This window comes from Castor canadensis, chromosome 8 (genome assembly GCF_047511655.1).
Source record: "Castor canadensis chromosome 8, mCasCan1.hap1v2, whole genome shotgun sequence".
In the NCBI taxonomy this organism is placed as follows: domain Eukaryota; kingdom Metazoa; phylum Chordata; class Mammalia; order Rodentia; family Castoridae; genus Castor; species Castor canadensis.
The window spans coordinates 135,598,110-135,742,288 of record NC_133393.1 but is presented as its reverse complement, the minus strand read 5'-3'; the positions used below and the strand labels follow the sequence as shown (position 1 = coordinate 135,742,288).

At 38.9% G+C, this 144,179-nt stretch overlaps 3 protein-coding genes, 4 non-coding genes and 2 pseudogenes across 13 annotated transcripts in view; 4 read left to right on the top strand and 5 right to left on the bottom strand.

Annotated features, from left to right (window-relative positions):
* Ikbip (IKBKB interacting protein) overlaps positions 1-29,520 on the top strand; it is a 36,810-nt gene extending 7,290 nt beyond the window's left edge. Inside the window, exons 2-3 of one of the 2 annotated variants that reach the window (XM_074084178.1) lie at positions 1,703-1,817; positions 28,589-29,520. In XM_074084178.1, coding sequence (XP_073940279.1) covers positions 1,703-1,817; positions 28,589-29,344 — 871 coding nt within the window. In that variant the 3' untranslated portion in view covers positions 29,345-29,520. Of the gene's footprint in view, positions 1-1,702; positions 1,818-7,840; positions 11,033-28,588 lie in introns of those variants that run through there. The other variant, XM_074084177.1, reaches the window with a different exon arrangement.
* Positions 4,278-4,381, top strand: LOC141426048 (U6 spliceosomal RNA). Its single transcript, XR_012451158.1, has one exon. It is a non-coding gene; the product is annotated as a U6 spliceosomal RNA (small nuclear RNA).
* A 1,419-nt stretch (positions 29,521-30,939) lies between the features above and the next one.
* Positions 30,940-35,337, top strand: LOC109695805 (UMP-CMP kinase-like; annotated as a pseudogene).
* A 9,502-nt stretch (positions 35,338-44,839) lies between these two features.
* On the bottom strand, positions 44,840-51,734 carry Slc25a3 (solute carrier family 25 member 3). Of its 2 annotated transcripts, none has more exons than XM_020178550.2 (8): positions 51,578-51,734; positions 51,201-51,352; positions 49,877-50,001; positions 47,961-48,140; positions 46,976-47,157; positions 46,200-46,372; positions 45,259-45,369; positions 44,840-45,174 (listed from the first exon to the last, which is right to left on the bottom strand). In XM_020178550.2, exons 2-8 carry the CDS (start codon positions 51,346-51,348, stop codon positions 45,014-45,016), a joined length of 1,080 nt encoding a protein of 359 aa, XP_020034139.1. In that variant the 5' UTR covers positions 51,349-51,352; positions 51,578-51,734; the 3' UTR covers positions 44,840-45,013. The 2 variants fall into 2 exon arrangements, with proteins under 2 accessions (XP_020034139.1, XP_020034141.1); XM_020178552.2 differs by lacking the exon at positions 49,877-50,001 and adding an exon at positions 49,585-49,706 and having other exon boundaries at positions 51,578-51,733.
* On the bottom strand, positions 46,444-46,689 carry LOC141410650 (small nucleolar RNA SNORA53). Its single transcript, XR_012435475.1, has one exon. It is a non-coding gene; the product is annotated as a small nucleolar RNA SNORA53 (small nucleolar RNA).
* A 16,389-nt stretch (positions 51,735-68,123) lies between the features above and the next one.
* On the bottom strand, positions 68,124-94,017 carry Tmpo (thymopoietin). Of its 5 annotated transcripts, XM_020178554.2 has the most exons (9): positions 93,448-93,858; positions 87,547-87,673; positions 86,186-86,344; positions 80,542-80,639; positions 73,777-73,896; positions 73,581-73,676; positions 73,088-73,198; positions 72,041-72,129; positions 68,124-70,328 (listed from the first exon to the last, which is right to left on the bottom strand). In XM_020178554.2, exons 1-9 carry the CDS (start codon positions 93,721-93,723, stop codon positions 70,040-70,042), a joined length of 1,365 nt encoding a protein of 454 aa, XP_020034143.2. In that variant the 5' UTR covers positions 93,724-93,858; the 3' UTR covers positions 68,124-70,039. The 5 variants fall into 5 exon arrangements, with proteins under 5 accessions (XP_020034143.2, XP_073940275.1, XP_073940276.1 ...); XM_074084174.1 differs by lacking the exon at positions 73,777-73,896; XM_074084175.1 differs by lacking the exons at positions 73,581-73,676; positions 73,777-73,896.
* A 6,088-nt stretch (positions 94,018-100,105) lies between these two features.
* On the top strand, positions 100,106-102,261 carry LOC141425821 (small ribosomal subunit protein uS8 pseudogene; annotated as a pseudogene).
* Positions 102,262-105,652: 3,391 nt separating this feature from the next.
* Positions 105,653-105,724, bottom strand: Trnaw-cca (transfer RNA tryptophan (anticodon CCA)). The gene has a single exon. It is a non-coding gene; the product is annotated as a tRNA-Trp (tRNA).
* A 684-nt stretch (positions 105,725-106,408) lies between these two features.
* Positions 106,409-106,480, bottom strand: Trnad-guc (transfer RNA aspartic acid (anticodon GUC)). Its single transcript has one exon. It is a non-coding gene; the product is annotated as a tRNA-Asp (tRNA).
* Between the last annotated feature and the right edge of the window lie 37,699 nt (positions 106,481-144,179).

The following is a 144,179-nucleotide window of genomic DNA, read 5'->3' as shown; positions in this document are numbered from 1 at the left end:
AAATGTCCACCCCTCCATCTTTGGGGGTGGGGGGTTGGGTACTGGGGTTTGAACTCAGGGATTCATGCTAAGAAGACAGGCACTCTTCCGCTTGAGCCAAGCCTCCAGCCCCATCCACCTTTGAAAATAATGCTTACTAGTAACCAGAAGTTTTGTTAAAAAGTTCATATTGGCACCCAAAAGTAAAGTCAAGCTGTGCTAACTATGTTACCTGGGATTGTAAGCATCTCACATAGACATAAACCTGCATTATGAAAATAAATTTATTTCATCTAACATTGTAAGCATTTGTTTAAAAAGCAAACTATTTTAACTTTAGACAGTTTTACAGCAACATTTAACCTACTAATGCCGCTTATGAGTTCTCAAAATAGCATCTTTGCAAGAGTACACAAAGCTCAGATAGCTACACTCAGAAAAGTCTTTTGCCTCTCCATTAAACTTCGAAATCTTTGTCTTTCACTGGAAATAAATTTACAAAATATGGCCAATTAGTTGTTCTCAGCTCGGCTATGCACTTAAATCACCTAGCAAGCTATAAAAATTTTCAATATTAATACCACATCCCAGACTAATTAAATCAAAATCTCTGTGGCTGGAACTCAGGGTAACAGGTAGTTCTAATGCAGGAAAATTTTCAAACCACTGGTCTCCTTACTGTAACTTAGACACTTCATGTGGTCTGTGTCTAAGTCACAGTACCTAGGCTAGTGGTTCTTCATTGCTTTTTTTTTTTTTTTAGTGGCACGAGTTTGACCTCTGAGTGCTTTGTACTTGCTAGGCAGGTGCTCTACCACTTGAACCACACTTCCAGCCCTTCTCCATTGCTTTTTGATGACTCAATGTACAAAGAGTTTCAACTACTTTTTCTGAGTCTTAACAATTAAATTAAAGTAGGTAGCAAAAATATATTGGTTGATTGTTTTAAAGACTGAAATATGGGGCTGGTGGAACGACTCAAGAAGTAAACTGCCTGCCTAGCAAATGTGAGACCTTGAGTTCAAACCCCAATCCTGCCAAAAAAAAAAAAAAAAAAAAAAGATTGAAATAATTTTTTATGCTTATTTACTAGATGAAGAAAACACTTCAGTTTTATTTATTTATTTATTTAAGATGCGGGGATCAAACCTAGGACCTCTCACATGCCAGGCAAGAACCCTACCACTGAGGTATACTCCCTGCCCTAATTATAGAATAACATTTATAAGTTATATTGCTGTATATAACCAGTTGTAGTTTATATACCCAGAATTGCATGACTCATATGACAATGAGTCTCTCCTGTTTTCATATCTTTTCATAACTTCCGTTATTTTGTTCCTTCTAATCACTATCACCTCTCTTCTACTGTACTGTTTTTTATTAGTCTATTCTTCTACATTTTAGCTTTAGAATACTTTTTTTTATTAATAAATCTGTGTCTCCTACATTTCTTGTTTCTCCTGTAAAAACACTTGTTTCCTAGTTATTTCTGAAATATGACCTTGAGATCAAAGGTCTCACTACTGTGCTGTCTCACTCACTGGGCTGTGAACCATGAACAAGGGCATACTATCACACAGTAGGCCATCTAATGTTGAAATCAACTGACAAGAATTGCTGTTACCATACCAGAATTTGTTTTTCTTACCACAAGTAGATTTGAAATTCAGATTTAAATGGGTATGAATTGGGTCTTTGTGACTTTTTTTTTCTTTTCCAGGTTTGTGTTTCAACAGTCAGAAAAGTTTGCAAAGGTAGAAAATCAATACCAGTTACTGAAAATAGAAAACGAGTTCCGAGGACTTCAAAGTAAAATCAGTTTAATTTCAGAAAAGGTAATTCATTAATTAACTTATTTGGGGAGACTTTCCCATTTTACTTCCCCCTCTACTGTTCCTGTGCTCCAACTCAGGATTTCTTTTCTTCCTGCCTTTTTTTACTATTTTGACTCTCACTGGTATTCCTACCTCTTTGACAGTCTCCCTCTTACCCAGTTTACACTCAGAATGCATTTTGAAAGAACAGGATTTTTTTGTGTAACAATTTCTTTTTAAATTTTTTATGTATAGCAATTTCTATTGTTGAAAAAGACTGAGATGTTTATATTGATATAATGTTAGTTTTCTACTTCAGTATCAGTTGAACATTGAAAGTATGGTTGAGTGCCTCACTACTGTAATCCTAGCTACTCCAGAGGTAGATATCAGGAGGATCTCGGTTCAAAGCCAGTCCTGGGCAAATAGTTCATGAAGACCCTATCTTAAAAAAAAATCCATCACAAAAAAGTGCTGGTGGAATGGCTCAAGTGAAAAGAGGCCTGTCTAGCAAGCATGAGGACTGAGTTCAAACTCCAGTGCCACCAAAAAAACAAAGTATGGTTGATCTCTAGGTGTAAAATTTGAATATGAATAGCACTTATTGGAAATGTGTCCAAGTTGTTTCTTGCTTTCCACCCGTGAAGCGTGTATGTATATGCATATGAATGACTAGTCTAAAAATAAGTACTCCTTCTGTAACCTAAAAATGAGAGTTGTAATGAAAATAAAAACAGAGGCTCTGAGTTCAAATCCCAATACTACAAAAAAAAATTAAAACACCATGTCTATGATACATTTCTTCAAGTTGCAAATGCTGGTTTCCACCAAATGCATTATTGCATGAGTCTTAGAAATGTGAAAGTAAAACACTTTTGAAACTCCTACATCTCTTTTTTTTTAAATATCTTTTTTTTTTTTTGTCATTAGTGGGGTTTGAACTTGTGGCCTCATGCTAGGCAGATGCTCTACCACTTGAGCCACTCTGCCAAGCCGCTCCAGCATCTCTTAAGAGAGGGTCAGCTGTGATCAACAAGGCAACATGTGGGCCATGGCTGACTACCAAGGACCAAGCTATCACTGAGAACCATTCCTTATTCATTTATTCATTACTAATTCTTCACTCATGTCATAAAGTAAACAAGAACTGTACTTGGTACCAAGGTGGATATGTCAATCAGTTTTTCATTGCTGTGACTAATACCTGAGAGAAACAATTTAAAAAGATGAAAGATTTGTTTTGGCTCATAGTTTCAGAGGTTTCAGTCCAAGGTCGGCTGGATCTGTTGCTTTGGGTCTGAGGCAAGGCAGAATATTATGGCAGTGGGAATGTGTGACAAAAGCTGCTCACCTCCTGGCAGCCAGGAAGCAGAGAGAGAGAAGAAAGGGCTGAGAACAAGGTCTGTCTTTCCAGACCATGCCCTCAGTGACCTACTTCCTCCAACTAGGCCATACCTCCCAGTAATGCCATCATATTATGAATCCATCAAGGGATTCATCCATTGATCAGATCAAAGCCCTGAGGATCCAGTCACTTCCCAAAACCTCTCAACTGACAACCAAGTCTTTAAAACATGAGCTTTTGATGGCACACTTCAGATCCAAACCATCACAGTGGTCAAAGATGTTACAGAAAGACAGACAAAATGGAGGGTGTAAGCCTCTGCAATCTCATTTACAGGAGGAGCATATAATCCCCCAAAAGAGAAAAGTCATGGATAAAAATTAAACATTCCTTACACATGCCAGAGGATTCCATGGAAGGTGAGATTAGGAACTTCTGGGAAGGAAATGCAAAGGCATTGGTATTTTGACGTAGGATTCAAGTTGGAATACATAGTGACTGGGGCATGCTAACATATTGATAGAAAAATTCTACGAGCTGAAAATTCGTTTATTTAATTCAAAGCTATTGAAAACAAAATTTGAATGCTTAGATTTCTTTTTGGTTTTTTGAGATATGGTCTTGCTTTGTAGCCTAGAACTTGCTATGTAGCTCAGGCTAGTCTCCAACTCCCAGTCTTCCTGCCTCTGCCTCCTGAGTGCTGGCATTATAGGCCTGATCTACCATACCCACCTCATTTGCCTTTTTTAAGTGAAAATATTTTAGTAATAATTAAAAGCTTTTGAAGCAGATTTTTGAAATATTATCATTGAAGCCAAGAAATATTCAGTCTTTTCATAGTTAATTATCTTCCAGAATGCCCTCAAAGTGGTGTAATAATAGGTACCTTTCACAAAACTGGCCCTAAAGGCCAGCATAATGCAGTAGGAGGGAAAGACAGCTCAAAATAGGCTCTCATCACGACTGTGTTCCCTTGGACAAATCACTTGAATTTCTCTTGGCCTCTATTTCATCATTTATTACATGAAAAATAACAAGACTTATATAAGGACCAGATAACGTATATACAAACCCTTTGACATTTTCAAGCACTAATAAATTTAAGGTATTAACTCCTTCAAAAAAAAAGAACTGGAGTGCTTGCTTCAGCAGCACATACACTAAAATTGGAATGTTACAGAGATTAGCTTGGCCCCTGCACAATGATGACATGCAAATTCATGAGGCATTCCATATTTTTAAATGTCACAAGGAAACTTCCTGTGTAAGTACTTAAACAAACAAAATGCCTTTTTTTTTTTTTATGAGAACTAAAAACAAGAGGGCACAACAGGTCCTCTCTAGGGGGTTGGTTCCAGTGGGAGGGGGGGAGGAAAGGTGTAGGAAGATGAATATGGTGCAAATATTGTGTACACAGATACATAAATAGAAAAATGAGATCTGTTGAAACTATTCCAGGAATGGAGAGAGAACGGATAAAGGAGAATGATGGAGGGGTGAATTTGACTATGATGTACTGTAAGAACTTGTGTAAATGTCACAATATACCCCCTTCAGGACAGTAAAAACAAATGGGAAAAAAACTGGACAAGTATATATTGGCAGCCCGATAAATGCTAGTTACTGTGTTGTGTATCAGTCACTAAATACTTACCAATTAAAGCTTGAGACTTTTATTATTTTGAAAACAGTGGATTTTGTATTTGGGGTATCCTACCTCCAGATGACAGTGATGCTCTGGTGAGCAGCCTAAACAAGAAATTAGCTTAGGTGAAGATACACTTGCCGCTTCAAAATACTGCTAATAGAGCATCCAAACCTAGCAGTATTGCCATGTGCAATGTTTCTCAGAACTGGTGTTTAAAGGAAAATATGCATATTTTGACTATGCTTATGTGTTAAAATGATTTCTTTCAGGTTTTTTATTAGCATATATTGTACAAAATAATGGGTTTCATTAAGACATTTTCATACATGTGTGTAATATACTTTGATCATATTTACCCTTCCATTACCTTCTCTTGTCCCCCCTGCCCTCTTCTGCTGATACATTTCCTCTTCCCAAGTAGTCCCCCTGTACTTTCATGTCTTTTTTAAAAAAATCTAGGTTCCACATATAAAAGAAAGCATGCAATATTTGTCCTTCTAAGTCTAACTTATCTTTATGATTGAATAAAACTCTATTGTTTATAGTTTTTTTTTATTAATCCATTTATCTGTTGATGAGCACTTGGCTATTGTGAATAGTGCTGCAATAAACATGGGGTGCATGTATCTCTCTTGTATACTGAGTTAGATTCCTTCACATTTATACCCAAGAATAGTATAACTGGATATCATTTGGAAGTTCTAATATTTTTTGGTGGTATTAAATTCTGAGTCTCACACTTACTAGGCAGGCACTCTACCACTTGACCCACACTTCCAGCACTTTTTTGCTTTATTTTTCAGGTAAGGGATTGCTCCTTGTTTTGCCTGGGGCTGGCCTCAGATTGTGATCTTCCTACCTACTCCTACCTACTACCACTACCTACAGCATCCTACACCTGGCTCATTGATTGAGATAAAAATCTCTCTTTTTGCCTGGGCTGGCCTCAAACTGTGATCCTCCTGATCCCCAACTCCCAAATAGCTAGAATTACAGGATCATTTCAGAGTGGTCTTAGTTATTAGTCAGTTATTAGTTGGTTATGATGAGCCCAGAGGTTTTTAATGGCCATTCTTCCTAAACATCAACAAACGTGTTCTTTGAACTCTTGAGATCTGGGGACTACCAAAAAGATATGACATAGTCACTTCCTGGAAGGAATTTAGAAGCTTTCAGGTCTTCACCTGTCTAATTCATCAGTCTTAATGAGTCAATTTTAGAGTCACTTTAAGTCTTCCCTCTTTATCTCTCCTCTAAGGTTCCATTGCTCCCTGTGTTAATTCTTCCATTACACTAATCATAGTCCATTGTGAATTTTTCTGTTAATATTTTGTCCCCTTATTTCTCTTTAGAGCAAACACTGTATGTTTTATCTTTGTTTCTCTAATACCTAGAAATGAAACTACCTTACAGACACACTCAATAGATCTTATCAGGACTACAGAATATATGATATAGAAGATCCAAAACACTATCTCCTCCATCAAATTGTGAAATTAGGGACTTTGCTATATTTATATTTTACAACCAATATCTAGTGCAAGGTCTGGAACAGAGTGAACACTCAAAATTTTTTAATTATGCATAGCAACTACATAATACAATACATGCCAGGAGATCAAATCAGACTGTCAGGGATAGGGCTATAGACTTTATTCTAGAAGTTTTAGGTATTTTAATGGTGTACTATAGCAGTTTTTAAAAGCTTGATCTGGTAGTAGTGTATGTTGATTTAGAAAGGAAGTCACTAGAAGTGGATGTTAAATACAGATTCCTCTAGAATACTTTCCTTGGATGTTGAATTCTGAGTTGGAACTTCGCCTAAGCACTTCCATAGCTCTACTTTTGTTATAGGACAGATAGATTTATTTTTCTGTTGGTTGGGGGCTTGGTTCAAGCGGTAGAGTGCTTGCCTAGCATGCGTGAGGTCCTGGTTTCAATCCCTAATACCACTGCATTTCCCTAATTAAGCTGCTTGAGGGCAGAACTGTGACTTGTCCAATGTTAGGTCTTCAACAAATGCTGAAAACATTTGGTAAATTGATGACTATTTCTAGGACTTCTCATAGTCTCTAACGCTATCATCTGTGTTTGAATGTAGACTAAAAGGTGTCCATGGCCTGGCCCACCCACATTCCATATGTGCACTGAGAGGTAGGGTTTGCTCACCATAATTTGCAGACTTAGAACACTTTACCATTGGATGTGACTTGTCTCATCTGGGTTTCTTTTTTATTTTAATCCGTATTTGCCTTTGTAAGATCTGATTCTCTTTAAGAGATTAGCTAAGCCAGCCTTAGTGGATCACATCTGTAATCCCATATACTCAGGAGGCAGTGATAGGAAGAAGTGCAGTTTGAAGCCAGCCTGGGCAAGTTAGCAAGATCCTATCTCAATAAATAACATTTAGCATGGTTGCTCACATCTGTGGTCCTAGCTATGTGAGAGGCTGTAGGGAGGAGGATTGAGGCCCAAGGCTGACCCTGGGCAAAATCATGAACCCCTATCCAAAAAATAACTAGATCAAAAAAAGGGATTGTGGGGGCATGGTTCAAGTGGTAGAGCATCTACCTAGCAAGTGCGAGGTCCAGAGTTCAAATCTTGATACCAACAAAAAAGAGGTTAGCCAAAAATCTCTTCAGTCAAAAACTCTTCCAGAATCATAGGAGTTAGGAGAGGTAACAAATTTTACTTGCAGTTTCTAAACAGGCAAATAGCCATAAAAATGACATCTAAGGTACTTGTAACCATTGGAGTAAAAAAGAGGAAAAAGTGATATGCTTTCGACTTCTTTAACATTATGTTTCTTTTGAATACACCTTCATGAAAAAGCACAAATGCATCAGGTATATATTTTTCTAACATAAGGCTAATCTTTTAAATTTGTTAAAATGGCTGCTTGACCAGTAAATGTTTTTGTTAGTATGATTCTGATTTACTTGGATATTTTAAATATCTTCAGAATTTGAACTTGGCATGTGTTATGCTCCTGATTATTTAATATAAAAATTATTAAGTAGCCTTGGAAATTGTTTTGTGTTATAAATGCAGCTTGAATCCACTGAAAGTATCCTGCAGGAAGCTACATCATCCGTGTCTTTGATGAACCAGTTTGAGCAAGATGTATTCAACCTACAAAAATTCATGCATGACATTCAAAATAATGAAGAAATGCTTACTCAAAAGATGCAAAACCTTAATGAAAAATTCCAGAATATTACAGATTTCTGGAAGAGAAGCCTAGCAGAAATGAATGATAATACAGGCATTTTCAAATCAGAAGCAAAACATATACATTCTCAAGTTACTGTCCAAATTAACTCAGCTGAGCAGGAAATAAAATTGCTTACTGAACGGCTAAAAGAGTTGGAAGATAGCACACTACGAAATATTAGGACAGTGAAAAGACAAGAGGAAGAAGATCTTGTGCGAGTTGAGGAGCAGCTTGGCTTTGATACAAAAGCAGTTGAGAAGTTAGAAGAGGAGCAGCATGTTCTCCTAGCCAGAGGGGAAGATCTGACTAGTAAACTCTCCAACTATGAGCCCAGAGTTGAAGAATGCAAGATGCATTTACCAACTATCGAAAGTGCTGTCCGCTCTGTTCTCAGAGTCTCTCAGGACCTCATAGGAACAGAAAAGAAAATGGAAGATCTCACCATGCAGATGTTTAATATGGAAGATGATATGCTGAAAGCAGTATCTGAAATAATGGAAATGCAAAAAACCCTTGAAGGAATTCAATATGATAATAGCCTGTTAAAGATGCAGAATGAACTGGGTGTTCTCAAAGGAAAAGTTCATGACTTTATAACGTATTCAAGTACAAGAGAAAAGGGAGCTGTAGAAAAATATAATTTAGAAAATGAAATTGGTGATGATTTTTAAATTCACTACATGTCTTCTGGTGAACCATACTACTATACCTAAATCAGTTAGTTCTGTGTTTTTTGGTTATTTTAATATGCCTCACTTTATTGGAAAATAAGTGAGATGTCCATATAAATGGATTATCTATGTAATCAGAATTTATCTTTTATATCTGAAACTTATTTTAACTACTTTAATTATAAAATATTTATTTCTCTCCTTTTAAGGAAATTACTTAAGTTTTTAAATGTTTGTCCAATAACTTAAATAGACATCATTATGAGTTTTACCTTTTATATTGGACCAAATATATAGTTATCTCTAGGAACCGTTGAAGAGTGTTTACTATTTCACTAAATGATCCTAGTTTGCTATTTTTCAAACCTGTGTCTGTTTCTTATACCTGTTCTATCACCTGATCTTGCTCTCAGGTCAGTTGGTACCATGTCTGTCTCAGCCAGTTCTTCACTTACGTTTGTTAATTCACTGCAGGCTAAGAAGTCAGGCAACCAAGTTCATATAAATTTTGTCTAAAATAAAAGACAGTGTGCCTGGGGGAGATACTGAGGGCTTTTCTGTAAATTAATACGCACTTTCTGAAAACTATGAGCCTTGGGAAATATTTTACTTTTTGTTAAGATTCTATACTCTGTTACAGATTCTTATAAGAGTTTTTAAGCATGAGCAAATATATTCTTATGTAAGTCCTTTCCCAGTAATTGATTTGCTTCAAAGCATGAAGTTATGGAATAAATCAACTAGTGATTGATTTATTGACTTTGTATACTTGGGCTTTTGTTTTTAAGGTTCTAACTGTGTTGGACTCTTGAGATCACTATGTACATAATCACCAGATAAATTAGACTACTTACAATAAAAACATACCAATAGGTCTATGACCTATTTTAAAGAGAAAAAAGTAACATAATGATAGTGATAATTATCATAATTAAAAGTATGTCATAAGCCAGGTGCTGGTAGCTCACACCTGAGCTCCTAGCTACCCAGGAGGCAGAGATCAGAAGTGTCTGGGTTCTAGAGCAGCCCAGCGGGGGGAAAAAAAAAGTGAGACCCTACCTCAAAACTACCCAATGTAAAAATGGGCTGGTGAAGTGGCTCAAGTAGAGTGCCTGCCTAGCAAGTGTGAAGCCTTTAGTTCAAACCCACAGTACCACCACCAAAAAAAGAAAAAAAGAAAGGTCATTATTTTAAAGATTTCCCAAACTTATGGAACGAAATTTACTTTATGTATTGATTTTATTTGACTCAAAATTATAATAGTTATTGGAGGAAATCATGTTAAGTGAAATTAGCCAGAATCAGAAACACAAAAGACATATTTTCCCTCATACAGGGAAGATAGATCCAGAGATAAATATATATACAAAAACAAGCATGATCATATACAAAGTCAAATGTAGAACATGTTCGTAACAGTGGAACCACTCTATGGAACTCAGGGAAAGAGGGAAAGGAAAAGAGAATGACGGAGCATCAGTAATATCCCATACTATAAGATGTCAAGGTAGAGGATATGAGGATATGTATTGATAACTTGAAAAATGGTGGGTGGGAAGTAAAGCACACCCACAGAGGGCATACATTGAGACACCCCTTTGAACATCAGCTTAAATATTAATAACGAAAACCAGGACTGTAAAACAGGTGCAGTGTGTGCAGAGGTGGGAAGGACTAGTGGAAGAGGGGAGGGTGAAGGAAGGAGATTAAGGTGACGGTATATGGTTGGTGGACTTCAAATACCTATATGAAACAGCACTAAATAACTTCTTGCAAATGCTTCAAGTGGGGCAGGGATGGGGGTGAGGGGAAGAGACGATGGGGTCAATGTAACTAATTGTCACTACGAATCCCTCTTGTATGAAGAATATTTCCTAATAAAAATTTATTTTAAAAAGTTATAGTAGTCAACCACACTATATACTTACATATAGAAGTTTTGTTTTTTGCCAGTAACCATCCCACTTTTGTAGTATAATTTCAATGGAAATAAACACAAAGAACTTGAAAGCAGCTAGTTACAAGAGATAGCTGTGGTCAAGTAGTTTTACTGCACAAATTTTAAAGTTTTTGGAGAAATCACAATAAAAATTCTATGTTAAAGTTAGGAAGGCCTGTGTTATATAGCAATGAGTTATAAAAATAAGCCTGGAAGAGTGCTTATTATTATTGTTACTATTATTATTATTATTACTGTTATTATTTATCACTATTAAGGGTCATAGAATTAATTTCTGGAATCACAACATTAAATTTCTTGATTTCTGGATGTCAAGTTTTTATCTGTGTGCACTGCCAAAACTGTATTTGTTTGTTTTTTATTAAATCCCAATAAAATGTATTATAAATTAATTGGAACTTTGTTGTTTCAGCCTTCATTCTGTCAAACAGATGTGATCTTTTTTTTTTGTTATGCGATTTTTTTTAATTTTATTATTCATATGTGCATACAAGGCTTGGGTCATTTCTCCCCCCTGCCCCCACCCCCTCCCTTACCACCCACTCTGCCCTCTCCCTCTCCCCCCAACCCCTCAATACCCAGCAGAAACTATTTTGCCCTTATTTCTAATTTTGTTGTAGAGAGAGTATAGGCAATAATAGGAAGGAACAAGAGTTTTTGCAGGTTGAGATAAGGATAGCTACACAGGGAGTTGACTCACATTAATTTCCTGTGCGTGGGTGTTACCTTCTAGGTTAATTCTTTTTGATCTAACCTTTTCTTTAGTTCCTGGTCCCCTTTTCCTATTGGCCACTGTTGCTTTTAAGGTATCTGCTTTAGTTTCTCTGCGTTAAGGGCAACAAATGCTAGCTAGTTTTTTAGGTGTCTTACCTATCCTCACCCCTCCCTTGTGTGCTCTCCCTTTATCTTGTGATCAAAGTCCAATCTCCTTGTTGTGTTTGCCCTTGATCTAATGTCCACATATGAGGGAGAACATACGATTTTTGGTCTTTTGGGCCAGGCTAACCTCACTCAGAATGATGTTCTCCAATTCCATCCATTTACCAGCAAATGATAGCATTTCATTCTTCTTCATGGCTGCATAAAATTCCACTGTATATAGATACCACATTTTTTTAATCCATTCATCAGTGGTGGGGCATCTTGGCTGTTTCCATAACTTGGCTATTGTGAATAGTGCCTCAATAAACATGGGTGTGCAGGTGCCTCTGGAGTAACCTGTGTCACAGTTTTTTGGGTATATCCCCAAGAATGGTATTGCTAGATCAAATGGTAGATCGATGTCTAGCTTTTTAAGTAGCCTCCAAATTTTTTTCCAGAGTGGTTGTGCTAGTTTACATTCCCACCAACAGTGTAAGAGGGTTCCTTTTTCCCCGCATCCTCGCCAACACCTGTTGTTGGTGGTGTTGCTGATGATGGCTATTCTAACAGGGGTGAGGTGGAATCTTAGTGTGGTTTTAATTTGCATTTCCTTTATTGCTAGAGTTTTTCATGTGTTTTTTGGTCATTTGAATTTCTTCTTTTGAGAAAGTTCTGTTTAGTTCACTTGCCCATTTCTTTATTGGTTCATTAGTTTTGGGAGAATTTATTTTTTTAAGTTCCCTATATATTCTGGTTATCAGTCCTTTGTCTGATGTGTAGCAGGGAAATATTTTCTCCCACTCTCTGGTGTTCTCTTCAGTTTAGAAACCATTTCTTTTGATGAACAGAACCTTTTTAGTTTTATGAGGTCCCATTTATCTATGCTATCTCTTAGTTGCTGTGCTGCTGGGGTTTCATTGAGAAAGTTCTTACCTATACCTACTAACTCCAGAGTATTTCCTACTCTTTCCTGCATCAACTTTAGAGTTTGGGGTCTGATATTAAGATCCTTGATCCATTTTGAGTTAATATTGGTATAGGGTGATATACATGGATCTAGTTTCAGTTTTTTGCAGACTGCTAACCAGTTTTCCCAGCAGTTTTTGTTGAAGAGGCTGCTATTTCTCCATCATATATTTTTAGCACCTCTGTCAAAGACAAGTTGGTTATAGTTGTGTGGCTTCATATCTGGGTCCTCTATTCTGTTCCACTGGTCTTCATGTCTGTTTTTGTGCCAGTACCATGCTGTTTTTATTGTTATTGCTTTGTAATATAGTTTGAAGTCAGGTATTGTGATACCTCCAGCATTGTTCTTTTGAATGAGTATTGCCTTGGCTATTCGTGGCCTCTTGGGTTTCCATATAAATTTAACGGTAGATTTTTCCATCTCTTTAATGAATGTCATTGGAATTTTGACGGGAATTGCATTAAACATGTAGATTACCTTTGGGAGTATCGACATTTTTACTATGTTGATTCTACCAATCCATGAGCATGGGAGATCTCTCCACTTTCTATAGTCTTCATCAGTCTCTTTCTTCAGAAGTGTATAGTTTTCCTTGTAGAGGTCATTCACATCTTTTGTTAGGTTTACACCTAGGGATTTGATTTTTTTTTTGAGGCTATTGTAAATGGAATTGTTTTCATACATTCTTTTTCAGTTTGCTCATTGTTAGTGTATAGAAATGCTAATGATTTTTCTATGTTGATTTTATATCCTGCTACCTTGCTGTAACTATTGATGGTGTCTAGGAGCTTCTGAGTAGAGTTTTTTGGGTCTTTAAGATATAGGATCATGTCGACTGCAAATAGGGATATTTTGACAGTTTCTTTACCTATTTGCATTCCTTTTATTCCTTCTTCTTGCCTAATTGCTCTGGCTAGGAATTCCAGTACTATGTTGAATAGGAGTGGAGATAGTGGGCATCCTTGTCTGGTTCCTGATTTTAGAGGGAATGGTTTCAGTTTTTCTCCGTTAAGTATAATTCTGGTTGTAGGTTTGTCATATATAGCTTTTATAGTGTTGAGGAACTTTCCTTCTATTCCTAGTTTTCTTAGAGCTTTTATCATGAAATGATGTTGGATCTTATCAAAGGCTTTTTCTGCATCTATTGAGATGATCAAGTGGTTTTTGTCTTTGCTTCTGTTAATGTGGTTTATTACGTTTATTGATTTTCGTATGTTGAACCACCACTGCATCCCTGGGATGAAGCCTACTTGGTCGTGGTGAATAATCTTTTTTGATGTGTTGTTGAATTCGGTTTGCCATTATTTTGTTGAGGATTCTTGCATCAATGTTCATTAAGGAGATTGGCCTATAGTTCTCCTCTTTGGAGGTGTCTTTGCCTGGTTTTGGGATAAGTGTAATAGTGGCTTCATAAAATGTGTTTGGCAGTTTTCCTTCCCTTTCTATTTCATGGAACAGTTTATTTATTTTTTTTTTACATTTTTCTTTTATTATTCATATGTGCATACAAGGCTTGGTTCATTTCTCCCCCCTGCCCCCACCCCCTCCCTTACCACCCACTCCGCCCCCTCCCTCTCCCCCCCTCTCAATACCCAGCAGAAACTATTTTGCCCTTATTTCTAATTTTGTTGTAGAGAGAGTATAAGCAATAATAGGAAGGAACAAGGGTTTTTGGGGGTTGAGATAAGGATAGCTATACAGGCATTGACTCACATTGATTATCTGTGCGTGGGTGTTACCTTCTAGGTTAATTCTTTTTGATCTAACCTTTTCTCTAGTTTCTGGTCCCCTTTTCCTATTGGCCTCAGTTGCTTTAAGGTATCTGCTTTAGTTTCTCTGCGTTAAGGGCAACAAATGCTAGCTAGTTTTTTAGGTGTCTTACCTATCCTCACCCCTCCCTTGTGTGCTCTCGCTTTTATCATGTGCTCAAAGTCCAATCCCCTTGTTGTGTTTGCCCTTGATCTAATGTCCACATATGAGGGAGAACATACGATTTTTGGTTTTTTGAGCCAGGCTAACCTCACTCAGAATGATGTTCTCCAATTCCATCCATTTACCAGCGAATGATAACATTTCATTCTTCTTCATGGCTGCATAAAATTCCATTGTGTATAGATACCACATTTTCTTAATCCATTCGTCAGTGGTGGGGCATCTTGGCTGTTTCCATAACTTGGCTATTGTGAATAGTGCCGCAATAAACATGGATGTGCAGGTGCCTCTGGAGTAACAGTCTTTTGGGTATATCCCCAAGAGTGGTATTGCTGGATCAAATGATAGATCGATGTCCAGCTTTTTAAGTAGCCTCCAAATTTTTTTCAAGAGTGGTTGTACTAGTCTACATTCCCACCAACAGTGTAAGAGGGTTCCTTTTTCCCCCGCATCCTCGCCAACACCTGTTGGTGGTGTTGCTAATGATGGCTATTCTGACAGGGGTGAGGTGGAATCTTAGCGTGGTTTTAATTTGCATTTCCTTTATTGCTAGAGATGATGAGCATTTTTTCATGTGTTTTCTGGCCATTTGAATTTCTTCTTTTGAGAAAGTTCTGTTTAGTTCACATGCCCATTTCTTTATTTGTTCATCGGTTTTGGGAGAATTTAGTTTTTTAAGTTCCCTGTATATTCTGGTTATCAGTCCTTTGTCTGATGTATAGTTGGCAAATATTTTCTCCCACTCTGTGGGTGTTCTCTTCAGTTTAGAGACCATTTCTTTTGATGAACAGAAGCTTTTTAGTTTTATGAGGTCCCATTTATCTATGCTGTCTCTTAGTTGCTGTGCTGCTGGGGTTTCATTGAGAAAGTTCTTACCTATACCTACTAACTCCAGAGTATTTCCTACTCTTTCCTGCATCAACTTTAGAGTTTGGGGTCTGATATTAAGATCCTTGATCCATTTTGAGTTAATATTGGTATAGGGTGATATACATGGATCTAGTTTCAGTTTTTTGCAGACTGCTAACCAGTTTTCCCAGCAGTTTTTGTTGAAGAGGCTGCTATTTCTCCATCATATATTTTTAGCACCTCTGTCAAAGACAAGTTGGTTATAGTTGTGTGGCTTCATATCTGGGTCCTCTATTCTGTTCCACTGGTCTTCATGTCTGTTTTTGTGCCAGTACCATGCTGTTTTTATTGTTATTGCTTTGTAATATAGTTTGAAGTCAGGTATTGTGATACCTCCAGCATTGTTCTTTTGAATGAGTATTGCCTTGGCTATTCGTGGCCTCTTGTGTTTCCATATAAATTTAACAGTAGATTTTTCAATCTCTTTAATGAATGTCATTGGAATTTTGACGGGAATTGCATTAAACATGTAGATTACTTTTGGGAGTATCGACATTTTTACTATGTTGATTCTACCAATCCATGAGCATGGGAGATCTCTCCACTTTCTATAGTCTTCATCAGTCTCTTTCTTCAGAAGTGTATAGTTTTCCTTGTAGAGGTCATTCACATCTTTTGTTAGGTTTACACCTAGGGATTTGATTTTTTTTTGAGGCTATTGTAAATGGAATTGTTTTCATACATTCTTTTTCAGTTTGCTCATTGTTAGTGTATAGAAATGCTAATGATTTTTCTATGTTGATTTTATATCCTGCTACCTTGCTGTAACTATTGATGGTGTCTAGGAGCTTCTGAGTAGAGTTTTTTGGGTCTTTAAGATATAGGATCATGTCGACTGCAAATAGGGATATTTTGACAGTTTCTTTACCTATTTGCATTCCTTTTATTCCTTCTTCTTGCCTAATTGCTCTGGCTAGGAATTCCAGTACTATGTTGAATAGGAGTGGAGATAGTGGGCATCCTTGTCTGGTTCCTGATTTTAGAGGGAATGGTTTCAGTTTTTCTCCGTTAAGTATAATGCTGGCTGTAGGTTTGTCATATATAGCTTTTATAATGTTGAGGAACTTTCCTTCTATTCCTAGTTTTCTTAGAGCTTTTATCATGAAATGATGTTGGATCTTATCAAAGGCTTTTTCTGCATCTATTGAGATGATCAAGTGGTTTTTGTCTTTGCTTCTGTTAATGTGGTTTATTGCGTTTATTGATTTTCGTATGTTGAACCACCCCTGCATCCCTGGGATGAAGCCTACTTGGTCATGGTGAATAATCTTTTTGATGTGTTGTTGAATTCAGTTTGCCATTATTTTGTTGAGGATTTTTGCATCAATGTTCATTAAGGAGATTGGCCTATAGTTCTCCTTTTTGGAGGTGTCTTTGCCTGGTTTTGGGATAAGTGTAATAGTGGCTTCATAAAATGTGTTTGGCAGTTTTCCTTCCCTTTCTATTTCGTGGAACAGTTTAAGGAGGTTTGGTATCAGTTCTTCTTTAAAGGTCTGATAGAATTCAGCAGAGAATCCATCAGGTCCTGGACTTTTCTTTTTGGGGAGACTCTTGATTGCTGCTTCAATATCATTTTGTGTTACAGGTCTATTCAGGTGATTAGTTTGAGATGTATCATTAGGTCATTGATTTGGGATCTTTCAGTCTCTTTAATATATGCACTCATGGCTATAAACTTTCCTCTCAGGACTGCCTTTTCTGTGTCCCATAGGTTCCAGTAGGTTGTGTTTTCATTTTTATTGACTTCCAGGAACTTTTTAATTTCCTCTTTTATTTCATCAATGATCCATTGTTCATTAAGTAATGAGTTATTTAGTTTCCAGCTGTTTGCATGTTTTTTGTCTTTACTTTTGTTGTTGAGTTCTACTTTTACTGCATTGTGATCAGATAGTATGCATGGTATAATTTCTATTTTCTTACTAAAGCAGACACCTTAAAGCAACTGAGGCCAATAGGAAAAGGGGACCAGGAACTAGAGAAAAGGTTAGATTAAAAAGAATTAACCTAGAAGGTAACACCCATGCACAGGAAATCAATGTGAGTCAATGCCCTGTATAGCTATCCTTATCTCAACCAGCAAAACCCCTTGTTCCTTCCTATTATTGCTTATACTCTCTCTACAACAAAATTAGAGATAAGGGCAAAATAGTTTCTGCTGGGTATTGAGGGGGGGAGCGGGAGGGGGTGGAGTGGGTGGTAACGGAGGGGGTGGGGGCAGGGGGGAGAAATAAACCAAGCCTTGTATGCACATATGAATAATAAAAGAAAAATGAAAAAAAAATAATAATTTCTATTTTCTTATATTTGCTGAGACTTGCTTTGTGCCCTAGGATATGATCTATTTTGGAGAAGTTTCCATGGGCTGCTGAGAAGAATGTATATTGTGTAGAAGTTGGATAAAATGTTCTGTAGACATCAACTAGGTTCATTTAATGTATTGTATATTTTAGATCTTGGATTTCTTTATTGATTTTTTGTTTGGATGACCTATCTATTGATGATAATGGGGTGTTAAAGTCTCCCACAACCACTGTGTTGGCGTTAATATATGCTTTTAGGTCTTTCAGGATATGTTTGATGAAATTGGGTGCATTGACATTGGGTGCATACAGGTTGATGATTATTATTTCCTTGTGGTCTGTTTCCCCTTTTATTAGTATGGAATGTCCTTCTTTTTCTCATTTATCAATGTAGGTTTGAAGTCTACTTTGCCAAAGATAAGTATTGCTACTCCTGCCTGTTTTGGGGGGCCATTGGCTTGGTAAATCTTCTTCCAGCCTTTCATCCTAAGCCTATGCTTATTTCTGTCAGTGAGATGGGTCTCCTGTAAGCAACAAATTGTTGGATCTTCCCTTTTAATCCATTTCATCAAGCAGTGCCTTTTGATGAGTGAATTAAGTCCATTAACATTAAGTGTTAGTACTGATAGGTATGTGGTGATTCCTGCCATTTAGTTGTCTTAGTTGTTTGAAGGTTTGATTATGTGTACCTAAGTTGAGGTTACTCTCTACTGTCTTGCTTTTTCTTTTCCTATGGTTTGGTGCTGCCTGTGTTTTCATGGTTAAGTTGGGTTTCACTTTCTGTGTGCAGAATCCCTTGCAGAATCTTTTGTAGTGGTGGCTTTGTGGTCACATATTGTTTCAGTGTCTGCTTATCATGGAAGACTTTTATTGCTCCATCTATTTTGAATGATAGTTTTGCTGGGTAGAGTATCCTGGGGTTGAAGTTATTTTCATTCAGTGCCCGGAAGATCTCACCCCACGTTCTTCTTGCTTTTAATGGTTCTGTTGAGAAGTCTGCTGTGATTTTGATGGGTTTACCTTTGTATGTTACTTGTTTTTTCTCTCTTGCAGCCTTCAATATTCTTTCCCTAGTTTCTGAACTTGTTGTTTTAATGATGATATGTCATGGGGTCGTTCTGTTTGGTGTCCTGGAGGCCTCTTGCATCTTTATGGGAATATCTTTCTCTAGATTTGGGAAATTTCCCGTTATTATTTTGTTAAATATATTACGCGTTCCCTTCGCTTGCACCTCTTCTTCTTTGATGCCCATGATTCTCAGGTTTGGTCTTTGATGGAGTTGGTGAGTTCTTGCATTTTCTTTTTACAGGTCTTGTGTTGTTTAATTAATAGTTCTTCGGTTTTTCCTTTAATTACCATTTCATCTTCAAGTTCTGAGATTCTGTCTTCTGTTTGTTCTATTCTGCTGGATTGGCCTTCCATTTTGTTTTGCAGTTCTGTTTCGTTCTTTTTTCTGAGGTTTTCCATATCCTGGGTGGTTTCCTCTTTAATGTTGTCTATTTTTGTCCTGAGTTCATTTATCTGTTATTCATCGTGTTCTCTCTTTCACTTTGGTGTTTATACAGTGCTTCTATGGTTTCCTTTATTTCTTCTTTTGCTTTTTCAAATTCTGTTTTTGTTGTCTTGGAATTTTTTGAGTGTCTCCTGTACATTTTGGTTGACCCTATCCAGTATCATCTCTATAAAATTCTCATTGAGTACCTGTAGTATGTCTTCTTTTAAATTATTCTTGTAGGCTTCATTGGGTCCTTTGGCATAGTTTATCTTCATTTTGTTGGAGTCTGGATCTGAGTATCTGTTTTCTTCATTCCCCTCTGGTTCCTGTACTAATTTTTTTGCTGTGGAGAAACTGGTTTCCCTGTTTTTTTCTGTCTTCCCATCATTGTCTTTGGTGTTGTTACTGTCCCTGTACTGTGTGCAATTAAGTATTTTCTAGCTTTTAATAATAACAATGGTAATATTTAGAATGAAAGGGTGAGCGGAGATGGAAAGCAAGAAGTTAAAGAAAAGGGAAAAACAAATAAACAGACAAGAAGGAGAAAACAGAACAAGGAATCAGACAAGAAAGTTTCAAAGGTATAAACGGAGCATTAGTGTGCTAATCGACAGTAAGCTGAACAGGCGTTAGAGAGACAGAGAGAGGATTGAAAATAAAAAAAAGAATAAAGATAAGAATAAAAATAAATAAGTAAATGAAAGAAATATCTATATATTAAAATAAAATAAAATGAAAAATAGAAAATTAAAAACCAAAAAACCTCCAAGTTCAAATGCAATGAAGTTTCAGACTTAATTTGGGGGTCCGTCTCAGTCTCCAATCCTGGAGATGGTGCCTCAGATGTTATTCTGTAGTTGTCTCATCAAAGGGGACGCATAAAGTAGAACAAAACTACACACACACACACACACACACACACACACACACACAAAAACCCCACCAAGTATCCCACGTTCAAATGCAATACAGTTTCAGTAAGTTTTTCAGCATGCAGGTGTAATTCAGTTGTTCTCTCATCAAAGGTAGGGAGAAAAAGAGAAAAAAAAAGAATCTGGAGACAGTTCTGAGAATGGTATCTGCGGCTGTGGCTTGCCTGCCCGCTGCTGTCAGCCTGCTGTTGCTGGATGCTTTAATTATGCAGATCTCTGGGGTGAGCTTAGCACTCACCTGGCCCCGCAGGCTTTGTTTACTCAGAGTTTTCCTGTGCGTGAGCCTCTGCTACAAGCTTTCCCCTTTCCAAGCACACTGGGAAAGGTGACACTGCACCCGCTTTCTCAGGCCTGCATGTTTATTTACAGTTCATGTGGGCAGTGGGTCTTCCCCCCTCTCCTGTGCAGTTTTCCTCCCACTGCCACTTTTACGAGCTTTCCTGCTCCTGATTACTGGGTGGTGCTGCTGCTCCTGCCAGCCACCATGTTTGTTTACAGTTCATGTTGGAAGTGGGTCTTCCCTCCTCTCCTGTGGAGTTTTCCTCCTCTGCCACTCTCACAAGCTTTCCCACTCCTGGTTGCTGGGTGCGTGCCCCCACTCCCACCAGAGCCTCTCCTGCCTGCCTGGCTCGTTTATTTACAGTTCCGGGAAGGATTCCCTTACCCCAATCTTCGGCGCTCAGTGTGCCCCACCCTCTTTCCCACATGTCTTTATTGTTCTTATTGCTTATGAGTCAGTTTCTCTTTTTTCCCCAGGTGGAGGTCAGTCTGTCCAGGGGGCTATGCTGCTCTGGCCCAGGGTTGTCTGTGGGAGTAACGCGGTACCACACAACTCACCTTGTCCGCGTCTTCCCAAGCTGTCTGGGCGCAGGCGACTGGCGGCCCCGGGGCCCTCCTTGTTTCTCCGTTTAACGTGAAGTGGAGATTCTCTGCCCCGGCTGGGGTGTGGAGGGGTCAAAGTTTTGCCTCTGCTCGGTGATTTTGCCTGCAAAGTGTGTCTCCAGCGTCTCTCCAAGATTTTACTATAGGAGGCTCACTTTCTGCTTCCTCCCTCTAGCCGCCATCTTGGAATCTCCCAGATGTGATCTTTTATACTCTTTTGCCTATGGCAAAATTTGATATAACTTTATTATGAGTTTTGATATAACTTTATTATGAGTTTGTTTGTATCAGCCTTAGTAATGGTTACTGAGAATAAATGAAATCAAAGTGGACATCATGTTCTATGCCAACGTAAGGGAAATAGAAACAGCACTTCTGCAAATATTACACGAGAAAACTATTGAAATAGTCCTGTATATTCCTTTACTAAGGTGCTTTCCTATTTAAAAAGTTGTCATTGGAGAGATTTAAGTATGTTTATATGTCTTTTATTTCTTTTTTGTTTGTTTTGAATTTTCTTGTTTTTCGGACAGGGTCTCACTATGTACTCCAAGCTGGCCTCAAACCCATGACCCTCCAGTTTTAACCTCCCAAGTGCTGGAATTTTCTTTTAGTTAACACAGATACATGTAGTTTTGAAAATTTCCCCATGTATTAATAATAAATTATGTTGTTTTTCTTTTTCTTTTTCTTTTGAGACAGGACTCTCTATGTAGCCTAGGCTGGCCTCAAACTTGCCATCCTCCTTCTCAGCCTCCTTTAAAGCTGGGATTACAGGTGTACCTCACAGCATGTGACTCTTTTTCTAGTGTTTAAGGAAAAAGCCAATATCCAAAGACACATTTTTGTATTGTAATTGATAATAAATTAAATAATAAACTAAAAAGCTTCTGTTCATCAAAAGAAATGGTCTCTAAACTGAAGAGAACACCCACAGAGTGGGAGAAAATATTTGCCAATTATACATCAGACAAAGGACTGATAACCAGAATATACAGGGAACTTAAAAAACTAAATTCTCCCAAAACTAATGAACCAATAAAGAAATGGGCATGTGAACTAAACAGAACTTTCTCAAAAGAAGAAATTCAAATGGCCAGAAAACACATGAAAAAATGCTCACCATCTCTAGCAATAAAGGAAATGCAAATTAAAACCACACTAAGATTCCACCTCACCCCTGTTAGAATAGCCATCATCAGCAACACCACCAACAACAGGTGTTGGCGAGGATGCGGGGAAAAAGGAACCCTCTTACACTGTTGGTGGGAATGTAGACTAGTACAACCACTCTGGAAAAAAATTTGGAGGCTACTTAAAAAGCTGGACATCGATCTACCATTTGATCCAGCAATACCACTCTTGGGGATATACCCAAAAGACTGTTACTCCAGAGGCACCTGCACATCCATGTTTATTGCGGCACTATTCACAATAGCCAAGTTATGGAAACAGCCAAGATGTCCCAGCACTGACGAATGGATTAAGAAAATGTGGTATCTATACACAATGGAATTTTATGCAGCCATGAAGAAGAACGAAATGTTATCATTCGCTGGTAAATGGATGGAATTGGAGAACATCATTCTGAGTGAGGTTAGCCTGGCTCAAAAAACCAAAAATCGTATGTTCTCCCTCATATGTGGACATTAGATCAAGGGCAAACACAACAAGGGTATTGGACTATGAGCACATGATAAAAGCGAGAGCACACAAGGGAGGGGTGAGGATAGGTAAGACACCTAAAAAACTAGCTAGCATTTGTTGCCCTTAATGCAGAGAAACTAAAGCAGACACCTTAAAGCAACTGAGGCCAATAGGAAAAGGGGACCAGGAACTAGAGAAAAGGTTAGATCAAAAAGAATTAACCTAGAAGGTAACACCCACGCACAGGAAATCAATGTGAGTCAATGCCCTGTATAGCTATCCTTATCTCAACCAGCAAAACCCCTTGTTCCTTCCTATTATTGCTTATACTCTCTCTACAACAAAATTAGAGATAAGGGCAAAATAGTTTCTGCTGGGTATTGAGGGGGGGGAGTGGGAGGGGGTGGAGTGGGTGGTAAGGGAGGGGGTGGGGGCAGGGGGGAGAAATGAACCAAGCCTTGTATGCACATATGAATAATAAAAGAAAAATGAAAAAAAAAAAAAAAAGGAAAAAGCCAATATCCAAAGACACATTTTTGTATCTTTGTAATTGATAATAAATTTTATACCAATTTATTATAGAGAGTACTGTTTTTTAAAGAGTTTTAGCACAAATAGAACAGCTTTACACAACAAGCACCTAATTAGTTTTGAACTTTTGGATGCAAAGTTTAAAAATATGTTTATAGTAATATTTCCTTAAATTTTGCCTGATGATTAGAAGCTGTTGATTAATATACTTTTCTATTTTATAATGAAAAATGTTGATTAGTCATTATGCCTCCATAGAAAACTAAACCTGAAGACACAAAGTTAATGGTATTATTTTTAATCTTTAACTGTAGCCCGTTTTATGAACCAATAACTCAAAGTTTGATGTGATGTCATTATACAATAATGATGTGTAAATTCACCACAGAAACCGTCACTGCTTTACAGACTTATTTCATATTTGCACAGTTGACAAAAGCTCTGCAAATTCATCCAGCATCTATTTGTTTCAATTCAACCATGAACTATTAATTTAATACAAATCATGATGCTCCATCCCAGCTTTCAGCAGAAAAGAACTAACATTTGTCACCTACTGTGTGCCAAACATTTCTATGAGATGCACATTAATGGTTGTCATCTTAATAGCTCCATATATTGAGTATCTACCATATGTCAGCCACACGCCAGGCACTTTACATGTGTTATCACTGTTCCTCACTCCAGCTTTTTAACTGTTAGGCCATTTTACAAATAAAGAAATTGAGGCTTAACAAAATTAGAAACCCTGCAAACACTGGTAGGTCTGTCCAACTCTGGAGACTGAGGACCTCCCACCATTTAATTCATTCTGCCACTGCTCAACCAGGGGAGGAAAAAAAAAATAACACTAGAAATCTGTCTGTAGATCTTTCCTGACAGTTGAGAAAGCAATAATTCAGTTAAATGTATTCTCTTATCATGTCACCATTAAGCAAGACTGAAATTCCTCAAAACCTGTTAACTGCTCTAAAATTGTTTGGGCTTTGGGCCTAAGAAGGAATCAACAAGTAGAGCCAAGAGCCTGACATGGTGGCCCAGGCCTGTGATCCTGGCACTGGGGCATCTTCTGCAGGAGGACTGCGAGTTTGAAGGCAGCCTGGACTACACCAGGAGCTCCAGGCCAGCCTGGGCTACATAGCAAGATCCTGTCTCAAAAACCAGAGGGGGGTCAAGGGATGTAGCTCAGTGGTAAAAGCACTTGCCCCACATATTATGCAAGGCCCTGAGCTCAATCCCCAGCACCGCAAAAAAAAAAAAAAAAAAGTGGGGGAATGGAGGATAGGGAGCTGAGGGCATAGCTCAATGGATAAGAGTGCTCGCCTAGCATTTCTGAGGCCCCAGATTCAATCTCCACCCCCTCATGCCTGTAAACCTAGCTACTCAGGAGGATCAGGAGGATCCTTTAGTAGTATTGAGAGATCCTTTAGCAAAGATTTTGGAAAGCTTATTGGACCTAGAGATCATTTCCCTGAACCATTACAGAACATTGAATTAGTACCTTGCATAGATAATTGGAATTTAGTAAATATTCAAATTACTGTTGCCATCTCTTGAGCTACTGGTAGATTCTCTAACTCATCCATCCACCCTAGAAAAATAAGCCCTAACTAATTTTTTTAAATAATTCAGTTGTATTTTAGGGCTGGGAATGTAGCTCAGCAGTAGAATACCTGTCTAACTTGTACAAGGCCCTAGATTCAATCCCCAACTCCAGAGGGGGGAAAAAGGAACTTAACAATTTCTAGACTATTACCACATTGTGTTGAGTTTCTACTTTAGAAGTTCATGATAAATTGCCTTTATAAGCTACAAGTAAAGCAAAGCAGCTTCTTAATGATCTGATCCTTTTATTAAGATAAGCCCTTTCTGAGGTGTCTTAATTGTGTGATGCGATTAAACTACATCTATTCTACCAAAATAAATACATTAATAAATGGCAATCTGGAATGAAATGGTTAAAAATAAGCCATCTATTCCTATTTTGCAAAAGATTCTCCTTAAAAATAAAACATGGTTTTGCAATTTCTACTTGATTTCCTTCCTGTTTGTGGCTACTCCTTAATATCATACTCAGAATATTTTCACAAGCTAACTGCTGTACCAAAAAACACATTTTAGGCCACCAACTATACCAGTAGTTAATGTAGTATGAAGCTATTAAGGAGAAAAATCCTAACATTTATTTTGAATGCATTTTATTTTGGGTGGGGCTGGGGTTTGAACTCGGGGTTTTGCACTTGCAAAGCAAGCACTCGACCACTTGAGCCACCCCTCCAGTCCCTAACATATATACTTTGAAACCAAACATACATGATAGGGCAAGGAAGGGGAATTGCTACCTTGAATTAATAGTTCTCCTGCCACATTTCAGCAGCCCATTATAACTCTTTTGCGACAATGTCACTGCTTTTTAGATTGGCCATCAAAATAGTATTCTGGGACTGGAGGTGTGACTCAAGCAGTAGAATGCCTGCTTTGCAAGCACAAAGCCCTGAGTTTAAGTAGGAATGATAATATTGAGCGTATTATAATTTTATTTTCACAAAATAAAATTAAGTTTATGTTAAAATAATCTCAAAAGGTTATCTGAGTAAGCCAAAGATAACCCATAAGAAACATATTGAAGAAATACACAATTATTTTGGAAAAAAATTGATGTCTTTAGATTAAACTGCTTATCTTATTTTGTGAAAATTATTCCAGCCTGCATAGTTGTTTTGTTTTGTTTTGGTTTTGGCAGTACTGGGATTTGAACTCAGGGCCTCACACTTGCTAGGCAGACACTACTCCTGAGACCCTCCACCAGTCCCTTTTTGTGTTGGGTATTTTTAAGATAAGGTCTCACTGAACTATTTGCCTGAGATTGGATTGAAACCACAATCCTCCTGATCTCTGCCTCCTGCGTAGCTAGGATTACAGGTGTGAGCCACCAGCGCCCAGATCATAGTTCCTTTTATATTCCTTTTTTTTCCAAATTTTAAATAATTCATTTGACATTCTACTTCCAAAACTAAGTTACAAGCTCCCTAAAAGCAATCTGTTCTTAGTTAAACTTGCACATACCATAGCACATTAAAGTTGTTAAATCAAACTGCCTTACTACTGGTAGTAAGTCTTCTTACTACCAGTAAGAACTACTACTGTAGTACTGTACTACTGGTACAGTCTTCTGCTTTAAAACATAATGCTTTCCTAGAAAACAAGCTGAAAGTTAAGTGTGCAAAAGTCAAATAATTGACTTAGACATTTACAAATGGGGTTCCCTTTTCAGAATAATCTAAGTATTTATCTGCCGTTGAGCATAGGCTTTGACAATGTATTTCTAGCATTTTGTATTGGTTCTTTACTTTTCTTCAAAGATAAGTACATGGTCCACAGTCTTAATCTTCTGATTGGAGCTAAACAGTCTCACCTGACCGTTCTCATTTCTGTTTCAACTTCAACTTTATATTGTTTATGAGACCTGCACAGCACTGTGATCAGCACTTTAATTTTCCCTTTTTTCATTTCATTAACCAATAATGCAATAAAATTTCAAATATTGAAAGAACAATAAAGCATTTAACTTCCCCAAAACTGCTATTAACAGAGAGAGAGAGAGAGAGAGAGAGAGAGATTGCATCAAACTAAAAACAATCTATGGAATGGGAGAAAATATTTGCAAATCATACATCTGATTAAGGGGCTAATACCCAAAATATATAAGAAACTGAAGCAGCTCAATAGCAAGAAAATGAACAACCCAATTAAAAAATGGGCAATGATAAAAAGAATGGGCAATGAACCTAAGTAGGTCTTTCTCAAAAGAAGATATATAATTGGTCAACAGGTATATGAAAAATATTCAACACTACTAATCACCAGGGAAATGAAAATTTAAAACTACAATGAGATAACACGTCATACCTATTAGAATGTCTGTTACAAAAAAGATAAAAGATAACAAATGTTAGCAAGGATGTGAGAAAAAACATCCCTGTACAAAACAACATTGTACAATGTTGGTGAGAATGTAAATTAGTACAGCCATTATGGGAAACAGTAGGGAGGTTTCTCAAAAAATTAAAAATAGAACCTTTGTGTAAGGAACAATTCCATTTTTTTTTTCTTTTTCTTTTCTACTTTTGGCTATGTAATCAAAGAAAATGAAGTCAATAGTAAAAAAGATATCTGCATTCCCATGTTCTTTCCAGCATTATTCTTCCTTTTTTTCCTTTCCTTTCCTTTTTTTTTGCAGCAGCATTCTCAATAAATTAAGTGTCCATCAATGGATGAACAGATAAGGAGAATGTGAATATATATATATATATATATATATATATATATATATATATATATATATATATATATATACATACATATATATATACACACATATATATGTATATATATTATGTATAATAAGGGAATACTGTTTGGACTTTATAAAGAAGGAATTTCTGTCATTTGGAACAACAAGAATGAACCAGGAAGGCATTATTATTAAGTAAAATAAGCTAGGCACAGAAAGACAAATACTGTGTTATCTAAAAATGTGGAATCTAAGAGCCAAACTCATAGAAACAGAGTACAATAGCGGTTACCAGAAATTAAACGGGCATGAGGCAGGGAACTAGGACAATGCTGGTCACAGAGTACCAAGTTTCAGTTAGGTAGGATGAATATCTGGAGATCTGCTGTATAACATGGTGACTATAGCTAATAATAATGCATTATATACTTGAAAATTGCCAGCAGAGCAATTCAAGACCACTGTGGGAACATAGCAAGACCTGTCTCCAAAACAAAACAAAAAAGTTGGGAAAAAAAAAAAAAGAGGGAGAGAGAGAAGTCATGTTGTCTTCTCTCAACATGACTACAACAAAGCTTATCTGGAGACTTCCTCTTCCCTTAGTACATTTTGCTTCTGTACAGAGGGCCAATGGTACAAAAATAATAACCAAAAAATGTAATTTCCAGAAACATTTTATGAAATTTCCTGAGTCTTTTCCTTCCTTATTCATTTGTAATATGCTTAAATTATTCTAAAAGCTCTTTTCTCTAATTTTTGTTTGTTTTGCAGTGCTGGATCAAACCCAGCACATGCTACCTCTGAACTACATCCCAGCCCAAGGCTCTGTTTTGTTTTGTTTTTTCTTTTGCCAGTACAAGATTTGAACTCAGGGCTTTGTGCTTGCTAGGCAGTCACTCTACCAATTCGGCCACACCTCCAGCCCTGGTTGTTACTTTTAAAGGCCATCTTTTGCCATATGTTTTCCAAAAGCAGTAAAGTTGTAGTTAAAAATAACATATAAAATTTAAATTGAGGGGTTTTTTTAACAGTACTGGGGTTTGAACTCAGGGCCTCAGACTTGCCAAGCAGGTATTCTACCACTTGAGCCACTCCACCAGCCATAAAGGAAAGGAGGGGCTTTTTTTCTGGGGGGTTACTGGAGCAACTTGAATTAATGTTAAGCTTTTGATGAACTTAATCGTTGTGGTATATTTTCTTGCAGTATCAGAAATGTGAAGCTCTCCTGGAACAACTGAAATCTTTTGAAATAATTGCTCATCTAAAGCATGTACAGGCGGAAATTTATGAGGTGAAAACTTGGTCCAACAGGATAACTGAAAAACAAAATATATTGAATGACAATTTGACAACTCTTTCTCAAGAAATTGCAAAAGTAGACCAAAGTACAACTTCCATGGCAAGAGATGTTGGTCTCAAGATTACAACTGTTAAAACAGATGTACGACGTATTTCAGGTTTAGTAACTGATGTAACATCCTTAACGGATTCTGTACAAGAGCTAGACAATAAAATAGAAGAAGTAGAAAAAAATACAGTAAAAAACATAGGTGATCTTCTCTCAAGTAGCATTGACCGAACGACAGCACTCCGAAAGACAGCATCTGAAAATTCACAAAGAATTAACTCTGTTAAGAAGACACTATCTGAGCTTGAAACCAATTTCAACAAGCATGCAGATAGATTTTTAAGGTTAGAAAGTGACAGAGCCAAAGTTCTGAAGACAGTGACTTTTGTAAATGACCTAAAGCCAAAGGTGTATAATCTGAAGAAGGACTTTTCCCGTTTGGAACCATTGATAAGTGATTTAACACTACGCATTGGAAGGCTGGGTACTGACTTACTACAAAGAGAGAAAGAAATTGCTTTCTTAAATGAAAAAATATCTAATTTAACAGTAGTTCAAGCTGAGATTAAGGATATTAAAGATGAAATGACACATATTTCAAATATGGATTAGTTGATTTTGTTTAAAGTAGGCTAAGGTAACTTCTTTTAATGAGACCTTAAAAAGGCTGATAATCAGAAATAATATTTTAGAATTAATCCATTTTGTGTTTGATTCTATTTTGTACAACAATAAAATTTTAAATAGAGTTAACATTTGGATTTCCAAAATAAATATGCTGAAACCTGTATTTGCAACTTTATACAGAAAGAACCTTCCAGCCCCCTGGCATGTGTTTCTCTTACAGAGAGAGAGAGAAGTGGGAATAACCAGAATCTGCCTGTTTAGTGCTGGTAAATTTAGATGGGGCAGGATCTGAATCTCCACTTGCTTCATATGTGTGATTGGGCTGTAACTGAAGAATTTCCACTCAGGAATTGAGACTGTAGTATTCATTAGCCAATTACAGGAAGAGAAACTGGGAAAGTCACAGCCAGGGAGTTGCAGAAAAGGAAATCAGCTAAATCTTTGATTCCTTCGTGGCCATAGTAAATAGGGAAAAGAACAGTAGTGTCTTATGTTGTTACAGCTGCGATACAATACCAAAAACAGGGTGGGATATAAACAACAGAAATTTATTCTCCATTGTTGGAGAAATGGGGAAGTCAAAATCAAGTCACTGGCAATGCAGTACCTGGTGACAGCTTTCTGGTTCATTGGTAGAGCCTTCTACCTGTGTCCACACACGGCAGCAATCGGGGGCCTCTTTTGGAAAAGCACTGATATTCATATGGACTCCTCCTTATTGAGCTAATCACCTCCCAAATGCCTTACCACCTAATATTATCGCATTGGTTATTAAGATTCAACATATGAATTTTAAGAGAGGTGCAAACATTCAGACACAGCTAGTAATAGGGAAGGTGGCGTCAAGCGTAGAGTTGGAGTGAGGGGAAGGTGAATCACAGACTTGCAGACAGAGGCTCTGCCTCGGGGTAGCACAACTTGTGTGCTGGTGATGAGAACAGAAGCAGCCAAACAACTGAAGAAGGAGGTTCTAACATTAACACAGCATTAGCAACTCCAATTATGTAGAATTCTAGAAAATGCAAACTAATCTATATAGACAGAAAGTAGATCACTCGTTGCCTGGTTTATTAGGATTTTCCAGAGAAATAGAACAAATAGGAGCCGGGTACTGGGGGCTCACACCTCTAATCCTTGATACATGGGAAGGATTGCAGTTTGAAGCCAGTCCAGGCAAATAGTTTGCAGGACCCCATCTCCAAAAGAACTGAAGCAGCCAGGTGCCAATGGCTCATGAATGTAATCTTAGCTACCCAGGAGGCAGAGATCAGGAAGATCATAGTTCGAAGCCAGCCTGGGCAAATAGTTAAAAAGACCCTATCTCAAAATTACCCAACACAAAAAAGGGCTGGGCAGGCACTCTACCACTTGAGCCATTCCTCCAGCCCAACGACTATTATTAAGTAGCAATTTTAATCTTTTTCGCCAGTTACAAAACTACTACGTGCTCTCTGTAGGAAATGTAGAAAACACAGAAACGCTTAAAGGGAAAAAAGCATAAATCCTAACCAATCAGCCCAGCCACACATGAAGTTAACTTTAAAAAACTAGACATTTGACATAAGGGTCTGAAGCCGGGCATGGTGGTGCTTATCAGTTACCATAATACCAGCTACTTCAGAGGTGGAAGCAGGAGGAGCGTGAGTTCACAGCCAGCCCAGGCAAAAGTTAGCAAGACCCAATCTCAAAAACAAAAGGGCTAAGGATGCAGCTAAAGTGGTAGTGCACGAGGCCCTGGGTTCAATCTACAATACTGCAAACAAACAAAAAACGTGCATACAAGAAAAAATTAAAGGAGTATCCTCCAGCCTGAAGCTGGATGTCTTCTTCACTGCCGTTCTTAACACTATTCAGTAAGCCTGCCTTATTCATATATTTATTATATGTAGTTTTGACCAAGCAAGGTAAAAAAAAGTAAATTAAAAATATCAAAAGGGGTCTGGCGGAGTGGGTCAAGCGGTAAGAGTGCCTACCTAACAAGCCCCTTCCCAAAAAATGTGGCCCTTCGGGGCCCATTTTTTCAAGGCTGCCTTCTCTGAGGAGGAGCTGGTGGTCTGAGTGGGCAAGAAGTGGCCACCCTGAATCCCAACACATGCTGGGAGATTTGCAACATCAGAGTAGGAGGTGAACTCTGGGAAGAAGAGAGCATGGGAGGAAGCTTGAGTTGTAAGTTTCCCCAGACCAGGGCTTCCAGGAGATGAGATAGAGGGCCCAGCTCTGAGCCGGGCTCAGTACATGTTGCTGATGGCTATGTACATGTCTTTAAGCAGGCAGCAGTGTCCTGTTAGGAGCTGTGTCTGCACATATACATCTGCTCCTCTCACATAGGGTCTACTGAGGGTCTGTGCACCCACCTGGTACAGCCTGAATCTGAAGCCAGACTAGGCCTCTCTTGAGCATGTGTCTGTGCCCAAACATGAAGCCCTGAGTTCAAACACCAGTGCTGCCAATCTCAAAAGAGATTTCAAAAACAAGTTTTTGATTCCTGTGCGTGCATTACATAGCTCAGTGGATATGGAGAAACTCTTAGCCCCATGTTGTCAGTTGTGTTTAAATAATTGTGTGATCTACTGAGTATTTCCCTGACCTTAATTTCCTACACTCCACTTAATTTTGTAAAAATATACCTCCCAAAAAAGCAGGGTAAAAATTCATGTGCTTAATTTAAGTGATCAAGTGAAAACTTTATTTTTTTACTAGCAGTGGGGTTTGAACTCAGGGCCTCACACTTACTAGGCAGGCACTCTACCACCTGAGCCATTCCACCAGCCCCAAAATTTTAGATTTGTTGAAAGATGGCATGTCTTTAGTGGAAGTTGTACAGCATTATAGGAAAAATGAATCAAGCGTCTACAGTATAATACTGAACTCTGTACATCATGAACATTCATGGTATTTCCTTAATAGTGATCTCCTTGGAACTAAATACTCATGGATACCATGGGTCTACTGTATCTATAAAATTAATATTAAATATACTAAAAATAGGGGCTGGGATGTAGCTTGGTGGTACAATGCTTGCCTAGCATGCGTGAGGCCCTGGGTTCAATCCCAGCACCAAAAAAGAAAAGACAAAAAAAAAAAAAAAAAAAAAAATATATATATATATATATATATATATACTAAAAATAAAAAGGAGGAAATAAAAATAATTACACTGGGTATGGTAGAGGCTCAGAAAGGGGGAAAATTCAAGGCCAGCCTCTGCTACATAGCAAGACCCTGTCAAAAACAAAAAAAACCTATTAAGTAGTCATTATGCTTCTCTCATATTGCACTTTGGAGACTGGTGCTCACATGCCATAGCAACATAAACTCTATGTAACAAAAAAGTTACCTAGTATAGAACTATATTTTATAGGATAAATAGCTCTTTACATCATAGGAAGAACATCACTGTGATATTTGATGTTCATAGTAACACCCAAATGAAGCAAACTATGGTCCTGGTAACACATTTAATAAGACAAATTAGAAGAAATTACATAAAAAGCCTCTAAAAAGAAATTTTCAACACTTTAAAATATAATTCAACTATCTAAAAATTCATAAATGAACCATTCACCTTCTTTAGTGCTAGTTCCACTAATCATTGAAATAATGGTTACAGTCTACACATCTATAACGTTATTTGGTACCAGACTAAGCGAGACATTTTTTGCCTGTGGTGGGGATAGAACATAGGGTCTCGTGCATGCTCAGCAAGCACACCACCACTGATCTACAACCACAGCCCAAGACTTTCTTATTCTAGAATGTCACTAGGCTAATGGGCATGATTTTGTCTTAAATTCAAATTTGGAGCAATGGTAAAATTCAGATCTTTTTCTAACGGTAGAAAATGTAAAATTAATCTCTTCAGTAATGCTGCATATATGATATTGAATGAGTCATCTTCACCTTCCTGTGGAATGCCCTTTCTTATAACATCAATTAAAGTCAAACCAACTGTGTAATCAAAAAAACAATACTAATTTATCCATGAGTAAAAGTAAAAGTTGGGTATAGTACATATTCAGATTTCAGGGGTGGCTTAAGATTTAGTCATTTAACTTTGGCTGATGTAGACCCCTGATATTGAGATTGCAGGACTTGAACTAATAATGATATTATTGCCTCTCCCATGAGTTATCCTCCACCTTCAAATCCCACAACGCACTGCATCCCACAGATGCACAAGAAACTGGCTTATTTTTGTGTGTATGGTACTAGGGTTTGAACTCAGGGCTTGCACCTTGATCCTTTCTGCCAGCCCTTTTTTTTGCAAAGGGTTTTTTGAGATAGGGTCTTGCGAACTGTTTTCCCAGGCTGGCTTTGAACCGCAGTCCTCCTGACCACTGCCTCCTGAGTAATTGGGATTACAGGCATGAGCCACCGGTGCCCAGCTAACAAACTGTCTTATGGCATCATATCATTCTTAGGGAAGGCACTTAAAATTAGTTTTTTTCTTAGCCATATAATATCTGAGGGTTTTGGGGTTTTTTTGGTTTTGTTTGTTTGTTTTTGCAGAACTAGGATTTGATCTTGAACCAGTCCACCAGCCCTTTTTTGTGATGGTGTTTTTCAAGATAGGGTCTTGCAAAGTTATTTGCCCAGGGCTGGCTTCAACCATGATCCTCCTGATCTCTACATCCTGAGCAGCTAGGATCATAGGCGTGAGCCACTAACACCTGGCTAGTATCTGAGATTTTTAACATAATTGAGATTTTTGCCTCATAAATATAAAAAATTATGTTGTTGTGGCAATATAGTCAGAGGAGAAACCAAGCGACACTCGGAGGAGTGGAGAACTCAGATTTTAATTTTAGGCCAGCAGGCCCAGACATATACCTGTGTCTGAGCCCTAAACAAAGGATTCACGGGGCGGGGGGGGGGGGTCTTCGGCATCCCGCCCCGCTGAGGGGCGCTGCTCGGGGCTTCTTTGTTTCTGCACCCCACTTTCCTTATATTTTGGGGACCGTATGCGTCTCAAGAGTGGGCTGGGAGAGGGTTCCAGAGGGCCAACCATTGGGCCCCGCGCGCAGAGAAATACGGCTACACACACCTTTCTGCAGGAGAGCTTCTTCGTGATGAAAGAAAGAACCCGGATTCACAATAAGGTGAACTCATTGAAAAGTGCATGAAAGATGGAGAGATTGTGCCAGTTGAGATAACCATCAGTTTATTAAAGAGGGAAATGGATCAGACAATGGCTGTCAATGCTCAGAAGAACAAATTTTTGATTGATGGGTTTCCGAGAAATCAAGACAACCTTCAAGGTTGGAACAAGACCATGGATGGGAAGGCAGATGTATCTTTTGTTCTGTTTTTTGACTGTAATAATGAGATCACTATTGAATGATGTCTTGAGAGGGGAAAGAGTAGTGGTAGGAGTGATGACAACAGAGAAAGCTTGGAAAAGAGAATTCAGACTTACCTTCAGTCAACCAAGCCAATTATTGACCTGTATGAAGAAATGGGGAAAGTTAAGAAAATAGATGCTTCTAAATCTGTTGATGAAGTTTTTGATGATGTTATGAAGATTTTTGACAAAGAACGTTAACCTTAAATCTGAAAGCATCCTTGAAATCACGCTTGAATATTGCTTTGATAGCTGCTATCACAACCCCCTTTTAAGGCAATTTGAATCTTTCAAAATTACATCTCAATGTTAGGAAATAGATAGTACGAAAATTTTTTATTTTTTTTTATTTTTATCACAAGAGTAGACAGTGAATTCAGGTTTAACTTCATCTTAGTTATTATGGTGCTCACAAAACAAAGAAGGGTATCAGCTAGTTCTTTGATTTATTAAAAAGACTGTCTCTTTTATAAAAAGCTTGTCCTTCTGTGAGCAAAATATGCATGTATGTCTCTTTAGTAATTGCAACATGTTAGGGTTAGGGACTCCCACTTCCTCTTTTTCTTGCAGCTTTTAAATTTATAACCCGTTAAATGAATTTGTGGACCAAATTTCAAAAAAAAAAACAAAAGGGCATCAGGTTACAAGGAATGTGCTCTCCCATAAAGTAGGGCTAGTAGTGGGTTAGAGACCTAAGGTTTAGATAAGAACAGCAGGGGAGTCCTGCTTTGGAAAGTTTATTTATAAGTGGAGACAAAGAAAGGCAGGAATGGGTGATTATCTCTGCATGGTGCCTTTCATCTCGGTCCCGAACTTTTGCATGGCTCTAATGAGCAATTCCTCACAGCTCTGTCCGAGGTTACAGCTTTTAATTGACAGTTTACCATGTTTTACAACCCTGTTTCAAGGTATCTTCCTCTTCAATGTGAACGTGATTTCATAATTTCTTATGCTAAAGAAGCAATGTATGACTCCTAAGTTAGCATCAAAACTGTCATGTGCCCAAGAGGGGGCAATAGGGCAGATTAGAAGCATCCATCGTTTTGACTCTGAATGACAAGAGTCAGGTAACATAAGAGAGACTTTATTATTAAGAGAGAAAGATAGGAAGAGCATCAGAAATCATGAAGTAAGTGCCAGACAGCAGAAAAGCATGAAGAAACTGAGGCAGCAGGTTAGAGATCCAGGCCCATCCCTGGCTCCCCAGGACAGGGTAGAGGAGGCTGAAGATGCCATCACAAGGTAAACCAGATGACTTTGCTGACAGACTGGCAATTCAAGCTCATACCTCCTGAAAACCTAAAACCCAGCATAGGGATTTTGTGAGACTGTGACTGATTGACTGTTCTTGTGTGGAAGGCTAGCTAGCCTCAGTGAAAAAAGACATTCTGTCCCTCCCCTTATCACAGAGGGCTATAGCAAGATGTCTTTTTGAGAAAGGACCTACTGTTTAAAACTGAGATACTCTGGGGGCTTGAAAACAAGGAATGATCATGACTCAGGTAGTCTTTGGACATCCTGCCACAATTTCTGGGTAGAAGATGGCCAACAAAGGTGGTTGTGGAGAGAGAACAAATCTGACAAAGTCCTTTAGAGAAGCTTGAGCAGCAGGAAATCAGGCAGAAAAGGGAGCAGCGGTTGGCAGCCCTGCCCTTCCTGGCAAGGAGCCAGTACAATTGCCTGAGGCTCACAGCAGAACCAAAGCACTGAGTCTGTGATTAGCATAGTATTCAGCCTCCTGCTCCTCACCACATGGAGGTGAACTCTGTCAGGCAGGGCTTGAAAGCACTGAGACTTGCCCCCTGAGAACTGTATTCCAGTATGTGCTCAGTACCAGGTGAAGCTGAGGCTTCAGAGCCCAAGCCTTCCAAATTATGTGATTTCCACAGCCTCTCCCACTCCAACAGGGAGGCAAACTGCTGATCAGAGTCTGAAAGCACTGAGGTCTGCCACTGGGAACTGCCATCCCAGCATAGGTTTGCTGCCAAGCAGGTTAAGGACCCCTAGCTGAATCACATTATTTCCTCAGTCTCCTCCCATTAGGAAAGTGGACTGCTGGGCAGGGTCTATAAGCATTGATATCAGCAGTCAGAGTGACTGGCAAATGGTGTTTCCAGAAGACCTTGGTCCTTGTGTTCTGGTGTGAGGATTCCAAGCAAAACACGTGAATGGGGTGAGATAGAATGGGGAGTCACCGTTCTGCCAGATGAGGAAAGAGGAAAAAAAAGGGGCTGGGTTCTTTTGGTAGGTCATTTTTATATCACCTTGAACGTAGAGGTGGAGAGAGAATATGTCATCATCTAGCTCCTCTGACCCATATGCCTGCCTAGCAAGCACAAAGCCCTGAGTTCAAACCCCAGCACCACATACACACTCACACACAAAAGATCAAAAGACTGCAGGAGATTAAAATTTCCAACCAACAACTTGGCCTTAGACATGCAATTCCAACACAGAAACACAGAAATAAAAAAAAAAAGGGAACATGATTCTTACAAAACTCAACAAGTCCACAGTAACAAACACTAATGGCAGTGAACTAAATGAAATCTCAGTTCAAAGAAATGACTATAAGAATGATCAATGAAATTAAAGAGGATATGAATAAATGCTTGACTAAATTTAAAAAAGAACTCCAAAAGCTAAATGAAATAAGACAATGCAGTACATGAAAGAGGAATTCAACAAAGATAGAAATTTTGAAAAAAAATTTAAGCCCGGGTGTTGGTAGCTCACATCTGTGCTACGCAGGAGGCAGAGATCAAGAGGATCACAGTTTGAAGCCAGCTGGATAAATAGTTCACAAGATCCTATGTTGAAAAGCCACCACAAAAAAGGGCTGGCAGAGTGGCTCAAATGATAACAGTACTTGCCTAGCAAGTGGAGGCCCTGAGTTCAAACCCTTGTGCTGCCAAAAAAAAAAAAAAAAAAAGTTAAAAAAGAATCAAGCACCACAAAACCAATAAAATGACAAGAATTACTGTTCCTTATAATAACTGCAAATATTAATAGTATTAATTTTTCTATCAAAAGACATATTTTGAATTAAAAAAAGCAAGACCAGAGGAGAAGACAAGATGGCAACTGAGTGACACCACCCAGCATTCTTCCTTTAGGGCATCCCTTACTGAATAGCAATTCTTTCACTTAATTCCCTGCAGAACTGCAAAGAATCAACACCCCAGGAACTGAAGGTAATTGTAGCAGTGAGGATCAATGGTCCACAGGCCCAGAAGCCCCAGTTTGGTGCCCAGGGCACGGATCCTGCCACAGGCCAGGCTGGCCCTGTGCAAGGACCCCACTGAGGCCCAAAAGCCCCACCCTCCAAGCCTGGTACAAAGACCCCACCTGGGACCCAGAAGTTCCCATGTGGTGCTCCCATGTGGAGCATCTGGTGCACAGAGTGTAACATGGCAGAGAAACTAGTAAGAAACAACAGGCAGCAGACCAATTCCCACTGAGACAAAAAATAGAGCCCTTATGACTGGCGGGGCAATGCTGCCAGCCCTAGCTCCACCTAAGAAATCACAGCAGAATGCATCTTTTGTCAGGAGCTGTGGTGCTGAGTTTCCTGTCCTACCACAAAGGCCTACCACTGGAGCAGACATCTGACAAAGGACTACACCGAGTTTACAGTAGACTATGAGTTGTTGGGGGGCTTGGGAGAGGATTAAGCTACAAGTTTAGGGGGACAATGTGAGGCCGGCAAGTTGAGGGCACAAACTCCACAAGCCTTCTCTGAAGGATATATTCAGATCTCCAAATCCTTCCCCTTCTCTCATCCTCCCAAGCACTGGAAAAGCACAATGTGAATAGAAACCATTTTCTAGTCAGATTTCCAACTAGACTGCCATCTAGTGGACTAAAAGACTCAGACACAGAGGGGGAAAAATACCCACTCAAGACAGCATTAGAAAATTCTGAATTTTTTAATGCTATTTTTGTTGCTGTTAAGTTTGGGATGTTTTGATTTTTTTACACGTTGGTATTTTTTTCTGTAAATTTGAGATGAGTAATTTTGTACTATTTTCTCTTTAGTTCTGCTCCCCCCTCTTTTTTTCTCTGCAATCATATGTGAACCTCAAAAGCTGCATTTCAGTATTCAATCTTAAGCCACATCTTCTCCTTTCCTTTCTTGTCATCCTCCCTTACTTATACTTCTCTCCCATCTACAATTAGAACTACTCTGTAGCTCAGATTTTCTTCTATCTCTGTCTACTCACCCATAATCCTTTGTTACCTATACTTTTAGCTGATAGATTGCCAGGTCATGGGAGGGGGATTGGTTTTATGTTTGCTCAATTTTCTCCATTTCTCTTCCTCCTCTCTTCCTCAACACAATATTAACTAGATCTCTTCTACCTATCTCACTCCACTTTCTCATTAACCCCTTCTATTAAGCATAGTCACTACCACTTTCTGCCATATAAAACCATACACCTTGTATTACTCATTAGAATTATGCCCCCTATTTCCTTCCCATTACCACTCTTGTTTCCTTGAGCCTGCCTAGATCATGAAGACTCATCTTCATTCCTATATCTCTGAAGATACTGGAGCAGTAGCAGTGATTGGTCTTTTTAGAGATTGCTGTAATCTCAAGGCCGCAGTTTACCAACGGTGACAGTTTACCAACTAACTTTCCTCTCACTGGTTGGAATAGGGAATGGCATCTAGCATCTTAAGAACTGAAGCTGAATGTTTTGACTACTGAGCCACACACCCCTGACTTTAGTGACAAGAAAATACACCATGATCCAGATACTACTCAGTCCTAAGAAATCTTTGAGAAATCCCCAACTAAAAGGATACTTGGGATTGGAACCTCCAGCCAAAAATGATCCCAGATGTGTAAATTCCAATACATAAACATAAAGCAACAAGGCCAACAGCTTTCCTTGCAAAGATAACAACTCCATAATAAAGGATGTAAACAATAATGAAGAGGAAGAAACTTTAAACAATGAATTCAAAAAAACAATGACAAGAATGATCAATGAAATCAGAGGAGATATATAAGCAGCTGTATGAATTCAAAGAGGACACAAACAAGTAACTGAAGTCAAAGAGATTTCAAGCAAACAGCTGAATAAAATAAGACAATGCAGGACATGAAAGATGAATTCAATAAAGATATAGAAATATTGGAAAAAATCAAATTGAAAACTTTACAATGAAAACCTCAATATTCCTAATAAAAACCTCAACTGAAAGTCTTGCTAACAGAGTGGGGTAGTTTGAAAACAAAGTATGAGGGATTAAAGATAAAGTAGAGGAATTAATCAATCAAAGACAATGAAAAAATACTAAGAGATCATGAAGGGAGCATGCAAGATTTCTGGGACACTATCAAAAGATAAAACCTACGAATCATATGTACAAAAGGAAAAGAGATACAAACTAAAGGCATTCAACTTATTCAATAACATAAGAAAACTTAACCAATCTTGAGAAAGGGAGGGACATGCAGTTATAAGAGATTTTCAGAACATCAAACAGACATTCAGATATATTGTAATTAAAACACTAAGTACACAAAATCTAGAAAATGTTGAAAGCTGCAAGAGAAGTAATAAGTCACATATAAAGGCAAACCCATCAGAACAATAGATTTCTCAAAACAAATTCTAAATGCAAGGAGGGCATGGGGAATGATATATTTCAAGCTCTGAAAGGAAACAACTGTCAACCTAAACTAGTCTGTCTAGCAAAACTATCCTTCAAAATTGAAGGAGAAATAAAAACCTTTCACAATAAATAAAAACTAAAGGAATTCACAACCACAAACTAGCATTGTAGAACATACTTAAAGGAATCCTACACACAGAGAAAGGAGATAGAAGCAGCCAGGAAAATACAAGAAAGAATAAACCCTCCCTGCCAAATAGATTAACAACAAATAGGGAAAAAGTAAACATCAAAAAAAAAAACAACAAAATGACTGAAAATACTACATACCTTCCAATATTAACACTGAATTAAGTGACCTCAATTTTCCAATCAAAAGACATAGAGTGGCAAGTTGGATTAAAAGGCAAGATGGGGGTGGGGAGGGAAAGCAAGACCTGACCATTCGTTGCTTATAAGAAACAGATCTTGCTGGGTACCAGTGGCTCATGCCTGTAATCCTAGCTACTCAGGAGGCAGAGATCAGGAGAATCACAGCGCAAAGTCAGCCTGGGAAAATAGTTCAGGAGACCTTATCTCAAAAAAAGAAAAAAACCACAAAAGAAAGAAAAGAAACAGATCTCACTGATAAAGATAAATATTGGCTTAGAGTAAAAGGGCAGAAAAAGATTTTCCAAACAAATGGACCCCAAAAGCAGACAGAAGTAGCTATACTCATATCTGATAAAACATATTTCAGACCAAAGTTACTGAGAAGAGACAATGAAAGTCACTTCATATTAATAAAGGGGAAAATCCACATCAGAGGGAATAACAATTCTTAAACATATATGTGCCAAATCTCAATGCATCCAACCACATTTACCAAAAAAATCCACAGTGACTTACTCCTGTAATCCTAGCTACTTGGGAGAGAGAGAATCATGGTTCAAGCCAGCTGGGGCAAATATTTCGCAAGACCCCCATGTCCAAAATAACCAGAGCAAAATAGGCTGAAAGTGTGGCTCAAGCAGTAGAGCACTTGCTTTTTAATTACAAGCACAAAGCCCTGAGCTCAAACCCTAGTCCCACACCCCCCCACACACAAAAAAACATAAAACAAAACCCACTACTGGACTTACAAGCACAGATAAAATTTCAAAACAATAATAGTGGGAGACTTCAATACTCCAGTCTAACCAGTACATCAGTCATCCAGATATTTGCAGGAAAATGGATGGAACTTGAAATCATTAAGTGAAATAAACCAGATTAAGACAAATATTGCATGTTGACTCTCATGGAGAATCTAGACCTAAATAAAAGTGAGTAACATGAATGTACAATGGGGGACCATTTATAAAGGTGGAACCAATGGGAGGGGGGAAGGCAAAGAGAGGATGAATATGATCCAAGTACTCCATATGCATATATGCAAATAGAATGAAACATGTTAAATTATTTAAAGGGGGATAAGAAAGAGGGGGTGAATTGGATAAAAGTACATTGTATCTACATATGGAAATATCACAATGAAACCCCTTCAATTACTATACACTAATACATGAGAAATTTTTTAAAAATATCATGCACCACACCACAGTACTATTGTAGAAATATTGTGAACACCTCTCTATCCCAAAAACAGTTATCAGAGAGGTGTTAATAACTCACTTTAAAACATGGTGAAACCATTTCATAAAGTTTTCACTCAGCATAGTTTGTTGACTTCTTTTTTGACTATTTTATTGCACTTGTCACATAGACATCAGCAAAATCAGGCTTTCTTGGGGTTTTAATTGCTCTGAAAGACAATTTGAATCATCTGCAATCCCTCTGGAAATTACTATGCAATACTATCTTTTCCTTGAATTACAGTATAATTCAATGAAACTACCAATCTCACAAACTCTTATTCTCCTGGGTTCTACTTTATGGAATTGACATTATTTTATTAACTGCTTAAACACACACAAACACCCCAATATGTTTGTTTTTTTTTCCCCCCTTGGCAGTACTGGGGTTTGAACTCGGGGCCTACACCCTGAGCCACTCCACCAACCCATTTTTGTGATGGGTTTTTTTCAAGATAGGGTCTCCTGAAGTATTTGCTTGGGCTGGCTTTGAACCAAGATCATCCCGATTTCTGCCTCCTGAGAAACTAGAATTGTGTGCATGACCACCAGGGCCAGCTCCCAATATGTATATTAAAATTCCCTTAGAATTTTTTAGTATTAGTAAATTTAAAAATCTGAAATCAATGGAAATTCCTTAAATTTTTTTTTTTGAGACACTCTGCATGTAGTCCAGGTTGCCCTTAGCCTCTCAAGTGCTGGGATCACAGTTACAGATGCAAACCACCATGCCTGACTGAATTCACCTAAATTTTGTTTTTTGGTGGTACTGGAGTTTGAACTCAGGGCCTCAGGCTTGCTAGGCAGGCTACTACTTGAGCCACTCCCCCAAATTTACCAAATTAAGTGGGCATTTTATTTGGATTTTGAGGATAATATGGCTTTGAAATATACCTCAACAGCACAAAGCAAATCTCCACAGTTTGAACACAGCATACTTTGTATCAACACCCACAAATAAAATGTTCTTTTTTTTTTTAAATGTTTCTTGAAAACAAGCTAGAATGCTGCAAGTTTGGCAGTGAAGTACATTCCCTGAATAGTTTTTAGATCCAGTCGACTTTTGGGTTGGACACACCAATGTAGTTCCAATCCCCTTTGCTCTTCTTATATTGTGACTGACATCCCTTCCAGCAAGAAATGGATGCTCTTCTTTACCCTGAATATGAGATTTGGTCTCTTGAGATTTGTTACTGTTGTAATTAAGAGTATGGTGGAAGTTTTGCTAGATGACTTTGACAAAGGTCAAATCCTAAAAGTCAGCTCTGCCTCCTTCCATTCAAGAACCCTGAAATCCATCCAAGTCCAGCTGCCCTAAGGCTGACATGATGCAGAATTTGTACAACGAGATGTTCAAAGGGCACTTTTCAAGGCCAGATAGTGAAAAGCTTGACTGTCACAAGAACCAGAGATAGAAGTTCAACATATGCTCCTGAGTCCCATAGAAATCTTGAGATTATATGCCATTAAACCTCAGGTGCTTGTTACACAGCAGTAACTAATATACACTGCCAATGTTGCCAAGTACCACAGCCACACTTGGTTGGACTCAAAAGACCCCCCCACTCCATGTTTAGTTCCATTTTGCACCTACAACCCTTCCTCTCTTTAGCACAGGTAAAATGTGACACAAAGATATTAACTTGCAACTAGATACACCTAGTTCACTGTTAGGATATGGATCTCCCTGGTTAGAATCCTTAAACATTTCTTACCTGATTGTCAACCCCACCTAGATACTATACCCAATGGTCTCAAGGCAATATGTAATCTGATTTGAAAAGCAGGTGATTATTGATTGGGCTTTTGTATTTACGAGTGAAACAAGGAAAACTGAAAAGAGTGGACTACTTTTTAAGATCTTTTAAAAAACATTTAGAGGTTGAATATGGTAGAAATATGTACTGATATATGAAAAATGGAAAATAAGAACTATTGAAAATATTCTAAGAAGGAAGAGGGGATAAAGGAGAATGATGGAGGGGATGAATTTTGTAAATATTGTAATGTTCCTCCAGTACAATATAAACTTAAAAATGTTTGGCATTAATGATTGTTCTTATCTTCCTTTGGTGGAGTAAGTAGGTGAGGATGGATCTGAGTGGTTTATGTAAAAAAAAAAAAAAAAAGTTTGGCCTAAAACCTACAACCAAATCTCAGGCATCTTAAGTATAATAGAACACTCCTTTCCCAACTGCATTCACCTAGTTCAGTTTTCAAGCACTACTTTCCTAAAATCCAAACTGAAAATAATTTACAGTGAATTTTCTGTCATTTACAAAGTCAGGTTTGTGTGAAGATAATTAGGTTACTTGAAATGGCTTTTAGCTATCAGTTGTTTTTATCATTATTCTAAGAATTAGCGTCATTTGAGTGACTTTTTACAATTAAGGACCAATAAGCACACTATAGCAATAATAGTACATGATGCAAAAACTTGATGTTGAAAATTTGTCAAACTAACTGAAAGTATTTATATATACGTATACATTTTTGTTTGTTTGTTTTGGCTGTATTGGGGTTATACTCAGGGCCTCACAATTACTTGGCAGGAGCTCTACCACTTGAGTCACTCCACCAGCCCTTTTTTGTTTTGGGTATTTTCTAGTTAGGGTCTTGAGAACTAATTGCCTGGGCTGACTTCGAATCACGATCCTCCTTATCTCTGCCTCCAGCATAGCTAGGATTACTGGTGTGAGCCACCAGCACCCAGCTAAGTATTTGTATGTAATGAATCAAATTTTTGAAAACTTAGGACATAGGACAATTTATGAGAAGGGGTTGAAATAGTCAACCACTATTGGTTAGTTTCCATTTTTTCCCTTGGGGTCTTAATTCATTACAGCTATGTTAGGGTTAAAACTGATTTTTTAAAGTAACTATAAACTCACAGACAAATCATGAACAGATTGGTTTATTTCAACAGTAAGTTTGAAACTCTTGCCTTAAGCAAGGGTACTACAGTGATTATTTCAGGAATAGACAATTTCTACACTGTCAAATATATAAAAGTTCCTTTTGCACTTTCTTCAACACTGATCAACAAGCAGATTCAGTCCATATTTGATCTATCTACTGAGTTAACCCAAGCTTCTTCTTCAGAGACTCTGGCATCTCAGGTGGAGGAGGGCGAGGGAGCCTGAAGTAAACCTTCACAGAGTCATAGATGAACCACTGTAGTGCAGTCAGAGTACCAATCATGATGATACGAGCAAAGAGTCCCTTCCACACACCTGTTTCAAATAGGAAATGTGAGTGAGAAAATGCAATACATTCAAGTGTTGTTCTTTCTTTAGATGGAAAAAAGCCCATCTCACCTTTAAAGCCAAGTCTCTGAAGGACCTGAGTGGCACTGCTACCTTTCTCTTTGTTCAGCACAGATACTACAGAATCAGCAGGATGAGAAACAATTGCACAGAACACTCCAGCTGAAAAAGTCAAGAGAAATCAATCAACACAGGGTTGGTTAAAAAAAAAATTCACATCATAGTTAATAACCCTTTTGTCAAAACTTTAATCTTTTCCTTTAGTTTCATTATTTTTAAAAATCTGATCAGCCAGGCCTAGTGGTGCATACCTGTGGTCAGAGCTACTGAGGAAGCTGAGGGAGTAGGAGTGCTTGAGCCCAAGAGAGCCCAGGAGTTTGAGGCCAACCTGGGCAACAGAGTAAGAATAGGTCTCAAAGAGGAAAAAATAGTCACTTTTCATTAAGACTGGTAGAGTAGAAAGCAATGTATCCTATGTAAAATTGGACAGCTTTAGTCAGTACTTCCTCTTCTATTAATTTTTTTGTGGTACGGGGGTTTGAACTCAGGGCCTATACCTTGAGACACTCCAACTAGCCCTTTTCTATGATGGATTGTTTTTGAGACAGGGTCATCTGAACTATTTGCCTCGGCTGGCTTCGAACAGCAATCCTAATTTCTGCCTCCTGAGTAGCTAGGATTACAGGCATGAGCCACCTGTGCCTGGCACTATTAAAATTTTGTTCTTGACAAACTAAAAAAAAAAGTGTAGCAATGAGATTCATACCCAAACTCAATAATGACATACCATAAACCAATCATACAAACTGTAAAACAATCCTTTTAGAAACTAATCAGAAAGTTATTTAAGAATCCAAAAGGACATATAAAATGTTATGGGAAGATAAAACAGCTTTATAACCTTTGCAATATCTTCCTCACAGAAAGAAGCTGAAAATGGAAATAATTATTTGTGTATAATTTGGAAGAAGCATGTTCTAAGTAATTCATACCTATGTAACCTGCCACAAATGTTACAACCAGCTGCTCTGCCTTTGAACATTCACTTCGGGGCTTTGGAACCACAAACTTGTACAATGCTTCAACAGTACGTTCAAAGCAGGCAAACTTCATCATGGTGTATGGTATCTGTCTCATCCACAGAGGAGCAACTCCTTTGTAGAATCTAGGAAAAACAGGAGACTTAATCACACAGTTGTATATATTTATCTAATGGAGATTTTCATCAATAACAGAAATGTCCGCACGCCAGTCAAGTCCTGATAGTAAGAAATAACAGCGTAACTGCATATCATTTCTATCAGAACCTTAGACTAACATGCAGGTGTATTTATCTCACATGCCAATGACTCAAGCACCTTTGACTATACAACCAAAAAAGTTGCTGGATGTTTCTTTGACTGGAACTACAAGAAACAAGAAGTTCACAAGTAGAACTCAGTTCAAGATTCATCCACAAAGGTGGATCTAAGGAAGCATGTTGTGGCCTGATTACATGCAAATTCCTAACTATGAATAGATTACTAAGAATTCTAACAAGCCCTCACCAAAAGTTAATAGTAAACGCTCAAGCCAATTATCAATTCACTTGCAGGCTGACAAAGAAAGGGATCTTATTTTAGGAAAATTCAGGGCTCAAACTACATGTTAACTTCTCTTTGCCCCTACAATTTTAGATTCCAGATACAGGTAAACAGACATGAACACATATGGTAAGAAATGGAACTCTCCCTCCTAAATGAATATTTTTTAGGAAATATTTACTTACGCTTTTAAGCCTTCTTCCTTATACATTTTGGGAGCTGCATCCCTCAAAGTGTTTGCATAACCAGGCTGGGTTTGAATTCGAACTTTAGCAGCTTCCATAGGAGCCAGGGCAATGTCAGCAAAGAATTCAGCACTAGCAGAAGCAGCCAAATATAGCGATGTGCGCCAGAGGTAGGCATTTTCCTAAAGAGCAAAATATAAGGAGGGCTGTGAACTGCTGCTGCATTAGCTGTTTCAATTTAACTTTGGTAGTTCCAGGAGACAACTAAACTTCAGCAAACTTCAGACATTCTCTCATAATCTCACAGACCAAGTACTTAACTGTAACACAATTATGAACATTTTTTGAATATCTAGGTGCCAAGTACAGCTAGCGCTGAAACTACACAAAGTGATTTGTGTTTAAAACTTCAAAATCCCACTGAGGGTATGGCGGGTATGGCTCAAGTGGTGGAGTGCTTGCCCCAAGTTCAAGCCTTAACATCACACACACACCCACACACCCACACCCACAAAAGCAACACAGTATAGTAAAAAGGACACTGAAATTCTATAAAATGCTGAGCACCAGTGGCTTGTGCTTGTAATACTAACTGCTTGGGAGGCTGAGAAAGGGAGCATCGAAGTTCAAAGCCAACTGAGTGAATAGTTCACAAGACCCCATCTCCCACTCCATCCCATTTCCCGCCCCCCACAAAAAGAAAAATAGACTGGAGATGTGGGCTCAAGTGGTACAAGTGCCTATTTTGCAAATGTGAAGCTCTGAGTTTCAAACCCCAATTCCACCAAAAAAATGAATAAATAAAAATAAAAATCTATATATACACTTTCTCATCCAATCTGCTAAAACAGCCTTTTGATTTGAGGCCTGCCTACTTTCTCTTTCTGGGACCATTTCTTCAGTTGTAAAACAGGTAAATCAAAAAGCTGAGATCCTTTTTGGTCTTAAACTTTAGTACTTTCAATTTCAAAGTTAAATCACATACCTCACCAAGCATGTTGCTATACAAGACTTTGAAGACTTCATAAAAGCCAAACTTGCAGAGTCCTTGCATAGAGTAGCCAATGAAAGTTGGAGCCCATCCTTTAGCCAAACCGCGAACACCATCCTCTTTAAGTGTAACTGAGAATCCATTAAATATGCCCTTATACTTTTGGGGGTCCACCTTTGTTTAAAAAAAAGAAAACAATAAACAAAATGCAAAGACCTAACACTATTAACAAATATTTCATTATTTTTTCCTTTTGTTTCTAAAATAATTTTTAGTAAGTAGACAAAAGTTTCTTGGCATATATCTACAATTACTTTTATAAATGGAAACATTTTGTACATTAAGGTTTAGCTTTGAGTCACACTTAAATCTAGGAGAGGTAAACAAGTAAAATTCCAAGAAAAAAATTCAACACAAAATTGATTCATAACTCCTACTACTTTTAAAAAACTAGTTTTAAACTACCATCTAAATCATGGATAGTCTATATTCCTGATATGAGTCCATTAAGTAGATTATACTATAAAGTTTTACAAACATTAGACAATCTAATTAAATATAATTTTTAAAAGCTACATCAATGCAATGAAAACCTGTCTTTTGACTTAAAACTAAATTTACTTCAAGAGACATGCAAAGCAAGTTTTAGCAAAGACATAGGTATATGTCATATCTAGTAACTAATGGGGAGAGCTTATCTCACTATTTCTGTCAGTACTAGAAGGGCTGGTATACATCACCTTCCTCTCTCCTAATATTTCACCTTCCTTTCTCTTTTAGGTAAGTAGACTTCTAATCCTGTTTGGGACAAATAAATTTTTGATGTTTGATTATTTTTGTTTCAATAACCCTAATTAAAAGATATTCAAATTAGAATAATTTCTTATGTAAATAAATATGCAAGAGGTTTTGCCCCCAAAATTTTCTTATGAAGGTACTGAAAGCATTAAGAAATGTACATGTATACTGTGCTTCGGTTTTATCAATATAGAGGGACGTGAAATTACTTCACATAACACACTAAGACTGATTACACACTCTGACATGTTAACTCTGGTTATGGAATGACTATTTGGGATATTAAGACCTAATAGGCATTGAAGAGAAACTATGGCCAGAACTGAACACCATTTACAGCGAGTCTGAAAGTAAATAATCTACTCACAGTTAAAAGAGGCATTTCTTAAATTTATAACAGTAATTAAAATAAAGACCACAAAGTTGAGTTTGGTTTCCTACTGAAGTTTCTAGAAGTTGTGGTAACTTCAAATTCTTCTCATTTGTGAAGCTCTTTAATAAGAGATCAGAATTAAATGCTCAGATGGGACCAGTGACTTTTATATGTAATCCTAGCTACTCAGGAGGCAGATATCAGGAGGACTTCAGTTTGAAGCCAGCCTGGGCAAAAAAGGAAGAATCTAGCTCAAAAAAATCCAACACAAGAAAACAGCTGGTGGAGTGCTTACTAGAGATAGAGCTCCTGCCTCGCAGTGTGAAGTGTGAAGCCTCGCAGTGTGAAGTGTGAAGCCTCGAGTTCAAACACCAACACCAACCCCCCACTCCAAAATAAAAGGAGGGAAAAGAAAAATGTACTTAATGTGGTCATCTGAATACAAACCTGCATACGGCATTTCACTAAATCCAGGGGAACGACAGCAGTATGTGTCAGCCCACAACTTAAGACCCCACCAAAGCCACACAGTGCATAAAACTTCATGGAGCCATATTCACAACTGTACTCTGTAATAAGATAAGACACACCATGCATTTTAGTATAAAACTCATGTTACTGGTCATCAACTTACCTGCTCGACAGTTAGGTTTCCACACAGCTTGTTAGTAGATGGCTACATCTTACACGTAACAGCCATGCTTCAACAATACGCTTTAGTCCAACATGCAAAACAAACCTGCATTCTGCATTTAACCAGATCTAGAGGAACCAATGCTGTATGTGTTGTGCCACAGCTAATAATCCCTCCAAGTCCACAAAGGATAAAGAATCTGCCAGATCCATAGTCACAGCTATACTGCTCTGTTTGATTGGGAAAAAAAAAAAAATCAAATAAGTATTTCCTCAGAGATGACAAAGGCCATGGGAATGAAAGAAAACTATGATTCCCTGAGGAACAGCTTCACCACCATTTACAATTAAGTGGAAAGATGACTTCCCATCTAGTGTGAGTTACAGGAAATTAATTCACTGTCAAAATAAGATCATTTTAAATTATTCTGTGAGACACTCTTACTTTGCCATATTTTTAAGAATTTTCTACAGCAATAGTTTTTTCAACTAAATTAAATTAAACAGCTGATAAGAGCATGCTTCAGAGTATAAATCAAATTTAGAAAGAGCACTCAACATGTAAAAAGCTTGCAAACCTTAAAGTTTATCCCAGCCACTAACCAAATACTATCCCCACCTAGGAGCTTCTATAAGGATATACATAATTCCTGCAGTGAAAAACATTCAAAGAAAATGACAGTAAGGACTTTCTAATCCACATTTAAAAATAACAGAAGCACAGAGGGGAAAAAAGCCTTTCCATTTTACAGGCACAATGTAGGCAACATTTTCACGACCCCTACAATTCGGTTTTCAGGTTTCTCTGAATATATGCTCCACTGGGATTTAAAACACAAACAATTAAGTTAGAGCTGGATCCAACCAACTTGAATCCCCCAAAATAAGCCCAAAGGGATGGATGCCCACTAATTATCTCCCTTCCATAGTCCATCTGGAACCACAAGTCACCTGCCCCACCAGCAGTATTAAAAACAAGAGACCCCCGTTATCTCATATACTTTTAAGTGGAAGGATGATAAATCTTACATCAGCTAATATAAAACTTAGGAGACATCAAAATGAGGGAGGAGTTAATTTTAAGAAAAAAATTAAATGCAAATCAAAGCACAGAAAATACAGTTAGAACTGGGGGTAGCCAGAGGTTGACTAACCACTTTACCCAGTGAAGTCGGCCACCCAGCAGGCCGATGGTGGGACAAGACAAGAAGTCAGTTATGGCCTCTCTGCCTCGATCCCTTGGGGACGTGGAGGTCACGGGGTGACACTGGGCCTCGGCCGTTCCACGCCCTTGAGTAAGGGCCAAGGATCCGACACCGGCCCAGGACGGCAAGGGCTGACATCCCGGGACAAGCAACCGGGCGCGCCCTTCCCTGTCCTCCAGGCCTGCCGGGCGGGGCGGCCGGCATCGGGGCTGGGTCTGCTCTCACCTTCCACCGCGGCGGCTGCCAGGTTGCGGGAGCGCCGGGGCGGGCCCGGAGGCCCAGCCGGGCCGCTGCGGGGCCCATCGTACACGAGCTGCAGCTGTGGCGCGTTGAAGGGGTTCGCCCGCGCCAGGTGCGCCACGGACGAGAACATCTTCCTAGGGGAAGAAGAGAAAACCGGGGTTAGCGCAATGGCAAAGAGCCGGTCAATGTCACCGGCGCCCCGGACCCAACAGGGGCATTCTTCCCGCCTCCGCGCCCTTGAGGAGGTCACAGCGCCTTCCCAAGGGAGGCCGTGCCCGACCCGGCCTACAGCCAAAGCAGCGGCCCCATAGGGACTCCGTTCCCCGCACCCAGCCGTGCCAAGGCCAGGCCACACTCACTGCCTAAGATGGCGAACACACAACCGCTCCCTCGGAAAGGCTGCGGCTCACAGAGGCCGAATGTCCTCCGGGCCCTCAGATCCGTGCCCTTCGCGCGTCGTCAGCGTGATGCCCTCAGAGCGTCACTGCAGCACGCGTCGCCCATTGGTAGAGAGGAGTGCGGAGGCCATAACGTCATCGCGTTCTCCTAGCAACCCTATCCCCGCCCCCGTCCGCCCCAACTCTTCCGGCCCCGCGAGGGCGCAGGAGGATTCCTATTGCGCAGACGCGCATTCCCGGCCGGGTTTTTGAGTGGTATCACATTTGGGCTTGCGACCTGCTCTCTTTGTTCTTTTCACCTTCAGGTGTCTCTCCTTGATGCTAGGGCCTCAGTTCTTTACATTTAAAGTGATTATCAATACGACGTAGCAATCACTTTAAAAAAATGCTTGATATATTATTTAGGTGTTAGGGTTAGGGACATCACTACAGTATTTTGTGTCACAACCTCTGTCATTATGGTTCCATTGACATTAAACATAGACATGTATGAATTTTCCACCAGACTACAGGAGAATATTTTAATAGAAAATATGCAGCAAGAACTCTTAAAATCTACAAGACAGCTTTTTGCTTCATCACAATAGTCTACATAACACATTAAAACATTTAATAAAATGCTTCTTAACACCTGTGGGCACAATATGTTCTAAAGTGAAAGTGACTGACAGCAGATTATATGTGCTTAATACACTTAGGAAATTTTCATTAGACTCAGTTCAACAGAATGGGGCCTAGTTTAGTTAGGAAAAGGTGGGTAGAGGGCCAAACCTATTAGAATGCTTGCTTTTACTGAGGCCAATAGGAAAAGGGGACCAGGAACTAGAGAAAAGGTTAGATCAAAAAGAATTAACCTAGAAGGTAACACCCACACACAGGAAATCAATGTGAGTCAATGCCCTGTATAGCTATCCTTATCTCAACCAGCAAAAACCCTTGTTCCTTCCTGTTATTGCTTATACTCTTTCTACAACAAAACTAGAAATAAGGGCAAAATAGTTTCTGCTGGGTATTGAGGGCTGGGGGAGAGGGAGGGGACGGAGTGGGTGGTAAGGGAGGGGATGGGGGCAGGGGGGAGAAATGAACCAAGCCTTGTATGCACATATGAATAATAAAAGAAAAAGGAAAAAATAAAAAATAAAAGTATAAAAAAAAAAAAAAGAATGCTTGCTTTTCACATTTTCCCAGTTCTTGATAATGTAACCTGGGGAAATTAGTGCATCTTTACTGAATCTGTTTCTTAAATGTAAGATGGGGGCAGAGCTGGCCTCATGGGCTCACTACCTGTACATTTATACTATAACACTAGGGCCGACACTAGGTTTGATGTTCTGCTGTGTCATTTTTTAAATTCTTAATAAATTTACCTGGCATTTTTCATTTTACACTAGTCCTAGCAGGTTCTGGATGGAAGTAATAACTACTTTGTAGAGTTTTTGAGAACTCAATGAGATAATGTCTAAAAATGTATAAAGTATGCACTATAAAAATTTAACAAGGGTACTGGCGAAATAGCTTAGTGGTATGGTAGGCCATGAGTTGGATCCCCAGCATTTGAGAGAAGATTAGCTATTATTCAGGCAAGATTTTAAAACTCTCCCATTTAACTTGCTTCCATTCTGGAAGCTACCAGCTAAAATACCGTAACTGAGAATACACGCAGGTAAAGGGTCCTTAAAATAAGGCTCAGTGGTATATACAAAGTTATAACAATGAGACAATATACTTAAAGGAGGCACATATCAAATTTTCATTTACTTATCAAGGCTCTCAAAGAACTCTTGAAAAGGTTCATTTCTTCAGTATGGCAGTCTGCTTTTCACCCATGGTCTACCACTAAATGGGTGTGTGACCTCAGTCCTTCCATATAAGTGGCAACAATCTGACCTGAGTTCTAACACACAGGTAGGATTTGGACATTTAGGAAATGTGTATGGAGGGGGCTGGCTTGAAAAAGGATGGTGTTAATTTACTGGCATGTGTTGCCCATTGGCAAAGAAAAGCTTTGAGATCATAGCATCAGAGCAGTATCCTGCAAATCCTGTCCCCGCCCTCTCCCTCCCCCATGGAACCCCATCCTTCCTGCTTGGCAAAAATCCCATAAAGAATTCAGGAATAGAGTGTAGGAAAACAATTGGTGGCAGATGAAGGTAAAAAGTGCACAATTCACCCAATAGTCCAGGGTCCAACAAACACACCAGGCTAAGGAATTTGATCTTATGTAGACAGAGGAAGTCACTGAAGTTTTATTTTTTAAGTGATTCCCGGTATATAGTAATTACTTTTATTCCTAGTCCCCTCCCCCAGCAGCAAATTTTTCTGCTGAAGCAATTTGTGCTCTTTACCTTGGTGAAACTAGTGCACCTGGCCCAGGACTCAACGAAGTTGAAGGAGGAGTGTGATTCAAATAAAATGGACATCATCCAAAGATGGATTTCTTCAGCTGAAGAAACTGCTCATGTAGTTCCTACCACATGTCAACAAGGTGACCTTCATAGTTCAAGGGCTGCCGTTTCACTTCTGCTTTCCCAATGCTACACACTAAAACCATATAGAGAAAGGAATTCTGGGAAATATAGTTCTTCTTAGCTACACTGGCAGTAAAAAAGCACCAGTCCATCCCTTGTCAACTTGGCATCAGTGCATGCCTCTTAAAATCATATTTAATTTCCAGATAAAGGCTCAGTAGTGAAACCGTCTACCTAACATGATGCAGCTATCCCTTATACAGTTGTAAACATGCTAACCTTTCCAAAAGAGGATATAAAACCCTTTTATCCATCTTTGGTTGATGTCCATTTTAGTTGAATCACACTCCTCCTTTTATAGCCTAAAACATAAAATGCAAGATGTAAGATAATAACTAATAACACATCTTATGTTCAATAGCAAGAGAATAAGAAGGGAAAAAAAGAAAAACACAACTATAAATAAATATGTATTCATGCCAAATAAGCATTGTGCCACTTTCTTGGGAGCAGGAGAAGCTAGATACAACTGGCTCCTTCAATTAGCAACTTTATCACTTGGCAGAGATGAATTGACATGCCCCAAACCACACAGAAAGGTGATCAAAGTCCTTGAGACTTTGGGGAGTTGATTAGCTCTGAGGCGAGATGGTGACGATGTATGGCTGGCATTGATAAGTGAAAGTATGCTGTTTCTGAAGGTCATTACTAACAGAAAGAAAAAGCATTCACTAGATCAATAGCTGTACACCTGGTGCCAGAGAATATACTGATTTTATTCAACAAAATGTCACATCTGGAACAGCAGCTGCAGTTGGAGTCACCACCCGGTTAAGTTTATGATAATCCACTGTTGTTCTTCAGTGTTATGCACAGGTCACACACACCAGTTGAATAAGGATGTGACCGGAATTACCATGCGTGCAAGCGTAAAGTGCTTGATGGTGGCAATAATCTCTGCAGTCTCTCCAGGCATGTGGCATTGCTTTGGTTTAATATTTTGATAGGTAAAGGCAGTTCTAGTAACTTCCTCTTGGCCTTTCATATCATAATAGCCAGCATTCTACAGACTAGGAGCCAGTGTGCAGACTCTGCCAGTTATTGACTTCATATATTCCAATTGTGCATTTCAGAACAGGGGAAAGACCACAAGGTGAGTTTGGGACCCAACTGGACCCACTATGGGACAGATTTGAGCCATACTTCATTGATTACTTGACCTCTATAAGTCTGTTTTTGATTGGTGGCCCAAAGTAGTGTTTTGGGTCTCCAGGAATTGATGTTGATTCAGACCCTTTTTGGTTTTTTTTTTTTTTTTTTGCAGTACTGGGGTTTGAACTCAGGGCTTACACCTTGAACCACTCCACCAGCCCTTTCTTGTGATGTTTTTTCAAGACAGTGTCTCACAAACTATTTGCCTGGGCTGGCTTCAAACTGCAATCCTCCTGATCTCTGCCTTCTGAGAAGCTAGGATTACAGGCATGGGCCACTGGTGCCCAGAGAGATTCAGACTCTTGAAGTCACCCATCTTTGTGCAGGAATCTGAAAGCAGAGAGTTATAATTGCACATTTAGGGACATTGCATTTTATAGGGAATAAAAGGTATATGAATCCTGTTGCCCAGTTTCTATCTACTTGATAACTTGAAATTTCCTTCTTTCTGCAATTAAAAGCATAAAACGTGGTTTGTCCCAGAACAAGAAGGCATACCTAGATAAGGACAGCTCTAAAAGTCTCCCTAAGGTACATGAATATGTGGCAACTTTAGTCACTCCCTACTTGACCATTTTTGCTTTTTTTTTTTTTTTGTGGTACTGGGGCTTGAACTCAGGGCATACACCTCAAGCCACTCCTCCAGCCCTATTTTTGTGATGGGTTTTTTTCGAGATAGGGTGTCATGAACTATTTGCCCTGGCTGGCTTCAAACCGCGATCCTCCTGATCTCTGCCTCCTGAGTAGCTAGGATTACAGGCATGAGCCACCGGTGCCCGGCAATAAATTCAACCTTTTTTTTTTTTTGTCAATGCTGGGGTTTGAACTCAGGACCTTACGCTTGCTAGCCAGGTACTTTACCACTTGAGCCATTCTGCCAGCCCTTTTGCTTCTTCTTTCTCCTCCTCCTCCTCCTCCTCCTCCTCCTCCTCCTCCTCCTCCTCCTCCTCCTCCTCCTCCTCCTTCTTCTTCTTCTACGCTTGCTAGCCAGGTACTTTACCACTTGAGCCATTCTGCCAGCCCTTTTGCTTCTTCTTTCTCCTCCTCCTCCTCCTCCTCCTCCTTCTTCTTCTTCTTCATTTTTTGGCAGTGCTGTTTGAACTCAGGGCCTACTCTTACCATTTGAGCCACTCCACCAGTCCTTGCTTTTATTTTTTGAGACATGGTCTTGCTATGTAGCCGTGATCCATCCCTTTATGCTTTAGTTATTTTTCAGATAAGGTCACATTTTTTTGCCTTGGCTAGCCTCAGACCACTATCCTTCTACCTTCACCTTCTTCATAGCTGGCATTACAGATGTGAGCCAGCATGCCTTGCTCATTCTTTGAGATAGGGTCTTGCCAACTTTTTTTTTTTTTGCTTGGGCTGGACTTGAAACTTTGTCCCCCCATCTCTATCTCCAGAGTACCTGAGATCACAGGTATGAGCCACCAAGCCCAGCACCTGACAGCTTTTATTTATTTATTTAGTACTGAGGTTTGAACTCAGGACCTTGCACTTGCTGGGAAGGCACTTTACCATGTGAGCCATGCCCCAGCACACCTGAGAGCTTTTTGTTTGGTTGTTTTTCTTTTTTGTGGTACCAAGGCTTGAACTCAAGGCCTACACCTTGAGCCACTCTGCCAGCCCTTTTTTGTGAAGGATTTTTCCAAGGTAGGGTCTTGCCTGGGGTGGCTTTGAACCAAAATACTCTTAATCTCTGCCTCCTGAGTAGCTAGGATTACAGGCGTGAGCCACCAGCTCCTGGTACCTGAGAGCTTTTAAATTAAGCCTGATCATTGCATGTACAGGTTCCCAAACCTGGTTTCTCATTCCAGCATTGGGGGCGAAGCACAGCTACTCTCAGGCCTCAAAAGATTTTACTTTCCTAAATCTTATAGGAAATTCTCAAATGTATCATTTTTTTCTGGTGGGATTGTAATTTGAACTCAGGTCTTCCTGCTTGCAAGACAGGCATGATATTGCTTGAGCCCCACCTCCAGTCCATTTTGCTCTGGTTAGTTTTGGAGATGGGGGGGTCTCACAAATTATTTTCCTGGGCTGGCCTCAAACCTCCCAACCTCAGCCTCCCAAGTAGCTAGGATTACAGGTGTGAGGCACCAGCACCCTGAGGAATGTATCATTTTAAAAAGAGTCTCAGGTACTACTTATGACTAATTGTGTTTGGGAATCAGTAACTTAAAGAATTCAAAGACAAGAGATAAAGCCTATGGACTGACCTTGATATGAACTTCCTATCTGTAAAATGAGGTAACACCCTGAATTACCTGATTGACCATAGAAAATGCTCAGCTATCAAAATCAAATCCCTACAGCTGGGAAGTAACTCAACAGGTAGAGTACTGTCTAATATGGCCAAAACCCTGGGTTTGATCCCCAGCACTGCAAGGAAAGAAGAAGGGCGGGGGAGGAATTCCTGTTTGGTCTGCTTCAGCTCACCTGTTCTCATTCTTCTTTTGTTTTTGGTGGGACTGGGGTTTGAATTTAGGGCTTCACACTTCCAAAGCAGGCACTGTACCTCTTGAGTCACACCTCCTCACCTTGTTCTTTCATCTATAACAAGGGCTATGGTGTCGACCACCAGAACACCATACAAGATGGGGCAACTTCTTGATTATGTAAGCAAGGCAGGGATTATAAACTGCTCAAAGATGGGTCATACAACCACAGGTTTGGTAACATACAGAAAATATTAGAGAGAAATATGCAGGCCTGAACAAAAGCAGCAAATGATAAATAATAAATATTAAATGAACATTAAAGTTCAGTAAGAGTAGAAGTAGTCCTTCTCATCTTTAGAGGCACAGGACTGAGTAACTCTAACATTTACATTGTTGTTTATGTGCTAGACCATCATGGGCTGAAATGTAGTTTTGCCATAACCCAGCCCCTCCCACTTGTGATACTCTTTTGCTGTAGAAACTAGTGGGTCTTCTCACAAATGGATATAATGTAGTTAAACTCAGCACTAAATTTGCAAATATAATGAAACTTCAAAAAACATCCCTTATGTCTTCTATTCTTCTATTATATCTGTAAACTTGAAAAGTAGTTAATTGGGAGGGAATAGCTCTAGAGAATCAAAATGTTCTTTAGAGCAGTAGCTTCAAATGTTGCTGGAATTAACTGAGTGACTTTATTCTTCTGGAGGAACTGAATATTGCTGACCGTTACATAATTATAATTAAGCTACAAACACTAGCAATTATTTAAAGTTTCTATAATTTGTGCTGCTTTGAAGCAGCATAGTACTTTTGTCTTTTGATTTCAAGAATTTCAAATTTAAAGAATATGTAAATCATTCCACATTTAAATTACAAAATGGGGCAATATGAAGATCCAAGTAGACTAAGTGATTGAACAGGGCAGCTTGTGAATCAATAATTTGATCTGGTTTCACAAGGATATCTGAATTAAGTGAACAAGATTACTGATTTCATTATTTAAGTAGTATGGACAAAAGTTAGGAACACATTTTCTTTCTTTCTTTCTTTCTTTCTTGGCAGTCCTGGGGCTTGAAACTTAGGGCCTCATGGTTAGCTAGGCAGGCACTCTGACTGCTTGAGCCACTCTGCCAGCCCTTTTTGTGATGGGTATTTTCAAGGTAGGGTCTTGAGAACTATTTGCCGAGATGACTTCAAACTGAGACCCTCCTGATCTCTGACTCCTGAGTAGCTAGGATTACAGGCATGAGCCACCCCAACCCCAAAATAAATCAAAAGAAATTTCAAAAACAAAGCATTTCAAATTCCGTGTGCATGATTGCAGCACGCTTGGAGAAACTCTCGGTCAGACCTGTGTTATTATCAGTTGTGTTTAACTGTGTGATCTGCTGAATGTTCCCCTGCTCTTCATTTTGTGAAAATATATCTCCCAGAAAGCAAATGGTGCCCAAAAAAGCAAGGCAAAAGTTAAGGTAATCTTCCCACAACCAAAAGGAAATGAAACGTGCGTAGTTGAAGTGATCAAGTGAACATTGTAGCTCTGTTGAAAGGAGGCATGTCTTTAGTGAAAGTTGGGAGAATTATGGGAAAAATGAATCAAACATCTGAAGTGCAGTGGTCAACTCAATGCATGGTCAACTGAGCATGTGTGGTGTTTCCTCAATGGTAGGCTCCTTGGACCCACATCCCTGGTGGATACCAAGGGTCTACTGTATGTGTGTATGCATACACAACACACACACACACACATAAATATATGTAACATATATATACCCATACATACGTGATTATATATACACATGCATATACAAATGTACATACGCACATATGGATATTTTGCCTGAACCATTTGAGTGATAAGTTTAAAAAAACAAAACAAAAACCTGAAAAGCCAGGCACCAGTGACTCACGCCTATAATCCTAGCTACTGGGAGGCTGAAACTGGGACTATTGTGGGTTGAAGCCAGGCCACACAAAAAACGTTTGTGAAACCCATCGCAACCAATAGCTGGGTGAGGTGGTACATGTCTGTCATCCCAGTAATGGCAGAAAGCTTAAAACCAGGACAGCCTAGGACAAAAGCAAGACCCTCTTTCCAAAATAACCAGAATAAAAAGGGCTGGAGGTGTGGCTCAAGTAGAGAGCTCCTGCCATGCAAGCACAAAGCTCTGTGTTCAAGTCCTAAAACAAAACAAGAAAAAACCTTAAACACTTCATTGTGTATTTCCTCAGAAAGCAAGCCCAGCCATCAAAATCAAGATAGCGACAATGACATAATACAACCATCTAATCTATAGCCCTATTCAAATCCCTCAAATAATATCCTTTGTAGCAAAAACAAATCAAATGAAAGTTATTTTTGCTTCCAGCCCAGAAACCAGTCCTGGAAAACTTGTTCATGACCCTATTGTCTTCTTAGTCTGAAGCAGTTTTTTCTTTGTCACCCATAACCTTGGCATTTTTGAAGAGTACAGGGTGGTTATTTTGGAGAATATTACTCAATTGGGTTTTCCTTGATGCTTTCTGATGATCAAATTTAGATTATGCATCAGAGAAGGAATGTCATAAAAGAGATGCTTTGTTCTTCTGGTGAATCTTATCAGGAAGCACTCTATATTCATTTGTCCCATTACTAGTGAGGTGAACTTAGATGGAGGTTATCTGCCAGGTTCCTTCATTGTAAAATTACTATTTTTCTTTGTAATGAATAAGTAATTTGTGGGGAAGATTCTCTGAGACCATGTAAGTATTCTGTTCAACAAACCTTCACCCACTAATTTTTCACACCCATCCATGTTCTTATCTAAATATTACTGTGACAATTGCTAATTGTGAACTCCATCAATCCTTCTAGATTTATTAGTTGGTATGCTACTATAAGGAAGCAGCTTCCTTCTTCCCCATTTAGTCCATCATTTGTTTTTGCCAGTATGATTAGTATATCTCTATTTTATTCAATGAGTTATTAATACTAATATCATTTATTTTCACATTCATGCCACCCCAGATTTGACCTGTGGGGATCCTTTTAATCTGATCCTTTATTCTTTGGACAAATTCTCAACAAGTTAAAGCCCTTCCTTATTTTCTGGCACAGCAAGAGATGCTCCAGGCTCACTTGACACATTTTTCTACTCCAATCTTTAGAGTCAGTCATTTCTCTAAGGAGCTGTGGTTCCTTTTAGAGAACAGCATCTAGAAACCAAAATCTAGGAGCAAAATATGCTTATTGCTCCTAGGATGTCGTTGCTGCTAGGCTGTTTCTGTGGAGTATAATGTGTGCATGTGTATATGTACATTCCTGATAGAGTGGGAGTCCCTGCCAGCTGGCTCCTGTGGCCTGTAACTTTTTGAGCATGTCATTATGACCTCATGCAACATATTCCTGGCTCACTTGTACTTTTTTGTCCTAGCTCTGGAATCAGTCACTTCTCTAAGAAACTCTGGTACCCTTTACAGGGAATGGTATTTAGAAAGTAAAACCTGGGCATGCTTTAATTCTTTCTAAAGGCATGGCATTACTGAGTCCACGCATGCATTCTGAACTGCAGAATTAGGTAGGGCTCATTTGCTCAGGCTGAGAAGGTGTTTATGTCCTTTACACTATAAGACTAAAATTCCACAGGATTGGTTTTGCACTTATAGTGCCAGCCATGTATAGAAAGTGTTCCATAAATACTTTCTGAATGATATACATGTTGCCAAGCCTATTTGTGAGAAATCTGTTTGAGATATGGTTTCAATTCCAAGTTCAAAGGTCACTACAGAGCAGTTACATTCTCTGCATTTATTTGTTAGTCACTGAATTACAGACTCATAGCTTAAAATAGACTTCTCTGCCTTACAGCTTATCTTGCCATTTTTATTGCATTAGAACCTGTAGAAGCTAACAGCTTAGTCTACAAAAATTATTTTTTTATTGCTCCCTTTTCAGGGTACTCAGTTTTCTAAATGGTTAGGAAATTTTAGTAAATTTACTTCACTGAGACTGACATTATTGACCTCTATAAGGTCTGAGTTGCTAATTAAAAATACATAGTTTAGTAGAACATTTTATGTCTATTTTCCTTGAAAAAACTGGGATTATAGTCATTCTATCAAGAAAAAAGAAACACCACTATTTATTTTAACAGAATGTTTTCTATGGGAGTTGTTTAAATAGGCATTGGAGAACAAAAAAGGCACAAAGGAAGATGGAGGTCGCAGAGACAGTAGTTACTACCCCTGGAGCCAAAGACACAGAGAAAAGAGCTTGACATTTTCAGAATTTAGGAGCAGGCAGGTAAAAATAGAAATAGACCTGTAGAAAGACTCTGGGAAGGCTCTGCCTGACTGGAGCTGGTGTCTCTGAGGAGGCTCAATGAGGCTGATGCTGGAACACTGGGAGAGCTGGAGACAGAAACCAACTGTTGACGCCAGAAAGGAAGATCTGCAGGATTCTATCAGAAACAGAGCCATGTCCCATCTCTCTCTCTCTCTTTCTCTCTCTGTTACTAGAGTTTGAACTCAGGATCTGCCATTCAAGTGCTGTACCAGTTGAACCACACACCCAGTCCTTTTGCTTTTAGTTTGCTTTTCAGGTAGGGTCTTAAGCTTTTGCCCTGGCTGGCCTTGAACTCTCCTACCTCCACTTCCTGCGTGGATGGGACCACAGGTATGCGCCACCATGCCCTGCCTGAGATTTGATTTGTAAACCATTGGAAAACTGGAAGATGAACATCAGTAGCAGGAGAGCTGTTATATATGCTACTTGAGAGATAAAAAGAGCCAAAAAAAAAAAAGAAAGATCGTAACAGGAAGAAACTTAAGCAAAATAAATACAGCTGACTTTGGTCCCACTTGGGATTAAATTTTCATGCTATAGATGCTTTTGTCTGTAACACAATGCAACCTAAAGAGGGAAAGGAGCAGAAAAAGAGAGGACGGAAATTTACCTTAGCTTTCAAGATGTATGCTGACAGTAACTACCCAAATGGCACATACAGTTTGGCCCAGTTATTTCATTTCTGGAATTTTATGCTCATAACATATGTGCAAAATGGTGTGTATACAAAACGATTTGCAGCATCACTTATAACTACAACAGCTTGAAAGAGTTACATTGCTAATGGAAAATAAATGATCTTGAACTTGTTTAATAAACCTTTCTAATCAGATTATAGCATACTTGAAATAATAAAGTAAAATTAAGGCTGCTTATCTCCTGTTTACTGATTTTCTGTTACTCTATCTTTATGCCCACTGCAGTATACTTACATGAATATAATAAAGTCTATCTATCTATATATATATGGGAGGGGAGAGGGTCTCACTCATGACCCTCCTGCTTCAGCCTCCCAAGTGCTGGGATTACAGGTGTACACCACCATGCCTAGCTTCTTCTTTTATTCCCCCTGGGCAAAACATCTGTCTCAGGATTTATTACAACACATTGTTTTCAAATACAAAAAGAACAGGAAAGTGCAGCCAGGTGGGGCAGGGGGCCAGCACCCTGGTCCTCAGGGACCAGGAGCCTACATGCCTGACTTCCAATACTAGTTTTGATACCGAATGCAGTAGGAACAAAAGTAACTGCAACTTGACACTTAATAACAAATGAGTATTGGTAAGGCTCTCCTACAGCAAGCAGAAATGTTACCAACTACAGAGTACATATACAGCGACACCTAGTGTATCCTTTTAATAAAATCCTTTAGACTTGATTTTTGTATCTTACTGGGTTTTGCATCCAAGGTGGCCTGGATCAGGTCCTGAGCCCTCCCTAGTCAGGCTCTGGTGAGCTTCACACTATGCTGTGATTTTTAAAGGACAGATATTGAGCATCTTTCCTGGTGCTTATTGGCTATTTGTGTGTTTTCTTTGTAGAACTGTTATCTTCAAGTCATTGTTTTTTTCTTTCCAAGATCAGTTCTTGCTGTATAGCCCAAGTTGGCCTTAAAGTCGCTATGTAGCTCAGGCTGGCCTTGAACTCACTATCCTCCCTGGCTCCATCTCCTGGGTGCTAGGATTACAGGTGCACTCTACCACATCTGGCAAATTCCTTTACTCTTTTTTCTTGGCAGTATAGGAGTTTGAGCTCAGGGCCTCGAACTTGCTAGATAAGTGCTGTAAGTAAGTTCTTTATACATTCTGGGTAAGATCTCCACGGCAGATTTTGCAAATATTTTGTCCTGGTCCATAGGTTGACTTTTACTCTATTGTGTCCTTTATTTAAAGCAGTGTTTTTTTTTTTTTTTTAGTACTAGTGTTTGAACTCTGGATTTCACATTTGCAAGAGACACCTCTAGCCCTGTAATTTTGTAAGTGATGTAATCCCATGTCTATTTTTGTTTTTGGTGTTATAGCAAACTAGTCGTTGCTCAATATGTCATGAAGCTTCTCCATTTTATTCTAGGAGTTTTATGTCTTCCATTTAGATCTTTAATCTATTTTGAGTTAATATTTTGAATGGTGTAACGGTTCAAATTCATTCTTTTGCATGTAAATATCCAGCTGTCTGATAGTGTCTGGAGAATATATTATCTTTCCTCATGAGTGATATTGGTATTGCCCTCGTTGAAAATCATTTGACTATGTATAAGGGTTATTTCTGGGCTCTCTAGTCTATTCCATTGGCTATTCTTAATTTAGTGGTTCTGGGAATTGCTAAGCAAGCACTCTACCACTTGAGCTATCCCTTTAGTCCTTCACTGGTCTTTATATCTGTCCTTATGCCAGACTCTCTCTGTTACACACACACACAATTGTGGTAGTAGGCACTAGGGTTTGAACTCAGCCATGCACTCCCTAGGCTAGCAATCTACCACTTGAGTCACTCCAGCTCGTCTCTTTATAGGTAACACATAAGCATCCTTAAACAATATCTTTATGTGCTTTTAGACTTTTATTCTTTGGAATGCTGGGGATCAAGTCCAGGGCCATGTATGGTAAGCAGGCACTCTGTTACCCAGTTACTACCCTGTCTCTTCAATTTTTTATTTGAATCATATAATGCATTATTTTTTAAACTTGCATCCTTTGCTCAAAATTACAAAATTCACCTAGGCCATATAGCTGTAGTTCACATAATATTCTATTGTATAAATACACAATTTGTAGACCCGTTTTACTACAGGATGGTTTTAAGTTTCCAGCTTTTGATAACTATTACAGTGCTGCCATAAACTTTCTATGCATTCTGGTACACAGGTCTAGCAGTTTCCCTAGGGCATATAGCTAGAGTGATGGGTACTCATTTGGTGGGCACACCTGTAGTCAATGTTTATGTGCTTTACCTGTGTTTTGTGTAGTGTATGATTATATAACTGGTATGTTATGAGTAACACTGCTATAGACACTTTCAAAGTCTTTTGGGGGGGCTTATGAACACATTTTCATTGGTGTATACCTATCAATGGAATTTTTTGCTTGTTTGTTTTAAAGAGATACTAGCCTCATGTGTGCTAGGCAGGGTTCTACCACTTGACCTATTCCCCCAGTGCCAAAACTGTTTTCTCTTTCTGGGCTGGGGATTGAACCTAGGGCCTTGAGCATGTAGGCAAGTGGTCTACCACTGAGATACATCCCTAGCCCTTCTTTATCCTTTCCTTTTAGCTATTCTGGTGGATGTGAGGCAATATGACATTCTGACTAATTTTTACCTCCCTGCTAACTAATGAAGATGAGCGGTTTCCACTTTTTAAGTAGACTTGGCCAGACCATTTGTGTTACCAAGACTTTTGCCTTTGTTTCAATTGGTTGTCTCTGCGGTGGTCAGGAAGCAGAGAAAGTGAATACAGGAAGGGTCCAGGGCAAGATATAGTCCCCAAGGACACCCCCAGTGACCTACTTTTTTCATCTAGGCCCCACCTCCTACTTTTCACCATCTCTCAGTAATGCTATATTATGAATTCATCAAGGGGTTAATTCATTTATTAAACCGGAGCCTTCATGATCTAATCCTCTCTGGGGGAGTCAAAGAGTCACTTCCACATTTAGGTTATATAAAAGCCGTGGCCTCAGTCTTGGAGCCACCTGGGTTACTCTGGGAGAATCCTACTCCTGTGGCATGAAGGCACTCAGGTACTATGATGCTTCCAGTAATAGCCAGCAAAGAACTAAGCCCTGCCAACTGCTCTGTAAGCTGGGAAGCAGATTCTGCCTCACCCTATCCTGCAGAAGATGGTACTGCAGCCCTGGCTGACAGTTTGAGTGTAATGTCTTCAGACTTTAAGCCAGAACCACCCACCTAATAACACTTCCTGATGTAGGAACCATAGAGGCTGCAGTCATTATTTTAGGCTGCTGGATTTTGAGGTAATTTGCTACACAGTAATACACAACTTTTTCTTTTCCCAACCATAAACTGTAGTAAATGATAACTTGTTATTAAAGTGAATAAAAAACACATACTTTATTTTTTTTCCATTTGAAATTACTCCCTGTTATAAGACAGATGTATTAAATTTTGGACAATAAAGTCAACAGTGGTCTAGTATGAAAGCATTTGGTCAGGACTGAATTTTCATAATCAACTTTGATTTATTTCAAATTAAGCTTTGACAAAATTTTGATTTTATCACAAAAAGAGCATTACTAGTATTTCTCAATATGATAAAGAATTAACAAGATCATTTAAATTGCTAATAAACCTTAATACCTATTAAGTTAATGGAATGTCCAAATGCTTTTGTAAAAAAATACTTCCCTAAGGTGGGCATGCTGGTACATGCCTGTAAGCCCAGCACTCAGAAAACTGAAGCAGGAGGATCACAAGCTCAAGGCCAGTCTGAGGTATGTGGAAAGACTATTTAAAAAAACAAAAAACATACAACACTCCCCAACTTCCCCAAAGAATGCCCCAAGTTCAAAGATTATTTCTAAAACTGTACTCATATACCACCAAACATACATTATAATTAGTACAGAGGAGACATGGAATATTTCCTGAAGGTGGCAAAATGTTGTAAGCAATAAATTTCCAAGAATTAAAAATATAGCATAAGCTGGGTACCGATGGCTCACTCCTGTAATCCTAGTTACTCAGAGGCAGAGATCAGGATTGCCGTTTAAAGCCAGCCCAGCAAGTAGATCAGAAGACTCTGTCTTGAAAAAATCCTTCACAAAAAAGGGCTGGTGGAGTTGGCTCAAAGTATAGGCCGAGTTCAAATCCCAGTACTGGGAGGTGGGGTGGGGGTAAGAAAAACCACATATATATATATCTATATATCTCCACCATCAGGAGAATATAACTGAATCACATGGAGTTCCCCTTGCACTCAAAATTCCATGTCTAGGGATGGTGATATAGTTCAGTGGTAGAGCACTTGCACAGCACATTTAAGGCCCTGGGTTTGATCCCTACCACCACAAAAATAAACAATAACAAGACAAAACAACTTCATGCCTACTCCTCTACCTCCTTCCCCAATCTCTAGTGGGAAGGATGGCCTGTGAACTCTGAAAAACTCTCAATGACTACTAATTCAATGTGGGACACTGACCACATGTGTTTGTGGCCTTTAAGACTGTATTACTAATAATTTAAAGAAAAATGTTTAGGACAATTACAAAGAGGAAGAGTGAGATAGCAAAAAAAAAAAAAAAATTTCAAAAAGCTGTTTGTAAAATGGAAAACACATAAAGAAATGAATATGAATTAGCAAAAGTAAGGAACTCTTAAATGGCTACAGAGAAAGATGAATACTAGAAGTGATAAGGAGGAAAATAAAATATTAAAAAACAAAAGAAAACAGAAGTGAGTTATTTAACCCTAAAAAACCCAGAAAGGGATTGGAATTTGAGGCACCATCAGAGTTATGGAAGGAGGAGGGCAGAACATAGGAGAACTGGTTTAAAGTACAAATATAGACTTGGTCTTTCCAGTCCCTTCTGTGGTATTATATGCAACCAGACCCATCACTTCTCAGTTGTGCACAAACTTTTGACCAAATTTCTTACCCCCTCTGAGCATCAACTTCCTTGCTTGTACTGATGGAGTAAGAAAGTATCTACCTCATAGGATTACTATAAAGATTGAGTGAATACCCATCAAGGGCATGGAACATTACCAAACACCTAGTACCTATGAAGATAGTTTATAAATGAGTACCACAGTGGTACTTTGGCTTAGTTTCAAAGCAACCTTGAATGTCACATATAAACACTAAAGACAGTAAAATGGGGTGGGGGCTGAGAAGGAAATGAAGACTGGAAAAAAAAAAGCAGTCAATGTATTGTAGACAGGAGATGTGTCATTTTACAAGAATAATGGCTACACATTGCTTATATAGGAACAATGATTAAAAGTAAAATATATAGGAATACCACATGAGAAGTGTTATTGTGTTATTTAGAAACCTTTAATTTGTGCTATCTGAAAATCATTTATTGCAACAACAAAACTAGAGGTTAATTACTTCTTTATTATTGAATTATATTGTAAAGTCTACATCTACGATTTAATCAGGAAGAAATGCTTTGCATTTACATCAAGGACACATTTACTCTAGTGAAATAAAACAGACAGACAAAAGACCAAGTACATGTTTTTTAAAAAAATGACTACATGTTTTACCTGGTCCTACTTTTGCTATTTTGGACCACACTCTTCCTGTAGAGAACTGACCTTCCATACATGTTAAGTCTGACTTATCTCTCCACATTTTTAAACATTAAATGGAGCTTCTCACAATTTCTAATTATAAACAAAAGATAGAAAATATGGGAAATAGTTGAAAACAAAGGAAGTAAGAGTAAATGGCTGTAACCTCATAGTAGAAAAGTTGAGTAGAACATGGCCCCTCCATGGCTCATTTCAAAGAGACACTTTTACTCAGAGAGGCAAGCACTTCAGATCAGGAGTTTCCCATGTGCGCTGCAGGACTAGACCTACAAGTGTTTCTGGTCTCAACTGAAAAAGTTAAGTGAAAATGTCTACAAGTTATTTAAAAGCTAAATAGCAGAACAGTGCTAATTCAAATCAAATTATGTACTGGATTAAATATATACCTTCAGCTTCCTCCTTTTTAAAAATTATCTTTTTATTCTGGATGATATTAAAAATTATTTACATTTTCAGTGTGCTTTATGGTCAATGACTGTAAAGTTGAAATTGAAATGATTAAGTTTAAAATCTGTATGTTTTACTTGATTCTACTGAAATTTCTATTACCTAAGACTTCACCTAACCAAGTCATACATGAGGTTAAGTTTCAGCTAAAAAAAAAAAATCAACTACAAAGATAAAGTTAGCCACTTTAAGAGTACACAGAATCATAATGCCCACTTCACATTTAAAGTTTACAATTTTAAGTATTAGCCTCTGCTTAAATGTAATTTAAAAGCAAATACTTTTTGCATTTTTAAATCAAATTACATCAAGAAACAGGGGAAAAAAAAGAACTTGGCAAAATTTGTTTTTGGTAGTGAAGACAATGCGACAATGAATCCAAATGAAACACAAGGCCAGTGCTTAAACTTTCTAATTTCTAAACAAACATGCTCATACACTTATTTATCTAAAAAAATATTTTGGTAGTAAATTGAATTGACAGAATAAATGTTTTGCTGTAAATAAGAAATACAAAATTCCAATTATAGCCATATAGCTAGCTAACAGCCTTTTAAAACACGTACAGCCAGCTGATGGTTCTCTAACACGTGTATATGTTGCCCTAAGGGATCCCTGCTAAAAGTCAATGGTATTTTAATGGGTCTTACTAAAGTAGGATTTCCATGATAATAGAACTTTAAGAAAGTGAGTATGATAGGGCTACAACAATACCATGACTATTAATAAAAGTTACAGAAGAGGTTATTGCTGTGCTTTACCTCATAAACACTACCATTTGTTGCAGTTTAAAAAGTTCAACCAAAGTCACCTTTTCTCTTAGTGAATTTGTTTCACAAGTCTGTAACATATTTGCTCAGCAGACAATTCTTTAAATCTGTAGGAATTCCAAGTATTTAAATGTATAGGTTCACATTATACTACCATGTTTTGCCTTTGTTTTCCAAATACACAAAAGCAATATATTTTTCCCAAAAATGAAATAAGAGGTCCACATTAAAAAAATAAAGCCTACAAAAAAGTTCCAGAGCTAAAAAAGATTATTCATATGGCACAATGTGATCTCCTACTAGTCCAAAACATTTAAATGAAGTCCATTTATATATCTTGTTTGCTTTTTAATGGAATATTAAATTTATTGAGGTGAAATCACATTATTTTTAGTTCTTCAGTCAGTAAGTATACACAAATGTTTCTCTACAGTTATTAAAAACAGGAGAACAAGTTCAATGTGCCAAAGTGATACCATTCAGATGGATGGTTTAGGGTCATCCTGAAGAAACTTAGAGAAGGGATTTCCTTGGTTGGTTTCCATAGCTTGATAGACCAAAAACAAAAAAACTGCCACAACTACCAACAGCAAAATTTTTATCCACATAGGAATTGAGCGTCGTCCCTTTTTTGTCTTTTCTAATTTGACATCTGCCAAGGGAACATACTTAGGAACATATTTAGACGAGAAAGATTCCTCCATCCTGAAATCACCAAGTTCCAATGGCCGGCCTGCAGCCCCTTTGATGGGCCTGCGGCAACTTGCACTGTTGAAAGTGAAAAAAGGAAAAGAAAAGTAATTTTAGTAAAAAAATAGATACAGATAAAATGGTAAAGTCAGTCAACCTAGTTAACATTTCAAAACATTTTTCATTTAAATAAAGTTAGGTCAAAGCCAGGTACTGATGGCTCACTCCTGTAATTATAGGAGCTGGGAGGCTGAGATTGGTAAGATTCCAGTTCCAGGCCAGCTAGGGCAAATAGTTCATGAGACTCATCTTTAAATTAACCAGAGCAAAATGAGCCACGGCAGGGCTCAGGCAATAGAGTGCCTGCTTTTTTCCAAGCGTGAAGCCCTGAGTTCAAGACCCAGTCCCATCAAAAAACAAAAGTTAGGTCTGCCTTTTATTAGAAAATACTCAGTGGCTCATGCCTATATTCCCCAGCTACTTGGGAGGCAGATATCAGCAGTTTAAAGCTAGCCCCAGCAAAAAGGTAATCTTTGTACTATCAATGTATTCTAATAAAAAAAAAAAAAAAAAGTAAAATATAAGGTAGCAAGACCCATCTCAATCAATAAGTCAGGAATGATGGCAGACGCCTATAGTCCCAGCTATGTGAGATGCCATAGGTAGTGGTCTGAGGTTGACTCTGGGCAAAAACGAGAAACCCTATCTTAAAAATAACTAAGCAAAAAAGGGCTGAGGGGTATGGCTCAAGGGGTAGAGGACCTGCCTAGCAAGCTCAATGCCCTGAGTTCAAACCCGTGTTGCCAAAAAAGAAAAACAAAACAAAACATTGGTAAGTACTCATTAAACCTGTCTTAAAGGCTTTTCAAAACTAATATATTCAGGAGGAAAGAAGAAAAACACAAGCTAGTTCTGGATGCGAACTGTTCAGTGAGGAAATAATTCACCGGACATCAAAATATATATAGTCTGGGCGTATACTTCAGCGGCAGGCACAAGCTTCACATGCAGGTGGCCAGGGCTCAATCCAGCACCATAAATAAATAAACCAATGAATAAATAAAGGACGGAAGGGAGAAATTAATAGTTTCACAAATAGTTTGTGAGATCCTATCTCAAAAATACTCAACACAAAACGGCTTATGCCGTGGCTCAAGTGGGTAGAGAGCCTGCCTAGCAAGTGTGAGGATCTGAGTTCTGGAAAAAGAAAAAAGGGAAATGATTTATTTATTTATTTATTTATTTATTTTTTGGGCGGTACTGGTGTTTGAACTCAGGGCCTACACCTTAAGCCACTCTACCAGCCTTTTTTTCGTGATGGGTATTTTTGAGATAGGGTCCCAAGAGCTATTTGCCTGGGCTGGCATTGAACCACGATCCTCCTCCTGATCTCTGCCTCCTGAGTAGCTAGGATTACAGGAGTGAGCCACCAGCACCTGGCTAAAAGATTTATTTAGAATCCTTCAGCTTGACAAGGTTAATTTTGAAAATTATTCAGCTTTCAAGGATATGAACTGGCGATTCAGGGGACTGTGATTTAAGGGAATTACTCTGCTCTCAAAAGAACTGTTTAATTCTGAAAACAGAAGTACAGTAACTTTGAGGTAAAGAATTAAAAATTCCCTAGCAGGGACTAGAGGTGTGGCTCAAGTGGTACAGTGTTTACTTTGTGAATGCCAGCTTTTCAAGCATGAAGCACCCTGAGTTCAAAACCCTGTCCCATCATGAAAAAAAATAAATAAAATCCCTAGCAGAATACTTTTGATTCAGTGTATCCAAATACCAAGTACCTAATTCCTGTAGGTGTAGATGCTTCATAAGGGAACATTTCCTTAAGGATATCCCTTTCTACTCTTCTTTCCTCTGTTTTTTCTCCCACCTAGTAAAAAACAAAAGAACACAAGTTAACGTTTAGTATAAATGTGCAATAATTAAAGCAATTTTAAATAGAAATCTAGAATAATCTAATCTATGTAGTTTTTAGGATGCTGTTTCTACATTTGTTATCATCTTTCCATGTGCTTTCAAGGCTCTTTTCAAGATTCTTCATTATAAAAATATCTTAATGTAGTTATTAAGGGGAAAATTGCCACATATTTAGAATCCAGTAGTCTAATAAAATATAGCAGTGTAAATTCTTTCACTGATTTTCCATGTTTTTCATTAATGAAACATTAAAATTGTTTCTTCCTGTTATAAATTATAATAAAATAAATGACTAAGTATGGAAGGTGCCTAATTAACATGTGTCCTTTACCAAATATTAGTATATGTTTTAAACTAACAAAAAGCTTGTTTAGCTGTGTATGCTTACATTATATCCAGATCAAAATATTTCATCTTCTTTGATAAAGACTCACTAAAATTATAAAGCACCATGCAGTTAGTAGTTTAAAGCTTAGCTATGTAGGAGTTAGCCAATTCAAGTACCATACAGTCACTTGTAAGTCCCATTATGTGATCTTTTGATAAAAGACAAGTGTAGCTTCCCTCAAAGCCCAAGAGCACTTTTAAAGTTGGATCCATGACAGATTTTATAAGCACCACACAAACGATCCTTTGAAAACTGGAACTTAAGGGAGGTACACAGCAGCCAAGAGGATAGTATTATTAGTATGTCATACTATATTAATTTCCATTTTCACTAATAAAAGTTTGTCTTTAATATATGCATATATGTATGTATACATATCTGTATCTATATCTAGATATTTATAGCTATATACACATACACACACCACCCAATAAAGGAAGCTCTGCTCCCTCCCACTCCAAAAAAAAAAAAAAATCTCTTTGAAAGATCAATGACAACATCGATCTAAATTTTGTTCATTTACTTCAGCTCTTGTCAATGGTTTCTTTGGTGTTCTTCTGGGTATGTCTGAGAATTCAGTGATTGGCAGAATAGGAGCTGCATGCTTGAAATTTCCAGTCACCCTATTGACAACCTGCCAAGATTCAAATTATTTAGACTCAGAATTATCCAAACATAACAAAGACACTTAAAAAGGAAAAAGAGATAATCTATTTCTGTAGTATGACTTTCCTTTAATAAAAATTTAGATAAGAGTCTAGAAGCAAACACATTCAGTGCGTCACATGTGAAACCTTATAATTCTTCAAATACTTAGTAAAAGCATCTTTATAATAGTTAGGATTCTTCTGTAATGAATTACATTTATTTGTATAAATTCTAAAATTTAGAACGATATGGGGGAAATCAGTTTAAAATGACAACTTGAGATTTGCCAGAATTCACCACCTCCCCATTTCCAACTAATGGGTTATTTACAAAGAATACAACTTGTATAGTTTATGAAACATATTTACTAAGGATTCGTTGCTTGAAGCCATTATAGTTTCAGCTATAGGAGTACTCTCTGAAATTACTGCACCATCTATACGAAAATGTTGTGAAGTTTCCACCTGTTAGTTTGAAAACAAAACAAAAACAATAAATGTAAAATAATCACTAAAACCCTACCAATCTGAAAACCCAAATTCTGAGCAATAAGCCTTGCATCACCCTTTTCCTTGGAGTTCGTCTCGACCCTCTTGTAGATTCCCTAGTTAATGCCTGTAGAGGTCCGCCTTTTGAAGATCCACTTGTCCATTCAGTCTCAGTTATTCCAGCTTGAGAATAGCTCTATTCAAGTATTGACACATTAAAAAAGTCATATTCTCACATCAAACATCTTAGTAATGGCTACATTAGCACACAGAAGCCAGAAAGTCTCCAAATGCCAGCATTTGCAAATAATGCTGTGTCCTCAAATTATTCCTACATGTATCAACTGGACTGACATGTAAGCATCAGAAAAGAAAGGATGGTAAAATACACTAAAAGGGTCCACCAGTAGTAGCTAACAAATTATAATAAAAGCAAGGAGAGGAGGCACACCAATTATCACTGGTTCCTTGTGACCCACTGCTTGCTATTACAGCTGCATTTCTTTGTCTAAACAAAGATTCAGACTGATCATGACTTATATAAGTCATCTATTATCACAGACAATTTCCTTTTAAATAAATAATACAAACTTTTGGTTGGGCATATAGCTCAGTGGCAGAGCACTTTCTTAGCAAGTGTGAGTTCTTGGGTTCAATCCCCAGCACCACAAAACAAAAGACAGAAACAAACTTTTATGAATGTTAGCATAAACAGTATCCTTTTTATGTGGAAGTAGCTAATTTAATTATCTGAACTCAAAAATTCCTAGATGTCAAACTCTTCTGGGAAACAGAATCAAGAGTTAGGTAGCAATAAAAATCTGATGGTCATACTTTCACGAATATGCAATGTCACTGCCAAATTGCAATGGTACCCTAGTCTCACTACAGAAAAGTAGGTACTAATGATAAATGGTTGTTGCCTTTCAGTCGCAGATTACTTTCTCCCTGAAAAAAAAAAAAAGCAACTGAATTTTCCTCATTTAAAAGCTATTTTAGGGTTGTATGCAGCTCTGTTGGAGAGTCTTGCCCAGGATGTACAAGAAGGCCCTGGGTTCCATCACCAACACAAGAACTAGTTAAAACCCATTAGACAAATGCTTCTTGAGAGCATAACATGCTTAGGTTGTACTTTTGCTTTCAAGCTAATATTTTATCTAGATAACTGATGGTTTTATATCTACCAAATTTAAAGACCTCTTTTTTACTCTCACTCTGTGACAAGAGCAATCATCTACCTAGCAATCATGTGCATTTGGTTGGAAGCACTATTACCAAAACCCACAAAGGCACAGACACAGTCTCTGAGGTTTTAAATTCTGGTGGCACAACATCACCTGGGAGTTTAAAAAAAAATACAAAATGTAGCTAGACATGGGGATACACTCCTATCTCAGGAAGCTGAGACAGTACAATCTCAAATTTAAACCTAGCCTGGGCTACATAGTGAGACCCTGTCCCAAACAAACAAACAAGACCAGGCACAGTGGATCACGCATGTAATCCAACTACTTGGGAAGCTGAGATGAAAAGAATTGAGGTTCAATTTTCTGCTCAGGCAAAAAAAAAGTTAGTGAGACCCCAATTCAATCAATAAGCTAAGATGATGGCGTTTGCCTATTAGCTCAGCTACACGCATGGGAGGATTTAGGTAGGAGGATTATAATCTGAGGCTGGCCCTGGACAAAATTGAAAGACCCTATCTGAAAAATAACCAAGGCTGGGGATGTGGCTCAAGTGATATACAGCACCCACTTAGCAAGTCTAGACCCTGACTTCAAATCCTAGAGTTAGCAGAAAAAAAAAAGCCCCCGAACACCTGGGCAGGTTTTAGGTTTAGCTCAGTGGGAGAGCAAGTGCTCAGCATCTGCAAAGTGCTGGGTTCAATCCCAGCACAAATAAATAAAAAAGGCCAGGCATAGCTAATTCTTATAGCTCCTTAGAGGATTCTAATGTGCAGCCTGGGTTGAGAATTGGTTCAAGATAATACAATACAATAGACTTATCCATCTCAAAGCCAAGTTGAAACATAAAACTACTTTGAATACTGTTTTTCTTTTTAATAAAAATCTATTGCACAATGCCAGTCAAAATGATGAGCAGTATCTAAAAAAATATTCCAGTTAGTTTATGTGATATTACCAGTGTGTACTCAGTACTTTAAAACTCTTTCAAGAGCCGGGCTCTTGAAACAGGTGGCTCACACCTGTTATCCTAGCTACTCAGGGGGCAGAAATCAGGAGGATCACAGTTTGAAGCCAGCCCGGGCAAATAGTTTGAGAGACCCTATCTGGTAAAAACCTTTCACCAAAAAGGGCTGGTAGAGTGGCTTAAGGTGTAGGCCCTGAGTTCAAATCCCAGTACTGCAAAGAGCAAGACAAAACAAAAAACTCTTCTAAGAATTAAAGAATTATATTAGTTGAAAGGGCTAATAAAGTTATCAGTTGTACAAAAGATAAAATATAAACACCAGATACTTTACCAGCATCCCAGATGAAGGGAAAGGGGGAGAGGAAGGGCAAAGATAGTCTTTTTCCAACTGTATCCTAGGATTCTCTATTTGCTATGTTTTAAATAAATAATTGAAATAATCCATCAGAATTTTAACCAAACCTCTACTGAAACAATTATGGTTAATAATGATAATTTTTTTTAAAAAGGTTTACATTTTAAAGATCCAGTTCAATTAAAGATTCCTTATTTTCTTCTGTGGAAGAAACCCCAAGAATCTCAGTGATTATCTGTGGGGACTAGCCGGGGACACTATAAATTATATATACATGGTTTCTGAGACAGGGTCTTGCTGTGCAGCCCAGGCTGGCCTTAAACTCACCACCCTCCTGCCTACCTTTTCTTCAGAACTAATAAATTCTTTAGTTGAGAACTGCCAACTAATTCTATTAGTTCTTATCATTATCTAATTTATAATGCTCTTCACAGAAATCGAATTGACAACTTGTTACACAATCACAACCCAGTGTGCGCTACTATATCAAGTGATTATAAGAAAATTAAAAATAATAAAATTATAATTCAAAGCTGTAATTATTTACAAGATGGAGCAAACAATTATCGAGAAGAAAAGATTAACTTGGATGTTCTATAGAACACACATTTGTAATTCTAGCCTTGGAAGGCTAAGGTAGAAGGATCTGGGAGTTTGAGGCCGGCCTGGAACATAGTGTATAGGGGACCCTGACCCCTTGAAAGCCCGAATTTATCATGGAGATAAGAAGAAACAACCCTTTTCACACTGCCTTCTGAGTAAACTATCAGGTTAAAAACTAACTCAGAAGACATTAAGGAGTTAAGGCCCATGACAATGTAGAAGCTAGGTTATTATAAATCCCAACCAATAAAAATATAAGCTCTAAACAAAAAATTTAAGCTAGGTTATAAAAAAGAAACAATCAAGCAGGAAATGGTGGTACATGCCTGCAATCCCAGCACTCAGGAGGTGAGGCAGGAGGATCAAGAATTTGAGGCCAGCCTGGGCTATGCAGCAAGAACCTGTCTCAAAATATCCAAAAAGAATAATCAAAATAATTAAAAGCTACATTACCCTAAAGAGCTCACTACCAGCCGAGGTAAAACATAACAAATATGATTCTTCATACTAACTTAAAAAAATCATATTCCTTCAATAGGGAACATAACTTATTATTACTGTTGTGCTGGGGGTACATTGTTACATTTACAAAAGTTCTTACAATTTGTCATAGTTGAATTCACTGCCTCCCATCATTCTCCTTTGTCGCTCTTCCCCCAGGAAACACACTTTTAAACAGTACTGCTGGCAATGCAAAATGCTTCAACTCATGGAGAGAAATGTGGTAATATCTAGAGAAAACTACCTAGCAACTTCACTTATACCCTTCCCCAAGATAAATGACAGAAATATGAAATGCTACCTACAAGCCTGTTCATCTTGGCATAATGTATAACAGCAGGCAAATGAAAACAATTAAGTAGTCAACAAAAGTAAAGTGGCTGAATGAATAATTTACCTGTAACTTTCTACACATAAAATGTAGCTGTATAAAATAATGAGGAAGATGACTACATTCTGATTTCGAATAATATCTAGGATATGTCAGGAAGGAATGTATAAAGTACATGTAGGCTGCCTTTTATGTAAGGGGAAGGAACAAATAGTTTTTTAAAAATGAAATGAAATCACTTGATGCTGGTGGCTCACACCTATAATTCTAGGCCAGCCTGGGTACATAGTACAGAGAGTCTATCTCAAAAATACCCAACACACACAAAAAAGGGCTGGCAGAGTAGCTCAAGGAGTAGAGTGCCTGCCTAACAAGCATGAGGCCCTGAGTTCAAAGCCCCCATACCACTTAAAAAAAAAAAAATCAATCCTATTTTAAAAATAAAACAACAAAAAAAACTTAATAGTAAATTAAGCTATGGTCTTAAGACACAAAGAAAAAAAATTGACATCAGGTACAGTATTTTGATTTTATGTCCTCTTTCAGGAGCAAGGAAAGACAAGGGCGAGAGAGGGAAGAAGAGGGAGGGAAACAATAGCTGGAGAGGGAAAGGGAATCTTTTTGGTTGGGGATGTAGCTCAGTGGTAGAGTACTTGTCTAGCATGCATGAGGTCCCGAGACTGCAACTGATCATAAATCTAATATATAAAAATCACAGTATTAAAAAACTTACTAATCACCTTTTGAAATGACTAGGGTGCTTTAACATGAAAATTGGCAAATCAAAGGCAAGAAGCATTTCTCTTGGCTCTCACATGAATTTATTTCAAGGTAACTGAGAAATTCACACGAGAAATTTCCATTTAAAAGAATTCCAGCTACAGATGTAAAGGAATGAGTGGATGAGAAAAATCATAATTTTATACATTCAAATAAAATAACAGATTTAGGCAACAATCAACAGCTGCACTAAATGGACGGGTGATGCAGAACTTTATTTAAGATGGACCAATCTTTCAGCACGCACGTGAATTTGCCCATCAATTTTAGCATAAAAGGAGTCATATGCCTTGTGAAATGATCAATAGGAAGACTACAACATCAATTAGCATTCCAGGTGAGACATTTTTGAGACTGGAAGAATATTAACGTAGATCATACTAGAAAAACAATTACTAGGTGGGACAGTGGCCTTGCCATTTAAATAGCTTTTATCTTTTAGAGATAAATGCCAAAATATTGAGATTGTTAACACATGAAATGACATGTCAGGCATCTGTCTTAATATACTCTAGCACAAGGGAAACCAACAAAATCAAAAGCACTTTAAAAAGCTGGAGGGTGTGGGTGTAGATGAAACTGAAGTGCTCAAACATTGACTACTAGTAAGCATCTGTGACTGAAGGACAATTAAATGCTTCCTTCCACTTTTCTTTAAACTTTCTGTAATAAAGCCATTGTCTAATTCTGCCTGTCACCTCCTAAATCTACACTCTCCTTTGACTATTTATCCTGCCTCTCAGTTTGGATTCCCCAACTTAAAGAATTACCCATTGAAACATCTTAAATACCATCCATCCTTCCTTTTAACCCATTGTTTGGTTAGTCACACACTCTTGCTAGCACTATACCATCTTGCCTTCATATTCTGAACCAAAGTTCTCTAGGCTTGTGTATTTCAATGTCCTTCAGGTTTTCCTGATTACTTTTGCTCTGTCATTTCCTTACTCTTCAGCATGCTCCTCTAGCTCTTTGCTAGCAATATTAAAGACCAATGAAGTATTTACTGTCTGGTATTTGATTTTATAGTAAACAAAACCTTCACTCAATGTCTCCTGCATTCTCCAGTCACCAAGTTCATTTCTAAAAAATAGTTCTACATCAAATGAAGAGGGACATGGCTTAAGAAATAAAAAAGTATCCTTGACGGGATTTTTAAATGACAGAGGACTGGAGATATAGCTCAGTAGTAGAGTACTTGGCTAACATGCACAAGGCCGGGTTTGATCCTTCTAACACACACACACACACACACACACACACACACGTAAGCATACACGCGAAAAAAGAAAAATGACAGAACAGAGAATAGATAAACCACCAACTAAGTAAAGTTGCTAGCTAATGAATAAGGATAAGGATCGGGAAAGACACTAGGGGCAGCTGTCTTACACTGTCAGTCGAAACAATGGTAATTTAGAGCCAATAATTTGTTCTCTGTAAACCAGTTCAGTTCAGTTCAGTTATACCCTAAGCTTATTTTCCAATTAGTTTCCTACATTTTTTTTTTTTTTGAAAAATTGAATCTTGTTTTACAATAAAAAAGGCAAATTTCCATCCAGAATAAAGAAAGAAAACAATGTAGTCTTAGGACCAGACCAGCTACAACTTGTAGGGAAAGACTACAAAGGACAAGGCAGGTAAAAAAAGTAAAAACAGAGTCTAAAATAAAATCTAGAGACAAAGATACAAAGTATAAAACTATTCCCCTGCTTTTCAAAGAAAAAAAGTGCTCAGACATTTCTGCCTTTCAAATATTTCTCTCAGAAGGCAGTATAGTGGCACAGCACTTGCCTTGCATTGAGGGACCCTGGGTTCAATCCCCTACAAGTGGGGAGAAGTAGGGTAAGAGGGTGGGGTGTGATGACTAGCATGGAACCATGCTCAGCACAGAGTCAAATACAAATGAGACATTCATCAAATACTTGATTTTGCAGTAGACACAGGCGATGCTACTGACAAATCCTATACAATTTAGATTCCTCATGCTACTTAACAATAAAACTATGTTTATTGAGTAAGCTGGAATCTGGATGTAAACTATTACCAAAGGTCAAAACACAAGACAGATGAGTGTTGGTCAGACTACTTGTTCGTGGTGATCATAAAACTAAAGATACCTGATTGTGCTCAATTCTTCTTTGCTTGAGTGTTACTGGAGTCTTTGCTCTGCCCTTTAGTGGTTCTCTCTTCTCAAGCTTGAGTTCTATTTTAGAGTCTGGAAATAACATTGGAGAAACCATTACTTTCTGAAACATATAAACTATCTTTTCCTAATATTACTTTGGAACCCTGGTTTTAGGTACATTAATACATAGAACGTATTTGTCTATTGGTAGTATCTCAATAGACCAAAATTGTTTATTATAATTCATTTCTTAAAACCTTACTTTTTTATTCTCCCACTCTTTAATCTGATTACCACTTTTTCCTATTCTTTCCTTTTTTCAAAAACTAATAAACATTAAAGTGAATTAGATCTGCTCCTATGGAGGCTTTTCACTAAAAAACAATTTCAATGTGGGAAGTTACCATTGTTTTGTCTATGTTATAACAGTGCTAGTATATAGCAAAGTTAGCTTATTAAATTAAAATTTGGTATGTGGAAGAGAAACTTACAGATTTTAAGAGTGAAAAAGCCTGTATGGTATCAAGCCTCTACAAACAATGAATGGTAACTGCCAATGATGTCACTATTAGGTGCATTATAAAAGTCCCTCCTCTACTAGGTGTGTAACCTAGTGGTAGAGTGAATATCTAGCATATGCAAGAACCTGAATTCAATTCCCAGCACCAAAAAATAAGTATGTAAATTCTTTTTTCTTTTTTTATTGTAGTTAACCAAAAGTGTGCATACAGTTGAGGTAAAGAGGAGTTTTGTTCACAGAAAAGCAAATTCATCACAGGACACTTCTTTTTCCCCTTCTTATAATAAAAAAAGAACATTTCTTTGTAAGATAAGCCAGTACTTATACTTGGCTGTCACCATGATAGTCATTAACCCAACAACATATAGACACATATTTTTTTTAAAGAGCTTTGAACATTTCAGTTCTTCCAGCCTTGATTTTATCACCATGTGAAGGCTGAGATATATAAAAACAGTGTCAACTTCCTGCTGGGTGTGGTGTCACACACCTGTAATCCCAGGACCTGGGAGGCTGATGCAGGAAGATCATGAGTTCAAGGCCAGCCTGGACTACACAGTGAGACCCTGTCTCAAAAAACAAAAAAGAAAATTAAATAATTTCCCCACCTTTGTGGCCATTTAACACAGTGTAGCAAAATTAGTATGTCAAGTGTTACTTCTAAAACTTTTACTACTAAAATTTAAGTTAGATTACTATCTTACCAAAGAAACAAAAATGGAGGGCTGGAGACAGGGCTCAAGTGGTACAGAGCTTGCTTAGCATGGTGTGAGGACCTGGGTACAATCCCCAGTACCGCAAAAAATAAAAACAAAAGTAGAATCAAGCTTAGCTTTACATGAACTCAATGTCGTGCTAAAGACTGGTTAAAGGTAGCTATGATATATATCTCTTGTCAACTTTCTAGTCTGACATTAGTTAGTTGAGAATCTACTTGCAAATTTCCCCTGAAAGTGACTTGTTACCAAATTAGTTCATGGTTCAAATTTTATTTAGGATTAAGCTACCAATTCCATCTCTCAACATGTCTATTAATGGATTTATCAACATGTCTGTTTAATATGACCCTTAGCATTATAAAATCTACCTTTATGCTTTGTTAACTCATAATCTAAGAATTATAAAGCACAAAGTAAAAAACCTATTAGCTGAGCAGAAAGGTATCTGGTTACAGATTAAATTCCTCTAACAAATTTTGATTCCAACAGCCAGTAGAAATGGTTCTCAAATGAAAGAAAAACATACAATAATAAGAATATTTTCACTTATACCACTGGAATGTCAAGTGAGTTTCAATGATGAAATGGGAAAGGAATATTTGTCCACAACTCCAAGAATAAAACACACATACAACATGTTTCTGGAGACCACACAAAGCTGTTCAAATTTAACAACTTTATTGAATTTGTAGAAGCATTCTACAGGAATACATTTTTAAAAATCACATAGCACTTAGTAGGTACATGTACACATGTACATTTCAGAAAACAAATAACAAAATTACTCCCAGAAAGCTGCAAAGATTGAATGTGCAGTCTAAGAACAGGGTAATGGCTAGGTGAGTACTCAAGGGACCATATTTTGTTATGGTTAAGGCTACCATTTTCCACAATGCCTCTATAGTCAGCTCTCCTACCTTACAATCATAGAAATAAAAACAGAGGATAATACATTGCTTTATACAGACACTGGGATAGGGTATGATTTCTTAAGGCTTTTTATAAAATAATAATTTAAATTGCTTTTATCATCTAGATTAAGCCTAATTATCCATGAAATTCAACATACCTTAAAATTCTACACAAAGCCCCATCTTTCTAGTGTCTCATACTTCTGACAAAATAAAGTAATGGTGAGTGAGCATGTATAGCAGTGTTCCTTAAAGTGTGTTCCAGACTGGTGTGATCCATGAATTGTCAGCTACCAGTCCATGAAGAGATGAGGCACCTGCATCAGAATGCACACTTGTATATTGTTTTTGCTGTCAATAGCTTCCTACAAAAATAAATTCTATTTAAATTCTTTCAGTAAAAAGAAAGTTGTTGGGAACTGAACCCAGGGCTTCACATACACTAAGCACATGCTCTTACCATTGAGTTACAGCCCCAGTTCCAAAGATTTAAATTCTTACGCATGTGTATCCTGTTGGTGGGATGAGTAACAGTTTGTGGACTGTTTTGAACTGCAGTGATCAGGAGTATTATGAACAATGTTGCAGACATAAATAAACAACAAAAGTAAGAAAAGAACAAAAGTGTGGACAAGTTGTAGAAAGTGAAAATACATAGAAGTTATAAAAAAAAAAAAAAAAAACCCCAAAATAATTGTTTTGAATGTATAATAGTGTTTAACTCTATCCTAGGTATAAAGGAACGTGTATAGTCCTAGTAGGAATAGTAAAGCCTCTGTATTTTAGTTACTACAAGAGTTGTGTGGTATAAATAAAACAGGAAAACTGAACTAGTTATCAGACATATCTTCTATAAAGGTTAAAATTGTTTTACCAAAATATCTGTGCAAATCTGGAAAAAAAGAAAGCAACTCTAAATAGGGAACTACTTGTATATTACAATTTGATGAGTAAAGCATAACATTTTGATACTAGCCCAATCTGGAAACCAAGATCTGAAAAGAAAACTCTGTCATAAAAGACCTAAAATGCCTAGAAAGATTCCTAAGTTCTCCAATCAAATATAAGACAGATGTCTTTGTTCTGATCTTTATTAGTGCTTATTTCCACGCTTTTTAATTACTTTGTGTACTTCTCCTCCAAATAATGTTCCACCTTTAAAGGGAGCAACAGTCAGCTTATTCTTAGAAGCTGAATTAATTTTACAATCCTTCAACCAGAGAAACCGGCGACCAATAGTGGAAGATCCCATGGTATGGGCAGCCATCTTCACTTCATCAAATGCAGCTTGGCAAACAAATGAGGCTGCATCATATGTTTTGTTTAGAATCTCCAGTGCCTGGTGTGTATGGCTAGGATCTGAGCTCAGAATTTGTGCAGCCTGACTAATGTCTGCCTGCATAGCCTTAACTACAAAGGCAGTGTGGGTTGCAATCTGCAATGCTGATGCTGCAGCTTCATAAGTTCTACAGAGTGCCAAGTCCAAGTGTTTATCACAAGACTCAGTGGAGGATGCCTGAATACCTGCTGGTGGGGTGGCTTCAGAAATAAACCCTAGGATTTCATCATCTACTTTGGGAACTGATAATATCTGTGTTGCCTCTCTGGAAGAAACTGGATACTTGCATGCCAATGAAGGCAGTTGCCTGTCAATTTGCTGCCACTGCTCTTCAATTACTTTTAAAATAGATTCATGGAAGGGAAAAGATAGCTCTGGGGAATCTATTTTATCATGCTGTGATTGTTTAGATATTTCTATGCCTAAGGTAGCAAGTGCGTGAGAGACAACAGATTTGGAAAAAGAAGACATCTGCTCAGATCCAGGTATATTCTGAAATACTACAAAAGAACCTGAATCCCTTTCCTGTACTGACTTCTGACTTAGTCTAGGGACTTTCCGCGGAGGAGACAGGGATTCATTTTCTTGAAAATCAGAATGGCCAATTCTCTTACATATGCTCTCTATATCCAGTGTAGGTGTAGAGTTAGAAGTCCCAGGCAAACTACCTATCCCACCCTGGACTAACAGAGAATTGACATAATCTCTGATTGCCTGAGCAAGTGGTGGAGAAATGACTTGTGATCTCTTTGACTCTTCTAGTATTTCTCTTTCACTGGAGACAATGGATTGATCTGAAATATTAGACCTCTCAGTACATAATGACTGAATTCTACTTTTCCCTCCATGGTAAATATTTTCTACTATGTCTTTAGAGTAAGTAGTAGTGGTTTCTTTAATCAGTGAAGGAGAAGCTGCAGCAGAGACCAACATGGCAGCAAGATCGTGCTGCATCTGTCCCTTGCCAGGCAAGGTTGTGGCAATAACAGGCTCCCTAGGTGGGTCTCCCTTGGAAGTATGTACTTTCTTAGCTGCCTGTAGTTCAGTCCTGCCCAAAGGAGGACGGGTGGAGATTTCAGGAAAAGAAATGCCCTGAAAAAATCCACCAGAGGGAGTAGTTGGAAGTTCAGAAAAAGGAACAAAATCCCTAGTGGACTTCACTTTCTTGTGTTCTTTCTTCTTTCCTGTAGAGGCAAAAGAGGCAGGAAGTATTACTTGTGTTTGAGCGGATTTTATTCTGTGCCTCCTTGCTAAAATAGTGCTGTTGAAGGAAAAGACTATATTTCATATTCTCAGCAACCAATCTGGTAAGACTGTGCCTTGGAAGGCAGTGCTTACAGAGATACAGCAATTTGGGTCAAATTAAATAATCACAAATAACAAGTCATGAATTAAAAGTTTATAAATATTAAATTGAACTTACAATAATTTTCATAAGGAAATTTATTTCATGTACTATTCTTAAAAATATCTAAACTCATGTTTGAATTTTCTTAAAATAGTGTAATATATAAAAATATGGTCAAAATATTTGTTTTAAAGTTGTCATGGAATCAGATTATTTGGCAAAAATTGCAAACAATTTAAATAACTATCAACAGAGAACAGAAAATATGCCATATTCAAATGCTGCCACCATATATTCATTACAAGGAACGGATAATAGACACATAAGTAATAGTAAGGTTAGATCTAAAAAAAATACAATACGGAATTTAAAAAGCAAGCACCCCACTTGTATAGGATTTTTTAAAAGCACAAAACAATAAGATATATTAAATGAATATGTATAAAAATGAATTAGAAAGACAAGCATCAAGTTAATGGTCGCTTCTGTGGAGGTGGTGATAGGAGAAAGACAAATGAAAGAAACTTTGCCATTGCAAAAATGAGATTTGAAGCAAAAATGTAGTTAACTGGCAATTTTAGGTGACAGTAAATTAGACATTTGTATTTTGTTATTTCTGAGAATTCTCAGCAAAAAGTAATGAAATTAAATTACTTAGGAAGATTAATGTAATGATATGAACAAAAATTACATATATCTTGCCAATATTGCTTTAAAGTTTACTTTCTTCATGGTCACTGTATCCTATAACTCTGAAAAAAGGTTATATATATTTGATTAACATCATTTAAAATTTTACCTTCTTCATTGTCACTGTATCTGTCAGAGTCATTACTTCCATTTTGCCTTGTATTTTCTGCTGAAGAAGAAATTGTTGGTAGAGGGGTAGAAGATCTTGATTCCGTTCCTTGTTCCCTCAGTTTTAACAGCTTTTTCTCATATAGCTTCCTGGTTGTTCCTGTATTAAGGCAAAATTTACTCAAGTACTTGTGCAAAACTATCTAAAGCGACATTATTAGCTCACTTTCATCCTATCCTTTTTTAAACTTCAGTGTTTAAAATAATGTACTATTGGGCTTTTGTATATTTTCTTCTTGGCTACATGAAAGTATATGTCAATGTACAAAAAATTTTTATAAACCAAAAGAAAAACTGTAATTATACCCCACAACACTGAGATATAAATATGCCTATAGAGTAGCCATTCTATTATGGGGACAAAGTTCTATAAATCATATTTAAATGGCTTTTATCTTCTGCTTTATGGTAGCTGTTAAGTAAAATGACAAAGGACATCATCTTTCACAAACAACACATATCCAGCATTGTTATATAAATAGTCTTAAGATGAACAGTTGGTACACTGACATGTAATTTACTGTATACTGACAAAACATACATTTTTCAGTGTCTCCATTTTAGAATTAAAAATTTAAAGAAGGTATTAAATGTCTGTTGGTAATTATATTCATAGGCTTATTTATCTGGAAATTGTGTATAAACTAAAACATTCTGACTTTCTGTTTGCAACTGTACTTATAACAAAACCCACCAAATCACCAATGTTCAATGTCTTACGCAACTTAAAAAGAGTATCAAAATGGATATTTCTCTTGAGGTTATTGCCAAAATCTTCCAAAACAAAGGCACAATCAACCTTGCAAAATTATCGTCACCTAAAAGTAACCCAGTATTCCTAGTCTATTTAGTGAAATCCAGTGTCTTTAGTTCTAAGTTCTCTCTTTTTAGTGCGTTCTTTGTGGCATTATTCTCATACTTCAATCAAGACAGGACTTTTTAAAAGGTACTATTAATGCTAACTTGTTGTTAGGATCTGAGTATCTTGAGTTTTATTAATCCGTCTCTCTAAGTTACTGATTTGGATGAGTTGGCCATTTATGTTAGCTCAGATTTTCTTCAATTGCCATACAAGACCCATGTAGTTTCACCAGATGGGAAATGAGAACCATACATAACATTCTCAACAACAGATAATTTAGAGATTACTCAATTCAATTCTTTCATTTTATCTTCCTTAATCTGAGTAAAGGAAACTAAAGTCTTGACTGGTCATATAAATGGTTAATGGTAGACAGAAGAGGAGAAAATAATTTGGGGCCTTGCTTCATAGAAAAGATATTTGAAATTTTATCAGCTTACCCACAATAGGACCAGGATTCACTCCATATTTCACAAGCTGATCCAGAAGGTCTTCATTAGAGAGCTCTGTTACATCAAGATCATCTTTATCTTCTAGTCTGGGTTTATCAGTTTTCTTTGTAGCTTTCTGTAAACAAAGTTCAGTTATCATCTCCACACAAAGTGTTTATTTACTAAGCGGATGATACTCTGTACACAATAAACACATAAATACATCTACAAGTTGATTTATAGTTACATTATGCCAGAGCAATTTGATTAAATTAAAAGCAACTCATTATTTGAAGGCATTATTTTAAAACTGAACTGTACTTAGACTGTACAAACCTAATACCTACATAAGTAAGTTAATTGTTAAAGACATTATATACTGTTCAACAGCCAATTTTGCATTACTTCTGTATAAACAAAGTAATGGCATCAAAAAATTCAAAAGCATATAAAAACAAAGTAAAAACTAACTGACTTTTGCTGTTGGAGTGGCTCAAGAGGTAGACCACCTACCTACTAAGTGTGAGGTCCTGAGTTCAAACTCCACACTGTCAAAAAAAAAAAAAACAACAAACAACCCAAACCCGAACAAAAAACTGACTTTGGATGACATTTACATTACATATCTAACAATGGACCTTATGCTTATTTTCTTTTAAATAACCAAAATTTATACTACATTTTTAAAAACATGTAACTCCTGATGACAAAGGAGACAGATCAACAGGTAATTTGCAAACTGAAGCTAGACTGGGTTTACACATTTTCATGCCAATGATCATAAACAGTTTAAACCAATCCAGGAAAGTTTAAAGCGTTCCACAAAGGTTTTTATACTTATATATAAAAATTATTTCCCTTAACAGTATGTCAGGATTTAAGAGGCCCAAATAATTATTCTCCTTATAGTTTAGTTATTTTAGTAGCCAGCTCATGACCTATGAAAGAAGTCTCACAGATGCCACAGTTACGTATCAACTCTGACATAGTTTATTCACCAGAGGAAAACATCAAAAGAAGATTAGTATTCATCAGAAAGATGACATATGTATTTCCAATTAGCCTTACAAATGTCTCAGTAATCCCAGAAAGCAGAGCACTGAACAAAAACCAGTTGTTTAAATAATGGCCACAAACATCAATCAAAGTCCATTCAGGCCCAAATTACTATTTAAGACAGGAAAGTCAATACTGCACCCTAGAAATGCTTTTATGAAAAATGGCTAAAATTATAAATCTGTACGAATTATTTCCAATTAACTCTGGGGGAAGAAATCAGTCATTATTCGACCATAAATTAACTTCTAAGTCTTTAACAAATAAAAATTTGAAATAGGGGTTTGGGATATAGCTCAGGGGTTGAATAACTTGCAAAGCAAGACCCTGGGTTTGATCCAAAGCACAGAAAAAAAGAGGAAGGGAGAAGAGGGAAGGAAGGGTTTATGATAAAAAACCAACAGAACACCCAGAATTCCAACTTGTTTTTTTGGGGGTGTGAGGGAGGATTTGAACGCAGGGCTTCACACTTGCTAGAAGGTGCTCACCACTATGCCACTCCACTAGCCCTCTTTTGGGTTGGTCATTTTCGAGATAGGGTCTTGGAAGCTATTTGCCCAAGCTGGCTTCAAACGGAGATCCTCCTGGTCTCTGCCTCCTGAGTAGCTAGGATTACAGGCATGAGAAACCAGGCCTGGCTCAGAAATTCCAGCTTCTTGCAACACTTACCCTTTTCGGAAGTTTTCAAGAAATCTTTCTTTAGCATTCATAATATCTTACCTACTTTTTATTAATAATTTGTACACATGCTTTAGTTTCTCTAAATCAAGCCACCCACACATACCAAAGAAAAGAAAAGAAAAGAGAAGAAAAGACAGGCCTACCAAATCAAAGTAGGAAACCCTGGAAATAATGTTTAAACAGAACTTATGATCACTTCCACATACTAATCCTTTTCTGAAAACTATTACAGTAACTTTGCATTCTATTGCCCTGGCATTAAATAGGGACAAAAATTCACTTTACTTATGCATTACCCCGTAATCAATCCTCAATCTAATTAAATAATTTCTATAGTCCAGGTGAAAATGAAGACCTGAAAGGCAATCAATGTTCACTGTTCAAGGTCTTCGGAATAAGTACCAAACTTGGAATTTGAATCTACAAGTCTCTGATTCAGAAGTTGTATGCTTGTGATTTAATTAACACTTCCCATCACTAACATACTTTTTATTTTTTGTTGAAAGTCCTTAAACATTTCCCGTTAAGAATTCATAATCACAAGAAAAAAGAAGAAAAACAAAAACAAAAAACCACCACGAATTTATAATCAGGGCTGGGGTTGTAGTTCAAGGTGGAGCACTTGCCTAGCATGCACAGGACCCAAGGTTCAATATGCAAGCCCACACACAAATTCATAATCCACCTGACTAGATCATTCAAGAATGATCTATGCTTTCCTAGATGTCAAATAGCTACACCTTCCTGCTTTGCACCTTGGAACGAAAAGGAAGATTGCCAAGTCTGTAAATGTTTATTCGTGTGTCCACAATCTAGATAATTCCAACACCTAGACACTGGCATCAAGACACATAAAGTAAAAAATTTAAAAATAAGAAAACAAAACCAAAATAAAGTTTAACACACAAAATTTCCCTATACCATACCAAGCGAATCTAGTTAATATTCCTTTCTCAGGCACTAGTGGCTCTCGCCTATAATCCTAGCTACATTGGAGGCTGAGAACAAGAAGATCAAAGTTAGAGGCCAGTCTGTATAAGAAGTTTGAGAGATTTCCCCGTCCAAAAATAACCAGAACAAAATGGGCTGGAGCAGTAGAATGCATGCTTTGCAAGCATGAAGCCCTAAATTCAAACTCAGTCCCATCACCCCCCCACCCTCAACAACAGTAAAAAATATTCCTTAAGGATGAGTTGGTGGCTCACACCTCTAATCCTGCACTGGGCTGAGGTGGGAGGGTAGTAGAGTCTGAGGCTAACTTGGGCTACACAGCTAGTTCAAGGCCAGTCTGGGCCTTTGAACCAAAACAAAACAAAAGGTAGACCCCAATCAAAAACCCATGATTCAATAGAAGGTACATGCTACACTATGCAAATGTTTAATTATTTAATTTTGGCCAAATCCACATTAACATTTTACTTTTTTCAAAATGCTAAAAATTGGGCTAGAGGAGTGGCTCAAGTGGTAGAGTGCCTACTTAGCAAGCATGTGGCCCCTTAGTACTATAAAAACAAAAAGCTAAAAATTCACCTCTTAAAAATCTGCCATACCAGACAGGTACCAGCGCTCGAGCCTGTAATCCTACCTATTTGGCAGTATGAAATTGGGAGGATGGCAGTTTGAGGCCAGCTTGGGCAGACAGTTCAAGAGACACCATCTCCAAAATAATCAGAGCAAAATGGACTGGAGGTGTGCAAGCAGTTAGAGCATCTGCTTTGCAAGAGTGAAGCTGAGTTCAAACTCCAATCCCACCAAAAATAAATTTAAAAAATCTGCCATATCCCAGCATAGCAGAAATAAATAAATACATAAACAATTCTGCTATATCTGCACCTCTCAAACACAATTTGGTTTTCTCCTAAACTGTAAATACTGCTTAATAAGAATGACCTTGTATTATCATACATGGTGCATTTTAAAAATGACTAAAACATATAGTACATATGAAAGGAATGTGGCATACAGAATTACATACCAATCAATGCTCTACAGTTCTTTTCTTGTAAATTCAAGGCATCTTTTCCTATGCCTGATTTTAAGAAATGTTGATTCGGACTCCTAATTTTTAACTCACTTTTACCTTATGTACTTTAAAACAGAAAATGACACTACCAACTGACTACCAATATTAACTTTTTCAAGTCATTGAAGTCACTGAGCCCAGCGTAGGTTATATATTTTTAAGTTCTACTTAAGGTGAAGAATACAAAGATCTGTGATAATGAAATAATTTTCTATATGGGTCAAAACATTAAAGGAAGCCGATAGTGCCAGCTAAAGTGTTTGGTGTGGGTGGGTAGGGAGCAAGAGAAGAAGTGGGAGAGAGGGAGAGTCAGTAAGCTTAGCATGCCTTTGTAAGCAGTAGCTAGCAGTTGGACATAGACACTGTTGTTGCTGGTGGTGCTCAACCAGAACTGGAGCATTCTAAGCAGTGCTCTACCACTGAGCTACACTCTGACAAAATGTTAATTTCTTTCACCCAAAACTGAGTTGAGATGCGATATGAGTAAATAGCGGTTTTTTAAAATCCAAGAAATTAAGCTATTATGATAAGTGAGGTCTGCAGAAAGCAATCTTCAGTAGTTGTGAGCACACATTAGGAACTCAAAAAATGAGGGATAATCAAACTGAGATTTATTTTTTACATACAACCAAAAACTTTATACTTTAATGGATTTGGACTGAAGACCAATATGAAATTCTATAGAACTGCATTTTTAAAAGTGTACTGACTGACATGGGAAACGCTTCATCACTTCATTTTCAACCTCATCTGTACTGAAAATTTGAATACTACCTTCGTTTTTAAGAGTCTGTAGAAGAAAACTGGTATGTAATACACTTTACAGCGAAAGGACTTTTTTGTTTAAAGTGGCTTTCTGTAAACCCACACAAAGGAGAAGTCAGAAACAAAGTGTGGCCAGTCTTTTATTTACTCAACAATTATTTATTAGACCCTACTATGTGCCAGGCACAGACGTAAGACATTAATAAGGTTTTCAACTTCTCTGAAGCCCAGGCTAAGATTTTTTCAATTAAATTTACACACGTTTATTTCATTTCCAGCTGGGTACTCAGGAAAGTAAGTTAGATTTTAAAAAATTAAACAACAGAGAATGTTGTAAACTTTCAAATAAGTAGTTGGACGGGGAGATAGAACAGTGGTAGAGGGCATGCTTAGCAAAAATGAGAACTTGGGTTCAATTCCCGGCACCAAAAAAAACCCAACCCCCTCCCCCACCTTTTATACCAATAATCAGTACAGCAACTCCAATCACCACGTTCATTTTCACAAAAGCATTTTAAGTTATACCAACCAATAGTTTTAACTATATTCTAGGAAGTCTGGCAGCTAAGTACATGCAAACCAACAAAGAAGCACTTTAAATTTACAGAAAGCAAACAAAAAAACAAACTAGTATAAGTATTTGCCGGAGACAATCTGAGATTCAACCAGGATCCGACATTTCAAACACTGACACATTGTAATACTGATACATCAGAAGGTCAAAACATATTTGATGCCGAATCTTTCCCTCCTCAAGCAAAATTAGGCGAAAACAAAACACCAACCACCAACCCAAACTCTTACTAAGATTTTCAAATGCGTCTCCAAGCACTTTAAAATGTCCATTTAAACTAGGAACAAAGACGGTTCAAAAAGCCTTCCATAATGCCGAAACATGAAAAAAAAAAAAAAAGGCGGGAATTTCTTTATTTCAAAATTTGGTTAGAGAAATCACTATGTCGCAAATTGCCCTCCAGGGAGCGCTCTGAGACTCTGCTGCGAGTCGTTTCGGTTATTAAAGCGGGAAAAATGCTCCAACTTAACCTATAGCGTTTTAGGGCTGATGCTCCCGAGGCTTTTGAAAAGGCGACAAGTCTCGACGGGGACTCGGGGCGGTGCGGGGACGCGAGCCGCCCGCGCGCAAACCCGCAAAGCGCTAACCCTCGCCCGATGCCTCCCGACGCCCCACGTCCCGGGGCGCCAGTCCGCGCGTCCAACTCCCCGCACCCGGATCCCGCACCCCGGGGGGCTGGGGCGCTTCGGGACAGGGCTCAGGGACAGTCCCGCCGCCCGGAGGGGGGTGGGCAGGGGAGGGGGCGTCGGGGGCGAGCGCGCGCGACAGCCGCCAAGTGCCCGCCTTTGTGGCCCGGGCCGGGCGTCCTTACCCTGCCGACGGCGGCGCGGCCGCGGCCCGCGGCGGTCCCGGCGCCGAGCACCGGCGTGGGCTCGCGCTCCTCGTCGCTGGAGAAGTCCGGGGGCCCTTTGCTGTTGACGCCGGCGGAGAGCGACGGCCGGTTGCGCGTCGTCAGATGCTGCAGGTAGAGCTGCACGTACACGTCTTTGCGCTGCTCCCCGGCCGGGAGCGTCACATTGTTGGCGACCAACTCACTCTTCAACTTGTCTTTGGTCAGGACCGAGGGGTCTTCCAGGAACTCCGGCATCTCGGGATCGGCGACTCCGCAGCCCCGCAAAACCGTCAACAGCGCCGCCGCTCTCGTTCCCCTGGCCGGGGCCGCGCTGACGCCTCCGATCCTCAGGGGCGGCCGTCCAGGAGGAACGCCACGGGGCAGAGCTGCGAGTGGCGGACACAAAAGCCAGGCCAGACCCCGCACAAAAGCCCCGGTGGACTCAACTACCCACCAAGTGCGGCCAAGCTGGGAGCCCGCAGCAAGCCTAGCCCACACACAGGCAGCGGGCGAGCAGCCTGCTTCGCCCACGCCCCAAGAACGCGCGCCACCATTGGCGGGCGGCGGGAGGAAGCGCGCCGGTGATTGGCAGGACGGCGCGCGCGGGCTCCCCCAGCCGCGGCGCCCAGCGAGAGGTGGTAGACACGCAGTTTAAAAGCCGCTCGGGCGGGAGCGCAGGCGTCGGGCCCGTTTCTGTTTCCCTCTTCCCCACCCTTCCCTCCCGACGCCCCTAAGGGGACCGGTCGTGCTGCTTTTGTGCGCCGTTTCCGCTCCCTCCCTGTACTGGACGAGACGCTTTCCACCCTGGGGTCCGTCACCTACGAACGAACGAACCGAGTTGTGAGGACCCTTAGCTGGGCCTTCCTCCCTCGCAGGACGCGGGTCCACCGAAGAATGGCCGCAGTCCATTCCCCCGAAGACCCGAGGCCAGGCGTGCTGTAGGCGCTCGTGGATTGACTTCGGGGGAGGAGAGGGGCGCGCGAGGAGTCGACGCCCCAGTGCTCGCCAGCTCTTCTTTTGTTCCTGCAGTTCAGGAGAAGCCGGACCCCTACTCCTGAGCACTTTAAAATGCCCTTGAATCCGAGACGAAATTGCATTCTTAAAGCCCCCACTCGCTTCTTATCTTGAAGGTTGGGGCGTCTCTAAATTGTGTCAGTCAACATTTACTTGGGGGCTTAAGACAGATCCGTGCATTGCATTTTTCCGTCTCCCCCTTAAGTACCTTACCAAAACTTAATCGAACCTAGTTAGTGTAACTAAATGAAACGCGATGTTTAGGAACGCCGTAATGGTCAACTTCATGAAAGTGAGAAGGTGCATACCAGATTTTTTAATTTTAGAGGAAGCCTGGTGGCATAGAGTTAGGCCGGGAAACCCAACTCAAACTCACTATACTGATTCAAATTAGAACTCGGCGACGTCTCAGAAATGTACGATTAGAATAAATGTCTTACTGAAAATACAGTACTAATGACAAATGTCTGTCACCAATAAGAATATATACATAGATTGTGTTGGAGAATATGCGTGTATGAAAATATTACAACGAAGCCCATTACTTGGTACAATTAATGTATACTAGTAAAATCCAAACACTTATACATATGGATACATATGTTTCAAAACGCTTTCTTTCTAGAAAAGGAAGACTCAGACTGGGATTCAGAGTGTCAATCATTTCCCCAGATTCTGAGCTCCAAATTATGCTTTATAAACAGCTTTAAATTAGGGGGGGAAAAAAAAAGTTTACCTGATTGCTACTTAATTCAGTTGGAATAACTTTAAAAGAAATGCCTTCACTAAAAATGTTTCCTACAGGTTTTAAGAAATATGCTTTTAATGATAGACTTTTTTCTAGAGACTTATTGCATTAATTCCCTTCTAAAAATCTCGGTATTCACATATATTTAAGCAACATTTTTTTCTGTTCTTTTATTTTTAGGCAACATTAAGCTCAGTAATGCAAATTTAAAACTTTTAATTAGCAAGTTGTTTTGTAGTTTTATGGTGTCTTGTGAAAGTTACTTTTTTTTTTCATCACAGCTTCCTTGGGTAGTTGGACAAGTGTTTTTATCTCCTCTTCAGAAGAGGAACTAAGCTGAGAGGCATAGACTATGATTTCGCAGTGACCGCAAACCCCAGCAAATGTCATTCATGTCAGATCATGCAATGTGCCTTATTTTTCCACTATAGTGGAAAACCTGAGATTTATCTTTACAAAGCCACAGTCAGTGGGTCTACTTTGCCATCTTTGAATTAGCTAATTATCCTATTAAATAGCTAGTTGAATTTGGCTGTAGCCCCACTGTACTAAGTTTTTAAGACATGAGTTTTGCTGTTCTGACTGAAATGGTTCACAGTCACCAGACTAGATTTCGGGACTGGCAGGTTGTGTAGGCACTGACAGCTGACGTACTGTCCACGTACTGGATCTTCAGAGGAGGAGGTATCATGGGTATGTAAGGATATCATTTAGCCTAAGTTTGATGTGAGTAGAATACTATGAGAGCTTCTTGAAGATACTGCATTGGAACTCTTTTTGTTTTTATTTTGTTTTCTTTAGGTTTTTTGTTTGGTGGTGGTAGTAGGATTTGAACTCAGGACCTTGGGCTTGCTAGGGCAGGTGCTCTATGACTTGAGCTGCATCAGCCCTCTGTAAGGCTTTTGCACCAAAAATTTTTCAGGAAATGTAATCCTTAGAGACAATAACTCATCCTGTTTTTTCCCTACAATTAAAGAATCATTTTATTTTGAGGGGCTGGGGATATAGATCAGTCAATGGTTGAGCACTTACTTAGCATGTGCAAGGCTGTGGGTAGGGGTGTGTGTGTGTGTGTGAATTCACCTGTTGAGTCTGAAAATGTTTTAAATAGACATAGTAATATGCCATACAGACTAACATTCAAGACATGATTCACAAAGAACTATTCTAGATGCCTGAAATTAACATTCCATGAGCAAAAACATTTTCATTCTCTCTTTTGGGGGGAGGGGGCAGTACTGGTGTTTGAACTCAGGGCCTTGTGCTTATTAATAAGGTAAACATTCTGTCAATTTAGCCACTCCACTAGTCCTTTTTGCTTTTTAGGTCATTTTTTAGATAGGTTATCTGGTTTTTGTCTGTGCCAGCCTGTACCACCATCCAACTATGGGAGAGAGGGTTTTGCTAACTTTTTGCCAGGACTGGCTTCAAACTGCAACTACTACCCTCCCTATCGCTACCTTCCAAGTAGCTGGGGTTACAGTGGTGTGCCACCATGCCAGCCTGAATGATCTCTTTTTCTTGTCCCTGGACACTATCAACAGGAGGTGTTTTGCAGAACACAGGGTTGATGTCATATACTATCAGAAACTGAGGTTGCCTTTCTACATTTTTCTCATCAAATTATGAGTTATTAAATTCAGACTTGGAATCCTATTTTTAGTGATGAAGGTAGGTAACTTTTTCCTTTTTTGTATAAAATAACTTTCATTTATATAATCTGCTTTCTTTAGAACAAAAAAGTTTACAAATGAAAGATACTGTTTCTTTCAAAAACTTTTTCAAGCGAGATACTATATATGCTCATTTCTACTTAAAATAATGTGGAGAACAGTGCATATTAATATTTCCATCAGTGCAGTAATCATTTATCAACAATTAGACTTTTAAGCCATCTGTTGGTCACTTGCTAGACGTAAGTGTTCAGGAAGAAATGTCAAGAAAAGATAAAGACCTTTAATCACACTCTCTCTCTCTTTTTTTTTTTTTTTGGTGGTACTAGGGTTTGAACTCAGGGCCTCACACTTGCTAGGCAGGCACTCCGCTTTGCCAGTCCTAATCACATCTCTTTAAAGATTTTTTTTTAATGGTTTTTTCTTTTTGTGGTACAGGTGTTTGGACTCATGGCGTACACATTGAGCCACTCCACCAGCCCTTTTTTGTGATGGGTTTTTTTGAGATAGGGTCTCTCAAACTATTTGCCCAGGCTGGTTTTGAACCGGGATCCTCTTGATCTCTGCCTTCTGAGCAGCTAGGACTATAGGTGTGAGACACCAGCAGGCAGCTCTTTAAAGGTTTTTAAAGTAAATTCTTGGCAATATCTTTCTTACACCACTCAGACATAACATAGCTATTTCTGCCTTATAAGGGAAATGCACTGATTAAGTTTCTTTCTAAGACCAAGGATATAATAGTAGGAAAATGTGTTGACTGCCATAATTCTCTATACGGTGAATGACCCCGTATTCTTTATACAGTAAGAAATAGCTTTCAAAAAATTGGTTTACCAAAGATGAACAAGAGATATATGTTAACAAAGTTAAGAAATAAACACTATACAGGGATAAATAATGGTTTAGTCATGGCAATCTAACATAACATCCCAACTAACACTAACAGAAAGAAAACTTTCCAGAATATGATTTTTTTTCAATTACAAAAACAGGGTATTAAGTTAGTCATGTACTGGAGGCATGGCTCAAGTGGTAGAGCGCCCACCTAGTAATGTGACTTACTACCGTGATTTTTGTGACATTACTTCAAATGGAATAAACGTATACATACTTAGATAATTTTCACTCAGATGTATAGCTTTTCCTTCATAACAAAAAAATTCACCTGTAAATTTCACTGTTAGGCAATGAAGAAGAAATGCTCAAATTGCAAGTTTCAGTAAGTTAGCATCACTGTTGTACTTCACAAGCCATATCCTCTTTCACTGAGGAACTGGAAAACCGGCCACCATTTTTTTAACATACAAACACTAAAATTATCTAGAGTTTAAAATATTTTCCCAGTTGAAATACTGATCATTTCATAATGCTAATTTCTGCTTTCAGTTCAGATGTACAATTCCAAAGTAGGACCATGTTCTATGGATCTGAAGGCCAAGAGGTCAGCCTACTGAGTTTGTTCCTCATTGCCAATTCCAAATTTCTTTCTTCCTTCAAAAACATTTGAAATTCATGTCATTTGGCTAAATCACCCTCTACTATCTTTGCAGCTGTCATTTACCAACCTCCTGGGCACTGTTCTTCAGAAATTAAATGAACATTTCCTCCCTCCCCCGACTCCCTGCCCTGAAACGGGATCTTGTTATGTTGACCCAGAGTCGTCTCCAATTTGTGGGCTCAAGGGATCCTCCCCAGCTGAGTAGCTGGGGCTCCTTCAGAAATTATAGAGCTTCTTACTCTAGGTTTTCCTCACCATCCTTCTTTTTGCTGGGTTGGAACTCAGCTTTGCACCTGCTAGGCAGGGGCTCTATCACTTAAGCCACGCCTTCAGCCCTCACAATTCTTCTTGTCCACATTCTATGTGACCTCAGCATTCTTGTAGGTGATCTGAGCAACACTTAGCCTCTTAGATTCTTGACTTGTCATCAATAATCGCTTTACCTTCTAATTCTCAATTTCAAAGATCCCAATTGTCAAGTGGTAGCCTTTTTCCCCCTGGCTAATTTATTATACTTTCTCTTATCTATTTAAGACTACTACCTCAACTGGTTATGGTGATTCATGCCTGAAATCCCAGCATTCAGGAATCTGAGGCAGAATTATTGTGAGTTTAACCTCAGCCAGGACTACAAAGTGAGATCCTTCTCAAAAAAATAAAACAATGACAACAACAGTAAGGTGGGAAAGGAATAAAAGACTTGGTGTTCTATTTTTCTTTAAAATATTTAAGAAATAAGCTGAGTGTTGGTGGCTCATATCTGTAATTCTAGTTACTCAGGAGGCAGAGATCAGGAGGATCACAGTTAAAAGCCAGCCTAGGCAAATAATTTGTGAGACCCTATCTAGAAAATACACATTATACACAACACTATAAACATTTTTTTAAAATCTTTAAAATAGTCCCTCTATTAAAGTCTCAAGCCTTGAGAATCAATGGAAAGCTACTTCTATATTTATACAAAACTTTTAAAAAATACTTGTTATAATTATTTTGTCAGAAGACTTTTCCATACTTGTGGTGTTAGGCCTCAAACTAAGGCTTTGCACATTCTTGGCAAGTGCCCTGCCACTAAGCTAGATCCTTAGTCCATAATATTTTTTTTTCATCACTTGTATACCTGCCTCCATTTCTCGTGTTAGTAATATATAGTTTTATTTACTTTAGACTCTTTTGCGTGGGATTGATTGTGAACTTAAGAGTGTCATCTCAAACAGAGAGAATAAGTTACATTTATAATATGTCAAAGACTGAGAAGCCAAAAACCTTAAAAACTGCTTATTTCCCTTAAGCTGGAAACTTACTTTAAAGAAATAATTGAAATGTGAAGTTTATTTATAAGGATATTTATTGCCTTATCATTTATAATAGTAAAAAATTGAAGATCTAAATCTCTAACAACATGGAACTGGTTAAGTAACATGATATATCCATATGCTGTAGTGCTGCATGGTCACAAAAATCATGGTCTTGACATTATTTGAGAATATGAGAGGCTGAGCATGGTGGTACATGCCTTTCATCCTGGTGGAGACAACAGGAACATGAGTTTGACGCCAGACTGGGAAAAGGTAGTGAGACCCTGCTCCCAAAAACCCCAAAGGTTTGGGGATTGAGTGAGTGAGTGAGAGAGAGAGAGAGAGAGAGAGAGAGAGAGAGAGAGAGGATGGGGCCAGCCTGGGATACATAGCTGGAAAACAAACAAAAAAAACAAGCAAAAACATATGAGAAAATGTTCACAATACATTAAGCAAAAAAATAAAAATGCCGTATTAAGAGTCTCAGTTTTATAAAGAACATATATATGTTTGTGTATACATTTAACAATCTGTGCAAAGTGGAAGGTGGAGGCAGGAGAATTAAGAGTTTGAGCTCACCCAGGCAAATTTAGCTTGACCCTATATCAGAAACAACAATAACTAACAGGTTGGAGGTATAGCTCGGGGGGTGTAGCTGAAGTGGTAAAGTGTTCACCTAGCATGTGAGAGGCCCTGGGTTCAATGCTGAAAAAGAAATCTATGCAAAGGAAAAAAAAATCTGTGGTAGTCATTTTTCATAGCTCTGTCAAAGACCCTGAATAAGTCAACTTAAAGGAGGAAGGATTCACTTTGGCTCACAGTTTCAAAGGCTTCAGTCCAACCAGGCCCCCACCTCTTACTAGCTCATTTAGGATAAACTCATGGGTTAATTCATTAACAAAGGTAGTGCCCTTGTGACCCAACTGCCTATCAGTAGCATCACTACCTGGGGACCAGACTTTAATACATGAGCCTTTTTAGGCTTATATCCAAACCACAATAAATACTAAATAAATATAGATCAAAATGTTTGTACTAGTTCCCACTGGTCAATGGGGCACAAGTGATTTTTATTTGTTTTACTCAATCTTCTAAGAATTCTACAGTGAACTCAGAAGAATTTGTAATCATAAATATTTTCTTTTAAAATTAGTGTGAGACTCTTTCTGCCATCTTTCCATGCCACCATAATGGTGCACATGAATGTCCTGGCTAATGCTGTCAACAGCATTAACAATGCTGAGAAGAGGGGTAAACACCAGGTCCTTATGAGGCCATGCTCTGAAGTCACTGTCCAGTTTCTAATGTGTGATGATGAAGCATGCTTACAGTGGCAAATCTGAAATCTTTGATGATCACAGACCTGGGAAGAATATTGTGAAACTCAAAGGCAGGTTAAACAAGCGTGGAGCAATCAGCCTCAGATTTGATGTGCAGCTCAAAGATCTAGAAAAATGGCAGAATAGTCTACTCCCATTCCATCAGCTTGGTTCCATTGTAGTGAAAACCTCAGCAGTATCATGGACCAGAAAGAACCCATATGAAAACACACAGGAAGAAAAATCCTGGGATTCTTTTTCTAGGGATGTAAAACTTGCATACAAATAAAACACCTCAAGCGGGGAAAAGTGGTATGAGAGCTGATGGGTGGCTCTCAAGAGGCTGAGGCAGGAGGATGTGTTAGACAGTAGCCTGGGTTACATAGTGAGACCCTGTCTCAAAAAAAAAAAAAAGAAAAAAATTAGTATGCCATGTTTAATGCAGTATTATTCACAATAGCCAAGCTATGGAAACAGCTAACATGCACCTCTACTGATGAATGGATTAAGAAAATGTGGTATTTATATATAATGGAATTTTATTCAGCCACAAAGAAAAATGAAATTTTATTGTTTGCAGGTAAATGGATGGAACTGGAGAACATCATCTTAAGTGAAGTTAGCCAGGTTCAGCAGGCCAAAGGCCACATGTTTTCTCTCATATGTGGATTATAGACCTAAAACAAATGCAGCAATATTATGAAAAACAGGTCATGCGAAGGGGAAGCCATATATGAGAGAGGGAGGGTTAAAGAAGGAAGTCAAGAAGGTGAATCTGGCAACTAAGAGATAGCATAGATAAATGGGACTTCATAAAACTAAAAAGTTCTGCTCAACAAAAGAAATGGTCTCTAAACTGAAGAGAACACCCACAGAGTGGGAGAAAATATTTGCCAGCTACACATCAGACAAAGGACTGATAACCAGAATATATAGGGAACTTAAAAAACTAAATACTCCCAAAATTAATGAACCAATAAAGAAATGGGCAACTGAACTAAACAGAACTTTCTCAAAAGAAGAAATTCAAATGGCCAAAAATCACATGAAAAAATACTCACCATCTCTAGCAATAAAGGAAATGCAAATTAAAACCACACTAAGATTCCATCTCACCCCTGTTAGAATAGCCATCATTAGCAACACCACGAACAACAGGTGTTGGCGAGGATTCGGGGAAAAAGGAACCCTCTTACACTGCTGGTGGGAATGTAATCTAGCACAAGCACTCTAGAAAAAAATTTGGAGCTACTTAAAAAGCTAAACATTGATCTACCATTTGATCCAGCAATACCACTCTTGGGGATATACCCAAAAGACTGTGACACAGGTTACTCCAGAGGCACCTGCACACCCATGTTTATTGCAGCACTATTCACAATAGCCAAGCTATAGAAACAGCCAAGATGCCCCACCACTGACAAATGGATTAAGAAAATGTGGTATCTATACACAATGGAATTTTATGCAGCCATGAAGAAGAATGAAATGTTATCATTCGCTGGTAAATGGATGGAATTGGAGAACATCATTCTGAGTGAGGTTAGCCTGGCCCAAAAGACCAAAAATCGTATGTTCTCCCTCATATGTGGACATTAGATCAAGGGCAAACACAACAAGGGGATTGGACTTTGAGCACATGATAAAAGTGAGAGCACACAAGGGAGGGGTGAGGATAGGTAAGACACCTAAAAAACTAGCTAGCATTTGTTGCCCTTAACGCAGAGAAACTAAAGCAGATACCTTAAAAGCAACTGAGGCCAATAGGAGAAGGGGATCAGGAACTAGAGAAAAGGTTAGATCAAGAGGAATTGACCTAGGTAACACACATGCACAGGAAATCAATGGGAGTCAACTCCCTGTATAGCTTTCCTTATCTCAACCAGCAAAAACCTTTGTTCCTTCCTATTATTGCTTATACTCTCTCTACAACAAAATTAGAGATAAGGGCAAAACAGTTTCTGCTGGGTATCGAGGGGGTGGAGGGGAGAGGCAGGGGGCTGGGGGGGAAGGGAGGGGGTGGGGGAAGGGGGGAGAAATGACCCAAGCATTGTATGCACATATGAATAAAAAAACAAAAGGTGAATCTGGTTGTTGTACTTCTTATACAAGAATGAACAGAATTTTTAAACCTGTTGAAATCACCATAAGAAGGGGACTAAGGAAGAAAGAAGAAAAATAGAGGAGATGAACCAATTTGGGTTATAATACATATATACTTGGAAATATCACAATGAAACACTCTGTATAGCCATCTTAAACAAGCAAAAATGTCATGTTTTTCTTTTACAAAATCAGAGACCAGGAGGGCGGAACAGGTCGTGTGAGTGGGGGGAGGAGGTGGTACCAATTGGAGGATGGAGGAGGTGGAGAAAGGTGTAGGAGGGTGAATGTACTGCAAATACTGTGTACACATGTATGTAAATGGAAAAGTGAGAACTGTTGAAACTACTCCTGGTTTGGGGGAGGGAGAAATAAAATGATGGGATGAATTCAAGTTTGATATATTTGATATATTCATAATAACTTCTATAAATGGCACAATGTACCCTGAGCACAACAAAACAAAAAAGAGGAAAAAATTAGTGTGAGAAATTGAGGAATCACTGACTTATCAGAATTCAGTCTGTCTTTTCATTTTGTGTTCAAAGCAAATAGTTTGCGAGATCCTATCTTGAAAAAACCCTTCACCAAAAAAAAAAAAAAAAAAACTGGTGGAGTGGCTCAAGGTGTAGGCCCTGAATTCAAACTCCAGTATAGCAAAAACAAAAACAAACAAAAAACAAAAAAACTCCCAAAAAACCATTTTGATGCATTTTGTCTTATTTGATCCTCTTAAGCTGTGAGGTAAGAGGTTCTTAAACTTTATTTTGTATCAAAATCAACCATGACTCTACCAGACTTTGAGGTTTTGAAGTCCATTGGTCTGGGGTGGAACCTGAAAATTTGCATTTGTAACTTGTTCTCAAGATGCAGTCCAGGAAAAACTCTAGGACATATTTTATGTTGTGAAGCCATATCAGATCGTGTCACAGTCATAAATAATGGCTCTATATTATCCTCAGACTAACAACCTAAATTGGAGTCCTGGGTAACCTGGCTGTTGCTTATCTCTCCAGCTTTTCTCTTTTCCTCTCCATCCACTGCAGGACTAAGCAGTGTTGGTTTCTTCTGAGACCCTGGCTTGGAGATGGCTGCTTTCTTGTTCTGTCCTCACATGGCCTTTCTTCTATGTTCACACATCCTTGTTGAATAAGTGTGTCCAAATATGTGTGACAATTGTCCGTTGGATTACATCCCACTCTAAAGGCCTCATTTGTCTTAATCACCTCTTTTAAAGGCTCTGTCTCCAAAATCACATTCTGAGGTACTGCAGGTTAGGACTTCAATGTAGGAATTTTGAGGAATTAAGTCCATAACTGAAACATCCTTCTTCATACACCACTTATATCTGTAACACTACTTCTCTCATCTTACCTTGGACCAAGCATGTTACTTCATTTGTACAAAATCATTGTTTTTGTGATATAAACAGGGCTCATATGACCCAAGGCAGAGTTAATGTCCCTTTTTTATCACTCCATACCAAGGCTTATGCTATTTTCATGGCATTTATACCACATACAGCATCCAGTGGCTTAAAACATACCTGTTTTCTGCTGCTCAAAAATGGCGCATTTTTACTCAGTGTAGCCTCATCCTCAGCACTTAGTGCAGTATCATAGTTGGAGGGTCCATAAATATCCTTTGAAATGAATGATCTAATTTCAATCCAATCAAACAAGAGGGAAGAACAGACTACACAAAGGGAAAATACAATGTCTAGCTATATTGCTACATTGTTGTATCATTAGCAATTAGTATTTGTAGTTCCAAAATACTGAGTGAGCAGTAAAACTCACCGCTTGTATAGAGTATGTGCACTAAAATTAAAAGTATTTCTCACAGCCTTGCTATTTTTTTGTTTAACAAATAGTTGACACACATCTTTACAGCATTATTCAGTATTAGGAGTTCTGGAGCTTACAAAGGCGAATAAATAAGAGATTAATGGAAGTTGTAATGACTTGTCACCACGCTCATGAACTGATGAAAATATAAAAGTCCAAAGGCTCCTAGGACGGTTTTGCACGTTTGTTCCCACCTTTATCATTAAACATTAAAGAGGGGACCTTGAGGGTCCTAGTTTGGAATTTTGAGTGATCCTTGGCAAGTCACTAATACTCTGTGTGGCATCGCTTCATCTGCGCAAGTGGAATATTTGCTACATGTTGTAAGGTTGTTTCCAGTGCCTGGCACACAGTAGGGGCTTAAACATGTAAACTATTATTGTAACATAGTCAAAATGACGCATTGTATTGTACTTGTTTTCAAAAGGAAAACAGCCTATAACCGTTTTTGGAAAAACAGCCTATCTACACCTCAGGCACAAAAAAATCACTTTACAAGGCCAAACAATAAAAACATCAGGGATCTTTACTATATGGTAACCCTAATCTTTCTGTAGACTAAGAATCATTTCGATAACTTTTGAACAAAACTTTTTTCAAACTTAGAAAGCATTTTCAAAAAAATGGCGGGAACATACCAAGGTTTGTGTAGTAAAGCAGTAATTTTAAAAGAAAAACAACCCATGACCCCGACGTGATTCGAACACGCAGCCTTCTGATCTGGAGTCAGACGCGCTACCGTTGCGCCACGAGGTCCTGCTGGGCTGTGGCTCGCGCGGTTTCTTAGGACTCCGATAAGCTGGCGTTTCTTCCGGGAGCAGCCCGCCTTTTGCTCCACTCAGTATCTGCCACAGCCAGAGCCTGGTCCCTTCAGGGCCCAATTTTTCCAGTCCGCTAGTTCTCTACCTAGATTGGGACGTACTCAGCGGAGGAGGGAGAATGGCTTCCTGCCTAATCGACACCCCAGGGTTAAAGGAAACCGGGCCTTCCTGTTCTCGATCAAGCCATTTCCGTTCTCGGCCGCCCCGCCCCCTCTCTCCTCGCCCCGCCCCTCCCTTCTCTCCCCGGCCCCTCCCGTTAGGGGCGGGGATGCCGGACCCTTCCCCTCCCCCATGGGATCCGCGCGCCCAGTTCAGGACCTCGCCTTGTAATCGGGCGGGGCGCCACTGCGCACGCGCAGGCCTGTACCAGGTGGCGGCTGGGAGCAAGTGCAAGGTCTTCTTTGAGTGTTTGCATTTTCCCTTCCGCCCTGCGTTGCTAACAATAGAAACCATTTTCTCTCAGGGAAGTGGCGGGTGAGATTTTCGTTTCACAGCGATCATTTTGAGAAGATATGATTGTGCATTTATAAAAGATGTTCCAGCTTATTATATTTGACAGGAACGTCATGTAAATTAGATTACACAAAACATTATGCCCGGTCAATAAAAGTAGACTCCTCTCCCCGTCGGGGAATTGAACCCCGGTCTCCCGCGTGACAGGCGGGGATACTAACCACTATACTAACGAGGAGCTGCTGCTGATGCGATTTTTCCCAGGTGTCCCTAAAGGAGAGATAAGGTTCCGCTGGTTTCAGCTCTCTCCTGCTTGGAAATTACAAAACCTGGACCTCTTGGAATGGCTGCCGGTTTGTTATCCCATCTGAGCGCTTTGGGCTTTTTATTTTTTCACCTTTTTTTGGTATGGAAACCATTTTTTGATAAATGGTTTAGAGTAAATGAAACTAAGTACGCTTCCAAGTTTAGGAGTGAATTGTGTTAAAATAGGTTCCCAGGATTCAAGATGCTTTCCAAATGATTTAGGTTGCTGGTGTGAGGTTTTTGGTGGTGTTTGTTTGATTCAATCGTGAACTGAAGAAGAGCTTTATTCTCGCAAATTTATATTTTCACTTGGAAGCTGAACTTCAAGGATGTCGTGTGGCTGGCACATGTCTCATCAGCCAGGGCTGTCTCCCAGCCTGGTGTCTCTTCGGACAGATTCCTCAGCTTTCATGGCACAGAAAGGCTGATGCTTTTGACCTGCATCGCCAAGAGAAATTCTATCTCTCTACTCTTCCTGGGTCTCATTCTTTCTGGAGGCGGCCGCGATTTACTTAAAAATGACAGAAATGAACATGGAAGTGGTTAATTAATGCTACATTTAAATAATTCAAAGCAAGGATGTGCCCTTGATTAACATAGGGTTCCGAAAGTACACTAATAGGATCATAGTTGTCATCCTAAGCCTTTTCATAACAGGATTAAGTCAGTTTCCCAGCGGGACAAGGAAGGCCTGGCAAGCAAACTCTTGACTTTGTAGAAAAGTGTTTTATAGAACCACAGATAAACTGATGTGATTGAAAGTCTTCAATATGGAATTTAACCTAGTGAGTCTTAAGGGCTCTCTCTTGCAGTGTGCTAAGAGTTCATATATCTTTATAGATGGTAGATACGGTATTGTGCATTCGAGGAAAGGGATCATTTATTTAATTCAGATATAAACAATGGCAATTTCTGAGACATTTTTACCACTAAATGTACCAAAAGCCCCACAAACAAAACAAAAACCCCTCTGTGTCCTGGAGCCTCCTTCCACTTCTTGCCCTCCAGTAACTGTTGTGATGACTAGGGTGACGTCCTTTACCCGGTAAGATTTAAAGGACTTGCCTCAGGGTTCTTAGTTGGTAGAGTTACAAGGGTGTGGGAACACAAGTTTCCTGAATCACCTGTTTGCTCCCTGTTCTATATGGAGGAGAAGTGTAATCTTTGCTTTTCTAGATGAGACATTTTCTCCACAGAAGACCTGGCAGAGTTGTGCCAGTGGTCAGACACACATGTTGTTACTGCTTGCTTTTCCTCTCTGGGGAAACTAACAGACAGCCTGAATCAGCACAGATGAAGCGGCAGGACACTCAGCACCTGCTGTCCATCTTCCTAAAATGGAAAGGAAAAGAGAGGGGATGACCCTGACAAAGTAAGGACGCTCAGAGATTCCTCATGGTCAGCAGTGGGAGAGAGTAAAGGTTACAAATGTGACTGTCAGTGCAGAGGGCACCGAACCTTCTGGAGGGAGATAGAATGATTGCAATTGATGTTATGGAATGCTCCAAATCTTACTCTGCCCTCATAACTGTTTGGATAACTTATCGCAGCTTGCAAAATGATTTGCATTCATTTCATCCTCTCACCAGCCCTGGGAGGTCAATAGGGCAAGTGTTTTTAGTTTGCAGGTGGGTATCTTACAGGTGCCTAAGGAGAATCTTGGGCAAAGTGGCACAAGTAAGAAGTGATGAGAAGCTGGAAATCCTCCAAGCTTTTACAGCAAGTCCTCTGCAGTTTTCACCTTGCTGCATAGTTCCATTTGTATATATATATATATATACACATATATGTGTATATGTATATATATAAAATATGTTAAAAAATAATTATAGGCTATAGCAAAACTTTATAACTGTTTTAAACATATGTATCATGCTTGTTGCTACATTGCTATTGACTAATCTCCAATTATTCCATAGGCACTAACAGTTACTCATTTATTGCATCTGCAATGTGTCAGACATTGTAGTAGATGCAGGAAGAGATTTTAATGGGTAAATCTTGTTCTTGTGGAGCTTATGAGCTAGCAGAAGAAAAACAGACAATAAACAGTAAATATAATAAGTAAGTTAGACAGTAACAAGAGCAGAAATAGAAAAAGAGCAGAAATAGAAAAAAAATTTAGCAGAGTAAGGTGTTTAGAGTAGCCAGTTAAACAGGATGGTCAAGCTAGGCCTCATTAAGAAGTTGATGTTTGAGCAAACTTGTAGGAGGTAAGTGACATAGTCATGTAGCTGTCTAAAAGGCCTGCGAGCCTTGACATTCCCTTGGGCTTTTATTCTGAGGGAAATGGGGAGACCCTACAGCGCTTCAAACAGAGAAGTCTCATGGTCCGACTGATGTTGTAAAGAATCTTTGAGCTAGGTGTGGTGGTACACATGTGTAATCCCAGTCATGGGGAGGCTGAAACAGGAGAACTGTTAATTGGAAGCCAGCCTAGGTTACAAAGTGAGACTTTGGTGCAAAAACAAGCAAACAAACAAAAAACAGGCTACTGGGTCATGAGTAGATTTTACAGGGAATAACAGCAAAGCAGGGAGACTAATGACATGGATTGCAGTAATCCCTGTTGGAGATGATGGTTTCAGGCCAGAGTGGGAGTTGTGGAGAAGGTGAGAGGTGCTGATGTGTGTGTGTGTGTGTGTGTGTGTGTGTGTTTATATATATAAATATAGTAGTGGGGCTCTACCACTTAAGCCACACCCCAGCTCATTGAAGGTAGAACCAATAGAATTTCTTGATAAAATGAATGTGAGGCATGAGATTAAAAGATGCCCTCAAAATTCATGGCCTCGGCAATGGAAAGGAGGGAGTTGGCATCACTGGGGTGGAGATCAGTAACCACACCTTCAGAGTGCACCATGATTTGAAAGGGTCCCCCAAAGTTCATGTGTTGGAAACCTAACCCCCAATATAATAGTGTAGAGAGGTGAGACCTTCAGAGGTGATTAGGTCATGAGGGCTTTGGAACTTTTTTTTTCCCTGAGGATTGAACCCAGGGCCTTATACATACTAAACAAGCACTTGGGCCACCCCCCCTGGCCCTTTTGTTTCCTATTCTGTTTTGTTTTTGAGACAGGGTCTCATAGTTTCTGTTGCCCAGGCTGGTCTCAAACTGTGGTCCTCCTCTCTCTGCCTCCTGAGTAGCTGGGATTACAGGTATGCATCACTGTCCCTAGCAGCATGGAATCTTGACTGCAGTTTCTGTTACTTAGTGAGAAAGTAACACTTTTTTTTTTTTAGTGAGAAAGTAACACTGTTACACTTTTGAGAGTCATTCATGGTTTTTTGGTTCTTAGGGCTTGGATATTAAATGTCCCCCACAGCTCGTGTTGAAGGCTTGGTGCCAGCTGATGGTGCCATTGGGAGGTGGTGGAAACTTTAGGAGATGGAGCCTAGTTGGGGGAAATAGGTCATTGGGGGTGTGCCCTTAAAGGGAGTATTGGGACCCCATCCCTTCCTCCATCTCTGCCTCCTGGCTGCCATGATTTGAGCAAATTTCCTCTGCTACATGCCTCCATCAAGACCTCACCACAGAACTAAAAGCAATATAGCCAAGTGACCATGGATAGGGACACAAAGAAACATTTCCTCCTCCTAAGTGGATTATCTCAGGTATTTTATCATAGCAACAGAAGCTGACTAACACCTTCGTATCAGTAGGGTTTTGCTGTTGTTGTTTTGTTTTGAGGTAGGTCTCATTATGTAGCCCAGGCTGACTTCAAATCTACGGTCCTCCCAGCCTTCCAAGTGCTGGGACTACAAGTATGTACTACAACACCTAGCAGTATTATTTTTTACATTTTTATTAGCATATATTAGCTGTACAGGGGGGTTTCCTTGTGAGGTGTGCTTACCTTGGTTAGATTCACTCTCTCCATCATTGATCCTCATTCTCCTTCCTTTCCTTCTCAGAGCAATTTCAACAAGTTTCATTGTTCTATTTTCATAGGCGTGTACAAAGTACATCAACCATATTTGCCCTCTTTCACTCTTTCATTTACCTTCCCTCCTCCCACTGGTACTAACCTCTAGACAGTCCTGTTTTACCTTCCTGTCCTTCATTTTTTTTTCTTTTTTTTACAATTTATGTATATATTTATTTATTTAGTGGTACTGGGGCTTGAATTCAGGGCCTCATGCTTGTTACACAGGTGCTTTACCACCTGAGCCACTCTACCATCCTTATTTTTAGGTGCCCAGGCTGGCTTTGAACCATGAGCCTCTTGATCCCTGCCTCCCCAGTAGCTACGATTGCAGGCATGAGTCACCAGCACCCAGTTTCCTTTTTTTCTTTATTAATCTTAACTTCTTCAACTCAACCTTTGCACATAAAATAAGCAAGAACTTTGGGCAGCTTGCTACCCAATCTTTGTTTTTCTTCTTTTCCCTCCTCTTACCTAATTGAAAGGTCTAAATTGTTGTTGAATAGCTTTTGGGTTTTATACTTCATTCACAGAAACTATATTTACATCTGTTAAACTCCAAATTTCCCATGCATTATGTTTCTGGAGGGCTAGGAGAACATTGAAAAATGAATATTGGTCTGGGTGCTGGTGGCTCACACCTGTAATCCTAGCTACTCAGGAGGGAAAGTTCAGGAAGATTGAAGTTTAAAGCCAGCTTTTCAAGAGACCCTATCTCGAAAAAACCCACCACAAAAAAAAAAAAAAAAAAAAAAGGCTGCAGAGTGGCTCAAGGTATAGGCTCTGAGTTCAAATCCAGTAAACCCCCCCCCACACACTCACAAAAGGAAAAAACAGAAAGCAAAAAAGAAAAGAAAAATGAATATTGATGATTTGGTCCTAGAGAACGGACTTAGATGGGAACCTTAAGATTATTAAGGAGGGAATATTAACCCTAAAAACCAAAAACCATTGGGGGTGTTCATATTTCCCTTTTTATTTGAGTTATTCTAATAGTTTATAGCACGATCTCATTGTAGTTTAATAATGCCTTTCCCTGAAGATTAATGCTGTTGAGCACTGCCTACTTTATTTGAACAATAACCTAAAGTTAAAATGGAGAGGCAAAATTCTGTCTAGCCATCAGTTCAGTCAGTACATCATTCTTTTCTTTCCTTCTTCATTAAAAAACAAACAACTTTTGTATTGATTAGGCCTTTGTGCCAAGTATGGAGTTAGCACTGGGGACAAAAAAAATGAGTAAACTCACTTCCTGTCCTCAGGTCAGATTTCATGGAGAAGGTAAGCCCTTTAGCTGGTACTAAATACAATTTGTTCAGTGCTGTGGTACCTAGAAGAACTGGACAAGACCTCTGTCTCTCACCAGTTGGGATGAGGTGTCCGATGTGTCCTCTGCCCTTTCCTCACTCAGGTTCAAAGCTGTCTTCTTAGGGAGGGCTTTTCTGGGCACTCTATCTATGACTGCACACATGTACCCACTCTGTCTTCACAGCTGCCTTTCCCCCTTCAGCTGCTCTTGCCTCTGGCAATGTCAACTCTTTCTGTTGTCCATGGGGTGGCTTGACCAGTGGGATATAGACAGGAGTTGCCGGTGCCTGGCACACAGGAAGCCCTTGATCACTCTTTCTTAAGTTGAGTGATGGATGCGTGGATGGCATAGTTCATGCTTATGGAGAGTCTACTATATGCAAGGCTCTGTTTTAAGAGTTTTAATATTAACCATTTAGTCTTTATCACAGTCCTATGCGTTGGTACACTACTTCCATTTCACGACAAGTAAATGAAGGCACAGGAGGGTGAAGGCCACAAAACAAAGTGACAGTGTGTACAAAACAGTGCGAGATTACAGAAGAGGTGGTAGAAGACCTCTTTTCAGTTGGACCTCCAATGGGTGATAAAGAACTTTGCAAGGGAAGAGGAAAAGTTTTCCAGCATTCAGAGACAAGGGAGACACTAATGCAGACTCAGAGCTTGTGAGAGAGTAGGAGGGAATTTGGGAAACAGCAAGTAAAGGAGCTGCCATTTAGCAGACTGGGGTGACTGGAGGCAGGAACCTCTTCACTTTTCCTTACAATGCATGGTTGGAGATAGTTAAAAATCCCAAACTTCGAGGAGCAAGGATGGTCTTTACAAATCTTTTTGACCCTTACATATTCAGGTAGGAAACTGAGGCCCAGGCAAATCCGGCAGAGAGCCTCAATCTCCCCTCTCTCTTGCTGTCATGTAGGCGAATGTGCTCAGCTCAGCAATTAGCAATCTCTAGCCATCACATTTTGGCATGTCACTGGATAAGGAATGAGGGGGCTCCCTCAGTTTCCTAGTTTCCATGCAAAAATCACAGGTACTTGAGATCCACACAGGACATACATTTCAAAGTGTCTCACAACAAGGAATCTCACAAGATGGACGTTTTAGCAAGGATTTATTATTGTATAACAGGGTAAAGTAGGGGGAAGGAAGAAACATTTCCTGCTCTCCAGGCAGGAAATGGGAGTAAAGACTCAACATGGTGGTTCTTACCTGTGGCTTTATACTTTCTGAGCTGGGAGAATACGTGTGGTCATATTGGCTAGCAACCCCTAATCATTACGCACTGTTTCTAGGTTGCTAAACTGGGTGCAGTTTATTATTTTAAAACATGGAAGAGTGGTTGGTGTGGTTCAAGTGGTAGAGTTGCCTGCCTAACAACCCACAGCACCACCAAAAATAAATAAAAAATTAAAACACCGGAATGAGATCTAGGCTTACTCAAAAACATAGGGACAATGGCTGAGTTTTAAGACTTTCCTTTGCCAGCCTTTCTGTAGTAGGGGGTTTGAACTTAGGGCTTTGGGCTTGTTAGGCAGGTGCTCTTACTGCTTGAACCACACCTCCAGCTCCAGACATGCCTTTTTTTCTTTCTGTCTTTCTACCCACAAGGAGCCTTGCAGTTTCTTGGTATCTCTGCAGATGCAGATAGCTCCTTTCTGTCTCCCTGTTCTTCTAAGTTAACATAAAAAAGGAAGGTAGCTAACTGCTCTCATTGTTGAGTTTTTCTTCCTGGTTCCAATGTCTTAGTCTGGCCCTTTTAATAAAGATTAAAAATAGTATGATTTCCCTGTCTTCTCATCTATTTATCCTGTCTCAGCATCACCTTTCTTACGGCTATCTGCCTCTAAGCTGGACTACATTTCCTGTCCTTTAAGGAATCTCCTGCTGCTTCTTGGCCACAAGTCTCAAGATCAGTGACCTCCCTGTTTCTCTGACTCCCCCCCACCCCCCATTTTGTTGACCACCTGGTGACCTGAGTTAGCTCTGTGCTGGTCTGTCCAGCCTTAAATCAAGTCCTGGTCCCCTTGGGAAGACCAGAAAGACCCAGTAACCTATACTCAGTCTTCAGGCTGTGGGGAAGGACAAATTCATTTTTCCTGTTTGGGGAAAGATGGAATAATTTCTACTTCTTTTCTTTGGTCTGTTTTCCTCTTCTAAAGGCAAAATGTGGGGGGAAAACCCTCAAATGCCTTGCTTTTATTCCTGCTTCAAATGTGTGACTCAGATACGGTATTCAAGTTGTTGTTGTGTTAGAGAAAAAGCTCCTGTAGCAATTTTAGTGAAATTTCTTTTTCTCCTACCAGTGATGAACTCATGTGAGTAACCAAGTTTTGTTATTAGAATTTATTGATAAATTTGATGATGTAGTAAGTGAGAAATAAATACCCCAGCACAAAATAACACTCAAAGTACCAACTTTCTTATGCATTTATAAATACTGAAAAAGTCAGGAAAGAAAGAGGTGAAATTAAAAATTGTCATATCTGTGTTAGAATGTGTTGATCTCTGTTCTTTTTACTTTTCTATAGTTCCCAAATTTTCATTTGTGCGTATATATTTTTCTTGAATTCAGAAATGCAAACAATAAAAAATATGTTTTAAAAGTAAGATTAGACAAAGCAAATATCTCAAATGCACACCTGGGACGCTCTTCTCCAGCCTCATTTAGATTGTCTATTCTGCTCTGGTTTTCCTTCTTAGCTGAAGATTTCATTATTTTGCAGCTTGAATTGTTTACTTCTAGATCCCAGGGCAGGAGGAGGGGGTGGCGAAAAATTAAATTCCAGTCCAGTAAAACAGGGCGTGCAGCCGTTTTCCCTTGTCCCTTTGTCTCAGAGCCGCTGTGTTCCGGGTCTTTTGTTGTTCTCCGCACCGACTTGGATTTGAGATTTAAAGAAAAACAAGAGCCGGCCCTCCTCGCGCCCTCTGGTGTCCCGCCGAGGAATAACCACACAAAACCAACAAAGATCACAGCCATTTTCACAGTGTTCATCTATGGTGATGTATGAGAAGGGACTGTCCGGAAACTTAGAGCAAGGTATGGCAGGCTTAGTCTTTGAAACTTAATCAGAGCCGATTAGTATGGATACTGACTTTCTAAAAAATTAAAATCAGAAACTGGAGGTGTGGCTTTAGTGGCAGAGCACTTTGAAGCAAGTGCAAGGCTCTGAATTCAAACCCCAGTAACACACACACACACACACACACACACACACACACACACACACACACACTCTCTCTCTCTCTCTCTCACACACACACACACACACACACACACACACGCAAACAATTAGAATTTGTACTACACTTCTTTTTTTGTTTTTAAGTCTAGTGGCTGGGTTTGTAGCTCAATTGCATAGCTGTTGATCTAGTATGTGCAAAGCCCTGGGTTTGATTCCAGCATGGGGTGGGGGTACGAAATCAAATAGTAAATAAATCAATTCGTACACCATTTGGAACAGATTTCTGGATTCTAAAGCAAAGAAAATCAAGTTTCATTTTATAAGTAAAACATAAATCAATAGTTTGAGTTACTTGCAAGCAAATTAGGCTAAATGGGGGGAGGTGGGCTTCGCTTGATGGCTGATAATGATTTCTGTAACTTTTGAGTGTTATTAACATACTTTGCAGGAGCATATTGAAGGTCCCTTTTGCTTATAATATACTTTGTTTATTGCATTTTTCAAAACACTCTGTGTTTTTTTAAAATCATATTTTCACTGAAAAAATACAGACAAAAATATGTTGGTTTAACTGTTTGATAGGATTCCCAGTATTACAGTTTTCTTTGAATAAATGTTTCCTGCACATAGAATGAAATTCAAACAGTACCAAAAGGTATAAGACGGTCTTTCCCATTCCTAACTCACAGTCACAGTTTTCTCAAGCGATGTCAGGACTGGCCTTGTAGTTAGATAAAGTCATCAAAGGCTTTGGGTTCTTTTTGTTCTGGGCCCTTCTTCTCTGCAACCTTTAGACAGTTGACTTTCCCTTTTCACAATTGTCACTTCATGGTTGGAAGACAGCTGCTACAGGCATCGTGGCCTCTGCCATGGCTAGAGCTTGAGGGAAGAGGCAGACCCAATAAACTTTCCTTTTAAATATGTCCCTTTAACAGTAAGAAAATCTTCCCAGAATTCTGGTAGGTGTTTCCATTCATTAGCTACTCTCGGGTCGCAAGTAGGCTGGGAAAGTGATAAGCAAGCAAAAGATAGTAATTCTAATATTTTCCAAACTTAGACTTCTGTACTACCTTTAAGAACTGAAACCTATTAGTATAATACTTTATTTTTTAACCCTTGACTCAACAGTGATGTTTTAATCATTTTATGTCTGGAGTTATGCCCAGAGAATTATATACTGCATTGCAATTTCAAATCAAAGTTGTACATGGTTTGAAAGCATTCTGACCACATCCTTCTTCTCTTTCAAATCCTTCCAAGGGATTTCGTTACTGACTTCACTCCAGTTTTCCTCATTATTAAAGAGGTTGAACATCTTTTTGTGTTTATCTTAGATGCATTTTCTGCAGAGCTAGTTTAGGTCCTTTTCTTCCAGAGTCTCCTGGTTGAGTTATTTTAGAATGGGTGGGCAACTGAGGGCTCCGAATCCTAACCACTAGACCACCAGGGAGCGTCTGGATGGGCAACTGAGATGGTGTTGCTATCATCGGTATTTTAGGATTATGCAAGGTGACCATATTTCCCAATTTGCCTGGGATAATCCTAGTTTGTGCTTGCTGTGCCTGTGTATTATGGTATCGTTCCATTTACTGTCCAAAGTGTCTCTCCTTGAATGAGAAATGGTATGGTCATTTATTACTCAAAGTTTAGATCAAGATACCACTGTTGCCTTTTTTGCTCTGGTATCTTAACTGATAGGTGCCAGATTGTAATGAAGACTGGGGATTGGCTTCCTTTGCTGGTGTATTCCCAGAACCCAGAACAGGGCCTAGCACACAGCAAGTGCTTAATAAATATAAATAAATCAATACATAAATTCATTGCTTGGGACTTGGCACATTGCCACCTGAGCAACTGGATTCTGTTAGCAAGGAATACGGAGGAATGATTTTTGGGGTATACAACTTGTGGTGTCTGTCAAAACATGCATTTTAGATTTTGATAGATGTTGTCAAGTTGTTCTCCTCAGGGGCTGAGCCAGTTTACACTCCCACCAGCAATATGTGCTAGCATCTGTTTTTCTAACCTTCATTTACATGGTGTTATCAAAGTTTTTATCTGTGCCAATCTGGTAGTTTAATTTGTGTTTCCCTTATCACAGAGAAGATTGAGCATATTTTCATATGTTTAAAAGCCATTTGAATTTTTTTCCCTGAAAACTGTCTTTGTAAATCCTTTGCCCATTTTTTGAGTGAATTATTGGTCTTTTTCTTATCAATTTGTGGGAATGCAAATAGTTGTTCCTAGTTTTTCATGTCTTTTGGGTTTATTTATGGTGTCGTTACTAAGCAGAACTTGAAAAATATGCTTATATTTAACTTCTTTCCTTTTATAGCGCTTATATTTTGTATCATGCTTACAAATGCTTTCCCTGCTCCCAGATTTCAGAATAATTCTCCCATATTTTCTTGTTACTTTCAGGTTTTCAGCTTCCCCATTATAAATAGTGGCCCATCTGGAATTTATTTTGGTATAACAATTGAATATTACTTATTGACTATGCCATCTTTCTAATAGGTTCCTGATTTTCACAGACTATTTACTACAAAACTGTTAACACTCTTTTTAAGGAATGGAGTTCAAAGGCAAAGCAGCCAGGATAAAATTTTAATTTGTAGTTTCATGTCTTACATGTCCTCATTTTATAATAACATTAGCTTTCATTAAGCATTTATGAGTTAAATATAATACCCATGGAAGACTGTATAGAAAATATAGAATTTAAAGAGTAATGGTAAAATGAGCACTTGTGTAGTTGTTACCCAGATGAAGAAAATCATTGCCAGAAACTTGAAAGTTTGCCATGACTCTACTGGATTCATTTTCTTCTTCCTCAAATGGCAACCACTATCCTGGCTTCTTTTTTGTTTTGGTGATATTGGGATTTGAACTCAGACCTATACCTTGAGCTACTCTGCCAGTGATAGTTTTTTTTGAGATAGAGTCTTGAGAACTGTTTCCCCAGGATGGCTTTGAATCTCCATCCTCCTGATCTCTGCCTCCTGAGTAGCTAGCATTATAGGCGTGAGCCACAGGCACATGACATGTTTAGTTTTTTTATCCATATAATCTAGATGTAGAAAAATCAAGATTTTTTAAAATATCAAATAATCTGAAAATACTATTTATTTATTTGTCATGTTGGGGATTGAACCCAGGGCCTCATGTACACTAGGCAAGAAGTCTGCCACTGAGCTACACTCCCAACCCCTAAGATATGATTTTACTTACTGTACAATAGCATTCAATTAAACAATACGTATTGCCAATGAGATGTTTAGAGAGTGTATTTAATAGTAGAGTTATAACCCAGACGAACCTTCTTGATTAAGTTGATCAGAGGCTAATGAAGTCATTGAAGAGTAAATGCTGGTTTTGCTTAGAAGCAGTGCCTGGTTTAGGTTAGCTTAGGTCAGTGGGTTTTAACTCACATACTGGGTCATTCCTAGGTCAGAAGGATTTTAGGCGCCTTGTCTGGAGGATTGGTGTGTTCTGCGCTAAAAATTTGGATCCTAGTCCAGATTATAGATGTGGTCAGGCTCACACAGTCCCTGAGGGAGAGGAGAGCACAGCATGTTGTTTTCCTTGGCAGTGGCCTCAGCCTGGAGCTTGCTCTGGCTGCCAGGATGGTGTCCCTGTCTAGCGTAATCTACAAGGGGATGCTTGGCATTCCTGGACAAGCAGGCAGAGAGAGAAAAGATTCCTGAGGAGGTACCACTCTTCTTAAAAATAAACCAAACTGTTAAGAGAGCCCTGGGAAAGGAGAATGTGTGTGTATACTTGTGGCTTTGCTTTGGTTTTTTTAACCCATTTGAACACTCCTTTGAGTTTTCAAACAGGAAAGCTTACAGAAAGGGAGGTTCAGGAAAAGCTTCTAAACAGCTGAAATCAGCACAATACCAGGATTTAAACTGTGGAACTCATCTAGAAGAGACCTTTTCTTTCTTTTTGAGATAGGACTACCACTATGTAGCCCAGGCTGTCCTTGAACTTGGGATCCTCCTGCCTTACTCAGCCGCCTGAGTGCTGGGGTTAGTGGCATGTGCTACTATGTTTAGAAGTAAACTATTTTAGAAAGGATAAAAAGGTGATATATTTTTTTAAACAGATGTATTGATTCAGGAACTTAAGACCTGCCTGAGTAAACAAAATCTCAACAGCCAGGTGTGGTGACACTGGCCTGTCATCCCAGTACTCTGTGGACAGAGGCAGGAGGATTGAGAGTTCAAAGCCAGCCTGGGCTACATAGGTTTTATCTCAGAAAAAAAAAAAATTAGATAGCATTTTGATTTTCAAAGCTCATGTTCACTGATTGTTTCTTAAATTTCAATAATAAGGGTAAAAACATTTTCATTATCATAAAAACCAATTGCAAAAAGTTATAGTAAAATAATTTCTTACGGGGCACCAGTAGTTCACACCTGTAATCCTAGCTACTCAGAAGGCAGACATCAGGAGGATCGCAGTTCAAAGCCAGTCTGGGCAAATAGTTCTCAAGATCCTAACTCAAAAAAAAAAACCCGGCACAAAAAAGGGCCAGTGGAGTAGCTCAAGGTGTAGCCCCTGAGTTCAAATCCCAGTACTGCCAAAAAAAATTTCTTTGCAGTTTCTCACCTCAAGTTTCTAAAAATGTGAGAATATAATCTTTCAATTTTTTTTTTTTTGGCAGCTCTGAGGGTTGAACTCAGGGCTCTGTGCTGTCTAAGCAGTAGTACTACCACTTAGGCCATGCCCCCAGCCCCTTGTGCTGGGATTATTTTTGAGATAGGGAATTGCTTTATCCTGGGGCTGGCTCTGGTGGTGATCCTCCTATTTGTTCTTTCCTGGGTAGCTGACAGGTGTGTATACTACGGAGCTCAGCCATGGTTGAGATGGGTCTTGTGAACTTTTTGCCTGGGCTGAACTATTTGCCTTGAACCACCATCCTCCTGAGCTCCACCTCCTGAGTAGCTAGGATTATAAGCTTGAGCCACTGTGCCCAATCTTTCAATTTTTATTGTCTTAACAATAAAGCATTCTGAATAAACCTACTGAATTTGTATAGAGGTCTATAACTTTGATACTATAAAATGAAAAGGTCTATGATTGAAATAAATCGTTTTTCATATTTGTGCACCTTCTCGGAAATGAGCCTCGCACTGCTAGGGAAGTGCTCTACCACTGAGCTACAGCTCTAGTCCTTATGCACTGCTCGTCTTAAATGCATACCATGATTGGAAACAGAGTTGAATCAGATGATTGCTTAATGTCTGTGTTTACGGTACTGGTACCGGTCCCTGCTATAGTTTGGATCTTAGATATTGAGGCTTGGTTGCCAGCCCATGGTACCCTTGAGAGGTAGTGGAACCTTTAAGAGGTGGGGCCTGTACACAAAGGAATGTGACTAAGGTTATTCCAAAGGCACCTGTACACCCATGTTTATTGCAGCACAATAGCCAAGCTATGGAAATAGCCAAGATGCCCCACTACCGACGAATGGATTAAGAAAATGTGGTATTTATACACAATGGAATTTATACACAAAAAAGAATGAAACTTTGTCTTTCAGAAGTAAATGGATGGAACTTGAGAACATCATCTTAAGTGAAGTTAGCCAGAAGGCCAAAAATGGCATGTTCTCCCTCATATGTGGACTATAGACCCCAAACAAATGCAGTAATATTATTGGACATGGGTCACACACTAAGGGGAGAACACGCACGGGAGAAACAGGAAAGGAAACCTAAAACTTGAATGTGGTTGATGTGCTCACTGTAGAGGAGTGAATATAGTAATCTTAAACTGGCAGAGGCCACTATGGGAAGGGGACCAGGAATAGTGAAGAGGTCTGGTAGAGATGAAGCAATGGGGTTGCAACTCACAAATGCATGGAAGCAATGCTAGGAATGTCTCTGTATAGCTATCTTTATCTCAAACTAGCAAAAATGCTATGTCTTTCTTATTATTTCTTATGTTTTCTCTTAAATGAAATTGGAGAAGAGGGCAGAACAGCTTCTGCCCAGAAAGGGGGGTGGTGAGGGGTGAGGGGTGAGGTGGCTCAAACAATGTATACACATACAAGTAAATGTAAAAATGATAAAATAAAAGGAAAAAAGAAAAAAAAAAGCATACAAAAAGAGAGAGAGAGAGGCATTGTCTCATAGAAGGAAATCAGGCCACTGGGGACTTTTACTGGAAAGGATATTGGGACCCCAGCCACTTCCTCTTGCTTTCACTTCCCAGCAGCTATGAAGTAAACAAGCCTACTCTGCATGTGCTCTTACTATAATGTACCATGCCTCTACAAGTCCAAAGCAACACAGTCAAGCAACCATGGACTGAAACTTCTGAAACCATGAGCCCAAATAAATCTTTTTATTTATTTATTGTTTTGGTGACACTGGGGTTTGAATTCAGGGCCTCACACTTGATAGGCAGACACTCTTACCACTTGAGCCACCCTGCTAGCCCCTACGTAAGTATTTTCTCCTTTAAAATTGATTTTCTCAGGTATTTTGTTATAGTAATGGAAAGCTGACTAGCACAGTCCCTAATGTAAAATTTAATTGAGATTCCTTATATTTTTTCCATTTAAATTTTAGTTTTTTAAATTGATAAAAATTATATATGTATATATAGTGTACATGATATTTCCATATATGTATACATTGTGGAAGGACTAAATCAAGCTAATAAACATATACACTTTATACCTTTGTTGATTGCAGAAGAGCCCTTCTTCAGTGGAGTTGTAATAGTGGGGGAGGGGAAGAGAAATTGCTTTGACCCAATTTTTTAGCTTTGCTAACAATGGCTGTGTAAAACAAGATCCCAAGAGATTAGGGCAGCATGGCATGTGTCCCTTTAAGGTTGGAAATACAAATTAATTTCTTTCAGCAGACTACTCCCACCGCCTCCAGATGCTCGCTAACTCCAATTTCTGATCATGTCTGAGTCATTTCCTCTTTTGTGCTGGGCACTTTTCTGGGGCATAGTTTCCATTCACCTTTGTACTTAGACATGGCAATGTGATGAATTCTGCACAACTGAATGTTAGAAGAGGTGATGAATGTCATTTCAGGGGAGTCCTCAATGCTTGCTTCTCTTTCTGTATGGCAGGAATGACACAACTCTAGGGTCCACCCTTGGGTGACGTAGATGGTGAAGCCATATGAAGGAACCTGAGTTTCCAGATCACAGATGGAGAATAAATTGCCCAACTAGTTACCCTGCATGATCTATGATGAGAGTGACAAAGAAACTTTATTATAATGTGACTTGGAGAGTTTAGGGTTTATCTGTTATAGCAGCTAGTGTTTAAGTTAACTAAGCCCAGTAGTGCCCAGGCCTGCTGGGTAGTAAGTAAGCAATAAAGACAAGATAATAAATGATGAGAGATTTACTCTATGTCTCATATTAAAATACACACTTAACCACCTATGATTGGCTCTGGATTTTAATTCAAGACATTATTTATTCATTTATTTATATTTTTGAGAAAGGGTCTTGTTATGTTGCCCAGGTTGGTCTTGAACTTGTGGGCTCAAGTGATCCTCCCATCTTAGACTCCCAAGAAGTTGGAACTATAGGTGTGTGCCACTACACCTGGCCAAGCCATGGCATTGTGATTGTGAAGCTCATCCTTGCTATAAGTTCATGAACTTATCACTGGCATATAAGTATGTTGGATTTATGGACATAGGATAACCATTCACCCCTGCCTGCAAGAAAGCTGATAGGAGGGAATTGGGAGTCAAATGTAGCGTTGTGGGAGAGAGTTCACTGGAAGGACACATGCATCCCACTCCTTACTCTGTCTCTGGGTTCTCAGGAAAACATAATGACCTTCTTTGTCTCCTTATGATGTTGATCACCTTCCCTCTATCTTTCTCTCATAAACTATAAAAATCCAGGAAACTCCTAAATTCTGTATCATTCAAAAACTTATAGTAAACTGTCAGTTCTCAATATTTAAACTTGGAAAGAAATTTAGCTAGTACATTTTTATTTGTTTGAGAATAAACCACACTTTAAATAAAGAAGACCAGATATGGCCTTTTAAATTAAATAAAATTTTTATTTTTATTTATTTTTTATTATCATCTATTAATTGCCCAAGATATTTCATTGTGATATTTCCATACATACATATAATGTACTTTGATCAAATTTACTCCCTTTATTACTTTCATATCCTCCTTCCCTCTCTTTTTAAGATAATTTTTAACAGGTTTCATTATTCTTTTACCACACATATGTGCGAAGTGCTTCAATCTGATTCACTCCCTCTTAACCTTCTCCTTTTGCCTTCTCCCTTCCTGATGGTTCTTACCCCTAAGCAATCCCTCATTCTCTTTCCCCATTTTTTACTCATTTTATTATTTATTTATTTATTTCTGTCTAGATTCAGTTGTGGTCATTTTAAATGAAGCCCAAATTACAAGACATTTTATGTTGCTAAACATAAAATATACATTTTGACTATTCTTCAGGTTTTTGTCAAATTTGGGGCTCTAAGGCCACTTTTCGAAAACCAGTAGTGTATACCTACTAAGATGGTAGGGCTTAGAGACTGGAAAAGACCTTTCTAAAGTAGAAAACTATCCCCAAAGTTCTGACAGATTCTAGCATGTGGCACTTGTTGCTTAGCTCTTGTGTATTGGTCAGAAAATTAAAATTTAAATTGTTAAAGAGTTTACTGGCTTTTGTCAGAGCAAAATGTATGAGGGAGAATGTCCTTCAGGTTTGGTTCAATCTAGAAGTCCAGTGATACTACCCAGAACTTACTTCATTTTCATGTTTAATTCTGCCTTCCGTGGTGCCAGTTTCATCCAAAGGCTCTCTGCCTTCTTTGGTGCAAGATGGCTGCCAGCAGCTACTCAGGAAAAATATACTTTCTACTTCATCTGTCAAAGAAAACGCTGGGCTTCACTCTGTTAAACCAGTTTAGGTTATGTGCTCACCAATTCCTGTGACCAGAGAAATACCCCATGATAGATCACAAGGTAAAAGGTGATTGCTTCAGGCTATTCAGGGCCTGGAGCTAAAGGGCTATCAATTTCACTCACAGCTAAGCCTAGAGGAGGGACAATGCCTTTAGGGAAACTCTGAGGACCTTAGGAGAGGGAGAGAGCAGGGAATGAATTTTAGGTAGTTAACCCACAGCTGCTCATTACTCAGGCTTCTTCTCTGTCCTCTGCTAACTAACCATAGTTTCTCAGCTCTTCTTGCAGTTGGTGGCTCCTGAACTTGATTTATAATCCCCATGCTTCATCCCACTTCCCACCTACTCTTCTGATTCTATTTATTCAGTCTGTCCATATTAGAAAATGCCTCTATAGAAAGGTAGAACTTTCCCTGGAAATCAGTGAGGCTATGCCAAAAACTACTCCTAGAAGCTGGGAGCTGGTGGCTCATACCTGTAATCCTAGCTATTCAGGAGGCAGAGGTCATGGTTTGAAGCCAGCTTGGGCAAATAGCTCATGAGACCCTATCTCAAAAAACCCTTCACAAAAAAAGGCTGGTGGTCACCCCTGTTAGAATAGCCATCATTAGCAACACCACCACCAACAGGTGTTGGCGAGGATTCAGGGAAAAAGGAACCCTCTTACACTGTTGGTGGGAATGTAAACTAGTACAACCACTCTGGAAAATAATTTGGAGGCTACTTAAAAAGCTAAACATTGATCTACTATTTGATCCAGCAATACCACTCTTGGGGTTATACCCAAAAAGACTGTGACACAGGTTACTCCAGAGGCACCTGCACACCCATGTTTATTGTGGCACTATTCACAATAGCCAAGTTATGGAAACAGCCAAGATGCCCCACCACTGACGAATGGATCAAGAAAATGTAGTATCTATACACAATGGAATTTTATGCAGCCATGAAGAAGAACGAAATGTTATCATTTGCTGGTAAATGGATGGAATTGGAGAACATCATTCTGAGTGAGGTTAGCCTGGCCCAAAAGACCAAAAATCATACGTTCTCCCTCATATGTGGACATTAGATCAAGGGCAAACACAACAAGGGGATTGGACTTTGAGCACATGATAAAAGTGAGAGCACACAAGGGAGAGGTAAGGATAGGTAAGACACCTAAAAAATTAGCTAGCATTTGTTGCCCTTAATGCAGAGAAACTAAAGCAGATACCTTAAAAGCAACTGAGGCCAATAGGAAAAGGGGACCAGAAACTAGAGAAAAGGTTAGATCAAAAAGAATTAACCTAGAAGGTAACACACATGCACAGGAAATCAATGTGAGTCAATGCCCTGTATAGCTATCCTTATCTCAACCAGAAAAACCCTTGTTCCTTCCTATTATTGCTTATACTCTGTCTTCAACAAAATTAGAGATAAGGGCAAAATAGTTTCTGCCAGGTATTGAGGGGGTGGGGGGGAGAGAGAGGGGGTGGGGAGGAGAGGGAGGGGGCGGAGTGGGTGGTAAGGGAGGGGGTGGGAGCAGGGGGGGAGAAATAACCCAAGCCTTGTATGCACATATGAATAATAAAACAATAAAAAAATTAAAAAAAAAAGGGCTGGTGGAGTGGCTCAAGGTGTAGTCCCTAAGTTCAAACCCCTGTACCACAAAACAAACAAACAACCCCCCCAAACCAAAAGCTCCTCCTAGAAAGTTGAGAGCAAAGACCAGAGGAACAGTAAGATGTAAAGGACAAAGCCTCTGAGAAACATGGCACTGTCAGGATAGAGCTAGCACTGGCCTTGGAAGTCAACTGGTTGTTATAGCTCTAATTCAGATACCCAGGAAAATCAGGCTGCCAGGACTGATGACCCTGGTGTGGAGTTCAGGGTAAAGTTTCACTGATGGCGGGAGGCCTGGGACCTCTAGTCTCTGATGTGTGAGCAGGGACATGTACTTGTCTACAAAGGACATATAGTCCCCATGGCTGATAGAATAGGGAAAATCAAGGCTAGAGCAGATAAATGTAAGAGAGGGGAAAAAAATAGGGAATTCCCTGAGAGGGAAGAGGAGTATCTCTTCTTCCCACATCAGTCATTCAACACATATTCAATGAGTTCTGATTAAGACTGCGCTGACCTTGGAGATAACAGTGATGAACAAACTGTCCCTGCTCACACAGAGACTACGATAGGTGGGGGTGTGTATTAGCCCAGTTTCTTTTGGCGTTAGAAGCAAAAATGACCTTGCAAGCTTGTTGGAAGAGTACTGGAGGCTCTTAGAAGAGGTAGGAACTCGGATAGCAGGGGGCCCATAGTAGCTGCAAGTTAACGGTTTCCTCTAAGAGCGCTATTATTAGTGTGAAGGATTTCTGTTTTCAGTCTCTGTATGTCTCAGTTTCAAGTTCCTTGAGGGAGAATCTGATTGGCCCAGTTTGAATGAATCAACTCAGCTGACAACCAGACACGTTGTCACAGTCTTTCTTGTGAATGTGGTTTCCAAGGAAGGGCAGAATAGGGGGACCTGAAACCACTCTTATTCTGGACAGAGAGGTAGGTGAGCCACCAGCAATCACAGCACAGTGTTCTCAGTGTTGTGCTAGGGAGTTGTGTGGGATGACATCCGTCAAGACCCAGCTGGAGGCAAGGTTTAGAAACCCAACTCAAAAGCAATTTACACAAAAAAGGGGACTTATTAGGAGGCTCACACTGAGAAGGGTGAAGGATGGGTGGTACTGGGGTCATTGGGACAGCAACTTTAGTGGTACTCAGTTTTCTTTTCTCAGTGTCTCAACTCTGCTTCTATGTTGTCAATATCGTTCTCTTAGAGCTGTGGTCACTGACAGCTCCTGAGTCCAACATCTCCTGCTTTTACCACCAGGGAATAAATCTCTTTGTCCAGCTTTAGCTACAGAAATCGCAGGGAACAATCTTGATTGGTTGATTTTAGATCGGAGTCCTTACCGCAATCAATTAACTAGATCTAGAGCGGTAGAATGGCATAAAGAAAAATTCCTCATTAAAGATAGCTAAATGACAAAAGAAGAGATTAACATCAAGTTCTTTAGTTCCTGAACTAGTTATCCATTTATGCGTAACAAATTACCCCCAAATTTAGTGGCTTAAGCAATAATACATATTTATGATCTCATGTATTCTCTGGGGTTTGACTTAGTTGGTTCTGGCTTGAGAACTCTCATGCAGTCACAGAGAAGACATTCACCGAGACTGTAGTCATCTGAAAGCTCAACTGGGGCTGGAGGGTCTGATTTCTAGATGGCTTACTTCCATGAGTGAGCTCACTCAGTTCCTTCCTGTGTGGGACTCTCTCTATAGGCAGCTTGATTATCTTCATGACATGGTGGCTGCCTTCTCTCAGGATGAGAAATTCAAGAAATGACTTAACTGTGAAAGACACACTGTCATTTCTGCAGTAGCCTTTTCAATGTCCACGTCAACCTTACTAAATGTAGAGGGGATGATGAAAAGATGTTAATTCCCAGGATGGGACAGCCATTGGGGGCCATCTTGGAAGATGGCTACCACATGCCCCAAAATGGACTGTGTAGAAATGGGATGTTTGGTGTCATATGAAGAGGGGGCTTTGCAGTCAGGCCAGTTGAGACAAAATTTGTTAAATCAAGTTGAACAGTTTTTTCTTTTCCTGCAGTCTTTCCATAGAGTTTAGTACACTTAGGCTAACTTCGAATTGCTGAAAGAAGGGTAGACTAAATAGCAACAGCATGGCTTCCTTTTCATCTTCCCACTTTTCCATGATTGTGCCCTTCCTCCCTCTCCCATTCCCTTCCTTTTCCCCTAAAAGCTTATCAGAATGCTGCTCTTGTTAAAAATCTAAGTCTCTGGCAAAGCAACATAGGGAGTTGGTCATTCTTGACCTTCCAAAGTCTTCCTGTTCATTTGGGCAATGTACACTATGCAAATCTAGGAGTGATTAAAAAGAGAAGGAACACGTTTTGTTGTGAGGTGTGTATCTGGATCTGAGAGGAGAGAGTTCTGCAAGAAAAGTTTTATCAAGCTCTCTATGTTGGCAGTGGTGCTGGTGATGAGTCATATAGTGACACATACTGGTTGAAGCCAGCAACCATTCATACACAAAAGTTAAGGCTGATTCTTTGAGCTATCTTTGTGGTGAAAACACAAGGCAGAGGTATCGATTAGTAACAGCATCTTGTATGTCGATTTTTTTTCAACCAACAAATATTGAATTTTCCAATTTTGAGACTTTGTTAGTTTCTTCTTATCTAAGTATTTTTTGTTGTTACTGTTTAGATTATTTTTTTATGGCAATAACCCAATTTGTTTGAAGTGCTTTATTACATTTCTGAGAGCTGCTTATACCATCTTGAATTATTTAACTCAGTGTAAACACTGAGGTGGTGTGTATGTGAAGGGTCCTGCCCCATATGTGTTTATGGAAATGTGCCTATTGACAAGTCATTTCCAAGTATAGCATCTGTTCTTTTGCATTTTTGTAATATTTTGCTTGAAGCCTAGTGCCATAGTTTACCTTCATCATCTGCTGATTTTTTTCAGTTAAGATAGTTCCTTCTCTTATGCTTTTGATAAATGATAATTTTTAATATTGGGGAGTAAAAAAAATCTCAATTAAAAACAAGGAAAATCAATAAAATAAAACAATGTCCTCCCCAAGTTCTTTAATTTCCATTATACAGTGCATGCTTTTTAGAAAGAGCTGGGGGTGGTAGAGCACTTGCCTAGAATATGTGAGGCCCTGGTTTCAACCCCCAAAACTAGAAAAAAAAAAAAAAAAGAAGTGGGTGCTTTTAGAATAGTTAGGTCTACTGAATATTATCTCAAATGGAAAAACCCATGTTTACTCAACTTGGGACTCACATAGGAGGCAAGGGCTCCTACTAACTACTGAGAATAAAATCTACCCCCCCTGTCATTCTTCTCTGGACTGAAACTTTGGGTTTACTCTGAGTTCCTGTAAATGTACTCTGGGTTCCTGTTTACCATGCTCTCAGCATCCTGCAGAAAATCGAGTTTCACAATGTCCAGTGTTACCTAATGGCTTCTTTTGAATTGCAAATCCACCTTACCATCCTTTGGTTGTCTCCATGGACAGAAAACCTAATAAATCCCTGAATACAACCCTGCAGAGACCTGTGTGGACACAGCTACTGACTTCAGAAGTCAATGAGTCATGCAGTAAGCTAGTGTTCATCTTTCTTAAAATAGAACTTGAAACAATCTATTATTAATGATATTTCCTGAGTTCTCAAAACCAGAGAACTGGGTCTGTCTAGGGGAACTACTTCTTGATTTACCAAAACATACTCATTGGTTCAAATGCAATAGAAGTGCAACCATCTCGACAGTAAAATTTGCTACTTTAAAAACTAGGAGAAGGGCCCATGTGGCTCCAAAAGGTGTGTACGCCAAAGTCTGTTTCCCCAGTGTGGTTTGCAAACCCTTGGCTGGCAGGATGCAAGATGATTTTAGATGGTTTATGGGTAAGAAGGCGTGTGTGTGTGTGTGTGTGTGTGTGTGTGTGTGTGTGTGCTGAGGACTGAACCAAGGGTTTTGTGTAGTGGTAGTTTCTCTACCACTGAGCTAGACTTCCATGTCAATTTTGCAAAGTGTATGTTATTACTTATTTATCGTACTGGGTTGCAGAGTCTAACTCTCAAAACTCATGCCCATCTGGAACCTCGGAATGTGACATTATTTGGAAATAGGGTCTTTAAATCTCTAGATAAAATAATATTGGATTTAAGATGGTTTCTAAATTCAATGACTTTCTTATGGTACTGGGACTTGAACTCCAGGCCTCATGAATGACTGGTATCTTTGAATACAGAGACAACACAGAGAAAAAAAGATCATGTGAATATGGAGTTAGAGAGTGGAGTGATGTGTCTGCTAGCCATATGTCACCAAGAAGTTGGAGAGAAGCATGGGACAACTTGTCCTCTAGAACTTCCAGAATGAATCAATCCTGCCTGCACTTTGATTTTGAACTTTAGGCCTTCTGAACTGTGAAAGAATACATTCTGGTTTCTCATTCTTGGTCTTATTCTATTCCTCTCTCTCCTTCCTTTCTTTCTTTCCTCCTCCTTCTTCTCTCCTCCCCTTCCACTTCTATTGTTTTAAGCCATTCAGTTTCAAGTAATTAGTTGTGGCAGCCCTAGGAAATGAATTTACTTTCAGAATGTGTTATACAAAATATACATGGTATATAAAACCTGTAATTTCTGTAACTATTGGTGATTAGTCTCTAAATTTTAGGCAGCAAAAAAATGCATTGATTTTTCAAAAAATGGAGTAAATCATCCCACAGGAAGTGGGAAGATATTTTACAAATGCTATGGGTGGTACTTGGATAGAGGACCAGTTTGGGAAATCTTGCTGTTTGCGAGCCATAGGCTCCTTCAGGATGGAGTAGCATTGCAGGAGATCTGGGTCAACTATTACCAACGTCTCCTAATCAACTCTGTGACTTTGGGTGAAATACCAAGATGGAGCCTTTCGAGCTCCATCTTCCTCAGCAGTAAAATGGGGACAGAACTTACGAGACGACTGATCTGTTGGCTTATCTCTTTAGCCTTGCTTTGCTGAGTGTGGGGATGGGAGTTCCTGGCAACTGGGTTGATGTGCAGAAGAACATTTTGCAATCAGTGCCCTCAAATGTGAGTTGTGGGTAACAAATGAATAGGGCTGAGCCATGTGGGAAGTGAGTGTGGTAAAGCAGCAGGATCTGATGCAACAAGCCCTGGGTGAATCACAGCTGTAGTCACTTTCCTATTATTTGAGTCTCAAACATTTTAGGAGTTAGCCATGGTTTTTGTTTCTCCTTCTTTTCAATACTATCATCTCAGAGTTCAATTTTAAAATTGATTTTTGCTGATTTTAGAAATGCTTTATATGTTAATCTTGCTTCTACCTTTCTGAAAAATTTAATTAACCCATATAGATTCTTTGTGAATGCCTTGGATTTCAAGGTATAGGCCTATCATGCCAATATTAATACCTATTTATCTTTTCTGGTCTTTTTGCAATGCTAGTATTACTCTTGGACAATTTTGACTATTGACTGAAAAAGTAGGCATCATTTTATCTTGTTCCTGAATTTTATGAAGATGTGATATAATAGTTTACTCTTCAGAATTTTTGGAACTTTGGGAAAATGTTGATAATAGTTGACAAGTGATAGGTATCCAGAGTTAACTAGCCTGTTTTCTTTATGCTTGTGTATATTTAAAATTTTCCATCATGAAGAGTTAGATGAAGAAATAGAATCAAATAAAAAAAAAGAATAAGTTCTGTCTTAGGTTTTTGGTAGAAATATCTTTTAAAATTATGGAATTACTTTTATTTTAGTAGCTTATTGTAAATTATTTTATTAGGAATGGATATAGAATTGAATGTATCTTAAATTTTTTTTTAAGAGAAAAGGTGTAACAGGGTCCACCCATATCAAAAGACAAGGGGAAAAAGTATAAGTCTCAAAAAAACACTGAGAACTCATTCTCCAGTTGTTTAGATTTTCTTATTTCTCTTTGTTTTTTGACAGCTTGCCACAGTATAGAAGTGGCTCTTGGGCCTAGCACGATTCTGAATCGATGTACCACTGTTTGAGGTTTCTGAGGGGACAGAGATGTAGGTAATGGGAGCTGTGTTGCACCACCTGAACCCCCCTTCAAGACAGAGGGACTTATCCCTCTGCTTGCTGGGATTAGACTTAGTTGGCTGACACTGTCCAGCTGTCAACCTTTTCCAAGAATTGCCCATGGCTGAAGAGAACCACCTTGCTCAAAGTTGAACCCTCTTCTCAGGGACAGATGCACTCCATGTGGAGGTGTAAAGACACTTTACCCAACTGAGGACAGGTTGGAAGGGCCCTCCGTGCTCCAGAGTTCTCTGTGGGGTATCTGAGGTTACATGACTCATCTAGGCCAGTGGAATGTAAGTTGAAATGTTAGAAGTTACTTCCTGGTGGAAGCTTTTTGAGGCAATGTGTGCTTTCCTATGTTCTATGCTTCTGCCCTGGGACTTGTGGAAGTCCTGGGTTGAGATGGAACATCCACCCAAAGGGGCCCTGAGTCAGTACGACCTGCAACATGCATGTGATATGGAACAAAAACCCAATTGTTATTGTTGTCAAAACTGTTTTGGCATAATAAATCTTTTTTTCCTTTTTCTGTCTTTCCTTTCTTCTCTTTCCCTGCCTTTTTTCTTTCCGTCCTTCCTCCCTCTTTCTCTCTGCCTCCCTCCCTCTTTCTCCTTCTTTCCTTCTTTCTTTCTTTCCTTCCTTCTTTTTTCTTTCTTTGTTTCTTTGTTTCTCTCTCTCTTTCTTTCTCTCTCTCTCTCTTCTGACTGATACATTCTCTCAGGAATACTGAAATTGAGTTAATTCAACCTAAAAATATTTCGAAAGCCTTACTTTTTAAGGAGTCTAAAATATTAACAGGTTGCATAGTAATACAGTTATCAAGCAAAAACTTAACGCAGTCAAATTCCTTTCCTTTTGAGTAGTCACTATAGCCAAGATGATCTTCCAGAACCTTGAACTTGCTATGTTCCTGACCAGGCAGAGGTATCTGAAGAAAGGAAGAAGATGGTAGAAACACAAGTGCAAAGAGAAAGTTATTCCAGTCTTAGCCTCACCAGTACATCCATTAAATAAATATAAACTCAGGAGACTCATCCTCAGGAGATTGATTATGGATTCACTATGGCTCCAGGCTCCATGGTTATTGTACCTTGGGAGAAAATTCATCTATGCATAATGGCTCTTCTCTGAGAGAATGGCACTTGTAAAATTTAGAGTTTTGCACAGATGATATGCTCAGGCAATTATCTTTTTCAAGATATTCAAAACCTTTTGAGAGGCTGGGCACCGATGGCTCATGCCTGTTATTTTAGTTACTTAAGAGGCTGAGGATTAGGAGAATTAAGGTTTAAGGCCATACTGGGCAAAAAAGAGTGCGCGAGAGATCCCGTTCAATGGAAAGAAGCTGGGCATGGTGGTGTTTGCCTGTCATCCCAGCCAGAGGAAACATAAAATAGGATTGTAGTCCAGGCCAACCTGGGCAAAAAGTGAGACCCTAGCTCCAAAATAACCAAAGCAAAAAGGACTTGGAGGCTTGACTCAAGTACTAGAGTGCCTGTTTAGCAAGTGTGCAGCTCTGAGATCAAACCCCAGTACTGCCAAAAACAATCTGGCAGAGCTGAGGGTGAATAGGACACTGCTTCCTTTCACTTTTCCCAGTGAGAGCCACTTCTGGCCCTTCACTAGAATGACTGTTACTACAGCTCTTTCTTTTCAATCACCCAGGCCAACAAATCCAATCCGTTGCCAGGTTTTTTTTTTTTTTTTAGTGGTACTGGGGTTTGAACTTGGGGCTTCACACTTGCTAAGCAGATGCTGTAGCCACGCCTCCAGCCCCTATGGTCTATTTTTATGTGATTAAATATAAACGTACATTTCAATTTTACCTAAGTGGAATATCAATTATTTTAATCAATAAATGCAATTTTTTTTACATTTGTAAATGGTTAAAAAATCAAACAAATACTATTTCATGACACATAAAAGTTGTGAGATCCAATTTCAATGTCCATGAATAAAGTTTTACTGGAACACAGCCTGTCCATTCATTTCCGTGCTGCGTACAGCTTCTTTTATACTCCAAGGCAGAACTGAGTGGTGGCAATAAAGATGCTGTGCTCACAACCCTAAAATATTTACTAGCAGGCCCTTTATAGAAATAGTGCGGTGACCAATAGTGTCGACTTCTGAGTTTTTCCTCCTAGCAGATTCATAACTCAAAGTTGTTGATGTCGCTGATGTGTTACAACATAGTAAAAATGAAGTGAAAATCCACACTTCTACAGTGGGCTCTTCCTTGGATCTTGTCGGTCCCATTTTATGACATTTTCAGGCCTAATTTCTGATACTTTAGAAGAACAAAGCTGTTCTCTTCACTACCCCTTTGCTTTAGGTGATGGAATGATGCAGTGGTCTATCTTCCTCATGGTTCCTCATCCTTGAATCCTTTCAGGGAAGTCAACTGAGTTAAAAAAAAAATCCAAATGTAACCTCTTAAATTATTGCTTCCCTTTTTAAAAATACATAAACAGGGCTAATTCAGATGGGTCTGAGTGTCATTCATTTTACTTTTTTTTTTTTTTAGCAGTATTGGGGTTTGAACTCACGGCCCCATACTTGCTAGGCAGGTGCTGTACTGCTTACGCCACTCTGCCAGCCCTTTTTTTTTGTGTGCGTGTGTGTTGGGTATTTTTGAAATAGGGTCTCTTGAACTATTTGCCTGGGCTAGCCTCAAACTGTGATCCTCCTGATCTCTGCCTCCCCCGAGTAGGATTATGGGTGTGAGTCACCACCAGGTTCATTTTGCTTTTTTTTTTCCTCCCCTGGATTAGACTTCTATTTTACTAATACAGTCTCTTAGGTTTTTCTACCATGACTTTTCTTCTTTCTTCATTATTATTTTTGGCAGTACTGGGTTTTGAACTCAGGGCTTTGCACTTGCTAGGCAGACCTTCTGCTTGAGCCATACCTCCAGCCTTTTTCCCTCTGCTTATTTGGAGATAGGGTCTTACTTTTTGCCCAGACTTTTTGTCTGGATCACTGTCCTCCTATTCTATGCCTCCCACCACTGCTGGGATAACAGGCATGTACCATCACATACAGTTATTTTCTGTTGAGATGGAGTCTCATGAATTTTTTTGCCCAATTTGTCTTGGAACCATGATCCTCCCAATTTCAGCCTCCCAAGTATCTTGGATTATAAGCATGAACCTGGCTATGGCCTTTCCTCTTAGTGAGATATTTGAACTTAAGAAGATCTGGCTTTTCCTAAATCATTCATTGTTCCCATACATCTTGTCTGCCTTTATCCTCCAAAAATGTACATCCCCACCTAAGAACTAGTCTCTAATCAGACCAGTATCTCACCTAGGCCTGAACTCAATATGTCCTGCCTAACTCCCAGTTAGCTCTCTTTCTCTCTCTCTTGTATCCTAACATCCTAAATTCATAAAATCCCTAGACTTGTTTCCTTGGGACATAAGCAAACCCTGTGTCACTTTTCTCAAAATCCTGTCAGAGTGGGAGCGCTTTCCTAGCATGTGCAAGGCCCTGGATTTGGTCCCCAGCATCACAAAAACCAAAAAGACAACCCCATCATCATAAAGCTTACTCAGGAAGGTTTTAAGATTTCTTAAAATCTCAGTCTTGTTCTTCTGTCTCCAATCTGCCCATATATTCTGGTGTAATTATCTGGTGTAAAGTAACATCCCCAGTCTTCAGAGTGACTTCCCAGTCCCTCTCCGGATGGCTTTGAACAGCTTTAAGGCCTGTTTCAGAGTACTTTTGTGACCTGGGATGCCCTTGAAGGATATGTTAGCTTGCTAGGGTGCTGTGACAAAGTACCACAAACTGGGAGGTTTAAATAACAGAAGTGTATTGTTTTGTCTTCTGGAGGCTAGAAGTTGGTTTGTCAAGGTGGGTTCATGGCAAGAGCTGTGAGGCAAGGATCTATTCTAGACCTTGTCTTTAGAGAGCCGTCTTCTCCACGTGTCTTCACATCTTTTATCTACATGTTTGTACCTGTGTCCAGATTTTCCATTTTTGTAAGGACACCCTACTCCACTATGACCTCATTTTAACCAATTACAACCATATTTCCAAATTAGGTTACATTCTGGGGTAACTTCTGAGGAAGTTAGGATTTCAACAAAGAATATTTTGGGAACCCAATTCAACCCATGACAGGAGTCACTCTAACTTCTCCCTGACACCTAGGCCTCTTCTCTGGGAGATTTCTTTATATCCCAGGTACCCGCTCTTTTGTTAGCAATTCATCTCATTTTAGTATGGTGTTTATGGACAATAAGATTGTAATACATATCCCTTTTTTTGGGTTGGCTTTGAAGATTTCTTTCCTTTTCACGTGGTTTTAACTTTTTCTCTAGAGCTTCTTGCTTTCTCCTGAGTAGTTCTCTCTCTTCCTCTTGAGTGTAACCCAAGAAGGTTCTTTTATTTATTTTTGTTTCTTCCCCTCTGTTCTTACTCCTCTAACTAAAATGATAGCCTGACTTTAAAAATCAATGTATTACCTGTGCAAAGCTGATTCCCACAGACTGAGAATGTGCTGGGCAGAGGTCTTTTAACTTACTCTCTTTCTCTTTTCATGTTGAAACTTTATTTTAAAGATCTAAAACATATTGCAGTAAAATACACACAACATGAAATTTGTATCTTAACCATTTTAAGTGTACACTTCAGTAGTGTTAAGTGCATTCACATTGTGTTTAAATTATCCTTAACCTCTGCTTATAATAATGTCATTTTAGTTTATCGATAAAAATATCATTGAGTTATTTCTCTTCCTCATGCCAAGAAGATGGCATGTCTCTGATAGAATGAGTACTTATATTTTCTTTCCTGATTTTTTATTATGAAAAATTTTAGATGTAAAGAAAAGTAGAAAGAACACCGATACACTAAATGTCTACCTTCAACAGTGACATTGAGCTGTATTTGCTTTGTTTTGTCTATCTGTATATATTTTTATGTATCAATATGTGTACATCCCTTTATGTTTCTGTGTATGTTTGCAAATGCATATATGTGTATGTGTTAGTCAAACTTTTCATTGCTATGACAAACTCCTGAAAGAAACAATTTAAAGGAAGAAAGGGGCCAGCTATGTGGCTCGTGCCTGAAATACCAGTGATTTATAAGATGGAGATTGGGAGGACTGCAGTTCTGGGACAGCCTGGGCAAAAGTTAGGGAGACCCCTACCTCAACAAATAAGTGGTTCATTGTGGTAAGCACCTGGGGTTCCAGCTGTGTAGGGGCCCAGGTAGGAGGGTCATGGCCCAGGTTGGCCTGGACAAAAATTTGAAACTGTATCTGAAAAAAAAAAAAAAAAAGCAAAAAGCACTGGGGGCAACTCTCAAGTGACAGAGGGCCTGTTTAAAGTCCTGAGTTCAAATCCCAGTACCACCAATGAAATAAAATAAAATAAAGGAGGAAAGGTTTATTTTTGCTCATGGTTTCACAGGTTTTAGTTCATCATAGTTCTCTCCTTATGAGCAGAGAAGCTCACATCATAGCAGCCCGGAAGCAAAGACAGCGAAAGCCTCTACCGGGCTTCTTCTTCTTCTTCTTCCCCTTTTATTGTTTCCGGGCCTCCAGCCTATCGGGTGGGCTGGTTTTTCCCCTTAGTGAACCCTTTCTGAAAATGCCTCGAAGACACATCCATGTGCTTTACTAATCTATTTGGTGTTTCTCAATCTAATCAAGTTGACAATCAAGATTAACCATTACTAGATATAAACTTTAAAAAATATGTATACTTTTCTGTACCATCTAAAAGCAAATTACGGAAATCAGAACACCTTGCCCCTAATATTTCAGCATGTACCACATAAAAGTAAGAATATCCTCCTACACAACAACATACTATTTATCACATCAAAGAAAATGAGCACATTCCCTAATCCAGCCTAATACGCATTTAACTATATTTAAATTTCTTTAGTTGTGTCCAAATATTTTCTCTAATGTTTTTTGATTTTTGATTTCATTTTTGAACCCGGGCCAAATAAGGCTTATACATTGCATCCCAGTTCTGTTTTGTTTATTCATTGAAATACTTTTTCACTCCTTTGTGGTCAAAGTTAAAATATGGCTCTATTAAAAAAAAGCAATGGTGGACTTACATAATTAACGAAATCTGTGGACAAATCAAATGATTTCAGAAGTTGAATAATAAACTCTTTCCTAAGCCCTAAAACTGTTGCAGTCCAAAACAAGATAGAAGGAATAGAAGTTGAGTCTGCTGAATTATTGCCTCCTGCAAATACCAGATGCTCAAATGGAAAGGCCAGTCCTCTTTGGCCCATGTACACTTCACTGTCTTTTATAGTTTTAAGTACTAGCCTGCTGTCCTTTCTAAGAAATGAAGGAGAAATTATTCCACCAATGCTCAATAATCTTATAAAATGAAGTTTTATAAGTCTTCCATGGCGTGAAAATGCTTTTTTTCTGGTAATGTAAGCTTTGATTCAATTGTACCTGCTTACGTTTAAGTCTGCCAGAAATAACTTCTCACTAATGCCAGTAAAAACTAACCTTGTGTCTATAAAGATCAACCAAAATATATTGTGTTACAGTCTACAAAAATCAACACTCATGCAAATACTGAAGCCTGAGGCCACCCCTCTTTGACTTTCCATGTACTATTGGAATTGCTCATTATAGTATGATATTTGATCTCATCAGATTTCCTGATCAATATGACAATGTGTGGGGGAGACTTGAGGTGATGGTTAATCCCACTTCCTCTCTTACTCCCTGTATTCAGAAATACTGAAAAGTAGATTCAGGAGGTGGCACCAGTCTTGGAAAGTGGACTGAAGAATGTGGTTGGATCTAGCGCTGAACCTCTTCTACAAGTTCTAGACTTTAGGCTAGTCCACATGAGGGAGAATTGGAGTGTTCAGAGCAGACTCACATACCCAAAATTGCTGCCTCACACTTGTGAGCTTCCATAATGTGAGTAGAAAAAGGAAAAAAAATGGGATGCTGGTTTTAAAAAAAATTGAGATATAATTGAAATAGTAAATTTGTCGCTGTTGTGTCTTGTTGGATACATCTTGACAAATACATAGAATCACACACCACCACCAAAGTCAAGATGCAGAACATTTCCATCACCCTGGGGGATTCCCTCCAGTGCTTTTGTGGTCAATCTTTCTTCCATCCTGCCTTTACCTCCAGATCCTGGTGTCCCGGTCATATCTATGTCCCCATAGCTCTGCTTCCAGGATGTTACGTAAGTGGAATGGTGCAGTGTGTGGCATCCATGTTGTCAATAGTTGTCTTTTTTTATCGTTGAGTTGCGTTTCATTGTGTGGATGTATCCCAGTTCATTCATCTATTAGACGGTTGATGGATCTTTATGTCATTTTCAGTTTTTTGGCTATTATGAATAAAAATGCTATGAACAATTGCATACAGGAGTTTGTGTAGAATTATGCTTCCATTTCTCTGGGGTAAATTCCCAGGAGTGTGATGATTGGATCACCTGGTAAGTATATGTTTAACCTTGCAAGAAATGGTGCACTGCATTTTAAAACATTAAATCCACCCAATGAGGAACATGAACCCATAATGGATGTTATACTCTAAACACTGACAAGACAGATAAGCTTCTCACCTGGAGATGAGTAAAGGGAGCGATGATAGAAGTAGGACTTTGTTGGAGTGACTCACAAAACTGGATGAATTTGAGTTAAGCCCAGGCTGGTCTGGAACTCATGATCTTCCTGCCTGAGCCTCTTGGGTGCTGGGATTACAGGCATGTCCCACCACACCTGGCTTCTGGATGAATTTGGAATCTCATACGAAGATTTTATAAACTTTAATGATGGTTCCCCAACACCTTTTAAAATTAATAGGCTATTACTAGAATCTGGTTTTTAAAGGGCCCCAGATAATTCTAAGATACAGCAAGGATTGAGAACCATTGTTCTAGTGAGACTAATAACATTTTGGGCTCTAAATATATTTTTAAAAATGTAACATCTTAGATGAAGTTTTAAAAATGTATAGAAGTTAGAAAACTGCAATTCTGAATTATTTAGGCCACTTTAAATCTAATTCAAAATATTTTGTGTTCTCATATAAAAACCTTTGCTCTGCTACTCTTTTTTAATATTAAATATGAAAGAAGGTATACACACACATATCTATCTATCTATCTATCTATCTATCTATCTATCTATCTATCTATCTATCTATATTTTTTCCTTTTCTCTTGGTTAGCTCTGCTGAATCTCCTAAGGACATTACTTCTCCTGAGTGGCCAAATACAGTCCTTTTGGATAAAAGTAATTCTATTTTAAATGGTATAACTTCTGTGAGAAATTCTAAGCTAATATTAGGGTATGATTCACAAACTAATGTTAAGAATTTTTATTTGATTTGAAAGAAATGCCTTTTAAGGCAGTTTTATATATTGGGTCCATTTGAAGTTCAGAATGTCTTAACTCTAAAAAGCAAAGATTTATTAAAGTGTTAATAATTCAAAGAAAATACCTCTATTATTCACAGATGTTTTTCTTACTTTATCTATGAATAAATACAGATACACTACTTCAAGGTGAAAATTCCCAAAAGTAGAATGTAAGAACTTCATGGTTAATAAAGAAATGAAGTGTTACAGAAGGCTTCACAATGGCCAATCTGGAAAGTTGAAATCTGAGGGCAAATTAGTAAGTAGCGTGTTTAGAAATGTCTCTCCTTGGATCATTTGCAGTATGAACAAGAATCTTGCGGTGCTCGGGATGGGATCCAGGGTCTTTTATGTGCTCAGCACACACTACTACTGAGCTACACTGCCAACCACTCAAGCTTGCTTTGAATTGCAATGTCAAAGGGCAGAAGGAAAGAGGAAGGAAGGACGGAAGGTTCTTGATCATGGGTAACATAGTAGTTCATTGAGCAAGAAAGAAATAAACTATATAAACATGGTTATAGCAACATCAATGGAACTCTAAATAAAAGAAAAGCCATGCTTACACTCTTGCTACCCCGAAAGAATCTGGTCTCACTCTTCATTTTTTAGGGCTTTTTAAAAATTCCATTAACTAGGCAGAACATTGTATACTTAGCCATTTTCAAAACCCATGAAAATCTTCCTGCACATAGATTTTTAAAATTTTTGGATTTTTTTAGAATAATCCAAGGAAATAGAATTTTTAGACCAAAGGTTATAACTTTTTAAAATTTACATATGTGCTTAAAATATATCTTAGTTAGATCTACCCCCTTTGTCATTCTCCCTCTCCCTCCTCCTCCATCTTAGAACAATTTCAACAGGTTTCATTCTTCTATTTTCATATATGGATACAAAATACATGTACCATATTCACCTTCATTCTCCCTTTCCTTGTGCCTACTCCCCTTACAGTTATCCACCCCTGGAAAAGACTTATTCTTTTCAAAGGACATAACTTTTATAGTTCTTTTCTATGTTGACTATTCTTTTACTAAGTGCCATCATAGCCATTTATTCTCTATAAGTTCAAATAGTACTGAGTATTCTAAATATCTTCTTTTTTTTTGCAGTACTGGGGTTTGAACTCAGGGCTTTGTGCTTTATAGGCAGGCATTATACCACTTGAGCCATGCCTCCAGTCCAGCACTGAGTATTCTAATTAGAAATCAAATAGGTATAAAAGGGTGCCTTGCCAGGTGTAGTGGTTCACATCTGTAATCCCAGCACTTGGGAGGCTGAGGCAGGAAAATTGTGAGCAGTTATTACGGGTTAATTCAGGCCCAGTGGAGCATGACTGTTCAGAGATTATGGATGAGGTGTTCTCCAGGTGGCCAGGCTTGACCAACCAGCCTATTAGTCATCTGGATGGCAACAGCTTTGTATGAACAGATACACATTTTATGTATATGCAGTAGTGTCTCTGGGCACTGTCATTAAAAACATGACTACTGCCAGTTGGGACTTCTAACTGGGGAGAAAAAGTGTTAAATATGGACAAAAAGTTCTAAAATTACTAAAAGCTGTATGGGCCCCTAAGCGAGTAGCAGTCATGCATTACCAAGCGCACCAGAAGGGGGAGACAACAGCTGTTGGGGAAAATCAAAATGCTGATAGGAAAGCCAAGCGAGCAGCCCTCACAGAAGGACAAACCTCTTCCTCACTGGCAGCTGCCTTGTTCCTGTGTCCCTTATCTAAATGGTATCCATGGCATACTTCACAAGAACATGCTTGGTTTGAGACTGAAGGAGAAAATTTTCTACCAGATGAATGGTGGTAGTTTACTGATGACCACATTGCCATATCTGAGTCACTGGCTCCCACATTTGTCAAACAGTCCCATGAAAGAGCTCACTCAGGACAAATGGCTCTTGTGGCCACCTTGACCCAGCATATCTATGTCCCCAAGCTCTCCAGCATAAGTAAGACAGTATGTAAAAGGTACAGTCTGTGTGCCAGAAATGATTTCTGATGCTTGCTGGTGTTATGTACACCTTCTCAGGATGGATAAAAGCCTTCCCCACTCAGACTGAGAAAGCCCAAAAAGTGGCCAGGTACCTGTTAAAAAAAATCATCCCTCCATTCAGAATACCTGTGTCTACTGGGTCAGCAATGGGCTGGCCTTTGTGGCTGAGGTGGTACAGTTAATGGCTAACAGATTAAAAATAACTTAAAAGCTACACATGGCCTACCACCCCCAGAGTTCAGGAAAAATAAAACATATAAATAGGACTCTAAAAATTGCAATTAAAAAAACTATTCCAGGGCTGGTGGAATGGCTCAAGTGTTAAGAGCACCTGCCTAGCAAGCATGAGGCCATGAGTTCAAACCCCAGTACCACAAAACAACAACAACAACAACAACAACAACAACAACAACAAAACTATGCCAGGAGACCCACCTACTATGGGTAGCTGCCCATAGTCTTGCTCAGTATTAGGTCAAGCCCCAATAAATAGGTGGGTCTCTCCCCTTTTGAAATACTTTTTTTGGCATCCACCCTCTTTAGTCAAGGGCCTGCAAGGGACCTTAAGAAAATAGGTGACTTCACCCTGAGACAACTGACACAGGCCCTTGATTTGACTCTCTTGAAAATCAATGACTGGGTAAGAGAGACACTCCCTGTTAGCCTGACAAATCCCATGCACCCTTATAAACCAGAGGATGCTGTTTGGCTTTGTTGTTGTTTTGTCCACCCCCAGAACAGTTGAGGTGGTATCATTCCTTAGATCTACCACAGCCAAGTGAAGCCAGCTTCCCTCGAATGGGAGCGCATCCCTGACCCAGTCTCATCATACAAGACCACCTTCAAAACACTAGCACCTTCCCTGCCAGGACCCTGCTTCCCAGGAGACAACAGGAAACCAGGGAGGATGAGACATCAACCCTTCCTCTAGTCACTCCAGAAGCTGACTAGTCTCCCCATGGCGGAAGCTTGAGGAGTCACCCATCTCACCTTTGAGGATTAGTTCGTGCTGTGTATTCTTCTTGCTAATCTTGGTCAGCTCTCTACCTGGAAACCCCCAGGTTTTGGACTGTGACTCATGTATGCACACTACCCAAACAGGGAGTGCTGTTACCAAAACTCTGGTATGGAAAAACAGTATTCCTGTACAGGCACCATTGTTGGGTTGTGCATCAACGGCCATACTATCTACTCAGTGTGCTTTCATGATGGTCAGTGTATCTGTTTTAACCCCATCTATTGCCCTCAAGAACATTGGCTGAGGTCCAAATCTTCACCAGTACTGGGAAGCCCATTAACCACACCCAGGTTAATGACCCCAATAAACCTGTGTCCATATACTGTGATGTGTGTGTCTCAGTGGCTAAAAACACCGGGCCTTAGGGCAACTGGAGAGGGTGAGCCTACAGTTAGGACCTACAGGTTAAATGATAAGTATATGTGCTCAAAAGATAACAGTGGGACATCCGGTTGTGCATCCTATGAACAACTCTACTGCCCTTATTGGGGTTGTGAAAGATGGGCAACTTGGCTAAAAGGGGAGGTCTATACCTCACATGGAACTGCTGCTCTTTTACAAAAAGGGAAGCAACCCCCAACTGTACTCTTGGTGCCTGTAACCCTGTAAATTTCACTACTTTCAATCTTAATAAAACAGGCTGGGAAATTGGGAGAAAGTTTGACATTCTAATCTTAAAAAAAAAAAACCAAAAAAAACCAGACCCCGGTTACTTTGCTACATTTTCAACTCATCATGATCACTCATGAGAGCTCCTCATACCAGGTCTTTCACTCCTCTTACGTGGAGATAGTACGTGAGTTTCCCATCTTAGTTACAACCAAAAACCTTTTCCTCTGCTAGCTGATGCTGTGGAGGAATGAATACGAGAGACCATTGGCCTGGGAGGAAAAAAGAGCTAAACCCACAAGAGCCTTGTAATGAAACTACTCCCCCTGCCATGGGGAGAGCATTTGGTGCCTAAAAACCTCTATTATTGCGAATCACTGTATCTCCTGTCCAAAACGTCAATTCTCCATCCTGGTAGGGGACTTAATCTGCTTGGGACAAAAGTTTTACACTACTACTACTCAGGAGACTCAGTGGTGGGGCTCCCAATCACACGGAGTCCCAACCTCACCTGCTGTCTACAACAGCTTGGAATAATCTCAACCTGAGTAACTGCTGTTTACAGATTGATAATAAAAAAGGTAATTAAAAGATTACTGACAAGATAAAAAAAAGCTTGCCCATGTCCCTGTGCAGA

Coding starts and splice junctions, on each gene's coding strand:
- Slc25a3 (XM_020178550.2), bottom strand. CDS start 51,348: ATGTTCTCGTCCGTGGCGCACCTGGCGCGGGCGAACCCCTTCAACGCG. Junction 48,141..49,876: donor TGGTTAAATGCAGAATGCAG/GTTTGTTTTGCA, acceptor TTTTAAACAAAG/GTGGACCCCCAAAAGTATAA. Junction 45,370..46,199: donor ATTTGTGGCAGGTTACATAG/GTATGAATTACT, acceptor TGACTTTTTCAG/CTGGAGTGTTCTGTGCAATT.
- Tmpo (XM_074084173.1), bottom strand. CDS start 93,723: ATGCCGGAGTTCCTGGAAGACCCCTCGGTCCTGACCAAAGACAAGTTG. Junction 86,345..87,546: donor GAATCCTGGTCCTATTGTGG/GTAAGCTGATAA, acceptor GCCTTAATACAG/GAACAACCAGGAAGCTATAT. Junction 85,223..86,185: donor ATACAGTGACAATGAAGAAG/GTAAAATTTTAA, acceptor TTGCCTCTACAG/GAAAGAAGAAAGAACACAAG.